Raw genomic sequence first — 111,386 nt, forward strand, 5'->3', positions numbered from 1 at the left:
GGATTGCTGGTGCATCGCTAAATGTAACGGGACCTTAAGCAGAGGAAGAGGAGCAGGCTAGATCTTATGTATAGCTAAGGCCAGACAGTAGATTGTTAAAGGTAAATGTAAAGCAATCATCCTATCAATCCATTGTTCTGCCAGCCTAGGCCTCTTGTGTGGATGGAGATAGTAGACCCAGGGGAGCTGTCACCACAGAGGTCTCACATTAGCCTCAGGTGATTGAATTTGCTTTGTTCTGTGAGCTAAAAAATAATGTTTAAAGGGGAGGGTGAAATTGACACAGGGGGTTGTATCAGGCAGTAGTTGAAGTGACTTTGACGTGAGAAGGTGCGAGCTGGGATGGATGGATGGACTATGGAGTTTTGGAGATCTTAGATCTTAGGGGCCCGTCACACATAGCGAGATCGCTAACGAGATCGCTGATTTTATGACGCATCAGCGATCTCGCTAGCGATCTCGCTGTGTGTGGCACGCATCAGTGACCGGGTATCGCTGATCATGCAGCAATGTCCTGGGCCATTTTTTGATTGTTGGTTTCCTGCTAGCCAGCACGCATCGCTGCTTGTGGCAGCGGGAGACCAACGATCAGCGAGCTCCCAGCGCTGTAAGCAGACCCTGGGAGCTGGTATCTAAGGTAAATATCGGGTAACTAAGTGCGCGCGGCGCTTAGTTACCCGCTCTGTACCTTGGATACAAGCGTGCTCGCGCTGGGAGCTGGTCTCCAAGGTAAACAGTGGGTAACTAAGTGCCGCTTGCGCTTAGCTACCCAATATATACCTTGGATACCAGCTCCCATCGCGAGCACGCTGGTATCCAAGGTACACAGCGGGTAACTAAGCAACGCACGCTTATTTACCCTATATTTACCTTGGATACCAGCGTCCTCGCTGGTCCTGATCGCTGGTGAGATCTGCCTGTTTGGCAGCTCACCAGCGATCATGTAGCGATGCACCAGCGTTCCTGACCAGGTAGTATCATTGTCAGGATCGCTGGTGCATCGTTTGGAGTGACGGGACCCTTAGACTAGGAACTTGTGGACTGAGAAAATTGTATGTTGGTCATCTACATGGATTTGTTGTACAACCGTGGATTTATGGAATAAAAAATAGTTGCATCGTTAAACTGCCTAGGTGATTATAACAACCCACAACCTCAGACCTTCATACAAACCTTTCACCATTTTACCAGTACACTTACCAATATAGAGCTTTTACCATCATCATAATTGCTTATTATAAGAAATGTGAGTCAAACAGTGCCATAGTGACAAATGGGTAGAGAGTTCTATACTGTAATTATTGTCATCCTTTGTTAAATCCAGGTCGCATCACACCGTTTCCGCATCAATGTACTGTACTTGCTTAGCAGAGTTTTGGGTTCACTGACCACCTGAGGTTTCCTGTGTAATGGCTGTTAATGTTTTGTCATACTCCATACCTCTCTGTCTTCTGTCATTTGGTCAGTGGGTGCCTTATAACCTACCCTAACTCCACACTACCATCACATTTGTCATCTAGTCATCTTTCCATAGATCTGAAGTTGTCATTTTAAGGACAATCAATTGACTACCAGGAGAAGACTGTTTCAGTGGCAATAACTATGGGCAGCATGGCTTCAGAGCTGGTGAGTGTACTATATAATACTTATGTAAAATGTTAGGCTCCTACATCCCACCTGTCTTATTTTATTGGGTCCATTCCCTGCGCCTTTTTAATATGTAATTGGAATTTATCTGAAATTATGGATGGCCTCGCCTCTCAATTGTTACATTGAGTCCAGTTTGTAGATTTTACAAGGTAGGTGGCCCATTATGTTGCCTTTCCTTTTCGGCCTGTGGTCCACAGTCCAATAATATTTTGGCACGCTCCTTTTTTTCTCCTATTATAAGCCTAAACCAGGAATGAAATCTAAGCAGAGAAAAAAACATTGTAATGGAAATAACACTTTTTTTTTAACATCCATTCTTTAAATTGGCTGCAAAAAAATAAATGCAAAATGCTACATGTAATTTAAGCTTTAGGACAGCTTGAAGTGATTGCAATACTGTTCTAAAATATCATAAAACATTATGGGTGATATACTGTTGACACAACGATGCAAAGTCATATCATAAGTATAACATGAGAATTAGGGTGTGTTCACACTGACTTTATAAAAGAGTTTTTGGAACAGAATCAGAGAAGAACCTGAGCAGAAACTGTCTAAATGTTCCTCAAAAGTTCAAACCTACTCAAAAACGTTTAGTTTCTGCTTGGTTTTTTCTCCAAAAACTAAGCAAAAAGACTCAGTGTGCATATACATTTACATATGTGAAATAAGTGAGCTGCTTTTTTAGGGAGGAGACTGAATTACATGGGAGAGCCGCTAACAAAAACAAACGCGATACTGATGAATTACTGATGCATTCATATTTATTACAGATTTGCTATGTGTCTTTTTCCTCCTACCAGTTGGATGAAAGTAGGGCATGCTTCGTTTTTCAAAGCATTTATTTTGTACGCATGTGTAAATAGCCTTACATGGTAACGTTGGCTCTAAAATAGGTACACACTGCGTCTGTGTCTACTGTCGGGTGCATATGCTCAGGAGGCATGTGTCTGACAGTGGCCACAGGATAGATGTCTAAGCATCCTTCCAACATAAGAACTATCGTAACAAAATGTATACCAGAGTCTTCTGCACTTTACTATAAGTAAAATAAATTGGATGTAGACACAAACCGGCCAAATAGAGGCTGTTTTTGGCCTGAGTCTGGTGAGTTATGCCCTATAGGAATGTTACAGTCTACGTTTGGAAAAGCGTTCCAACGCAGACGCAGTATGCTTAGCTTAGGCCTCATTCACACATCCGTTTTTTCAAACATGCAAAAAAAGCAAACAGATTATTTTGATCAGACTTTGATGAGTGTTTGATCAGATTGTGGTCCGAGTGTCATCAGTTTTTCTCGTATGTTGAGTATAAAAAAGTTTCTCCACCTTCTCCTTTCTGAGTGTGATACATTTTTTCACAGACCCATAGACTTGCATTGCCAATTTTGATTCTACCCTTGAAAAATCACAGATTATTATAGGTATATGAGATATCTGGGAAAACCACGAGAATTTATTGGATGTCTGAATGAGCTCGCACAGACTGAAACAACATGTACTATATACTGAAAAATATGATTGTATGAAAACTTCCCATAGCCACCTTCACATGTTAGTGTTTTGGTCAGTTTTTACCTCAGTATTTGTTAGATAAAGCTATGCAATATTTCCATTATAGTTTTTAGCACAGTACCCAGGCTTTGGCTTGCATCAGAATCCGTGCAGATTCTTAAGCAGATTTATTGCAGATTTCACCCTATAAAACTGACATGTTGCAAATGTATTTTCTATACTCAAGTGAGAAAATCTTCAGTAAATGTGCAATGTATGAACATGTCCAAATGCTGACTTGTCACTATATTTCCAGAGTATCAAAGTATCAATGCTTCTCTCCTTTACTATTGTGTCAGGTGCAGCACCGGAACCTTTTCCTGATGTTGTTTGTGTTGGGCATTGGCGGTACATTTCAGTACGGTTATCACATGTCAGTGCTTAATTCTCCATCTCCGGTGAGAACAATTATCTTTCTTCATAAACTTCTCCACCAGTGCAATAGGGCATGGTTTTCTATATAGCATGTACAGTACCTATTCATCTGCATTGGCCTTAGACTTTCCGTTCAAGCAGATATTAGAGAACTTTGTCAGTTTATGTCCTAAATTCAGTTACGGTATATAGTGCATGTTTAGTTATAGAGTGCATGTTCACTTTAGAAAAATATTTTATCTTTTAAAAGGAACCTGTCACCAGTAAAAAAACGCTATTAACCTGCAGATATGGGGTTAATCTGCAGGTTTATAGCGTTACTAACCCCTCCCGGCGCCTGCACATAGCTGAACGCTGCAGGGAGAAAATTAAATTTATTCCCCCCACAGTGTTACGGTTTCAGTCATGGGGCAGCGCCGGTTCAGTCACCGCTGTGATTATAGAGAGCGGCAGCTGTAGCAGCGCCTCCAGCCCTGACTGGCGCTGGCTCTGCACTGGGGTCGGCTGTCAGTCAGTGATGGGGACGCGGTTACAGCTGCCATTCTATATACTCAGAGCAGTGACTGAACGAGTGGAGCGCCCTGAGCGCGCGCGGCGGCGTGAGGGCGTGAGAGGGCGCGCGCACGCTGTGCAGGGCCTTGGGGTACTCGCTACCGGACCCGTCGACTACAACAGGGGACGGTGTCATGGTGGCGGTGACCCGGTCCATGGCCCTGGGGCGTCCATTAAATAAAATGGGAAGGGGAAAAGTTGTTTGTGATGTTGTTAGTTGTGGTAAAAATGAAGATAAAGTTTGTAGATAATTAAATACGTGACGCCACCTGTGGTTTTCTGGTCAGAGGCGACCAGTGCTGCGGTGTTGTTCGGCTGAGACTGTTGATGTGGCGCAGCTGAGGTGAAAATAGCTCTCCACAGGTAGAGCAATAGTCCCAGGACAAAAATGTTAGATTAATAGTCAAAATGGCTGTGAATGTTGGGGGTGCAGAGAAATGAGAGGACACAGAGAGGTGCAGTTTCTTTACCTTTTACTGGTAATTGGTTGCAATCCAGAGTACCACATACAGGTGATGGAATGAGTCCGGCTCGCCTGGAGGCATTCAGGGGATCCACCTTGCCAGGTGGGGATTTTGGACCTTCCTTCTGAGCTTTGTGTGTGGGTCTCCGCTGTTTATAACTAAGCTGCGACCCTCAATTGCGTGATGATTTCACTAACCTGTACGGCTGTCAGCATGAGCCTATTCCACGGGTACCATCCTTTTCACCATCGGACCCGGGCTCCTTATCCACTGCCGTGCCCTCAGGTGTTCAATGTCGCACAGGAATTTACAATCCTCTGTACTTTCAGATTCAGCGGTCAGGACATACAGCTCCTGACCACCAAGGACTCTGATGTCCCTTTTCTCTCTATTAGCGCTTTGCTCTGGGGGCTGCTATATCCAGTTTTTTAGCTTCCCCAGAGCCTCTCTGTCTCTGCTCGTGACTTTTCCCTCTTCACAGATCAGCTCCCCATCACAAGCTCCTCACAGATCAGCTCCCTGTCTTGAACTGACTGGATCTTCCAGAAAGATCTTTTTACCTCACTTTTAACTGTCTTGACATTTTCCTCACAGCTGCTCTCGTTTCCATGACAACCCCCTCAGCTCACTTATAGCTGACTCACCAACCCCCTCTGCTGGCCAGAATTTATAAGGCAGCTCCCTTTTCTGACCTGCAGCAGGAATTGTGATTTAATTTATGTTACCTGGCATGGGGGTCCCCTTTCTGCCTCCAAGCATGACTTCACCTCATAGAGGGAGGCAATGTCACTGTGATAACCGGACTCTGGGGTGTCACATTCCCCCCAGTTAAGTTCAGTACTCCTGGACTGAGGAAAACATAACAAGAATTGTTAACAACAACAATTAATGAAAATCTGCAAAGTCTTAAAAATGTAAAAATGATCAAAAACCAGACAAGAAAAAGAAACAATAGCACAGTTACTGTAGCGACCAGTCCTTACGCTGCTGTCCAGGAATTGTCTTTGTGCTTGTACCTGGTGTTTAGTTGGTGGGAACCGCCTTAACCCACTTTGTGTGTCGTCCCTGGGCGTGGCTACAGGGCACTCTGTAGATGGGCCTGTTTTTCGGCCACGACGGCAGCTTATTTTCAAGGCCTTTTTGGAGTAACTATTTACAAATAAAAGTTCTGACCACACATAGTCCTGTAGCCCAATTGTCCTTTAACTGGTTATTACGAATACTTAAAAAGGTTCATACAGCAAGTCTCTGTAGGCTTTCATGCCTAACGGTTACAGCTATACATTCTTATTACTTTATTTACATTATGTAATCTCTGTAACGGGCAGGGATCTGACCTCTAGTACTACGAGTGGATCTACACAGTATAGGTATTTCTGATAACCTGACCTGTTCTCTGATGTCTACTGTTGGTGCACTAGTCACTACCCTATAAGTAGACTTGTGTAAGATAGGTATTTAAGACTGCCTTCTCTCTACTCCTAGACTCACCATGAGATTGTCAGATTCGCTGTTAGCAGGGGACAGATTTCCGCATTCCACTGCAGATGTGGTATCTGTTAATGGAGCCATTTCATTTAGTGTCTCTATTTCATATGGTGCAGTAGGCTGATGAAAGGTTAGATCTGGTACTACTATTGCCTGATTTACTTGTGTCCATGTCCGAGGAAATTCTCCAAGTATAGTTTGAATCTTTTCTTCCACCTCTACTATGGGCTGTGGAGTGTCTTGGACTTCCTTCTTGTCCTTCAACTGATCAGGGAACATCTTTAGATGATCTCTTGAGACTGCTTCTAAGGTTTCTCCTCCATCTTTGCTGATGATACATACTTTGGTGTTATTAAAGTCTGAAGGTATCATGGTGTATGGCTCTGCCTCCCACTGATCATCTAGTTTGTGAACACGTCTCTTTCTTTTGAGTACTTGTTCTCCTGGTGTCAAGGGAACTGCAGAGGCGTTTTGATTATAATTTCTTTCCTGCCTCTGTCTTGCTTGGGACAAACTTTTCTCCACACATTCTTGTACCTTGCGGTATTGTTGCTGCCGCTCTGTATCCCAGTCTGCATCTGGTGATGTTGTCTCTGGTGTTAAGACTCCCATATTTAAATCAATGGGTAACTTACCAGGTCTTGCTTTCATCAAGTAGGCCAGAGTGCAATTTGTTGAGTTTACCGGTATATGATTATATAGATCTATCAGATCTGGCAACTTCTCTGGCCACTGGATTCGTTCTTAAGGTCTTCAATAAGTCAATGACCACTTGGTTCATCTTCTCACACATGCCATTTGTCTGTGGATGGTACGGCGTCGTTCTGATTTTCTTGCAACCGTACATGTTACAGAACTCCGGGAGCACTTCTGCCTCAAAGTCTGGACCTAGGTCGGTGAGCACTTGTTCAGGGTGTCCGTGACGTCGACAAAAGTGTTGCTGAAATGCCTTGGCTGCTGTCTTCGCTGTTTGGTCTTTAACAGGTACGACTACCAAGAACCTTGAGTAATGGTCCACGATGGTCAAAGCATAAGTGTAGCCATTCCTACTTGGAGTTAACTTCACGTAATCCAAGGCTACCAGTTCAAGCGACTGTTTTGTGATGATCGGCTGTAATGGGGCTCGCTGGCTGTTTCGGTCTTTTCTGCGCAGGTTGCATGGGCCACATTCTCGGCACCACTTCTCAATGGAACTCCTCATGCCAACCCAGTAGAATCTTTCACGAAGTAGGACCTCCAACTTCTTCCAACCGAAGTGTCCTACTCCATTGCTTCGGGACTACCACCTGCCAGACCAGTTCGTTTGTGCGCGAGTTGATGTTCCTCCGACACAGTTTACCCTCGTAGATAAACAGCTTGCCTCTCTCCTTCCATAGTTGCTGTGCTTCCTGTGGGTCATCAGGACCAGGGTGTGCATCAGCTTGTGCCAGCCACTCCTTAAATAGGCGAACAGCTGGGTCACTATCTTGTGTCTCTGCCCACTCATGATGGGGCAATGGATTCAATGTTACCTCTCGTACGACAAAGCGCTTATTCCTCACTCTTTGAGAGTGCTGGGCTGCAATTGGACGGTGGAAGGCTGGTAACTCGATTTCTTCGAGTTCTTTTGGATCTTCTCCCCCCGTCTGGTGAATTGGGCATCCTGGACAACGCATCCGCATTAGCGTTCTTATGTCCTGCTTGGTACTTGGTGAACTCGTAGTTGGACAGCCGGGCCATCCATCGCTGCTCAAGTGCCCTGAGCTTTGCCGTTTCAAGGTGGGTTAGCGGATTATTGTCCGTGTAGATGGTGAACTTTGCTGAAGTCAAGTAGTGCTTGAAGCACTCTGTTACCACCCAGACTATGGCGAGGAACTCCAGCTTAAAGGAACTGTAGTTGTCGGGGTTCCTCTCAGTGGGACGAAGCTTTCTGCTGGCGTAGGCAATCTCTCTCTCTGCCTTTCTGCACTTGTGACAGCACTGCTCCCAATCCCACGTTGCTGGCGTCAGTGTAAAATACAAATGGTTGGTCATAGTCAGGGTAGGCCAGGACCTCATCTCCCGTGAGGGCCAATTTCAACTTGGTGAAGGACTCTTCTATCCTTTTGTTCCACTCGAATGGAAGATTTTTGTTCTTGGCCTTCTTGGATTGGCCCATTAGAAGATCTTGCAGCGGTGCTGCTATCTTGGTGAAGTCCTTGATAAATCTTCGGTAGTAGCCTACTAACCCAAGAAATTGCCTCACTTCATGAATAGTGCTGGGTCTTTGCCAGTCCAGGATAAAGGTGACTTTGTCAGGATCGGGTGCCACACCTTCCACGCTCACCACATGGCCTAGGTACTGCACCTTGGGTTTCAAAAGGTGACATTCGGACGGTCTTATTTTCAGGCCAAAGTTTGACAGGGCTTTGAATACCTCGGCCAGGTGCTTCAAATGGTCTTTGTAGGTTTTGGAGAAGACTATGATGTCGTCCAGGTACAGCAAAACGGTTTCAAAGTTTTATGTGCAAGGCAGCATTCCATTAACCGCTGAAATGTTCCTGGCAGATTGCTGAGCCCAAACGGCATGTAGTTAAACTCGCAGAGGCCCACTGGCGTTGTAAACGCTGTCTTCTCTTTGTCTGCCTCTGCCACAGGAACCTGCCAATACCCACTGGTGAGATCTAAGGTAGAGAAATAATTAGCAGTTCTCAGTGCGGCTAGTGATTCCTCAATTCTAGGCAATGGGTAAGCGCCTTTATGTGTAATGCTGTTAATCCGCCTGTAGTCTACACACATTCTCATAGTACCATCTTTCTTCTTAACGAGGACTAATGGGGCAGCCCAGGGTCTACAACTATCTCTGATTACCCCAGCCTCCTTCATCTCCCGTAACATACTCTTGGCACATTGATAGTGTGCTGGGGGTACAGGCCGGTGCCTCTCTTTAATGGGTGGATGATCTCCGGTGGGGATATGATGTTGAACCCCTTTTGCCTGCCCAAAGTCTAGAGGATGCTTGCTGAAGACCTGTTCAAATTCTCGAGCCACCCGGTAAGCCCCATGCTTTTGGTGCGAAGGGGTGGAGTCAGTGCCTACGTGTAGCTGCTGACACCAATCCTCCTGCTGCCCTTCAGAGCCATTCTCTTCCACCTTGTCAGACGGAAGCAAGGGTTCTAGTGCCTCTATTGCATTGTTACTGACAGTGAACAATTTAGCAAGGGTGGCATACCGGGGTAACTGGACTTCTCTCTCCCCACAATTTAAGATTCGTATCGGTACTCTCCCCTTGCGGACATCAACTACCCCTCTGGCTGTCAGGATAGTGGGCCTACGATCAGAGTACATGGGTGCTACCCGGGCTTGGTAATCTTGACCCCTTAGACCTATTGGTGCCCGACACCAAATTAACATTTCACTTCTGGGAGGTACCGCAATGGGGAAAGGATCACTTACTCTGACACTGCCGACTTCTCCACCAGACAGCTCTACCTGTTGTTTCTGCATCAGGGCTTTGATATCCTTTTGCAGAACCCGTTGCTGACTGCAGCTGGCGGTCTTGGCTACCTGTTGTAACAAAGCAATAATTTCTCCAAGACAATTTTCAATTACATTAGTGCCTAAAGTGATCATAGGATGGCATTCTCGTTTGTCAATATCAACTATTATCAAACCTTGCGATTGCAATTCTACTCGGCCAATCTGGATGGTCACCTCTTTATATCCCATCTGAGGCATGGGCTGACCATTGCTGGAAAAAATGGCAAGGTCTTTATCTGGGCTATGAGTAATGCCTGAATCTGCCCAGTACTGCTTAAAAAGAACATATGGTATCGTTGTTACCTGGGAGCCGGTGTCCAGTAAAGCGTTCATCAAAAAACCGTCAATCACGACAGGCAGGACTGGTCGCCCTCCTATGTACTTGTCTCGCCAATTTGGTGGGCCTGGTCATCTTACTCCTGGGGGTTGGCCCTTTGCCCCAGGGGTTGCTTGTTTAAATGACAGTATCTTGCTAGGTGTCCCGCCTTGTTGCAGCGGCGACAGATGGTCTGTCCGTCTTCGTCGTAACGATCGCTGTCTCTCCCTCTGGACGGTGGGATCCACTTCTGCTGTCGCCACGGGACGTCATCTGGACTGGAGGCCAGCTGGATCTTCTTCTTTGGAGTCACTTGCAGTGACTGCACAGTTTTTGTGAGTGTAGCCACACTTTTGGTTAGTTCCTTAACTTGGAGACGCAAGTTTGCAGCAGAATCATCATCTTGGGACGGCTTGTCAGTCTCAATAGAGGTCTTTGGAAAGGATGCTGTCTCCTGTTGGTATGTAATTACAGGATGCTTAGAGGGCTCTGTGCTGCTAGGATTTGGTTCACGCAGCACTTGGATGGCTCTATCCTTAAAGTGTGCAAAGTCCAATTCAGGATTTAGTAGGGCCATTATGCGCAGCTGTGTCCTTTGGTTGTTAGACTGGCGTCCCTCTATAAACTGCCCTGTTAGTAATCTATCTTCATCTTGCACGCTTCAGGGTCAACCTGTTTTACGGCCCGTAGTGCCTCCTGAAGATTAAGGGCATAGTCCCGTATACTGTCCTGCACTCTCTGTTGGCACCCAAAGAATCTCATTTTTATCTCTGTTGCAGTGCGGGTATCAAAAGTGTTCTTCAGTCTGGCCAAGATTTGTTGGACAATCCCTTTATCAGTGTCTGGCCAGGATTTTACTTCCCTCTGGGCCGCACCAGTTAACTGGCCAATGAGGATACCGACTTTTTGGCTTTCTAACAGGGGGTACACTTTGAACAAACTACATAGTCTTTCCTTAAAATCACTCAGGGTGTGCGAATCCCCTGAGTACTGAGGTAGCCAGGCTGCTCCTGGTATATATGGCATTGATAGCGGCATTATGGAGGCTGCGGCTGTGACCGCCGCTGAATCTTCACCCGAGTTGGGCATTTTTCTTCCTGTTTTTCACTTGCTCACAATAGAGCGGAGCTCCAGCTTCACTGGCACGCCCCTCTCTGCTCTCAAGCACTGTGTGACACAGTTTTGGCGGTTACTTGAAAGTTCAGTCTAATCTTTAGCACTCAATTTAATAAAGTCTATGGCACACAGTACCCAGCTTTGCCAGGCTCCTTACCCAGCTTTGCTAGGCTCGCTAAATCCTGTTCGTGACGCCAGTTGAGGCGCCCTGAGTGTGCGTGCGGCGGCGCGCTGTGCAGGGCCTTGGGGTACTCGGTACCGGGCCCGTCGACTTCAACGGGGGATGGTGTCAAGGCGGTAGCGACCCGGTCCATGACCCTGGGGCGTCCATTAAATAAAATAAATAAAATGGGAAGGGGAAAAGTTGTTTGTGATGTTGTTAGTTGTCGTAAAAATGAAGATAAAGTTTGAAGATGATTAAATACGTGACGCCACCTGTGGTTTTCTGGTCAGAGGCAACCAGCGCTGCAGTGTTGTTCCCCTGAGACTGTTGATGTGGCGCAGCTGAGGTGAAAATAGCTCTCCACAGGTAGAGCAATAGTCCCAGGGCAAAGATGTTAGATTAATAGTCAAAATGGCTGTGAACGTTGGGGGTGCAGAGAAATGAGAGGACACAGAGAGGTGCAGTTTCTTTACCTTTTACTGGTAATTGGTTGCAATCCAGAGTACCACATACAGGTGATGGAATGAGTCCGGCTCGCCTGGAGGCATTCAGGGGATCCACCTTGCCAGGTGGGGATTTTGGACCTTCCTTCTGAGCTTTGTGTGTGGGTCTCCGCTGTTTATAACTAAGCTGTGACCCTCAATTGCGTGATGATTTCACTAACCTGTACGGCTGCCAGCATGAGCCTATTCCACGGGTACCGTCCTTTTCACCATCGGCCCCGGGCTCCTTATCCACTACCGTGCCCTCAGGTGTTCAATGTCGCACAGGAATTTACAATCCCCTGTACTTTCAGATTCAGCGGTCAGGACATACAGCTCCTGACCACCAAGGACTCTGATGTCCCTTTTCTCTCTATTAGCGCTTTGCTCTGGGGGCTGCTATATCCAGTTTTTTAGCTTCCCTAGAGTCTCTCCGTCTCTGCTTGTGTCCTTTCCCTCTTCACAGATCAGCTCCCCCTCACAAGCTCATCACAGATCAGCTCCCTGTCTTGAACTGAATGGATCTTCCAGAAAGATCTTTTAACCTCACGCTTAATTGTCTTGTCATTTTCCTCACAGCTGCTCTCATTTCCATGACAACCCCATCAGCTCACTAATAGCTGACTCAGCAACCCCCTCTGCTGGCCAGAATTTATAAGGCAGCTCCCTTTTCTGACCTGCAGCAGGAATTGTGATTTATTCTATATTACCTGGCATGGGGGTCCCCTTTCTGCCTCCAAGCATGACTTCACCTCATAGAGGGAGGCAATGTCACTGTGATAACTGGACTCTGGGGTGTCACACGAGCACCGGCCCCTCTCCTGTGACTGAAACCTGAGCGTTGTGAGAATAAAATTTATTTTCTCTCCGATGCGTTTGGGTACGTGAGGGTGGATTAAAATACGCTATTAACCTGCAGATTATTTCCATATCTGCAGGTTAATAGCGTTTTTCTGGGGGACAGCTTCCTTTTACTATAATCCACATAAAAGCTTGTAAAGTTTTGTATATATGTGTCACATTTCTTATTTTGTCCTGATCTGAATTATAGCGTCTATTAGCAGCCCGAATTAAATTTACAATTTTGATAGTTTCTACTAGAAAGCCGCCAATTAGTTAACAATGCACATTCTTAACCCAATTACCTCGAAACCTGTTTCCACGTTCCTGACCAGGACGAGAGATGGGGTTAAACGCGTTTCGACAGAGGATCCGTCTTCATCAGGTGGTTCTCGCCTGGAGCTGAGGTGGAGACCTGACATCCTGTCCACCCCTGGGTTGCTTCCTAAGCGCTCCTTTATGACCGCTTATCACTGACTCTTACTTTATGAATATATACAAAAATACTTGGCACTCAAAATCGGAGAAGCAGGGTCCTCACGGCAGCACCCTGGATTGTTTCAGTAGCCTCTTATCGCTGCAGCCCCTTGCAGACACTGCTCCATATAGCGCTGCCACTCTCTCCCTAAGGCCTGCTTCATCCAGTCATATTGTATCCAGCCCCTTTGATAGACTCGAGCTCCAGCTATTACAAAATAAACAGCATTATAAGATTTCATTCCTGCCTAAGGATATCTTTTACCCTACTGTATCTCTTACAGTCTACTCTAAAGAAACAAAAAGACCTTTCTGATGAAGGTCCGTTGTTGGACCGAAAACGTTCATATGATATGAGTCTACTTTTGTCTGGATGCACAATAAAGAAAAAATTGCTTCTCCGATTTTGAGTGCCAAGTATTTTTGTATATGTCTATGGGTTGGAAACCTTACTTGAGCACCAATTCTCCTCTGTTTTTCTCTGGAGTGCCGTGTTGTTTTGTATACTGGATCTTACTTTATGAAGTTATAACTCTGGAACGCTTCAAAGTATCCCACTGATTCTGAGATTGATTTTTCGTGACATATTGTACTTCTTTGTAGTGGTAAAATAACTTTGATGTGACATATTTATTTGTGAAAAAAACAGAAATTTGGCAAAAATTTGGAAAATTTTGCAATTCACAAACTTTTAATTTGTATGCCCTTATTAAATGTTATGTCGCATAAAATATTTAATAAATAACATTTCCCACATGTCTACTTTACACCAGCACAATTTTTGAAACAATTTTTTTTGTTAGGACATTATAAGGGTTAAAAGTTGACCATCGATTTCTGATTTTTACAACAAAAGTTACAAAACCATTTTTTTAGGGACCGCATCACATTTGAAGTGACTTTGGGGGCCTATATAACAGAAAATACCCAAATGTGACACCATTCTAAAACCTGCACCCCTCAAGGTGCTCAAAGCCACATTCAATAAGTTTACCCTTCAATTGCTTCAGAGGATTTAATGGAATGTGGAAGGAAAAAATAAAGATTTAACTTTTCATCACAAAAATTTTCCTTTAGACCTTTTTTTTTTACTTTCACAAGGGTAACAGGAAAAAATGGACCATGCAATATGTTGAAACACCTTGTGACTTTTTGAATGTAAAATTTGCTGGCATATTTAGCAGATGCCATGTCATGTTTGGAAAGCCCCTGATGTGCCCCTGATGGCAACCGGCCAGAAGGTATATATCAACGTGACTTCCATCCGTCACGGCCGGGCTTTGCGGGAGGGGGACTTGGTGTCGTACTACAAGGAGTACTGTCCCTGCTGCTACTACGCGGTAGCCGTAATTGCTGAACCCGAAGGTCACGAGCCCCCCGTAAAAAGGACCCCCAGAGACACTCCCTGCATCCTGGGAGCTCCACAGCTGTGGGGCCCCCTGCTACCATCTATCAGGGGATGGCCCGGACAGTCAGGATTTCGCTGCACCGTTATGCTGGCCACGATGACAGTTTTCGTCCAGGTTAAGAACTTTTTTTTATTGTTTGACCTCTTTCCTGACATAGCGGAGATGTGGGGGCGTAGGTACTAATGCTAAAGGAAGGGGGAGTAGTTATATTCTGTTTTAAAAATGCTGTGCGAAAATGTTATGTTGAAAGAAAAGGAAAAAAAAAAGGAAAAATAAAACAAACAAAAAAAAAAGGGGGTGGTTACTCCAGTTGAGTAACTCCTATTGTTATTAAAGTAGTGGTAATTATATATACGGCATGTTAAAAGTTGATTTAATGAATAGTGTGTGTAACCCAAAAAAAAATGTGTGTGTAACAGGTCCTGAGTACGAGGTAGATGTAACGAAGATGCCGACCATGACTCTTTTAAGTGAAGGACGAAGAGAGGAGTGATATTGAACCAGACAGTGGTCCGTCAGTCAGATCCCTGACACCACGGACACCCCAAAGGATGGGCGGGCGCCAATGATGACACGGTAGGCAAAAGGCCGCGGTCATGGCGTTCTGGACAGCTGAAGGTAATAGAAGGGGAGAGCAGTGGGAGGTACACGCTGTAGGGTAGTCCGGGTGGACCTCGCCAACCTGAAAGAAGTTGTCACGTAGCGTGCGCGCCGGCGGGTAGCAGTAGGCTGCTCGGAGCATGGTGCTCCCGGTTTGGTTTTGCCCCCGTGGGCAGCGGGTTGGCCCAACGACCAGTCCGACAACAGACTGTGGACAAGCTATAGGACGACGTAGGTAGGGAGTACGATTGTCGGGACGACAATGGACAAAGGAAGGAGAGTATGGGGAAGGTGACTTGACGGACAGACTTGACTGGAAGTAGGAGGGGACGATTTGTGCACTACAGAAGAAAATTGGCAATGACAGAGAGGTAACAGCAGGGAGAGACAGAAAAGGGAGTGCAGTACCGAAATTCGACCACAAGATGGCAGGGGGAGTGTAGTTCAGGACTTAACATCAGCTTACGGCTATAGAAACTGCTTAGTCATGGGGGGCGGGGAGATAGGAACCCAGGAGAGGAATTCCCAGTGAGAGAAGGGATAAATAGGACTGGTTGGGGTTCCAGAGAGGCTAGTCCCGGGAGGAGCTCAGCAGAGGAAGACTCAGGACAGAAGACGGAGAACGGTGAAGAGCTCGACCAGGGGACTGACAAGAGAAGACAGTCAGGGGGGTGGCCCTGACACAACGTACCGCAGGACAGATGAGGCCCCGGGAGTACCGACTGGACGACGACCTCAGGCAGGTGAAGCGCTGGCGGTGAATTGGTCTAGGACAGCCCCAGTGAAAGATCTGCGATGGACATCATCACGACTAAAGGAGAGGTGAAAGGTACCCGGGCCTGGAAACAGAGAGCTGTAAAGGAACTGCTGTGCATGGCTAAGGTCGTCAGGAGGACGGCCAATAAACCCGGATCAGTTACAACTGAATTCTGCCTCCGTCTCGTCTTTGCATCGTCTGGTCATGGTAAGCAGTGGACCACCCCCCAAACCGGCCCCCTACCACAACATGACACCTGCAGACCATTCCATCAAAATCTGTTTCAAAATGTCATTCCTTCTTTTCTAAGCCCTGCCGTGAACCTACAGTGGGTACAGAAAGTATTCAGACCCCTTTAAATTTTTAACTCTTTGTTTCTTTCTTTCAATGTTCTTTTTATTGAAAAGTTGTAAATGAAACAAACAGTGTTTGAGGAAGAAGCAGTATCTATGATAGAAACAGTAATAAATGCTTCAGGCAAAGTTCACAGAGGCAATTTTGTGTATCAGATTCAATCACTGTTATTAAAAGAGTTATAGAAACTTTCAACATTTGTTGGAAAGAATGATAAAAGTAAATCAAAAGGAATCTGAGAAAAAGGAGAGGGGGAGGGAGTAGAAAGGAGGGGGAATAGTTGAAGGGGGGAGGGGGTTTAGTAGCACCTTGGGATACGTGTTTAGTAAAGAGTTATGACGAAATTGCAGAGTAGAAGGATGAATGAGACCTAAAGTAGGTCCAGCACCTCCAAAGGTTGTTCAAATTAACAGAGCAATGATTTACTCTTGCTGATAGTTCTTCTATGATTCACTCTTTGTTTCATTGCAGCCATTTGGTAAATTCAAAAGAGTTAATTTTTTTTTCTCATTAATGTACACTCTGCACCCCATCTTGACTGAAAAAAAAACAAATGTAGAATTTTTGCAAATTTATTTAAAAAGAAAAACTGAAATATCACATGGTCATAAGTATTCAGATCCTTGGCTCAGTGTTGAGTAGAAGCACCCTTTTGAGCTAGTACAGCCATGAGTCTTCTTGGGAATGATGCAACACGTTTTTCACACCTGGATTTGGGGATCCTCTGCGATTCTACCTTGCAGATCCTCTCCAGTTCCGTCAGGTTGGATGGTGAACATTGGTGGACAGTCATTTTCAGGTCTCTCCAGATATGCGCAATTGGGTTTAGGTCAGGGCTCTGGCTGGGCCAGTCAAGAATGGTCACAGAGTTGTTCTGAAGCCACTACTTAGTTATTTTAACTGTGTGCTTAGGGTCAATGTCTTGTTGGAATTTTGAGGTCCAGAGCACTCTAGAAGAGGTTTTCATCCAGGATATCTCTGTACTTGGCCACATTCATGTTTCCTTTAATTGCAACCAGTCGTCCTGTCCCTGCAGCTGAAAAACACCCCCATAGCATTGTAAGGGAGGTCCAGGACAGTAATCATAGCTGAGGACATCGGGGCTCTGGTGTCCTGGCCTCTCCTCACAGAAAAATCATGCTCGCCAGTCAGCATACCTGTGTCTCTGGATTCGGCTCCTTCAGGGTCCTCCCTACGCAGTGGGAGACCGTTTCCAAGAAAATACACAGCAACTGAGACACAGTCCATCATAACTTCAACAAAGACATCTTTACTTGGTTCATTGCACAGCTTTTCCAAAGACTTCACAATATTTACAAAAGGCGTGGGAGACCGTTTCCAGGAAAATTCACAGCAACTGAGACACAGTCCATCATAACTTCAACAAAGACATCTTTGCTTGGTTCATTGCACAGCTTTTCCAAAGACCACAGTATTTACAACAGGCTTCGCATAACAAGGTTCTTTCTCTTTCCCTGCACTGTTTCCATAGTTACTCTGCATGGGCCTGGGTCAGATGAGGATGAGCCCTGATCTGTTGTACAGCTCTCTGTACTTCTTCATCTGTACTTACCAACTCTGTGGGTTCCCCTGACCGTTTCACCCCGGTCTTAAAGGTGTGTGCCCAAGCAATAAGTTGCCACGTTCTTCTGTACTAGCAGGTTGCTGTGCTGTGCTGGGGAGGAGGAAGGCTGGGCTTCTCACTTGCAATGTTGCGAGACTGCTGCCGAGTCCTGGGCTTATTGACCATGTGGACCCTTCAGGCACCTCTGGCCCTCTGACTCTACCTCAGACTCTCTCAAGCTTAACAGGCAGCAGCCCCTCCTATAATTAACTAGGTGTTTGCACTAACTACACTATCTATGAGCTATGAACATAAACATTCCCCCCATCTAGTGGCCGACCCAGTGTAGTACACTGTCCCTATTTAATACATACAAAATACAGTAAATGGTAATACATATGAGATGTAGCAGTACCAATATTACAAACAATGGTAATACACCTTAGTGGTGTAGCAGTACCAAAACATAACAGCATATAGACATTATAAAAACACATTTAACATCAAGACCTGTTAAGGAGGAAAGTCATAAAGGAATATTATCCTCCTCCCCCTTATATAATGATTCTGCCACCACCATGTTTCACTGTTGGGATTGTATTGGGCAGGTGATGAGTACATGGTTTTCTCCACCCATACTGCTTAGTATTATCACCAAAAAGTTCTATCTTCATCTCATCAGACAAGAGAATCTTATTTCTCATAGTCTGGGAGTCCTTCACGTGTTTTTTAGCCAACTCTATGCGGGTTTTCATATGTCTTGCACTGGGAAGAGGCTTCCGTCGGGCCACTCTGCCATAAAGGCCCAACTGGTGGAGGGATGCAGTGATAGTTGACTTTGTGGAACATTTTCTCATCTCCCTATTGCATCTGTGGAGCTCAGACACAGTGATCTAGGGGTTCTTCTTTTCTGCTTTCCCCAAGGTTCCTCTCCCACGATTGCTCAGTTTGGCTGGACGGCCAGGTCTAAGAAGACTTCTGGTGGTCCCAAACTTCTTCCATTTAAGGATTATGGAGGCCACTGTGCTCTTAGGAACCCTGAGTACTGCAGACATTCCTTTGTAACCTTAGCCAGATCTGCCTTGCCACAATTCTGTCTCTGAGCTCCTTGGCCAGTTCCTTTGACCTCATGATTCTCATTTGGTCTGACGTGCTGTGAGGTCTTATATAGACAGGTCTGTGCCTTTACAAATCAAGTCCTATCAGTTTAAACACAGCTGGACTGCATTGAAGTAGTAGAACCATCTCAAGAAGATTACAAGGAAATGGACAGCATGTGACTTAAATATGAGTGTCTGAGCAAAGGGTCTGAATACTTATGACCATGTGATATTTCAGTTTTTCTTTTTTAATAAATTAGCAAAAAATTTCTACATTTCATGTTTTTTTCAGTCAATATGGGGTGGAGAGTGTACATTAATGAGAAAAAAATGAACTTTTTTGAATTTACCAAATGGCTGCAATGAAACAAAGAGTGAAAAATATAAAGGGGTCTGAATACTTTCCGTACCCACTGTAAATAGTAGTGTCATGAAACCAACTCAGTTTACGCCAACGGACGGCAAAACAAACACCAATAACGGGAATGGAAATGGCAAGAGGAAGGCCCTTCCGATAGGGAATGATGGATGGGACACCTCCTGAGCTCCAAATTGAGCCTGTCCCTGCACTCCCTGAATGCCCTAAGGGGGTCCTTCCCCCGGCACAGTCACGAACCTCATCCCTCACTGTCACCTTGCTTTGCCCTGGCTAGTGCACTGGTCGGCAAGGGTGCTAGCCTCACCACTGCAGATGATACAATACAGGGGGTGATGATAAATACTAGATAGACAAGGTTTAAACATAACACTTAGTTTCCAAGCTGCTGCTGCAAACTCCACTAAGCAGAGAATACAAAACCAGGACCTCAAACAGCTGATACATGCTGACACCAGAGAGCTCCTCATTCATCAGCTGGTCTCCAGAGAAACTCTATCACAGTTAGGTGATGCATCAGGTGACCATTTAAAGTATAGTGGGAGTGGTCACCACCCACATCAGCTGACCTAGCAAATCAGCAGCTGCAGCACGCTGCCAGCAAGGAAAACTGACATTAGCCCATGCTGCCCTGAAAAGAAAAAAGCTACATTTAAATTTTAGTGGAACCAGAGCTGCCACAAATTCAAAAATGGGTTGTGACAAGTAGGTTTTTTTTACCCACATATGGTATATCTGCATACTCAGAAGAAATTGCATAACAGACTTTGGGGTCCATTTTCTCCTGTTACCTTGTAAAAATAAAAAAAAATAAAAAAAATAAAAAAATTAGGACTAAAAGAAAATGTGTGAAAAATATTTTTATTTTCACAACTCTATGTTATCAACTTCTGTGAAGCACCAGGGTCTTCAAGTTGTTCAGCACACATTTAGATAAGTTCCCTGAGGGGTCTATTTTCAAAAATGGTGTCACTTCTGGGGGTTTTCCACTGTTTAGGCACATCAGGGACTCTGCAAACGTGACATGGTGTCTGCTAATTATTCCAGACAATTTCATATTCAAAAAGCCAAATGGCGCTCCTTTCGTTCCGAGCCCTGCCGTGCACACAAACAGTAGATTTTCCCCACATATGGGGTATCGGTATGCTCAAGAGAAATTGCACAACTAATTGTATGGTCCATTTTCACCTGATAACCTTGTGAAAATAAAAAAAATTGGGTCTAAAGTAACATTTTTGAAGATAAAAGTTAAATTTTTTTTTTCTTTCCACATTTTAAAAATTCCTGTGAAGGACCTGAATGGTTAATAAACTTCTTGAATTTGGTTTTGAGCACCTTGAGGGGTGCAGTTTTTAGACTGGTGTCACTTTTGGGTATTTTCTGTCATATAGACCCCTCAAAGTCACTTCAAATGTGATATGGTCCCTAAAAAAATGGATTTGTTAATTTTGTTGAAGAAATGAGAAATTGCTCATACCCTCATAATTTTCTAACAAAAAAATTGTTTAAAAAATAGTACTGATGTAAAGTTGACATCTGGAAAATGTTATTTATTAACTATTTTGTGTGACACATCTTTCTGTTTTAAGGGCATAAAAATTAAAAGTTTGAAAATTGCAAACTTTTCCAAATTTTGCAAAATTTCATTTTTTTTCACAAATAAACACAAGTCATCAAGAAGAAATCTTACAACTATCATGAAGTACAACATGTCACAAAAAAAAAAACTGTTTAAGAATCTGTGGGATCCTTTAAAGCGTTCCAGAGTTATTAGAACATAAAGGGACACTGGTAAGAATTGTAAAATTTGACCTGATCATGAAGCTGTAAACAGCTTTGGAGGGTAAAGTGGTTAAACAATGCTTTACTTAAAATAAAAAATAATTTGTTTTCATGGGCTTACCACAACAGGGAGGTGCCAGAAGACTGAAGCGTCTGATTTCCCACTCCCCTACACTGATTAGAAGCATCTCACCATCATATTAAATGGTGCCGGTTCCTGCTAGCATTGCAGGGGTTAAGCTATTCAGTTGAGAGTTTCTAAGAGCTTTCCAGCATTGATGGTCTCAGCTGTTCAGTATTGGCCATATACTCTCCACTGACTATCGTTGATGTCAGTATTAGATTCATGCTGCCTAGCTTTGGAGCTGGAGGAGTTGGTTGTTCAAGGAGGCATTGGGAGTGTTTATCTAAAGACTGTTGCTTGGTTATTTGATTGTGTGCAAATTGTCATCCTCTCCTATTTGCTTGTTTTACCTTCCTTTAATTCCAGGTGTTCCACTTTGTTGTTTGTGAGTGCATATTTGTATGATTGGTGTTTTCCTTTACCCCTGTACATATTTTCTTGTTAGTCTGGTTGGTGTATTTACATACACTACTACTCCCCACTTCCCTGGGTGTGGGAGGGATCAGATTAAGGGCTAATTCAGGAGCTCAGCAAGGTACGTGGCTCTGGCATCTTCACCATTATTAGTAATTGGTGAGCAGGGATAGCTAAGGTGCCCCTAGCGCTAGGGACAGGGAAGGAGCCCCTGAATATCCAACAACAGAGTTGTGACATTTGCGAGCCCATGCTGAAATGTTTGTATTTTGTTTCTGCCCCCCACCTACTCAGGAGATGTGGTATGATCTGTCCCTGTACAATCAGACACAGCTATTACACAGGACATAGCAGGAGCACATATATAAGATTATCTCAGCACAGGAACATTTACTTTATACACATCCAATTGTGGAACTTATTATTATTCCAAGATCTATTGATTAAAATGAACTTCTGGTCATGGGAAAACCCCTTTAAATGGCATTGTACCAAGTTAGTAAATTATAACCTATACAGTACATGGGTTAGGAGATACATGATCATTTAAAACCTGACTTCTGGAACCTCCACCGATCCCAGTAAAAGAGCTCTGACAGGAGCAGAAATGTAGCATGTGCACCTCCACTACAACCATTGTTTAACCCCTTCCTGACATTACATAAATTTATATTACACATCAGGTGCGGATGTATAGAGTGGGCTTAAGAGATGAGTTTGCATCATACCAGACGCCAGATGTGTTATGTAACCTTTGCTTGCTACTAGCAGCAGAGTTCAGAGATAGCTCCAATTGATGCTCTATAGCTATAACTACTGCAGTATTAGCGGTAGTTTGGCAGTTCTTGCTAGGGCTTCCATGGAAAGGCTTAGCCACTCTACCTACCAGATTCCAATGGTTGCCCTGGCCTCCACCCTTTAACCACTGTACAGGAAACTGGACTACAGGAATCCTTGGATTGCATAAACAGAGTAGGATGCTGGCCAGTGCAGTGAGCTGGCAGAAGGTAATCGGGAAGATAAGTCAAAACCAGGATGTCACAAACAAGATCAGAATCGCAAGGCTGAAGGAAGAATGATCAAAATACAGTCCTAGGTCTTATAACCGAAATAAAAACAGACCAGGCAATGGCTGAAAAAGCAGGACTGAACCAGAGTAAGATTAACTATAAATGTACATAGCAGGATTTCAAGAGATTGAATAGCTTGTAACCCCAGGCTAAGCAGCAAGAAGAACACACTAGCAAAGGTTAACTCTTCCTAGAATAAAAGGTTCTATAGGTCCCAGAGAAGACTAGACTAGTGTTGTTGCACCATGTTGTGTGCAGCGAAAGTACAACACCACCCGGTAGCAGAAGCAGAGTCAGGAAGGGCAGGCACTGACACAGATGTCATATTAACCATTTAAAGAGGTTCCCCAAAATAATATACAAATGGAATCCCTGATATAATTCAAACTGCATCCCGTCCTAGTCACGTGTCATGACGGGCTGCAGACTTAAGACATAAACCTCCAGAGACGTGTGTCTCAACTGACAAAAATGCAGAATACAATACAGAGAAACTGGACTATAATTTCTATTACTTCTGACTTCCAGTTCAGCCTTTACTGACCTCATATATTGTTACTATCACATTAGTTTATCAAACAGTTCATCAATGACACATGGATAAGAAGACACGGGACCAGAATCACTGATGGATCTCTCACATTGATATGGTCTTTGGTGGTTTCAGTATTCAGCATCGGTGGACTAATAGGATCCACTGCATCTGGCTACCTCTCTGGAAGATTTGGGAAGTAAGTAAATGTGAACCTTGGTAAAAGCAAACTGAAATTGAGCATTTACTTATTTTTATTTTTTTTTCTACTTGCATGTTTATTGTATGTTTTGTTTTATGAGCGCCCCATAATTATAATATTCTATACTATATAATAATAGCTATTGAAAGGAGTTGACCATTTTTATTGTTTATAGTACATGAATCTCCAACTAGTCCACTTACTCTTCTGAATTATAGAGATGACAGCTACTTTAATAGAATAGAATTCTAATTTACTTCCAGCTCCTACATTTGCATTTTGGGCAAATTACAGTAAAGTTTTTATATTGTAAAGAAAAATGGTAGCAAATTTCTAAGATACTTTTTGTTTCAAGCCTTCAACATTTTCAAGATGTCTGCTTGCTGTCAGTGAATGGAACCAATCACGATTTAGGTTTAGAAGTTACCAACCTAATTTTGTTTAAGTTAAGGCAAGGGGTGATAGTGATGTACAGCCAATGGTGTGATGCCAGCACTGGACAAACTGTGGTGTAGAATTTTTTTTTTTACTAATATTGTAAGTATATGAATGCAAAATACAAGCCAAACCTTGAATTGTCGGAGCCGGAATACAGAGCTAGGAGCCTCTTCCACCTCCGATGACATGCCACTGCTGCAGCCAGTGAAAATAGTGAAATATATCCGCACTATGTTATACTATTGTCCACATGTCTACTACAGGAAGAAGTGCCAGCTGTGTCTCACAGTGCTGCCGCTGGTCAGTGCTGTACTCATGGGCCTCAGCCAGACAGTTGACCGGATTGAAATGATTGTAGCTGCGCGTTTCCTCTCTGGGTTTTACTCAGGTTTGTGTCAAATAAATAAATACAGATCAGATTGTCATAGATTGTCCCCAAATAGGAAGACAGTATCAATAATGAGAATATATCAATGCAAAAATGTGCAATCCTTTCTCTGTATTACCATCCATGAGGTTGTATTTTTAGAGGGAATCTGTCAGCAGGATTCCACCCCTCAAACTATTTATATACAAATGTAGTTCTTTCAAAGACAAGTCTACCAATACTTTTACATGACAAGTTTGTTTCTCCATTACTGAGAAATCAGCATTTTAATTGATATGCAAATGAGGCTGCAGATCTGAAGCCTGTGTCACTGTAATGGGGGCCAGGGTTGTAGTTATGGCAAGGGGCTGCTGCTGCTCCTTCACACCTTGACGCTCCGCTACAGAAATATAAGAATGTCCACTTGTGTGCTGTGTGTCAAGTCAAGTGCTTCACCCACCTGTGGGTCAGGAACCTCTTCAGTATAGTGGTCTCCAATCCATCGCAGGCACACACAAATATTATCAAAGTTTGAGTTCATTTTTCTCAAAACTTTACTTAACGCATTCATCTTTATAAAAAGTACAGTCCAGCCATCTTTAATAGTCAAGAAAGCTCCATTCCCTGCACTTTCCCTGGTCTTCTCCTTCCACTCAAATTCAAGCACCGTGACTTCCAGACCCGCAGCTCCCTGAGTAATCCCCGTCCACTTTCCCCATCCTGGGTGAAAAATCAGGTTGCCTCTGCAAATCCTGTTTGCACCATAAGTACCGGACGTCACGGGAGGTAACCCACAGACTAGCCACTGATTCCTCCAGGCTGCCTCTCCCCACGTGCTCCAAGATCTAACATTGCCAGACCTTCTTCTTCTTTCAGCCCTCTTTCTGTCTCTCTCTCTCAACTACAACTCTCATAACTCACTAACTCCTCCCAAAAACTATTCTATTGGTCTAACTAGTTAACTATTTCTATCTTATCTAAATCTAAATCTCCATATCTAAATCTAACATCTTACGTTCTAATTCTATAGTGGCCTCCACTGTCCCAAGCACTACATAACCACACACTGCACTAAGTACTCCACATAACCTCATGCTAGACTAAACACTAGGGATAACAAGATTACTGACTGTCCCTATCTTAGTCCCTATCACAATACAGGTATATAGACATTAATAGAACATGAGACATTACCACTTAAAGACATCACATTAATCAATACACTAAGGTGAAACACACGTGTGGGAAAAGATATGGGCTCAGCATGCAAGCCTCCATCACAGACAGGAACACCACTTTTAACATACAAGCATGTCAAAGGTCGTGAAAGGGGTTTATAGACCACAGCCATTGCAGTTCTGTACCCAACAGCTATGTAATGTCATTGAGGATGAAAAAGTATCACTTACTATATTTTAGGATTGCTACTTCCAATAGGTGGCACTAGAGTTCTAGTCCTCTTCCTCTCTAAAGAGACAATTTGCATTACTATATTTTGAAATGCTGTGTAGAAAAGCGGCTGTGCTGCGCTGCTGCCTGCTGGCTTCTCAATGAATAGGGATGTCCAGAAAAGATTTACATTAGTAGAATAGGTATTATGGTTAATTCTCAAGCAAGCTACAAAGTACAACTGACTTCCTCATTAGGAGGACCATAAGTTAATTTTGTGGTTCTCCTAATGAAGATGTGAGTTGTACTTTGAAATGCTTTGAGAATAAACAGCAGTAATTATTCTATTAATCTAAATCTATTCTTGACATCCCGATTCATTGAGAAGCCAACAGCGCAGCATAGAGGCCTCTCTACACTGTTTTGATTTTAACGTTGGATCTGCCAACCAGCGGAGCAGCAGCAGCTCGACCTATTGTCTCTGAGCTATTGTAAGAGTTGTGCTTTCTTACAACTCTACCTAACTCGTACCACACCACAAAACACTTTTTTGTCTGGATAACGCCCTATTTTGCTCTCTTTTGTCCTTGTAGCCTGCAATCAACACTTACTATATTTTGTCTTTTTCAATATTAGGTTTGGCAGTTAATATTCATGCACAGTATGTTGGAGAAACTGCCCCTCGAAAGTTGCGTGGATTCATCAATGCAACCGGACCCTTGTTTGTAACTCTGGGAAAACTTTGTGGACAGATTGTAGGACTCAAGTAAGCACTGCTAAAAATCATGCACAACACAACAGTATTTAGTGCTTAATCCAGGCTGTTATGGGCCCACAATAAACCGCTGTGTGCCTATGATTTTATATGGAGACACACATCCATTAACCTCTGACACAAGTCTGGTGTGATAGGTTTATGGACTGCTCTTCTTAAAATATGCTTTTGTCTCAACACAGAGAGATATTTGGGACAGAATTCTTGTGGCCTCAAGTTCTGCTCTGTAGTGGCATTTTATCCCTTGTTCAGCTGGTTGTTCTGCCCTTCTTCCCAGAATCTCCAACATACTTGCTGTTAGTAAAAGATGACAAGGAAGGCTGCCTAAAAGGTAAGTGCAACACAATAGTTGCCATTAACAGGAAAATTTGGAAATAGCCATTAGCAGACATAACGGAAATATGCGCGAATCACATAATTCTAATTATAATGATCAACTTCTGCAGTTTTCATGAACATTTCAGAGAATGGCTGTAGTATTATATACTGTCTAATCAAACTGGAAAATCACAAGAGTGGTACTGTTGATAGATCTTTACATGTTGAGGATTGGAAATGTATTTCGGTTCAGATTCTGTCCCCAGCGTTGCCCTTGGGGAAAGATAAATTCAACGACAAGCTGTACCCTATGCATGTCAATGGGATTACCCACCCCTATTCACACACTATTAAAAATTTCAGGGCAGATATTTTGAAAAAAAACAGAAGATTAAATTTGATGCTATCAATTCTAGTGGATTATCCAAGGAAAAGACGGTAGAATAGCCACGTGTGGATCAGACAAGCTAAATGTTTCTGTAGCTCGACAACAATTCAAAAAGTATATCCGAAGCTACAATCCAAATTCTAATGCAGATCGTATAGTAATTACTTGTGGGATTTCATATTTCAAATTCAACATATGTGAACGTTCCCAAAGATTGTGTGTATCTTTATTTACTGCTTTGAAACGATGTTTGTCATGTCATCTGTATTTCTTTAGTTTTACACCAATGGAATTACAGTGCTAACCTAAATCAACCAAAAATTTAAGATATGTTTGGAGGATCCAATTTACCGATAGAATACACCCATTAAAGTCTATGGAGAGTGCTTAAAATATGGGTGCATCAGTTTTGCATCATTACCTGATCATCAGGATTTCAAGTTTGCTTTACCATTTTCATTTTCTATTGAGCAAAAAGGGATTTGTTTTTGCACAACAGAAAAAAATAGCAATGAAAGAAAATTCAGATACAAAAAGTGATCCTATACTGAAGGATTACTGATGAAATGCTAATGCATCTAGATAAATATTACGTCCATATTGCAGATCTGTATTATGAATGTATAATAATAAGATTGTGTGAAAGAGGCCTTTAATGCACCAGCGTACACTTGTGATTGGTTGATTAACATCTTAATGACACTCATATATTTTTTAGACTTTTTTTTTAAAAGAGGACTGGATCAAAGCCATTGTTTTATGATTGAGACCTTTTGGGGCATAAAAATTATGCAAGGGACTTAGAGGTGGTAAATAGAGCAAACCCAAAATGAAAAGGTTGGGATTTGTACCGGACTTCTCCCGGAAGTCCATTGCAATGTCCAAGGGAAGGAGAGAGGGAAAATATTTTCCATGTGCGGGTCTGCATTGTGTTCAATGTGGTTCATGTTCTAGTTTAATTTTGGGTACAGTTCTGGTACCCGAACTGAACGTTAGAATGAAGTTAAACTGGGTACCAGAACCAGATCTTCCATGGGTCCCTCATTGCTACTAGTAAAGAATTAAGCAACAAATGTATATTTAACCCTTCTGGTCAATATTTCACATCAGAACCCAAAACCAAAAGTGGAAATAACAGAGAAAAACTATAATCAAAAGATCTGCACCCCTTCCATGTTTTGGATCTGGGTCGCCCTCCCAGGGCTGTGGCGTACTCGGTACCGGGCCGGTCTCTCAGAGGGGAATGTCACAGCAGCGGTGACCAGGTCCGTGGCCCTGGGCTCCCATGTAAAAGGGGTAGAGTGGTGGAATAAAGTTTATGAGTGATTCGGGATGCCACCTGTGGTGTTCGGCAAGGAAGGTGTTAAGCTGGCGCTGCAGAAAGATCCTCTGGGACAGATGGTGGGGTGCAGCAGTGATGTTATAGCCCCCCACAGGTAGGGCTGTAGTCCTAGGGCAGAGTAGATGAAGAGAATTGGGTTTGAGGAAGAGGGTGCAGTGTCTGGCACAGAGATGTAGCAGTGCTGAAGAAGTTTCAGAAAGAAGGCAAGGACACAGCGGAATGTAGTTTCTTTACCTTTACTTTGTAAGTGCAGTTCAGGGTCCAGATTACAGATGGCACAGGAGCTGATTAGCCTGGAAGCAACTCAGGAATCTCTCTCTGCAGATAGGTTGTGTAGTCTCCTTTCTAGCGATTACTTGAGGTACATGCAGTACTGTATTACACTGAAGTTCCTCCTTCTTGTTCTCTCTCAAATCTACCTCGTATGGCAGACAGCTGTAGCCTTCTATCTTTTCTCTTGGCTGTTGTGCCTCCTAGTCTTAGGTGGGAATAGAGCATTTACAGCTTCCTATTCCTCTGGTTTCCGTTGCAGGACCTTCAGTATCCATACAACCGTGGCGACCAGGCTCCAGATCATGCACTCCAGCTGGGAACGAGCTCTCAACTCCACTCAGTCCCCCAGCTTCTCTCTCCACGTCTACACGCTTTGCCCTCCTCACACTAACTGCCTAATTTCCCTTCCTGGCCCTCAGAGAGCACTCCTCCCCCAATTCTGGTTCAGAGCTCCCTCTGCTGGCCCGGAGTGGGAACTGTGTTGCATGTTATGGTTGACTGCTAGAGAGACCCTTCATTGCTTCCAAGCCTGACATCACCCTACCTGGAGGAAGGCAATGCCACTATGGCGACCATACTCCTGGGGGCGCCACAGATCCGCTTCTGTTTTTGGCTTTTAAATACAGATGCAAAATACTGACTCAAATACAGACAATTGCCTAAAGCAATTTTGTGATGATGTTATTAACAGTGCAAAATTATGAACATTTCACCTGTAAAAAGCAAGCCGTAAATAACCACATCACAAAGCCATGACAATTTTTGGTAAAATGCATGTGTTGGTCAGTAAATAGCTGTGGTTCCCACTACCACAATGTGTGAACATAGTCTAACTAACAGCTTTTCTTTTTTTCTCAAGCCCTGAAGCAGTTGTGGGGAGACAGAGATCACCAACCAGTCATTGATGAAATGATGAAAGAGCAAAATACTCAAAAGAAAGGAAAACGCATGGGTGTCTTGGAGCTGCTAAGGGACAACTCCAATCGCTATCAACTCCTTACTATGATTGGCTTAATCCTCAGTCTTCAACTCAGTGGTGCTAATGCAGTTGAGTGTTATTTTGAACGCATTACAACAAAGTAAAAGATTAAAAAAACAAAACAAACAAACTGTATTACAGCCATCATTTGACTGCAGCTCTTTTGCCACTAAAAAGTTGCAGAAAATGTGTGAGACCCGCCTTGTGATCAGGTTAAAGATATTAACAAATGTGTTGAGGACATGATGTTGTGGGACATTCTAATATATTAGTATTACAGGTTCTCCTCCAGCACTTATTTGTGACTTCTTCCTCACAGACTGCACATCTATCCTGTCCACAAAATGGTAGCTGAGAATGTGACCAGAGCCACAAAATCATGTCAACAACTAACCTATGAAAATTTGCACGATGGCAAATTTGCTCCAAAATTCTCTAGAACTGAAAATTCAGTCAATAAATCTGAATAAGGGCTCTCTCACGTGAGCATACTGATCGGACCAGTGATATCTGACATTTAATCGGATAGCACACGGACCAATGTTATTCTATCGGGTAGTGCAAATCTGCCCTTTTTTTCTCATGGTGATTCAGCATGGGAAAAAAATCAGCATGTTGCAACTGCGCAAATCAAAGCACGTGCAGTCGCACACCCATTCAAGTCTATGGATGTGTACGAAACATCAGATAGCAATCCGATTTGCACAGATACAGACAATGGAGAAGATGGAGAAATTAAGATCTCCATCTTCTCCTCGCCTGCGAAAGCCAAATGCCAGGAAGTATCTAAAACAAAGCAGATTTATTTAACACATGACACATCAAAACAACCTAATTTACCTAATAGGTGTAGAAATGCAATGATGCAATGTTCAGGCCTAGATATGGCTAAACTGTGTCTTCTTCGCTACAATTACTGAATTTCTTCTCATGATATAACAGATTTACTTCTATGCATATGACGTGTTTCATGAGGCCGGCTTCCCTGATGACCAGATTCCATATGTTTCATTAGGAGTCGGGAGTTTTGAGTTCGTTTCTGCTTTGATCTGCGTAAGTCTTTTTCACTGAAAATTGTATGTTAGTTGCTTTGCATTTGCTGAGCAACCCTTATATTAAAGGGAATCTGTCACCCTATTTTTCACCTATCAGCTGCCGGCACCGACATCAGGGGCTTATCTACAGCATTCTGTAATGCTGTAGATAAGCCCCTGATGTAACCTGAAAGATAAGAAAAATGAGTTAGATTATACTCAACTAGGGGTGGTCCTGGTCCGGTCCGGGTCCGATGGGTGTCACGGTCTGGTGCCTCCCTTCTTCTAATGGTGACGTCCTCTTCTTTCCTTCCCATCGCGGCTTCTGAGCAGGCGCACTGCTCTGCCCTGTTGAGTAAAAGAAACAAAACAGGGCGCATCCACTGTGTGAAACCTTTAAAACACAATTGTAATGGTGAGGCAAGGAGAGACTCACCTGATAGGGTTGTGAAACTTCGGTCACAATACCTACAAACGCATGAAACAGCTGCTGCAGTCTGCACAGGGTCCAAAGACTTGTAAGTGAAGATGGCTTTAAGGTGCATTGATACACTGTGCTGCTGTAGGTATAATTCAAGAAACTTTATTGGTGCCTACGCGTTTCCTGAGCTGTCCCAGCTCACTTCATATGGGCATGATACAAGCATGCAATGCAGGAGTTTATATACAATCCAAAGTGGAAAAAAAAAAAAGGGGGTGAGGGCAGGACAAGTAACTGCCACATCAGCAAGGCAATGGTATAAAACACATTAAAATAATTGTATTTTAATAGAATATATTAAAACCGCATATAATAATACATACTCAAGAACAATAAAAAAGAAAATATATATATTTCTTTTGAAATAGACACGGGGGATCACGGGGTCCAATAAAAAAGTAGTTAAAACCATCCTCAAGGAGTCTAGAACACAGTTCCAAAGTTGAGAGTGTATGGTGTTTTAATCCACATGACCATGGTGACTAGTGAGGGTATGATTTTTCGGATCAATGTTAAGATCAATCTATTCTCTTCCAGAATAAAGAGTAAGTCCAAAGAGATGTACCCTGAATAACGGATAAAAAGAAAAAAAAATATCGATTGTAAAAAAGAGCATAAATTTTGAAATAAAGTGCTGTAGTGTTTTAATATTAAATATATTAAATCATAAAAACATGGTAACAATGTAAAAAAGGGGGGGTTGTAGTATTATAAAGAGACACTAGATGGCGCTAACACGAGCTTCAAGGAAGTGTCAGAAGCTTGAAGAGAATACTACAGTTAAAAGAGAGAGCTTTCTGTGTGAAACCAATGTGTGGAATGGAAGGATAAAACAAGATGGTCAGGCTAAACATCTCAATGGAGGGTTCAGTATGCATGGGAGGCAGGGACAAAAATCTCCAAAAAACAAAATGGACTTTTAATAAAAGACATCAGAAACAATATTTAGTCCAAAAGGTTCCAGAGATTTTAATTTGTAAATCCAGTACACCTCTTTCCTATTAAGTGTCTGGATTCGGTTTGGTTTTTTGGAGATTTTTGTCCCTGCCTCCCATGCATACTGAACCCTCCATTGGGATGTTGAGCCAGACAATCTTGCACAGGAGCCACGACAGGCAGCAAAGAAGAAGATGTCTCCATTAGAAGAAGAGAGGTGCCAGACCGGACCGTGACACCCATCGGACCTGGACCGGACAAGGACCGCCCCTGGGTGACTATAATCTAACTCATAGGTGAAAAATAGGGTGACAGATTCCCTTTAATGACTTCATGTACAATTTCCCAAAATACATTATATTGTATGTATTTATATTCCTTATGAAAAGATGTGCTAAAGATCAATTTACACATGCCAGTGTAATGGGGGGTTTTCAGCAATTCACATAATTTTTTTGGAGCCTCTGTTTTTTAGATAGTTTTTTATATAGCATTTTTTTTTTTACTGTAATTTTGTTATAATTATGGCAAGAAACTACTGTAAAATGTGTGAATGGCACTCTAATAAGTGTTCAGTTTGTTGAATAGCATTGCTATCTAATCTTGCATCTTGTATCAGGTATATAATCACCAAAAGTTGCTACAATGTAGAAACCATACTGTCACAGTAAATGTGTGTATTACTTTTATTTAGGCACTATGTGATAATAGCTATAGCCTGAAGTTTGCAGGTAAACTAATGGCACGTTTCTCTCTCCTAGAGTCTCCTGATTGACCGCTTTGGAAGAAGGGTTCTACTCTTGGGAGGCTATAGTCTTATGGCTCTGACCCTAGCGCTTCTAACTGTGACACTTGCAATGCAGGTAGCTACTGCTTCAGGGTACACCTGTATACATTTTCATGCAGAATCATCTTATAATGAGAAATTGAGTAATTTAAAGGGTAGCTTCCATTTTATTTTATTTATTTAGTTTACACACTGATATAGAGCCATTAGAGGTCCGAGTTCTGAAATCACCTTGATTGCTCAAAAAACCTCTCTTCATTGCAATGCCCATCAGCCACAAGCGCTGACCTCCTACATGTACAGAATGATACAGCACATGGCCTGAAGAGAAACTCTATTGGCCTGAACACAGAGAGCAGTATGGGTTCATAGACTTTCTATTGAGCTCATATACTGCTCTGTGTACGCGCTAATGCCCAAGCTCAACAGACCAGCTTTTTGTGCAATAGGTGGATGTTTCAGGACCCAGACTTCCATTGATCAGCTGCACTGTTAGGCATGGACTAAATATTAGAACCTTCACAACACAGGACGTATAAATACGTCCTATGTCCTGTCTCCTTTAACGCGGGCTCCGGCGCTGAGCCCACATCTTTTCCGGCACATGACAGCTGATTTCATCTGACATCTTCCTCTAAAAGCCGCGGGTGGAATCGTGATCCATCCACGGCTGTTAACATGTTAAATGCTGCTGTTATTCTCTGACAGCGGCATTTAAAATGATCACAGGATATATTCACATAATCGTATTTTTAGTGCTGTCCGTGAAAAACAATTGACCTCACACGAACAACACTCAGAAAAATGTTATTCAATTATGCTGTTCAGTTTTTTCACGCGGACTCAATTCTGTGAGAAAAAAAATCACAGCATTCTGTATCTCTTCACATTCAAGTCTATGGGTGCGACATAATGCCAACTATTAATGCCTAAGTGACAATTTATCCATAAATATCAAAAAGGAATAATACAGAATTGTCTCAATGCAGGGAAAATTCAAGCATTTACTAAAATAGGCATGTCAGCAATAGTGACTGGTTCTGTTAAGTCTGAGGTTAACCCCTAACCGACATCGGGCGTAATAGTACGCTGATGTCGGTATCCCTCCATTTGATGTGGGCGCGTCGGATTTCTGCGTTTACTTTGCAGGGATCCAGACTCTCACATTCTGCAGTCTCCTGCTGTTTATCTACTGCAGAGGAGATTGCCTTGCAGCTAATCTCTCCTGAGGCTAAGTCCTTCTGTCCTCCTGCTGAGCTTGCTCATGGAACCAGTCATGTGCTCAGGTCCTGCTCCAGATCTCATAGGTCCATCTCAGAGATCTGGAAGCTTGTAGAAGGTCCCGGCTGCTATAAAAGGCGCGCATGGCTGTTCCGCCATGCGCTAGTATAGTCTTACTTACTGCTGTGCGTATGAGGACGGAAGAATGATTCTGGTGAATGACTTATCATTAAACCCCTTCCCTCTGATATTACGTATGTGGTTAGGGATTGAGTTTAGAATCAGCGCCAGCGCTCCTCTGCTGCAACATCCACAGCTGCTAGCGTCCGACATTGCGCTTGCGTCTCAGCTTTGTCGTTTAGCGGCAGTGTCCACGCCACGCTGCAGTAGCAGTCCTCCTTAGTGTCCGCAGCTGCGACACCGCACACACGGTAGGTCTAGATGGACGTAGTGCCGCCGTCTTGGGCTACTCCTGTGACCTGATACCGTGTGTGTATTTATACTGAGTACTGTGACCTCAACAGGCTCAGTCTTTCGTATTTGTATTTATTTGGCATTCCTGTGACTTAACAGAGATTGCTCTGCACACCTGGGTGACGTTTAACCCTGTGCGCATTACCGCCATATTGCTCCTGCCACCACTTAGCAGCGGTTATATCACCTACTGCACGGTGGAGCCCGAGTGGCGAACGCACTTTATTATTTATTTTTATTTAGTGCGTTCCGCCGTTCCTAACATTATATTAGCGCCAGGGTCTGGCTAGTGATGGCAGAACAGCAGCAACTCTTACAGTGTATTTGGCAGCTTGAGGGCCGCTTGGCCACTCTTGAGAGGGCTCTCTCAGCTGCACAATCCACTGAAGCTGCTGTAAAGGCAATCACAGACGCAGTTTCACATATGTCCACGTCCTCCCTTGCACCGACAGTTACCCGCCTCCCGTTGCCCGATAAATTTTCTGGCGATGGCGCATCCTGTAGGGGTTTAATCAGCCAGTGCTCTATCCAGCTGGAGCTACTGGCTGCGCGATTCCCTACGGAACGGGCCAAGGTGGGGTTTATTGTATCCCTTCTGTCGGGCAAGGCGTTGGAGTGGGCTACGCCACTATGAGAGCGTGGTGATCCAGAGGTTCGGACTGCTGCTAAGTTTTTAACAGCTATTAAGCAGGTCTTCCTTGGTCCATGGTTCACGCACGACACCTCTCTTCAGCTTCTTGCTTTGACTCAGGGTTCTCTCTCGGTTAGTCAGTATGTTGTCCATTTTCGGACACTGGCTTCCGAGCTGGAGTGGTCCGACAAAGCCCTCATACTTGTGTTTTGGAGAGGTTTGGCGGAGCATGTTAAAGATGCTCTCTCTACCAGAGAGGTTCCTGCAAGTTTGGAAGAGCTGATTGCCATTTCCACCCGCATTGATCTTCGTTTTTCGGAGCGCGGTATGGAGCATGCTCAAACCAAACTGAAGGTTACCTCGGCTCCCAATTTTTTTGAGCCTCTGGAACTACCCGAGCCAGAGGTTCCACCCCCAGAGCCCATGGAGGTGTCTTGCGCCGTTCTCCAGGCGCGTCCGTCACAAGAGTCCAGTTGCGGTTATCGTTGTCAACACGCTGTTTCTCAGGACAACAGTGCCCCGCAACGGCCAAACTATTTGCCGCCGGGCAAGACCCTTGTTCCTCCTCGCCTTCGGCTGAAGGATCTCGCGTGGGCACACGAGTCCAGGAGGGGTGGTCAATGTGGCTATATGCAGACCACAAAACTCCAGGGAGGGTCTTACTGGTGGCCGCACAGGGCTCGGGATGTTATAAAACATATTCGGGCCTGTGCCTTTTGTGCTCGGAATAGCCTCCGTAAACGAAGGGTGGAGACGCCTGCCAACACACGCTGGCGTTCCACTTTAACTTCCGCTCCCGTCGTCTCCCACGGGTACCTTCTCAATCCTGCCGACCTTGCCACCCCTGATGCCTTCCACTTGTTCCGAATCTCTCTGTCACCTACCGGGACATCTGACTTGCCTTCGGGATGAGTCTGAGGCCTATACCTCTGATGGGCACAAGTTGCTGGATCAGAAGGCTCAGGGGGGAGGGGGCCCTAGGAGGGGGGGTAATGTTAGACGTAAGATTTCTGCGTTTACTTTGCAGGGATCCAGACCCTCACATTCTGCAGTCTCCTGCTGTTTATCTACTGCAGAGGAGATTGCAGAGGAGATTGCCTTGCAGCGAATCTCTCCTGAGGCTAAGTCCTTCTGTCCTCCTACTGAGCATACTCATGGGACAGTCATGTGCTCAGGTCCTGCTCCAGATCTCATAGATCCATCTCAGAGATCTGGAAGCTTGTAGAAGGTCCCAGCTGCTATAAAAGGCATGCATGGCTGTTCCGACATGCGCTAGTATAGTCTTACTTGCTGCTGTGTGTATGAGGACGGATGTATGATTCTGGTGAATGACTTATCATTAAACCCCTTCCCTCTGATATTGCGTATGTGGTTAGGGATTGAGTTTAGAATCAGCGCCAGCGCTCCTCTGCTGCAACATCCACAGCTGCTAGCGTCCGACATTGCGCTTGCGTCTCAGCTTTGTCGTTTAGCGGCAGTGTCCATGCCGCGCTGCAGTAGCAGCCCTCCTTAGCGTCCGCAGCTGTGACGCCGCACATGCGGTAGGTCTAGACGGATGTAGTGCCGCCGTCTTGGGCAACTCCTGTGACCTGATACCGTGTGTTTATTTATACTGAGTACTGTGACCTCAACAGGCTCAGTCTTTCGTATTTGTATTTATTTGTAATTCCTGTGACTTAACAGAGATTGCTCTGTGCACCTGGGTGATGTTTAACCCTGTGCGCATTACCGCCATATTGCTCCTGCCACCACTTAGCAGCGGTTAAATCACCTACTGCACGGTGGAGCCCGAGCGGCGAACGCACTTTATTATTTATTTTTATTTAGTGCGTTCTGCCGTTCCTAACACCTAGAAAGGGACCATGGTTATTGGGCCCCCCTGGCTAAAAACATCTGCCCCCAGCCACCCCAGAAAAGGCGCATTTGTAAAATGCACTAGTTCCGGCACTTAGCCTCTCTTGTTCTGTCCCCACATGAGGCGAATGGAGGTGTAGTTGATTGGGGTTGGGAGAGATTCCTACCTTCCGTTTCCTCAATGCAGAGCAGACAGGACCATTGTTGCTGTTTTGCTGTTCATGCGTCCGGAGAGATGATACACACCAAGGATTGTGAAGTCCAGACTTGTTTATTTGGAGATCTGGACATACAGCATGTGATTAGTAATGCAGTAGGTTCTTCAGACTTGCAGATGTAACAACCAAGGTGATACAGCAATGTGTGTGTAGCAAGGTGCAGCAAGTTGGTAGCAAGTTGGAGCAAGGTGGTCAAAAAACTGATGCCTTTCACAGCTCGGTACAGGCGCGTTTCTCCCAGGTAAAAATGAAACTAAGAATGGCCGAAATCAGGAAGCGAAGCAGTGACTGACCCGGAAGTGGAAGGCATGTACTAGAATTAATTAGCTGCAGGCTGCTGTACAGAAAAAGACCAGCAGGTGGCAGCAGACCAAATGCAAGACTGTACACAAAGAAGGGTCACATAACACAATCTATATAAAGCATATAAGAATAACTTTAGATGGAACAGCACACTCCCCGTCTGAAATTCCGTAAGGGATTTCACTATATTGGTTTTTTTTAAATAAAGTTCAATAACCTAGAAAATAAACAGAAATATGCATGCATGCAATAATAACTTCAAAACAAGGTAGATGACACAGTTCCTAAGACAATCCAAAGATACCTATCTTCTAATCGGAGAAGCCGCACTAGGCCAAACTGTCTCCGACCCTACGGTAATCCAATGGACGAAGTACTAGGGCAGTGTTCTGTTCATGGTTCATCCTACCGGAATGTCCTCAATTGGTAGTATCAATACGAGCTCGTGGATTGGCCTCTGAAATGTCTTAGGCTCGCCTTTCCTAAGGACCTTCAGCTACACCTTTCGGACCTTACCGTCTTGACTAGTGAAAGTCTTTGTAACGATTCCCATAGGCCAGTCGATCCTTTGGGCTTGTTTTTCTTTCATTAGCACCACGTCTCCTTCTTTCAAGTTCGGTTTACTCTGTCGCCATTTCCTTCTTCCTTGGAGAATCACGAGATACTCCTTTCTCCACCGGTTCCAGAAGTAATCAGCGATGTACTGCACACGTTTCCACTGTTTCTGGTAGGTGTATGCATGAGTAAACTCTCCACTGACTGTTAGCAGGTTCCCGGTCTTTTGGGTGAGAAGAGAAGCTGGCGTAAGAATGGTCAGCATTTCAGGATCCATTGACACTGGGACAAGTGGTCTTGAGTTGATTATTGCAGAAACTTCGGCCAGAAGAATAACCAAGGTCTCATGAATAAGCCTGGAAGAGTTTACGTCCATAAACATGGAATTCAGGATGTTGCGTGAGATCCCGATCATCCTTTCCCAGGAACCTCCCATGTGAGAATTATGCGGAGGATTGAAGATCCAGTTGCAACCTCTTTCTGCCAGTTGATCCTGAATTGGCTTGATGTTGATATTCAGATCTCAACATGCACCAATGAAGTTGCTTCCGCGGTCAGACCTTAACTGTTTTACCGGTCCTCTGATCGCTAGAAAACGCCAGAGGGCGTTGATCAGGCTGGATGTGTCCATAGACTCTATTACCTCTATGTGGACGGCACGGACACTCATGCAAGTGAATAGTATGGCCCATCGTTTGCTGTTGGCATAGCCACCACGAGTTTTGCTTGCAGATACCATCCATGGCCCAAAGACATCTAGGCCAACGTAGGTGAAGGGTGAGTGGGCACTCAATCTGTCAGAGGGCAGGTCGGCCATTTGTTGATGTACCTGTTTTCCTCTGGTTTTCCGACATTGCACACAGCGTTGTAGTGATCCTGCTACACGTCTTTTCATACCTATGATCCAAAGCCCTGCAGACCATAACTTGCCTTCTGTGATCTGCTTGCCTTGGTGTTTGTTTTTTTATGAAAGTGCCGGATCAGTAGATCAGTGATATGATGTTTACTGGGAATGATGCAAGGATGTTGCTCTGAAGCCGCAATCTTGGCTTGATTTAAACGACCACCGACTCTCAGCAAACCGAAGCTGTCCATTACTGGATTCAAATGGGCAATGGAGCTTTTCAGAGGGATCTGCTGTTTGTGGTATAGGCATTCCCATTTTTGTGCTGAATACACTCTGCTGGATGTAGCATATTATAAGGGACTCACAGTGAGAAATGTCCTCGGCTGAGAGTGGTTTATGGCAAACGTGCCAGCCGTGACAGTCTTTGTCTCAATGTGAGTTGTGATAAGATCTCGCAATGTGGACTAACCTTGCTATAGTCCTGACGAGTTTCATCCAATTGGAGAAGCGTTCGAAGCGCTGGCAACTGAGGCAGGAGGTTGGTTTAGTGTTCGTGGCCAAAGCACTGACCTCGGAGCGGACTTCTGGATTGCCATCCGGATCCTGGATGCTGAAGACTTCCTGGACACCTTCACTTCCCTTCTGTTCCAACAGAAACTTAGGACCTGAAAGCCAAGAAGAGTTAGCAAAGGACCTTACAGACATAGGTCTAGTGGCATGGTCAGCTGGATTAAGTTCAGATGGGATATAGTGCCATTGGTCAGGCTTGGAAGACCTCCTTATTCTCTCAATGCGGTTACTGACGTACACGTAGAAGTGCCTTGTTTGGTTGTAGATGTAACCTAAGACAACCTTACTGTCACTGTAGTATTGTACATCGTCTATGTTGGTGTCAAGCTCGTGCTGTATAAAGTCTGCGAGTTCTACTGCAAGCACGGTCGCACAGAGTTCAAGCCTGGGAAAAGTGTGATCTGGCTTGGGAGCCAACTCTGCCTTGCCGAAGATGAACCCAACTTAATATTGATTGTCGGGTCCTGTCACCTTCATATAGGCAACTGCTGCAATGGCCTCCGTGGATGCATCCGAGAACACATGGAGTTCCTTCCTAGTGCTGGCAGCAAGTGAGGTTCTGGCATAGCATCTTGGTATATGGATTTCATCCAAGGCACACAAAGACTGCTTCCAGTTTTCCCATTTTGGTTCCTTATCAGGAGGGAGTGGGGCATCCCAGTCCTTGACAGTTTCGAAAAGCTGTCTCAGAAGGGATTTACCTTGCATGGTAATTGGTGCTACGAACCCCAGTGGGTCATATAAGCTATTCACCACTGACAGGACACCACATTTAGTGAATGGTTTGTCTGCACAGTTGATTTGGAAACTGAAGGTGTCGACTGACAGGTTCCACCTCAAGCCTAAGCTTCTCTGCATAGGCGGACAGTCTGGTCCCAAGTCTATGTCCTTGAATCCTGGTGCGTGGTCACTTGAATCAAAGGCTCTCATGACAGCCAGGCTGTTTGAAGCAATTTTGTGCAATCTAAGCTTAGCTTGGTACAGCATACCTTGGGTCCTCTTGAGTAGATCGATAGCCGCTTCTTCTGTGGGTAGAGATTTTAGTCCATCATCTACATAGAAGTCTTTCTCTACAAAGTCTCTGGCATCTGTTCAATATTCGGTCTCTCCTTCTTGAGCGGTTCTCCACAGGCCATAGGTTGCCACTGCGGGGGAAGGGCTGTTCCTGAATACGTGCATCCTCATGCGATACTCCACCATCTCTTTGCTGGGGTCATTGTCCTTGTACCATAGGAACCTGAGGAAATTCCTATGGTCCTCTCTAACTATGAAACAGTGGAACATCTGTTCAATGTTGGCGGTGATGGCGATGGGCTCTTTCCGGAACCTCATCAATACTCCTACTAGGTTGTTTGTAAGATTAGGACCCGTGAGGAGGACATCGTTGAGAGATACGCCTTGATGTTTGGTGCTTGAATCAAAGACAACTCTAATTTGCTTAGGTTTCCACGGGTGATATACTCCGAATGAGGGTAGGTACCAGCACTCCTCGTTTTCCTTTAAGGGAGGTGCTGGCTCCACATGGTTATTCCGGAATATCTTGCTCATGAAGGTGACAATGTGTTCTTTCATCTCTGGTTTGTTGCTAAGGCTATGTGCACACATAGTTGGAAGTGCTGCGGATTTCTCCGCACGGATTTTGAAAAATCTGCAGGTAAATCCGCAGGTCAAAAGACTTGCAGTTTACCTGTGGATTAGCCTGTGGTTTAGCCCTGCGGTTTCACACCTCACAATAGAGAAGGTGTGAAACCGCAGCGGAATCAGCACAAAGAATTGACATGCTGCGGATTGTAACCAGCAGCAAATCCGCGCAGAATAATCCGCAGCATGTGCACAGCGTTTTTGGTATTACCATTGAAAACAATGGTACTGTACAACGTAGCAGAAACTTGTCAGGGTCCTGACAGCGCCGGCGTACAGCCTCCGCTAAGCAGGGACTCACCCGCACCGTAGGGACCCCTGGGGACAAGAACAGCCGGACAATAAAGATGCACGGGACCTGAATGTAGAAGTTTAGAAAGCCGGCACAGGACCTACGGTCATGTGAACGGTCATGTGACTGCAAGGGGGCGGGGCTTAGAGGAAGAAAACTCAGAGTCGGGCAAAGCAGAAGTCAGGCACAATACAGGCAAGCGAGGTACAGGAGGGATAAACAGACGGGTGGTCAGACAAAGCCAAAGGTCATACACAAGATATCAATACAGTACCAGGGATGAGACAGAACGGACAGTCAGGGCCAAGCAGAGATCAAAAAACCAAACGGACATAGAAGGTACCAAGCAGAATCCAAAGCGATATCCAGAGAACAGACCGAGTCATACACAGATTATCAAGCAACCAGAACACAGCACTAACACACTCAGGGGTCACCACACAATGCCAAGGACGAAAGTATAACTGACGGGGGATGGGAGCTTCCTGAGGCTATAAGAAGCCTCCCCAGAACCAATGAGAGGCCACACTAATAGGTCCCAGGTGTGCAGGTGAGAGTCTGCACTGTGATCAGAACATTAACCCCAGAAGTGCCGGTCACCCAGCACTGGTATCATGACAGTACCCCCCTCTCAACGGGGGGCCTCTGGACCCCCAGGCTTGCCCGGGTACCTAGCATGGAAAGCCCGAACCAGACGATCCGCATGCATCAACCGGGCCGGCACCCAGGACCTGTCCTCCGGCCCATACCCCTTCCAATGAACTAGGTACTGTACTGACCGCCGTACCAACCTAGAATCTACAATGTGACCAATCTCATATTCCACATGTCCCTCAACCGAAACCGGAGGAGCAGCGGACTCAGATTCTCCCCGGACTGCTTCAAACGGCTTCAGTAGAGATCTATGGAAGACGTTAGGGATCTTGAAAGAGGGTGGAAGGCACAGCCTGTATGCTTCCGGGTTGATTTTTTCCACAATCTTGTACGGGCCAATGAATTTGGGGCCCAACTTGGCTGGCGGAACCTTTATCTTAATGTTTCGCGTGGAGAGCCAAACTTTCTCTCCCACCTGAAACATGGGACCAGGTGTTCGTTTCCTGTCCGCGAAAAACTTATACCTGCCTTGAGACCTAGATATACGCTGCTGGACTTCTGCCCATGTATCTTTTAACCGCTGAACAGAGTCCTCAGCCCCGGGGCACCCCGAATTCAGACGAGAAAACTCACCAAAATGAGGACTGAACCCATACTTGATGAAGAAAGGGGACATACCAGTGGATTGACTCACCCGACTATTGAAGGCAAATTCAGCCAACCGCAGTATATCACACCAGTCATTCTGTCTAGCAGAAGTCAGACATCTGAGGATCTGTTCCAGAGACTGATTAGTGCGTTCCGTCTGACCGTTACTCTCAGGATGGTATGCAGACGAAAAGGACAGAGATATCCCTAATTTTTTACAGAAAAAATACCGAGAATACCACGTTGATGAAATTCTGAAATATGGCGGGGCGTTGGTAAGACCAAACGGAGTGACTAAATTTTCAAATAGTCCCTCGTTCGTGAGGAACGCGGTTTTCCATTCATCCCTCTCTCGGACCCTTATCAAATTATATGCCCCCCGAAGATCCAGTTTAGAAAACCACTTTGCCCCTGATAGTTGGTTACATAAATTGGGAATCAACGGAAGGGGGTACGTATTCCGTACAGTAATCTGATTAAGCTCCCGGAAGTCGAGACAGGGACGTAACCCGCCATCTTTTTTCTTTACAAAAAAGAAACCTGCCGCCACAGGTGAGACTGAAGGACGTATATGTCCTTTACGCAGACTTTCAGCAATGTACTCCTTCATAGTCAAGCGCTCAGGACTGGACAAATTAAACAGATGGGCTTTAGGTAATTTAGCCCCCGGGACCAGCTCAATAGCGCAGTCAAAGGGTCTATGTGGCGGCAACGTCTCAGCCTCGCTTTCGGAGAATACATCTTCGAAGTCCTTCAGGCATTCCGGAATACCTTCCAGCTCGATAGATGATACAGACACAGATTTAACAGGTTCAACCAGCAGTGCGGATTTATCACATAACTCAAAATCATTAAACCCCCACTGAACAATCTCCCCCGTTTTCCAGTTAATAACTGGGTTATGGCGTTGTAACCAGGGCATGCCCAACACCAACCCTGCAGGTAGATTGTCCAGCACAAAACAACTTAGGTTTTCCACATGAGTAGCGCCCACTCTGAGTGAAAACAAGTCAGACATAAAGCGAATTCCCTCCTTAGTGAGGGGAGAGGAGTCAATGGCCATCACCTTGATCGGAACCTTGAGCCTAACTGTCCCTATCTTGCAGTGTGTGACCAATTGGGAGTCAATGAGATTAATCGATGACCCGCAGTCCACGAAGGCTGTAGAGGAAAAAGAACTACCGTCCACAAACAGTTCCACGGGCAGTAACACTTTAGAAAATGAGGAAAAGGGTACCTGAGGGTCTGAGTAGTCTCCCCGTTGACTACCCAGACCTAGTCGTTTCCCGCCGACCGGGTTTGAAGACGGGCAATCAGGACACTCCCTTTTCCAAACGGGACGTTTTACCGCAGTAAAAGCATAACTGCTTGTCCTTCCGGCGTTGCCTCTCCGTATCCTTCAGGGAGAGGGCGCCTACATCCATGAGCTCAGGGGCAGTCTCTTTTCCACTGGGGAACAATGGAGTTTCCACCTGCATCACCCCTCTGGCCCGCAGCCTGCGGTCCATCCGGACGGCCTGGGTCATGGCGTCGTCGAGAGAGTTAGGTGGGGGATGTAACGCCAAGGCATCCTGCAGCCGCTCAGACAAGCCTCTGCGAAAGAGTCCTCGGAGTGCGTCGTCGTTCCAAGAGACCTCTGCGGCCCAGTGGCAGAACTCAGTACAAAACCACTCAGCAAATTATTTCCCCTGACAGACACTCATCACCATGTCCTCTGCCAATCGCACTCGGTCAGGCTCATCATAAATGTGCCCGAGGGCCTCAAAAAATGCATTCACGGACACTCTCTCAGGGGCAGTGGGAGAAAGGGAGAAAGCCCAAGCTTGTGGGGACCCTCTTAATAGAGACATAACAACCCCGACCTTCTGACTTTCGTCCCCAGAGGAACGTGGTCTCAAATTAAAAAAAAGTTTGCACCCCTCCATGAAGACCCTGAACTCCTTTTGGTTTCCAGAAAAAAAGTCAGGCAGTTTAACAGGTGGTTCTGGGGACACCAAAACAACATCCCTCGACCCAGCCCCCAGAGACCCAGCAGCTAGAGCTCCCTGCACTGTCTCAGAAACCTGCTGCTGAGAACGAGCCACAGCTTGCTGCTCCAGAGATAAACCCTGAAACATCTGACTCAGACTTTTCATTTGGTCAGCCAGAGACTGTATGGGATCCATAACTCTCTGCATAAAAAACCCCCAAAAAACTTAATGGTCAGTTAACCAATGAGAGGCCACCCTAATAGGTCCCAGGTGTGCAGGTGAGAGTCTGCACTGTGATCAGAACATTAACCCCAGAAGTGCCGGTCACCCATCACTGGTATCATGACAAAACTGCTGCGGACCCGCAGGGCCAGAAACGCTGGAAAAGTGTGCGCTGGAGAGAGCTGAATCTGGACAAGGCTTGTTCACGATTGTTCGGGAGTCTTGCCCTGGTTGCTCATTAGGGTAGGGGAAAAACCCAGTGGCTCGTCTCGTCCTTAAGGAACTCATTGTCCTAATGGCAAATTCCTGACAAATTCCTTGTTTTCCATTGACGGGGCTACCTTGTTGTCATCCTTAGTTGTATGAAACACCGATCATCCCAGGTCGTCTGCATAGGGAGAATGAATGACATCAAGCAGCTGTACTGGGTCTGGAGGCTTCTCTTTCACCTCATAGTGATGAGGGCATGGTTTGCAGAAAGTAGCTCATCCATCTCTGCATACATAGGTCTTAAAGGCGTCGACTCTTGTTCGGTCCAAGCACACATTTCCTATGATTACCCACCCCAAGTCAAGTCTCTGTGCGTAGGGGGCATAGTCAGGACCATTGCACTGTTGGCGGACCTTATGTATCCTTAAATTGTCTCTGCCAAGCAGAAGTAGGATTTCAGCATTTGTGTCCATAGGTGGAATAACGCTGACTAGGTGCCTTAGGTGTGGTTGGTGGAACGCAGCTTCTGGAGTAGGAATCTCATTCCTTTGGCTGGGTATTTGATCACATTCGATTAACGTAGGTAGGGGTATTTCTACACCTCCGTTGACAGGAGAAGCAATGAAACCTTGTGCCCTCCTGCCGCTAGTCTATATGCGACCTGAGCAAGTATTCAGAGTATAGGGCGTTGCTGGTCCCTTGATTCCAAAGGCTTCAAAGAACTTAGGTCCAGCTAGGGATCGATTGCTCTGATCGTCAATGATGGCATACATTTTTACTGCCTTCTCTGGTTGCCCTTCTGGATAAACTCTGATTAGGCATATCCTGGCACAGCATTTATCACTTTGGCTCTCCCCACATACCTCTGCGCATGAGCAGGAGACAACCGTGGTAGACTTGGCGTTATTCTGTGGCTCCCCGCCATGGCTTGTAGCCGGACTAGAAGTAACTACAACTGCTGGATCGCTGGTGGCTGAGGTTGGATGCAAAGCTGATGGGTGTTTGTCGCTCTTCACACTTAATGGCAGATTTGCAGTCCTTGGCCATGTGTTCTAATGAGGCGCAGCACTTGAAACACACCCCAAGTTCGCTGAGGATTTTCTTGCGCTCCGGCATGGTTTTGGACCTGAAGCCTCTACATTTGTTCAATGAGTGTGGTTTTTTGTGAATGGGACACTCACGATTGAAAGATTTATCCCTTGATGGAACAGTGTACTGCTTATCAGCGGGTACCGCAGGTCGTGGCAGATTAGTCTTTCTGACACTTACACTGCTCCTCAAGTGCTTGCGTCTATATGAGACGCTTTCATACCTTGATGACGGTGTTGCTGGAGCTGTAGTGTCAGACTCCAGGAAGTCTACGCCAGGGTCATTCCTCATTTGGGCCTGTTTGTCGACAAACTTGCAGAACTGATTAAACGGAGGAAAGGTGACATCATGTGACCTTTTGTACCTGGAAACGCACACTGCCCACTTCTCTTGCAGACTATGTGGCAGCTTTGAGACGATTGGGTTCACCCCATGGGCAGTGTCCAGGTAGCATAATCCAGACAGACGAGGGTCTCTCTTTGCGAGTTCCAGTTCCATAAGCAGATCACTTAAGTCCAGAAGCTTGTGGGCTTCCTTAAGGTTGATCCTTGGAATGTTCTGCAGTCTTTTGAATAGGGACTTTTCTATGGCTTCAGCGCTGCCATAGGTTCTTTCAAGTCTCAGCCAGGCAGCAGTGAGACCTGCTTCGGCTTGCCCCACGTAGATGGTCCGAAGACTCTTGATACCGTTTGTGGAGTCAGGACCCAACCATTTTACCATGAGGTTGAGCTCCTGTTCTGCGGATAGGTTGAGGTCAGCAATGGTGGCCTTGAAGGTTGCTTTCCAGGCTCTGTAATTCTCTGCACAGTCGTCAAACTTTGAGAGGCTAGTGCTGATTAGATCTTTGCTCACCATAAATCTGGCAGTCTCGGACATGTCCGATCCTTTCCTCCTTGTTACCATGTTAGCTTGTGTTGCCTCTCGGGCGTATAAGCTGTGTGGTGTGGAAGGGTGAATTGTTCCCGGGTAGAATGATGTTGCTGCAGGGTTGAACTGTGGTTTAACCTCTGGAGATTTCGATGACTGCAGCTTGAACTGTGGAGATGGACTGGAATGCGTCTTGTGGTCGTCTTGTGATGATTGCTGCTCCTGAGGGGACACATTATGGCGCTGGTCTTGGGTCTCTGCAGATGCTGTGGGTAACACTGGCACCGTAAGTTGGACTGACTTGGACGTTTCCACATTGTTGGGCTGCACGTCGCTGGAAAAGGTGTGTGCTGCAGATATCTGTTTCTGCACGTAATCATTGGTATGGACGGCTGGGTCCTCTTCTTCCAGTGGTGGTAGGCAAATCGGGTCGAGGTTTTGCTTCAATGCTTGCTCGAGTATTTTTACTTCAGCTAGCGTGATTTCTTCCTACATTTGGGTTTGAAGAATCTTTGCATGAGCCCCTGCTTCTGCTTTCTTGGCTTCTGCCTGTGCTTCAGCTTTCCTGGATTTTGCCTGTGCTTCAGCTTTCTTGGCTTCTGCCTGTGCTTCAGCTTTCTTGGCTTCTGCTTTCTTTTCCTCTGCCTGTGCTTCAGCTTTCTTGGCTTCTGCCTCTGCTTCTGCTTTCTTTTGTGTAAAGGAACATCTTAGTTTGGATCGCTCTGCGTTTAAACGGGGCCTCCAGGATTCTGTCGCTGAGGGCTGAAGTTCTTGAGCAGGATGATTTGTATGACCGAGAAGAGTGTCTGGATGAGCCTGACCTGCGGGATCTTGATTCTTGCAGATGAGCAATACGGAGCTCCGCTTTATCTTTGGTGTCTTGCACGGCGGCATCCCTTTCTCTGTCTGTGGAATCTACTTTACTTAACTCTGATGAGGTTTCATCAATATTGGAGTCTTTTAGGAAGGCGGCATACCTTGCGGACAGTCTCTTGTATCTTCCGTAGGCCGTGTCTAGCCGTTTTATAGTGTCCTGTAGACTCACTGAATCATTTTTGTGGCATTGGATGCTTGACATGAGGGAGGTGACTCGTTCCCATAGGTCGTCCAGGTTGTCACTGAACTCATCCTTCGTATTGTGATAGTTTTCGACAGCCTTTATGGTTGGTTTGACAGAGCGTCTTGGTTGTGAGTCTTGGTCTGTTTGTGAAGCTGGCTCTGTTTCCCCCTCTTCATAATGGACAGTATCAGGTTGTGTTTGCTCTGTTTCAGTAGTGGGAGACTGTGCAGGGTCTTTTTCGGCCATTTTGATTTAAGGTGCACTGTCTCTTTAAGAAACTGAACTTCTAAATTGGGGGCTGGAAATTGCAGTGCAGCTTAGTTAAGATGTCCTGATAAGATTCCCAATGTGTTTTTAGAGAATTGTGGGGTTTTGCAGTCCGACAATCTGCAGCGATGAGACTCTATGCACATTGCGGTCTGGGGTGATGCTGCAGTGTTTCTTAGCAGGGCAGGGCTGCTGTATGTGAGCAGGTATATGGTCTGGGATATAAGGGTGATTTTTTGCCAGGCTTCAAGGCAGTTTTTTTACTGTTCTGTCCCCACATGAGGCGAATGGAGGTGTAGTTGATTGGGGCTGGGAGAGATTCCTACCTTGCGTTTTCTCAATGCAGAGCAGACAGGACCATTGTTGCTGTTTTGCTGTTCATGCGTCCAGAGAGATGATACACACCAAGGATTGTGAAGTCCAGACTTGTTTATTTGGAGATCTGGACATACAGCATGTGATTAGTAATGCAGTAGGTTCTCCAGACATGCAGATGTAACAACCAAGGTGATACACCAATGTGTGTGCAGCAAGGTGCAGCAAGTTGGTAGCAAGTTGGAGCAAGGTGGTCAAAAAACTGATGCCTTTCATAGCTCAGTACAGGCGCATCTCTCCCGGGTAAAAATGAAACTAAGAATGGCCGAAATCAGGAAGAGAAGCAGTGACTGACCCGGAAGTGGAAGGCATGTACTAGAATTAATTAGCTGCAGGCTGCTGTACAGAAAAAGACCAGCAGGTGGCAGCAGACCAAATGCAAGACTGTACACAAAGAATGGTCACATAACACAATCTATATAAAGCATATAAGAATAACTTTAGAACAGCACATCTCTCTTCCCATTGCCCTGTAGTGGGTGGCATATGGGGTAATAAGGGGTTAATATCACCTTTCTATTGTAAGGTGACATTAAGCCTGGTTAATAATGGAGAGGTGTCAATAAGACACCTATCCATTATTAATCCAATAGTATGAAAGGGTTAAGAATAAACACACACATTAAGAATAAAGTCTTTTAATTAAATAATTGTACACACATTTTTGCCATCTTTATTAAACTCCCAATCCAATCAAAGCCTGTTCTCCTGTAAAAAATCAAAAATACAAAAGCAACAATATCCCATACCTATCCGCCGTACAGTCAAGTCCCACGCTGCAATCCATCTCAAGGGGTTAAATAGTTTACAACCGAAAGCGGTGCTAATGCTACCAGCCTGGCTGTAAACCACTGCGGAATGAATGACAAGCTGCCTGCACAGCCTCCCCGCCTGACAGGACATGAACTAAGTAGTGTGGGAAAGTTTTTGTACTTTTTACCACACTGACGAGTTCACCGCGGGTCAGGCGGGGAGTCTGTGTAAGGAGGTTGACCGGACCGTGGGTACCTGCATGCCGGGTCCGGAACTAAAAGGGCTGCATCCTGTTTCCGGGGGGAAGCCTATGAAAGGTGGACCTTCCCCTGCTACAAGGCGAAGGAGGAGAGAGACGGAGCTTCCTGCTGACAGGAGGGCGCAGGGAGAGCCTAAAAAGAACGTGCAGGGACAGGGGGACAAGAAGGAAAAGCACACGCTGCTTCCCCCACCAGAGAGTACTGGCCCTGTGACAGGCCATGCCGCTGCTGTCCAGGATAGGAGATGGAGTGCTGGAGAGATTAGCTGTGCCAGCAGAGCCATGCCAGCAGTGAAGAGCCGTGCAGAGTCGTGACAGCAGAGCAGAGCGTGCGGAGCTAAGCCAGGTGCCGTACACTACACTAAGAGACAGTGAGTTCCATACCCGCTCTGCTCAAGAGTGACTGCATACTTGACAGACCCCTACATTCTGGTCCACCATTTGTGGACGGCCGACTGTCAGCTCCCTGCTACCCTCCACGCTAGGACCTGACCGCTGTTGAAGGCAGAGACAGCACTGAGTGTGCGACACAGAGAGAAAGACAGATGGCTAGGCCAGAGTCTGACTACGAAGGACTTGTGTACACCACGGAGTGAAGTCCCATTCCGTTGGATCCCCACCTGTTACACACCTCACCAAGACGTCACGTGCCACTACTGTCGGTGCCATCGGTGGATCCCTGCCTGTTACAGACCTTACCGAGACGTCACGTGCCGCTGTTGTCGGTGCCACCATTGGAACCCTGAACCTTCTCACGTCTGAAGACTATATTCCGATAAGTTGAAACTCTTTCTTACTAAACTCTCGTTCATCCCTTATCAACCCTGTCATACTCCTAGTTCTACCCCGTCCAAACTCCCTCTCCCATCCTTTGTCCTATTACCACTCCTCCGTGCCCTGCTACTCCCTGCATGGAGTATATTTGCTGTTAATACCTGTTAACTCTTGATCTGCCTCCTGTCCGTGGCGACATCCCGCGTTCCTGTGACTTCAACATCTGAGCAGCCTCAGTGACAACCGCTGATGTCACTGAGGTTGCGCAGACTCCCTGCCTGACCCGCGGTGAACTCGTCAGCGTGGAAAAATGTACATGAGTTCATGTCCAGTCAGGCAGGAAGGCTGCGCAGGCAGCTTGTCATTCATTCTGCAGTGGTTTACAGCCAGGCCATGCAGGACGCTTGGCATTTGCCACAGAACACCAGGATTGGCAAATTCGCCACTGGCGCCCTGTGCTCTTCACAGATGAAAGCAGGTTCACACTGAGCACTTGTGACTGATGTGACAGAGTCTGGAGATGCCGTGGAGAGCGATCTGCTGCCTGCAACATCCTTCAGCATGTCCGGTTTGGCAGTGGGTCAGTAATGGTGTGGGGTGACATTTCTTTGGAGGGCCGCAGGGTGTTGTGCTGTGAACCCCCATCTGTGGACGTCGGGCCCTCAGTCCATCCTCATGGAGTCGGTTTCTAACCATTTGAGCAGACACATGCACATTTGTGGCCTGCTGGAGGTCATTTTGCAGGGCTCTGGCAGTGCTCCTTCTGTTCCTCCTTGCACAAAGGCTGAGGTAGCAGACGTGCTGCTGGATTTTTACCCTCCTATGGCCCCCTCCACGTCTCCTGATGTACTGGCCTGTCTCCTGGTAACACCTCCAGCCTCTGGACACTACGCTGACAGACACAGCAAAGCTTGCCACAGCTCGAATTGATGTGCCATCCTGGATGAGCTGCACTACCTAAGTCACTTGTGTGAGTTGTAGAGTCTGTCTCATGCTACCACTAGTGTGAAAGCACAACCAACATTCAAAAGTATTCAAAACATCAGCCAGAAAGCATTGGTACTGAAATGTGGTCTATGGTCCCCACCTGCAGAACCACTCCTTTATTGAGGGTGTCTTGATAATTGCCAATAATTTCCATCTGTTGTCTATTCCATTTGCATAACAGCATGTGAAACTGATTGTCAAACAGTGTTGCTTCCTAAGTGGACAGTTTGATTTCACAGAAGTTTGATTTACTTGGAGTTATATTCTGTTGTTTAAGTGTTCACTTTAGTTTTTTTGAGCAGTGTATATGTGTGTCAATGATATATATATATATATATATATATATATATATAGATTATGTGTGTACATGTATACTCTCTGTTCTATTTTAACCTGTCAGTGTAATTTTACGGTATAGCGCACTGAATTGCCGGCTTTTCTAAAGGACACCGGTGTGTATTTCTAGTAAAGTCACACACATGGTCCGTGTGTAATCCATTTTTTTCTCACACCCATAGACTTGCATTGGCGAGTCTCGGCCGTAATACGGTGCAAATCGCAGCATGCTGCGATTTCTCTCGCACGTATAATACGGGCGAGAAAAAAAACGGATGGTGGGAGCTGCCTTATAGATTAACATTGGTCCGAGTGCTATGCGATTTTTTTTTCGCATAGCACTCGTCCATATTCTACAGTAGTGTGACTCTGGCCTAAGTGTTTTGCTGCGCACACTGTACACACAGCAAGAGACATTACATTTCATCTGTGGGGCGCCAGGGTGTGGGAACAATACAGCTAGTTGCCATGACTACTACCCTGGCCGCCTTACACGTACACCTAGCAACTAATCAAACGTTTTCCATTACAGAATAGTGTTGGGTGAAAACGCTCTTTATTCTCGTATTTTAGGAAAAGTACTTCTGGATGCCATATTGCAGTGTTGGCCTCACATTTACCTTCATTTTTCTGTATGGAGCTGGGCCAGGTAAGTGTTTGGATATTGTTTTTACTTGCTGCAGTGTGATATTGTACAGCTCATGTTCTTGTGGTTTGTAACAGTGACTACTGTCATCTACAGCTGGCGCCACAATATCTACATGTGTTGAAATCTTTGCACAGGCCCCTCGCGTTCCTGCATTTGTCATTTCAGGAGTTTTCAGTTGGGTGGGGCTCTACATCCTGGGCATGATTTTCCCATATATTGTGGTAAGTTGAAACTTCTATAATAAAATTAAATTAAACATAATTAGTGTGGAGACACAGGGGGTCGGCGAGCACCCCAGGTCCACTAGCTGGAACCACATGGCAGTGATCGTCCCGCCTAACGCCTGCTCTCCCTTTAACGTGGGCGTAACACTACTCGGACAACACAGGGTGAGGGTAAAATAGTGTGGCAATGCTTTATTGAAACACAAATCAGGCAGATAACACATAGAACAGTCCCAGCACAGTAACCAAGATGGTATACATTACAGAGTCTCATCCTTCCGCTGACTCGCCGGGATAATAGCAGCTGTTACTTCAGATCTTCCGGGGTCGCTACACCACCTGTGGTACGCACACAGAGAGGAGGTAACAACAAGCGTAGGGAGATGACAGTCAATTGAGTCCATACAAGGTACAAGGCTAGTTGACCTGAGAGTCACAACCTGGCTTCTCCAAACATCTCCATGGAGCCAGGCGACCAGCGGGTCCCAGTCCTGGCTTTCTCCAAACATATCCATGGTTCAGTGAATGGAGTCAATGGAGCAAATCTGTATTCTTCCAACCAGGGCTGAAACCCGTGGTTGTTTCCTGTAGAATGATAGATCCATGTCCCTCGTGATGGTGCCATGATATTGGCAGCTGTCTTGTCTCTGGACCTTTGGATGTATATGTCTTGGCAGAATCTTTGTCTGTCTCTCTCCGTCTCTCTGTCTCTGAGTCTCTTTATACAGAGGCATGTAACATTTTTAGATTTAACAAGTGTCCTTCAGTACAGCATCACAAAAAAGGGGAAGAATGGTGATGAGATCACGTAGCATTACTTGATTATTAATCTATTTGCATAGTTTTTCTCTCTGCTTTCGGGGTCAACTGACTCCATAACACAATGCATAATTAGCATATCGGCAATCATCCCTAGTCTTCAAAGATAAAGGCACACTATTAGGTAACATGAAATATTAGCTTACAAGTCTATATTACAGGCTTACACAAGCAAAAGTATAGATTACAGACTATTCTTCTTGATTTGCTAAAAATAGCCATCTGTGTTATGATTGAGTCACCATAGGAGGCAAAAACAGAAATGCTAGCTAAGTCCAGAAAACCAGAGAAGTTGGCAACTATCAGATTGCAGACCCCTGAACCTATCAACACAACTAGCAGTAGCCGTGGGGGGTTCCTACGATGACCTAGACCCCTCGATCACAGCCGGAGAGATACATAGGCTTAAAGAAGGAAAGGAGAAATCTAACTGCCCCAGAGCAGACCCCAAAGCAATAGGCAGCCCCCCACATATAATGACGGTGAAGCAAGATGAAAGCACTTACACAGACAGAAAGACAGGCTGAGTAAAGACGGGGCCCAAAAACTACCTAGATAGGAACGGATAGGAAGGCTGCTGTCTGCAATCTGCCAAAACCCTATCAGAGACAAGAGCCAACAAGCTGATATAAAAATGGCCCTGAAGAAACTAAGCTTCAAAAACTAAACCAGCACTCAGGTCCTTTCAGAAGACAGAGCTAACGGAACACTGCACACTCCAGCAGGGAGTGGCAGAATCCAAAAAGCAAGAAAAACAAAAACAAATCTTAAATGCAAAAAGGCAAAACAGAAAACTTAGCTTTAGGAGAGCAGGAATCAGACTGGTGTCCAAGAGTCCACAGAGAAATCACCCGCAGGGCAGAAAGGGCATAGGCTGCCTTAAATCCAGTCAGTGACTCCACTCAGCCAATCGTCTTCATCAGTCCCAGGTGCCTGATATTCAGGCTCACTACTTTCCTTCACTAGAATAGGGAGTTCACCAGGCCTCAGTGACGGAGGGGAAAATGAACTCACAACAGTACCCCCCCCTTGAGGAGGGATCACCGAACCCTCAACAACACCACCAGGGCGATCAGGGTGAGCCCGATGAAAGGCACGCACCAATCTTTTGGCATGAATATCAGAGGCAGAGACCCAGGAATCATCCTCCTGACCATAACCCTTCCACTTAACCAAATACTGGAGTCTCCGTCTAGCCAGACGGGAATCCAGAATTTTCTCTACCTCATATTCCAAGTTACCTTCAACCAATACAGGGTCCGGAGGTGCCACCTCAGGTATAACTGGCTCAACAAACCTCTTCAACAAGGACTTATGGAACACATTATGGATCTTAAATGTGACAGGAAGAGCCAAACGAAAAGAGACCGGATTAATAATCTCCAAAATCTTGTAAGGTCCAATAAATCTAGGCTTAAACTTAGGAGAAGCCACCTTCATAGCGATATTTTTTGATGATAACCACACCATATCACCAATCTTAAACTGGGGACCAATGGTCCTATGTCGATTGGAAAACCGCTGGGCCTTTTCCTGGGAGAGAGATAACTTATCCACCACTTGGTCCCAGATCTGGTGCATTCTCTCCACCACAGTGTCAACACCTGGGCAGGCTGAGGGCTCCACCTGCCCTGAAGAAAATCGAGGATGAAACCCAAAGTTACAAAATAAAGGTGACATCAAAGTGGCAGAACTAGCTCTATTATTTAAAGCAAATTCGGCCAAGGGCAAAAATGAAACCCAATCATCCTGATCAGCGGAAATAAAACATCTCAAATACGACTCCAAGGTCTGGTTTGTTCTCTCTGTCTGCCCATTGGTCTGAGGGTGAAAAGCAGAGGAGAAGGACAACTGAATTCCCAACTTTGAACAGAACGTCCTCCAAAATTTAGACACAAATTGAACTCCTCTGTCAGATACAATGTTCTCAGGAATCCCGTGCAAGCGAACCACCTGTTGCAAAAACAGGGGCACCAACTCAGAGGAAGATGGCAACTTAGGGAGTGGTACAAGATGAACCATCTTAGAGAACCTATCACAAATCACCCAAATAACAGTCATTCTTTGAGAGACCGGCATATCAGAGATGAAATCCATTGAAATATGGGTCCATGGCCTCCTGGGGACCGGCAAAGGCATCAACAACCCACTAGAGCGAGAACAAGATTTAGACCGGGAGCAAGTCCCACAGGACTGCACAAAATTCCTGACATCATGAGACAAGGTGGGCCACCAAAAAGAGCGACTCACCAGATCTCTAGTACCAAAAATACCTGGATGACCAGCCAATGCAGAGCAATGAACTTCAGACATCACTCTCTTCTTCCACTGGTCAGGAACATACAACTTTCCACTGGGGCAACACTCAGGTTTGTCCTCCTGGAACTCTTGCAGAGCAAGTCTCAAATCGGGCGAGATGGCAGAAAGAACTACCCCTTCGCCTAAGATGGTAGCAGGCTTGGTCACCACAGGAGAATCAGCAAAGAAACTCCTAGAGAGGGCGTCTGCCTTGACATTCTTAGTTCCAGGAAGAAAAGAGACCACAAAATCAAAACGTGTAAAAAACAAGGCCCACCTAGCCTGTCTAGGGTTCAAGCGTTTAGACGACTCTAGGTAAATCAAATTTTTGTGGTCAGTGAGGACCACAACTTGGTGTTTGGCTCCCTCCAACCAATGTCTCCACTCCTCAAATGCCCATTTCATGGCCAACAGTTCCCGATTCCCCACATCATAGTTACGTTCAGATGAAGAGAACTTTCGGGAAAAGAAAGCACAGGGATTCATTTTAGATGTTACCGGATCCTTTTGGGACAACACTGCTCCTGCACCAATCTCAGAAGCATCCACCTCTACCTGAAACGGGAGTGAGACATCAGGTTGCCGCAGAACCGGGGCGGAGGTAAATCTACGCTTCAGCTCCTGAAAGGAAGCAACCGCCTCCGGAGACCAATTCAACACATCCGCACCCTTCCTGGTCAGATCAGTCAATGGTTTGGCAATACTAGAAAATTTTGCTATAAATTTCAGATAAAATTTAGCAAAACCCAAAAACTTCTGGAGGGCCTTCAAAGAAGTGGGCTGAACCCAATCATAAATGGCCTGTACCTTGGCCGGGTCCATTTCAATAGTTGACGGAGACAAAATAAATCCCAAAAAAGAAATCCTCTGTACTCCAAAAAGGCATTTTGATCCTTTGACATACAGAGAATTCTCTCTCAAGATCCGGAACACAGTCCGAATATGTTCCACATGAGCATCCCAATCCTTGGAGAAGATCAAAATATCGTCCAGATAGATAATCAAAAATTTATCGACAAAGTCTCGGAAAATATCGTTCATGAAGCACTGGAAGACAGAAGGGGCATTAGTGAGCCCAAAAGGCATCACCAGGTACTCAAAATGTCCCTCCGGAGTATTAAACGCCGTCTTCCATTCATCCCCCTGCTTAATGCGGATAAGATTATACGCCCCCCTGAGGTCCAGCTTGGTAAACCAGCAAGCACCTCTGACTCTAGAGAATAGATCCGAAATCAGGGGTAACGGATACTGATATTTAATAGTAATTTTATTGAGGGCACGATAATCAATACAAGGCCTCAAAGAACCATCCTTCTTGGCCACAAAAAAAAACGGCACCTAAGGGTGAAGAGGATGGTCTAATATGACCATTCTCCAACGCCTCCTTAATATAGGACCGCATAGCCTCGTGCTCGGGTACAGATAAATTGAAGAGCCGACCCTTGGGAAATTTACACCCCGGGTTCAGCTCAATTGCACAGTCATAACTCCTATGAGGAGGCAAGGACGCCGACTCATTCTCACTAAATACATCATAGAAGTCCGCCAAATAGTCAGGAACCTCATGCGACTGAGGAGAGGTGGAAAAAACCGGAGCCTCACTAAAGGTACGCCGGCAACCCCAACTTACCACAGACACAGACTTCCAATCCAAAACTGGATTATGAATCTGCAACCAGGGAAACCCCAGAACAACGGCATCATGCAGACCATGCAACACCAAAAATCTGCAATTTTCTTGGTGGTCTGGGGCGACCCGCATGACCAACTGGGTCCAAAACTGAGGTTTATTTTTAGCCAGAGGGGTAGCATCAATCCCCCTCAAAGGGATAGGCGTCTGCAGAGGTGTCAACGGAAATCCACAACGTTTAGCAAAATCCAAGTCCATTAGGTTTAGCGCTGCTCCCGAATCCACAAAAGCCTTGGCGGAAAATGTGGACAGGGAACAGATCAGAGTAATCGCCAAAAGAAACTTAGGCTGAACCCCACCAACAGAAAACGTGTGTGCGAAGCGTTTCTCACGTTTAGGACAAACAGAAATAATATGTGAGGCATCTCCACAGAAAAAACACAGCCCATTACGCCTTCTGAATTCCTGACGTTGCGCCTTAGACAAAACTCTATCACATTGCATAGGTTCAGACGTCTGTTCAACCGGTGGCAACACCTCTCGTGTAATCCTGCGTTCACGTAAACGCCGATCCACCTGAATGGCTAAAGACATAGAATCGTACAGACCAGAGGGAACAGGAAATCCCACCATAGTATCTTTTACGGCTTCTGACAAACCCTTCCGAAAGAGAGCAGCCAAGGCACTATCATTCCAGGTAGTAAGGACCGCCCACTTTCGGAACTTTTGACAGTACAACTCTGCAGATTCTCGACCCTGGTTCATTGCTAACAGGGTCTTTTCAGCCTGATCAATAGCATTAGGTTCGTCGTACAGCAACCCCAAGGCTTGAAAAAATGCGTTCACATTAGTCAGAATAGGGTCATCTGGTTTCAAAGAAAACGCCCAATCCTGGGGATCGCCGCGCAGCAAAGAGATGACAATTTTAACCTGCTGCGTGGGGCTCCCTGACGAGTTAGGCTTCAAAGCAAAAAATAATTTACAATTATTTTTGAAACTCAAAAATTTAGATCGATCCCCAAAAAATACATCAGGTGTGGGGATCTTTGGTTCAACAGCATGTGAACGAGCAAGATAGGCGGAAATTCCCCGCACTTCAGCAGCGAGCTGCTCCACACGATCAGACACTTGCTTTATCACCATTGAGAGAAAAAAAAATTCCCCCTACGGCCTCAGAGATATAGAGGAAAGAATATACACACCTTTTTTTTTTTTTTTTTTTTTTTTTTTAAACACAATTCTTTCCTGCTATTGAGTACCCAAGGATCTGCGGTTTGGCGGGTGATTCTGTTATGATTGAGTCACCGTAGGAGGCAAAAACAGAAATGCTAGCTAAGTCCAGAAAACCAGAGAAGTTGGCAACTATCAGATTGCAGACCCCTGAACCTATCAACACAAGTAGCAGTAGCCGTGGGGGGTTCCTACGATGACCTAGACCCCTCGATCACAGCCGGAGAGATACATAGGCCTAAAGAAGGAAAGGGGAAATCTAACTGCCCCAGAGCAGACCCCAAAGCAATAGGCAGCCCCCACATATAATGACGGTGAAGCAAGATGAAAGTACTTACACAGACAGAAAGACAGGCTGAGCAAAGACGGGGCCCAAAAACGGCTGCCTTAAATCCAGTCAGTGACTCCACTCAGCCAATCGTCTTCATCAGTCCCAGGTGCCTGATAATCAGGCTCACTACCTTCCTTCACTAGAATAGGGAGTTCACCAGGCCTCAGTGATGGAGGGGAAAATGAACTCACAACACATCTGGGTAATTAAGATATAATCCTGTTTAGTATCAATTGTTAACAATCATTTGCAAAATAGACTTAAATTGCCTATAGACATTATATTAATGTTGAATAAGCCCGCCGATCTTGGCAGGACTGACTGACAGTGGCATAACTAGAATCCAATGGGCCCCAATGCCAAATTTGGACCTGGACCCCCACCTACATGTTACTCAGATGTATGGATTCTTGTAGCGTTCTACATCCTATAAAAACATACATGGTCATCCCTTATTAATAACTAGCTGAAGAGTCCGGCGTTGCCTGGGCATAGTAACCAACTGTGGTTAGTTATAACAAATTATAATGATTATATTGCACATACAAACCATGCATTTAATCCTATCCTGTGTGATACTGACTGCTGAGCCGTGTATCTAAGACTATTCTGTGTGATACTGTGTGCTGAGCCGTGTATCTATTCCTATCCTGTGTGATACTGACTGCTGAGCTGTGTATCTAATCCTATCCTGTGTGATACAGTCTGCTCAGCTGTGTATCTAATCCTATCCTGTGTGATACTGACTGCTGAGCCATGTGTCTAATCCTCTCCTGTGAGATACTGTCTGCTGAGCTATGTATCTAATCCTATCCTGTGTGATAGTGACTGCTGAGCTGTGTATCTAATCCTATCCTGTGTGATACTGCCTGCTGAGTCGTGTATCTATTCCTATCCTGTGTGATACTGACTGCTGAGCTGTGTATCTAATCCTATCCTGTGTGATACTGACTACTGAGCTGTGTATCTAATCCTATCCTGTGTGATACAATCTGCTCAGCTGTGTATCTAATCCTATCCTGTGTGATAGTCTGCTGAACCGTGTATCTAATCCTATCCTGTGTGATACTGCCTGCTGAGCCATGTGTCTAATCCTCTCCTGTGTGATACTGACTGCTGAGCTGTGTATCTAATCCTATCTTGTGTGATACTGACTGCTGAGCCGTGTATCTAATCCTATTCTGTGTGATACTGGGCTCCCCCTGCAGTCTGTGTCAGAGGGTGGTCTGTGTTGGCACGGTAATAAATTGTGTTATTTCCAGCTTTACAGAAGGACGATGACACCATAGAAATGATAAAAATAATAGGCCTCAGTTACCACAACTGTCTACAAAGAAAACTGTTGCTGATAGCAACCAATCACAGCTCATTTCTCATCTTTTAAACAGCTCTGGGACAGCGTGGTGAGTTTTGAGTGGCGACTTTTGTGTTTGGACTTTTATGTGGTGAGGTTGGTGTATGTGTGGTGAAATGTGTGCTGAGGGTGGTATATGTGTTCAAGCACGTGATAGTGTGTGGTGCATTTTGTGTGTGTTCATATCCCCGTGTGTGGTGAGTATCCCATGTCAGGGCCCCACCTTAGCAACTGTATGGTATATACTGTTTGGCGCCATCGCTCTCATTCTTTAACTCCCCCTTGTTCACATCTGGCAGCTGTCAATTTGCCTCCAACACTTTTCCTTTCACTTTTTGCCCATTATGTAGATAGGGGCAAAATTGTGTGGTGAATTGGAATGCGCGGGGTTAAAATTTCACCTCACAACATAGCCTATGATGCTCTCAGGGTCCAGACGTGTGACTGTGCCAAATTTTATGGCTGTAGCTGCGACGGAGCGGATGCCAATCCCGGACATACATACATACATACACACACATTGAGCTTTATATATTAGACTAGCTGAAGAGCCCGGCGTTGCCTGGGCAAAGTAACCAACTGTGGTTAGTTATAACAAATTATAATTATCATATTCCACATAAAAACCGTGCATCTATTCCTATTCTGTGTGATACTGACTGCTGAGCCATGTATCTAATACTATTCTGTGTGATACTGTGTGCTGAGCCGTGTATCTAATACTATTCTGTGTGATACTGTGTGCTGAGCTGCGTTTCTAATCCTATCCTGTGTGATACTGACTGCTGAACTGCTTATCTATTCCTCTCCTGTGTGATGCTGTCTGCTGAGCCGTGTATCTATTCCTATCCTGTGTGATACTGACTGCTGAGCTGTGTATTTAATCCTATCCTGTGTGATACTGACTGCTGAGTTGTGTACTTAATCCTATCCTGTGTGATACTGCCTGCTGAGCCATGTGTCTAATCCTCTCCTGTGTGATACTGACTGCTGAGCTGTGTATCTAATCCTATCCTGTGTGATACTGACTGCTGAGCCGTGTATGTAATCCTATCCTGTGTGATACTGACTGCTGAGCCGTGTATCTAATCCTATTCTGTGTGATACTGTCTGCTGAGCCATGTATCTAATACTATTCTGTGTGATACTGTGTGCTGAGCTGCGTATCTAATCCTATCCTGTGTGATACTGACTGCTGAGCTGTGTATCTAATCCTATCCTGTGTGATACTTCCTGCTGAGCCATGTGTCTAATCCTCTCCTGTGTGATACTGACTGCTGAGCTGTGTATCTAATCCTATCCTGTGTGATACTCGGCTCCCCCTGCAGTCTGTGTCAGAGGGTGGTCTGTGTTGGCACGGTAATAAATTGTGTTATTTCCAGTTTTACAGAAGGACGATAACACCATAGAAATAAGAATAATAGGCCTCAGTTACCACAACTGGCTACATAGAAAACTGGTGCTGATAGCAACCAATCACAGCTCATTTTTCAACTTTTAAACAGCTCTGGGACAGCGTGGCGAGTTTTGAGTGGCGACTTTTGTGTTTCGACTTTTATGTGGTGAGGTTGGTGTATGTGTGGTGATATGTGTGCTGAGGGTGGTATATGTGTTCAAGCATCTGGTAGTGTGTGGCGCATTTTGTGTGTGTGTTCATATCCCCGTGTGTGGTGAGTATCCCATGTCAGGGCCCCACCTTAACAACTGTACGGTATATACTGTTTGGCGCCATCGCTCTCATTCTTTAAGTCCCCCTTGTTCACATCTGGCAGCTGTCAATTTGCCTCCAACACTTTTCCTTTCACTTTTTCCCCATTATGTAGATAGGGGCAAAATTGTTTGGTGAATTGGAACGCGCGGGGTTAAAATTTCGCCTCACAACATAGCCTATGATGCTCTCGGGGTCCAGATGTGTGACTGTGCAAAATTTTGTGGCGGTAGCTACGACGGTGCGGATGCTAATCCCGGACATACACACACACATACATACTGTACATACACACCCACATTGAGCTTTATATAATAGATGAATTCAACACACACCCCCTCACGGGTAACAAAAAAGGGGAAGACCTACTACAGGAAGATTCCGTGCCCACACCCAACTGATCATTGTACAGACTAGAAAGATCCAAGCAGAACAATTCAAAAACAACACATCAAACCTAGCTCACTAAAATGCCATTGAGAGGTTCCTTGCACCTCCCGAGGAACAAGAGGGGAGGCCGCAAACATTGCCAACAAGAAGAGAGGAAAATTTGCAGGAAGATACAAAACCCAGGGTGAGAAAATTAAAACACGTTAATATAGGGTGGAGAAGGAAAGGTCCTATATTAAATTAATATTAAAACATTACCATGTGTCAAAAATTGCCTCAATGTAAATAAGGGCAGAGCAGGACCGAGGGCCATGGGAAGCTATATAAATGCAATGCCCAGGTCAAAGAAAGGGAAGGCCATGCCCTTGTTTGTACTGAGTATAAAAACCTAAAGAAAAAATGAGAAAATTGAGCCAGGGGATAAGTTGGTATGCATGCAATGTATAGGAGCATGTTCACACTGGCCATTAAAGAAATAAAACCGAAGATAGAAACAAAATGAACAAATACCCTGCTGTAAATAAAACATAATAGTACATATAAATAATATAGGGTACTTAGTATACACTGTTTTTCTTTAAAAAAAAATGTAAAAGTCACCCCTAACGCGTCAATGTGCGTACAAATCGGGATGGTCCTATATTGTCTCTAATTTTAAGACCTTGTTGTGTGAAAAATGACCTCAATCTATATACATAAAACTGAATGTACCGTATTTTTCGGACGATTAGACGCACCGGACCATAAGACGCACCTAGGTTTTAGAGGTTGAAAACAGGAAAAAAAAAGGTTTTGAAGCAAATATTGGGGTAAAATATTTAATAACATAAATAACATAATATTTCACCAATGCAAATGTAAGCAGAACTCAGCAGTAGCATTAACAACCATTATTGATTTAAGTACGGAAACTCCTCAGTCATCAGGGAACCCCAAGAACTCCTCGTCACTACTGTCCTCATTTAGGAAGCTCGGTTCCTCAGAATCACTAGTATCACTGTCTTCACTCTGTTCATAGAGGATATCATCTTCAGAGCCATCACATCACATTTTTTTAAGGATTTCACAATGATTTCATCTTTAACTGACTGCCATGAGGTTTTCACCCATTCACAAACTTAGGTGATAGTGGGCCTCTTCATTCGTCCAGTTGGCGTCAGGTCATGATTTCCAGCAGCCATCCATTTATTCCACTCTTCTCTCATGAAAACTTTAAATGGCTTATTGATGGAAACGTCCAAAGGTTGCAACTGACTGGTAAGCCCCCAGGAATTATGGCAAGATGGGTTTTCTCTTCTTTAAATCTCCTTTTTGTGGCTTCAGTTATGTGTGCCCTGAACTTGTCAAGCACTAATAGAGCAGGTTTTATCAAAAGCCCTCCAGGACGTTTGGACCACACTTTTTCTATCCATATCTTCATGCCATTTTCGTCCATCCATCCCTTTTCATGAATATGAACAATGACTCCTCTTGGGATTGCCTCTTTTGGCATGGTTTTTCTCTTGAAAATCAGCAGTGGTGGCAGTGTGGTGCCATCTGCACAGCAGGACAACACTACTGTATAATGGGTTTTCTCATACCCTGAGGTCTTCACGGCTATAGTTTTGGCACCTTTCACATCGACAGTTTTGTTTGATGGAACATCGAAGGTCAACGGGACTTCATCTGTGATTCCAATCTGAGTCATTTCATATCCATTTTTCTTTCTTGCTTCCAGTACAAATTTGTGAAAAGACAAAATCTTGTTCTCGTATTCTATAGGCATTTTTTGTGCAATCCTAGTTTTTGTGCGCATAGCAAGGCCACATCTCTTCATAAATCTATAGCACCATGATGGTGATCCTGTGAAGTCCGCAATGCCTTTCTCTGCAGCAAGACGTTTAGCTTCATAAATGATCATTTTTGTAGATACAGAATATCCATTGTTCCTGTGACGTATGATCCAATCTTTCACATCCACTTCTAAATGTGGCCACTTTGCAGCATGCCCACGAAGACATTTTTTGTCTTTGTCCTTTTTTTGCAGCTGTTCCTCCTGTTTCCTCCATTCCCGTATCATTTTTTCAATTGGAGGTGGCCCGAAGTGTCTCTCCGCTGCTCTGTTGCCATGTTCTTTGGCGTACTTCGCTACCTCCAGTTTAAAAGGAATTTTATATGAAATCCTTTTCTGCTTTGACATCTTTCCAGGAGAGTATGGTACACGATAGTACGGTATCTTTCTGCAAGAAAATACAAAATTAAGGTATCAGTACGGTACAGTACTTTGTCCAGCTGCTGACACTGTTATGGTGAGGGATCTGCTGCTGGAGGGCCACAGGTTGTGCTACACTGTTGTATGGAACAACACCCCACCAAGGAGAACATCTGCAAGGAGTTTGTATGTTCTCCCAGTGTTTGTGTGGGTTTCCTCCGGGTTCTCCGCTTTCCTCCCACACTCCAAACACATACAGATAGAGATATTGTGAGCCCCAATGGGGACAGTGATGATAATGTCTGTAAAGTACGGTACTGTGGAATAGGAAAGTCCAATATACGATACCATAGGCAATGCATATTAAAATTATGGTAATACCGGTACCGTAATTACCGTACTGTAACCACAAACTCTGCGGTACTGTAATTTTTCTGTTTACCGTACGTGGGAGTTTTTTAACGAAACAAGCTGGAATTTTCATTGGTACCAATTTTTCATACGGTACCGTACTTATGATCTTTCAACCACTTTATGTGGCATGATGAAAAAAAAAAGTGTGCACAGATTTGTGAAATCTTGTATTTTTTGATGGGTCTGGCACCGTTTGCTTCTGGATTGGGAAGTGAGTAGTGCTGATCTCCTACCGTCAAAGCGAACCAAATCATGCATCTATCCACGTATGAATGCTGCTCACCTCCCAATGCCGAAGTATGGTACCGTAAACACTAAGGCTGGGATCACACCACAGTGTGTGATGTGAGAAACTCGCACGAGTCTCTTGCATCAACACCCGGCGCTGCCGCCGGCACTCAGGACCGGAGCTGCATAGAAATACCGTACATGCAGCCGCAGTTTCGGTCCGAGTGCCAGCGGCAGTGCTGAGTGTAGATGTGAGAGAATCGTGCAAGTTTCTCGCATCACATACGGTAGTGTGATCCCGGCCTAAAAAGGAACCTGACAGCTGATATATGCTAACGTAATCCTCGGACAGCATGTATCAGACACTGGCTGGTACGGTATGTTTCACTCTGAAATACCGTACTACAGCGTTTCAGAGAAAAACACACTGTACTGTACTATGGATTTTCCCCTCCTGCTGCCCATCACTGACAGGTCTCTTCCTGTACACGCATGCAGAAAGAAAATTGTCACTCAATGGGAGCGGATGGGGAGAAGCCGCCAGGGACCCACGTGTCTGAATAGTCTCCAGGTGGCTTTTAAAGTACGGGCTGTCCAATGCATAGGCAGTGTGTACTGTATTAGCGTAACAATGGGCTGTATGACTTTAGCCACTTTATTTTTCTCTGAAATGCTGTGGCATTTCAGAGAAAAAAAATTGGTTAAACTCATACAGCTTATTGCTACACTTAGGGTACAGTATGTTTCCACGGTCAGTACGGTAAATCCGCAGCATCCAACCTGCAGCGTCCAGATGTTACAGCATAGTGGAGGGGATCTTATGAAATCCCATCTCCACTATGCGTACAGGGATGCCTCCGGCTTCCCTGCGTAACCGGACATGCAGCACGTCTTTATAGACTGCAGCATGTCTACCGTATTTACCATATCTTGCGGAGACACACCACCCAATGTATAGGATGCGGTGATTCCGCATGTGTTCAATGAACACATGTGGAATCACCGTGTGTACAAAAGGGGGCAGTGCTTTGGACGGAGCGGGCATGTGCTGCGTCCAAAGCGCTGCCGGTATGTGACCATGGACAGTCTGTATCAGAAGTTACCATATGTCACCTATAAGGGCTCATACTCACTTGCGAGAGACTCACACGATTCTCGTACGAGTCACTCGCATGAAAACCGGGGACTGCAGCCGGCACTTGTATTTCTATGCAGCCCCATGCTCCGGTCCCAGTGCCGGCGGCAATCCCAGTTCTCATGAGAGGGACTCGCATGAGAATTGTGCGAGTCTCTTGCAAGTGAGTATGAGCCATAAGGTGCCATATTTGTTATGTCATGTGCTTGGGAGAACTACAACTCCCAACATGCCCTGCAGCACGTGGGAGTTATAGTTCACCACAGAAGTGATAGTGTTTTTTTTTTTTTTAACTTTTTACCGTATAGTCCAAATGTACGCTAGACAGGAAGTAACGTTCTCCCATCCAGATCACAAGCCGCTGTGACACTGACAGTACTACAGAGGCAGTTCTATGCTAACCCGGCCTCTGTAGTCTGTATGACGTCACTGCAGCATGTGACCGGCTTGGAGAACCCCCTACATCCTGTCTAGCGTAACTGCAGTGCAGACATCGTTCACTTAGCCACCGGCGGCTCACGCAATGCCGCCTTACTGCTGGCGGCTCCCACTCCACCTCTGGAGCCCCCCACGCCACTGCCGGAGCCCCCCAACGCCATGGCCGGAGCCCCCCCCCATGTGACTGCCGGAGGCCCGCTTCAATGCTGGCGGTTCCCGCACCACCGCCGGCGGCGGCTCCTCCACCTCCGGCGGCTCCTCCTCCACTGCCGGAGCCCCCGCCTCACCGCCGGCGGCTCCCGCTCCCCCGCCAGCGGCTCCCCTCTCCACCTCTTAAGCCCCGCCATTTCACCGTTACCCCGCCGGCGGCCCTGCTTCACCGATGGCGGCTCCTGCTCCACTGCCGGAGGTCCCATTTCACCGCCGGCGGCTACTGCTACCCCACCGGCGGCCCCGCTTCACCGATGGCGGCTCCTGCTCCACTGACGGAGGTCCCATTTCACCGCTGGCAGCTACCGCTACCCCGCCGGCGGCCCTGCTTCACCGCTGGCGGCTCCTGCTCCATGGCTGGAGGTCCCATTTCACCGCCGGCGGCTACTGCTGTATCGCAGAAGGCCCCGCTTCACCTCCGGAGGTCCCGGATTCACCGCATCTACAGGTACGTTGCAACCATAACATGCACCCCCCATTTTCCTCCTGATTTTGGGGGGAAAAACTGCGTCTTATGGTCCGAAAAATACGGTATGTATGTGTGTATCACCAACCAATAACGAAGCATTTTTCATTTCACCAGAGCTGTTCAAAAGAAGCTGAGCTGTGATTGGTTGCTATGACCAACAGTTTTCCTTGCAACCAATCACTAAGCATCTCTCATTTCACCAGAGCTGGTTAAAAGTAGCTGAGCTGTGATTGGTTGCTATGAGCAAGTTTTTCCACTTGACAACATCTCAGCAGACACTGACATGGTGGGAGAAATCTAGCATCTTCGGGAACATAAGCTCCCAGCCATTGTCTTCCCCCCTGAAAGGAGCAGAGAGCACATGACAGAAATGAATCCCCCCCCTGCCCATATCCAGATCACACATCCTCCATCCCATAGGCACATCTTCCCTCTTAAAGGGATCATTGGTATGGAAGTCAGATCAAATCCATCCAGGGCTTTGGTTTTGACCCCAGGCCTCTCTTAAAGGGATGCCTGGTATGGAAGTTAGGACCGTTCCACTCAGCTCTGTGGTTCTGACCCAGGGTCAGCTCTGCGCTTTGGTACTGACCCCAGGCCTTTCTTAAAGGGATCTCCTGCATGGAAGTTAGGGCAAATCCACTCTGCGCTTTGGTACTGATCTCAGGCCTCTCTTAACCCCTTTACCCCCAAGAGTGGTTTGCACGTTCATGACCGGGCCAATTTTTACAATTCTGACCACTGTCCCTTTATGAGGTAATAACTCTGAAACGCTTCCATGGATCCTGGTGATTCTGACATTGTTTTCTCGTGACATATTGTACTTCATGTTAGTGGTAAAATTTCGTTCATATAACTTGCGTTTATTTGTGAAAAAATGGAAATTTGGCGAAAATTTTGAAAATTTCGCTATTTTCCAACTTTGAATTTTATGCCCTTAAATTACAGAGATACAGCACACAAAAAACTTAATAAGTAACATTTCCCACATGTTTACTTTACATCAGCACAATTTTGGAACCCAAATTTTTTTTTGTTAGGAAGTTATAAGGGTTAAAAATTGACCAGCGATTTCTCATTTCTACAACACCATTTTATTTTTACGGACCACATCACATTTGAAGCCACTTTGAGGGGTCTATATGATAGAAAATACCCAAAAGTGACACCATTCTAAAAACTGCACCCCTCAAGGTGCTCAAAACCACATTTAAGAAGTTTATTAACCCTTCAGGTGCTTCACAGGAATTTTTTGAATATTTAAAAAAAAAATGAACATTTAACTTTTTTTCACAAAAAAAATATTTCAGGTTCAATTTTTTTTATTTTACCAAGGGTAAAAGGAGAAATTGGACTGAAAAGTTATTGTGCAATTTGTACTGAGTATGCTGATACCTGATATGTGGGGGGGACCACTGTTTCGGCACATGGCAGAGCTCAGAAGGGAAGGAGCGCCGTTTGACTTTTTCAATGCAAAATTGGCTGGAATTCTGATCGGACGCCATGTCACGTTTGGAGAGCCCCTGATGTACCTAAACAGTGGAAACCCCTCACAAGTTACCCCATTTTGGAAACTAGACCCCCCATGGAACTTATCTAGATATGTGGTGAGAACTTTGAACTCCCAAAGGCTTCACAGAAGTTTATAACGTACAGCGGTACAATTAAAAAATCATATTTTTTCCACAAAAAATGATCTTTTCACCCCCAATTTTTATTTTCCCAAGGGTATCAGGACCCTAAAAGTTATTGTGCAATTTGTCCTGAGTATGCTGATACCCCATATGTGGGTGTAAACGACTATTTGGGCGCATGGCAGAGCTCGGAAGGGAAGCAGCGCCATTTGACTTTTTTGGCTGGAATTGAGATTGGACACCATGTCACGTTTGGAAAGCCCCTGATGTACCAAAACAGTGGAAACCCCCCACAAATGACACCATTTTGGAAACTAGACCCCCCAAGGAACTTATCTAGATGTTTGGTGAGAACTTTGAACCCCCAAGGGCTTCACAGAAGTTTATAACGTACAGCAGTACAATTATAAAATCATATTTTTTCCACAAAAATGATCTTTTCACCCTCAATTCTTAATTTCCCAAGGGTAACAGGACCCTAAAAGTTATTGTGCAATTTGTCCTGAGTACGCTGATACCCCATATGTAGGTGTAAACCACTATTTGGGCGCATGGCAGAGCTCGGAAGGGAAGCAGCGCCATTTGACTTTTTTGGCTGGAATTGAGATTGGACACCATGTCGCGTTTGGAAAGCCCCTGATGTACCTAAACAGTGGAATCCCCCCACAAGTGACTGCATTTTGGAAACTAGACCCCCTAAGGAACTTATCTAGATGTGTGGTGAGCACTTTGAACTCCCCCAGTGCTCCACAGAAGTTTATAACGCCCGGGCATGAAAATAAAAAAAATCGTATTTTTTCCACAAACATAATCATTTAGTCCCCATTTTTTTTATTTTCCCAAGGGTACCAGGAGAAATGTACCCCAAAAGTTGTTGTCCAATTTGTCCTGAGTACCCTGATACCCCATATGTGGGAGAAAACTACTGTATGGGCCCATGTCGGGGTTCGGAAGGGAAGTAGTGACGTTTTGGAATGCCAACTTTGATGGAATGCTCTGCGGGTGTCATGTTGCCTTTGGAGAGCCCCTAATGTACCTAAACACCTAATGTACCTAAACAGTAGAAACCCCCCACAATTGACACCATTTTGGAAACTAGACCCCCTAGGGAACTTATCTAGGTGTGTGGTGAGCACTTTGAACTCCCCCAGTGCTTCACAGAAGTTTATAACGCCCGGGCGTGAAAATAAAAAAATCGTATTTTTTCCGCAAACATGATCATTTAGTCCCCAATTTTTTTATTTTCCCAAGGGTACCAGGAGAAAATGGACCCCAAAAGTTGTTGTCCAATTTGTCCTGAGTACCCTGATACCCCATATGTGGGAGAAAACTACTGTATGGGCCCATGTCGGGGCTCGGAAGGGAAGTAGTGACGTTTTGGAATGCAAACTTTGATGGAATGCTCTGCTGGTGTCATGTTGCCTTTGGAGAGCCCCTGATGTACCTAAACAGTGGAAACCCCCCACAAATGACACCATTTTGGAAACTAGACCCCCTGAGGAACTTATCTAGATGTGTGGTGAGCATTATGAACCCCCAAGGGCTTCACAGAAGTTTATAACGCCCGGGCATGAAAATAAAAAAATATTTTTTCCCACAAAAATTATATTTTTGCCCCCAATTTTTTATTTTCCTAAGGGTACCAGGAGAAAATGGACCCCAAAAGTTGTTTTCCAAATTGTCCTCAGTACACTGATACCCCATATGTGGGAGAAAACTACTGTATGGGCACACGTCGGGACTCGGAAGGGAAGTAGTGACGTTTTGGAATGCAGACTTTGATGGAATGGTCTGCCGGTGTCATGTTGCTTTTAGAGAGCCCCTGATGTACCTAAACAGTGGAAACCCCCCACAAATGACACCATTTTGGAAACTAGACCCCCTAAGGAACTTATCTAGGTGTGTGGTGAGCACTTTGAACCCCCAAGGGCTTCACAGAAGTTTATAACGCCCGGGCGTGAAAATAAAAAAATCATATTTTTTTCCAACAAAAATGATATTTTTGCCCCCAATTTTTTATTTTCCTAAGGGCAACAGGAGAAATAGGACCCCAAAAGTTGTTTTGCAATTTGTTCTGAGTAGGCTGATACCCCATATGTGGGGGTAAAACACTATTTGGGCGCATGGCAGAGCTTGGAAGGGAAGGAGCACCATTAGACTTTTTCAACGCAGAATTGGCTGGAATTGAGATCAGACGCCATGTTGCGTTTGGAGAGCACCTGATGTGCCCAAACAGTGGAAACCCCCCAATTCTAACTCCAACCCTAACCCCAACACACCCCTAACCCTATTCTCAGCCCTAACCCTAGCCCTAACCCTAGCCTTAACTCTAGCCCTAGCCTTAACCCTAATGGGAAAATGGAAATAAATACATTTTTTTAATTTTATTATTTTTCCTTAACTAAGGGGGTGATAACGGGGGGGTTTGATTTACTATTTATGGCGGTTTTTATTTTTGGCAGCTGTCACACGCTAAGACGCTTTTTATTGTATAAATAGTTTTTGCATCACCACATATTGAGAGCTATAATTTTTCCGTATTTTGACTCACTGAGTCATGTGAGGTCTTATTTTTTGCGGGACGAGTTGACGTTTTTATTGGTATCATGTTCGGGCACGTGACATGTTTTGATCGCTTTTTATTCCAATTTTTAGGAAGCAGAATGAACAAAAACCAGCGTTTCATGAATTTCTTTTGGGGGGTGCGTTTACACCGTTCAGCGTGCGGTAAATTTGATAAAGCGGTTTTATTCTTCGGGGCAGTACGGTTACAGCGATACCTCAATTATGTCTTTTTTTATGTTTTGGCGCTTTTAGGCAATGAAAACAATTTTATATAAAAAACAATTATTTTTGCATCACTTTATTCTGCGAGCTATAACTTTTTTATTTTTTCGCTGATAATGCTGTATGGTGGCTCGTTTTTTGCAGGACAAGCTGACGTTTTCAGTGGTACCATGGATATTTATATGCGTCTTTTTGATCGCGCGTTATTGCACTTTTTGTTCAGCGGTATGATAATAAATCATTATTTTTTGCATCGTTTTCTATTTTTATTTTTTAAGGGGTTCTCTAAAGGGGTTAACTAATGGGATAGTTTTATAGGGCAGGTCAGTACGGACGCGGCGATACCAAATATGTGTACTTTTATTGTTTGTTTGTTTTTTATTTCAAAAAATGAATTTATTAGGGAATATTTTTTTTTTTTTATTTATTTAGCGATTTTTTAAAAATTATTTTTACACTTTTTTTTTTTCTTTAACTTTATTAGGTTGTCCCAGGGGGGACTTCACTGTCCTGTGACAGATCGATGATCTGTCACATCACAGATTACTGTGACAGATCAGCAATCTGTCACAGGCAGTGTGCAGGTTTCCTCCTTGCCTGCGCTTTGCAGGCACTGAGGAAGCCAGCTCCCTGCAGGCCCCCGAAGGTCCCCGTCGCCATCTTGGATCCGGGGACCTGCAGGGAAAGACCCCCCGCAGCAGCGCTGCACATTGCGCTGCTGTGGGGGGCTCATGGAAGCACGGAGGGAGCCCCCTCCCTGCCGATGCTTCCCTTTAACCCTCGGTACACCGCGATCGTGTTTGATCGCAGTGTGCAAGGGGTTAACGTGTCGGGGGCGGTCCGTGACCATCCCTGACACATAGTGCCGGGTGTCAGCTGTGATCAGCTGACACCCGGCCGTTATCAGCGGCGCTCACCAAGTGGGCGCCGCTGATCGCGCTAGACATACTATCCCGTCCATGGGCATAGGGGCCCGGGTCCCATGGATGGGATAGCACGTCTGATGTCAGAAAGGGGTTAAAGGAATCTCCGGTATGGAAGTTAGGGTAAATCCCTCAGCGCTCTGATTCTCATCCCAGGCTTCTATTAAAGGGATCATTGGTATGGAAGTCAGGGCAAATCCACTCAGCGCTCTGGTTCTGACGCCAGGCCTCTCTTAAAGGGATCCCCGGTATGGAAGTTAGGACCGTTCCACTCAGCGCTCTGGTTCTGACCCCAGGCTGATGGCATGATGCGAGATATTAGGGGTAGTAGTCCGGTGGCTCTGGCTGACGGGATGATGTGGGATTTTAGGGGGAGTAGTCCGGGGGCTCTGGCTGACGGGATGATGTGGGATATTAGGGGTAGTTTTCTGGTGGCTCTGGCTGACGGGATAATGGGGGATATTAGGGGTAGTAGTCTGGTGGCTCTGGCTGATGGGATGATATGTGGGATATTAGGGGTAGTAGTCCGGTGGCTCTGGCTGACGGGATGATGTGGGATATTAAGGGTAGTAGCCCGGCGGCTGTGACGGGACGATGTGGGATATTAGGGGTAGTAGTCCGGTGGCTCTGGCTGACGGGATGATGTGGGATATTAGTGGTAGTTGTCCGGTAGCTCTGACTGATGGGATGATGTGGGATATTTGGGGTAGTAGTCCGGTGGCTCTGGCTGACGGGATGATGTGGGATATTAGTGGTAGTTGTCTGGTGGCTCTGGCTGATGGGATGATGTGGGATATTAGTGGTAGTTGTCCGGTGGCTCTGGCTGATGGGATGATGTGGGATATTAGGGGTAGTAGTCCGGTGGCTCTGGCTGATGGGATGATGTGGGATATTAGGGGTAGTAGTCCGGTGGTTCTAGCTGATGGGATGATGTGGGATATTAGTGGTAGTTGTCCGGTGACTCTGGCTGATGGGATGATGTGGGATATTAGTGGGAGTTGTCCGGTGGCTCTGGCTGATGGGATGATGTGGGATATTAGGGGTAGTAGTCCGGTGGCTCTGGCTGACGGGATGATGTGGGATATTAGGAGTAGTAGTCCGGTGGCTCTGGCTGACGGGATGATGTGGGATATTAGTGGTAGTTGTCCGGTGGCTCTGGCTGATGGGATGATGTGGGATATTAGGGGTAGTAGTCCGGTGGCTCTGGCTGATGGGATGATGTGGGATATTAGGGGTAGTAGTCCGGTGGCTCTGGCTGATGGGATGATGTGGGATATTATAGTGAATGTGGCTATGCGGAGTGGGCGGGGCTCTACACTCAGCTTTATATATATAGATATAATCATTATAATTTGTTATAACTAACCGTAGTTAGTTACTTTGCCTGGGCAGCGCCGGGCTCTTCAGCTAGTGTGAAATGAAGGCAGAAGAGGACTGAGGCCCAACTGTGGACACCCAGCTATGGGAAGCTATATGAATGCAATGCCCAGCTCAAAGAAATGGAGGCTACGCCATTGTTTCTACTGAGTACAAAAACATAAAGAAAAAATAAGAAAATTGAGCCGGAGTATAAGTTGGTATGCATGCAAAGTATAGGAGCATGTTCACACTGACCATTAAAACCTAGGATAGAAACAAAATGAGCAAATATCCTGCTGTAAGTAAGTAAATGTTATAGCATATATAAATAACATTGGGTATTTAGTAAGCACTGTTTTTGATTAATAAAAAACCTAAAAGCCATCCAACCGCGTCAAGGTGTACCCAACCGAGATGGAATTATCATTGCAGAAAATCCTCAGTCAACAAATCCTATGTGTCTGTAGCCTAATAACTCACATGTCACTGATCATTATCTTCTACTAACATCTTTCTAATCACTCATCATATTTTTTGAATTATGTTTTTCAGGAGACTCTTCAGCATTACTGTTTCCTTCTCTTTATGTCAGTTATCATAATTTCAGGAACTCTTATATATTTGGTTGTTCCTGAAACTAAGGGGAAAAGCATAGCAGAAATTTCTCAGGAATACAATAATCTAAAATTCAGGAAAGAACGCATGGAGTCAAAAACTGCCCACACTGAAGGTGTACTGTGCAGCAGACTTTAAGCACCGTGACACAAGGAGAAACATCCAGAAGATGCCCTGTGTATAAATCTAATGCCATTGCAGGAATATAAGTGACTGGATACAATATAATGCAAAGATAGCGGCGACAAGTGACCAGAGGTGAAAATGAAGCACAGGCTGTACAGAGTAGGGACAGCTCCAGGTGGAGAGCATTGATGGTCGTGGAAAGGAGTGGAGAAGCTGCTCACACGCCCTTGAAGATCTTATGATTCTAAAAAGCATTGCTATGTTTTAAGTGATGTTTTATCTATTTTGCGTCAAGCACCAGTAAGTTAATAGCAGACAGGGTTAATTTTTGGGACCAACCCAGGATGGGAAGAGATACATGGGCACATAGGAATGCAGTTTCCTGTTGTTAGACAGAGATAAATATTAAGAAGTGAACAAACCTATGGGCTTGTTGCTCCCAGACGTGCATTGTAATGGGTGTTTTTGTGGGGAGACCAACATATATCAGATAGCACATTCTGGAGGAAACTAGAATTAAGTGGCAGAAAGATTCCGTATCTCAAGTAAGTGGCCTAGCAAGGATTCAGTGGAAGGAAGGATTCCTTACCTCAGGCAAGTGGGTATTAAGCAAATAATTTAAACAAAACAAACTACTTGAAAACTAGTCACAAAAAGATCACTTAATAAATTTCCATTTCATTTTCTTAAATTTAGACACCAAACAAGGACAAAATAATTAAAAATAAGTTAACAAGACATAATAAAAAGAGAAACATTTAGTAAAACCAAAGGGGAGCAGGTCAGCACACACAGCATTATAAATAACGCTAAACTGTATATGCAAAATATTTCAATCCCACAGTATGAGATACTGGGAGCATTCATTTAATAAATTGAAATGGAAATTTATTAAGTGATCTTTTTGTGACTATTTTTCAAGTAGTTCTTTTTGTTTAAATAGTGTAGTGTCTACTTGAAATCTGTATGATACAGAAAAATATCATATATATAGTCATTTAGGCAGGGTATTTATTTTCTCCTCATTTTGTTCTCTTGTCCTTAAAACTTAAGCAAACAATTATCTATACTAGATAAGAATCATGTAGCCAGGCCTGAAGATCATGAAGCCAAATATGATCAGGCTGGGACACAAGTTCTCCTATGGGGAACTGAAGAAGCAGTGGCACACCAAGAAGTGTGTGGCCCTCATCTAATTTACTTTGAAAGTACTAGAGAGGAGTTGTAGCGATGGACCTCAACCAGTGAGGTCCTCACAAATCAACTGGGAGTTCAGACTAGCTATTTGGGGCCTTAGCGATACATCTCGTCCTGTGTGGTCCTCACAGTGGGATATGGATGTTCCTATAATGGTTTGCTGGACTTATAACATGCAATGGAAGTAATGTACCACCACCTGTAACTGTAAAGTTCCTGCCTCTGGATTGTGAAAAAATGTTCTTAAACTGTTGTGCCTGTTATCTGATGTATATACTTCAATAAGTTGTTCAGTAAAGAAAAGTTTATTTTTGGACTTTGGTCTCCCTCATTCATCTCTACCTATCAAGCGGCAATATGCAGTCTGCACCAAGATAACAGTAAGTATGTTTCTATGCAGCTGAACGCTCCTTTCCGATTGCTGGCGGCAGTGCGGGATATTAATGCAAGAGACTCGCACAAGTTTCTCGCATCGTATTCGCAAGTATGACCACGGCCTAATACACACACACGCATTTAGAACCCTCATCCTGCCTGATGGGTGGTAGCATGGCTTAACCCCTTCACAACATGCGCCGTACATGTACTGCAAATGTCGGGTCCCTCCTTTTGATGTGGGCTCCGATGCTGAGCACATTTTTCCCGACACATGTCAGCTGTCACATGACTGCGGGTCGCCCATGGGTTGTCATGACAACTCGGGGCCCAGCGGTCAGCGCTCATAGCAAGTGAGCATTTCTGCTACAGACAGGTGATCTGATCATTGCCTGTGTGTAGCGGAGGTGATCAGATAACTGCAACTTCTGGTCTCCCATGGAGACTACTGAAGCATGCAAAAAGTAAAAAAAAGTTTTTAAAAATATTTAAAAAATTATAAAAGTTTAAATCACCCCCCCATTCGTCCCATTCAAAATAAAACAATTAAAAAAATACACATATTGGTATTGCCGTGTTAAGAATCACTCAATCTATCAAGCTATAAAAAGAATTAATCCAACTGGTAAATGTCGTAGCGAAAAAAAGTAAAAAAGCCAGTATTACTTTTTTCTGTTCGCCGCAACATTGCATTAAAATGCAATAACGGACGATCAAAAGATCATATCTACACCAAAATGGTATCAATAAAAAACGTTCAGCACGCAAAAAATAAGCCCTCACCCAACCCGAGATCACGAAAAATGGAGACACTACTGGTCTCGGAAAATGACACAATTTTTTTTTTTTAACAAACTTTGGATTTTTTTCACCATTTAAATAAAAGCAACCTATACAAGTTTGGTATCTACGATCTCATAAAAACCTGGAGAATCATGATAGCAGGTCAGTTTTAGCATTTAGTGAACACGGTAAAAAAAATCCAAAAAAAACAGCTGCGGAATTACACTTTCTTTGCAATTTCACTGCACTTGGAATTTTTTCCCCATTTTTGAGTACACAATATGGTAAAACCAATGATGTTGTTCAAAAGTACAACTCATCCCACAAAAAACAAGCCCTCACATGGCCATATTGACGGAAGAATAAAAAAGTTATGGCTCTGGGAAGAAGGGGAGCGAAAAACAAACGCAAAAAACAAAAATACCTCTGGTCGTTAAGGGGTTAAAGTCCCACATACACACCATACTAATGTTGTCCAAACTCGACAGTATCATCGAGTTCGGCTGACATCCTAAGGGTGCTTGTAGACGGGCATATGAGAACTCGCCTGAATTTCATGCAGAAAACTCAGACTATTTTTTTCTAATTTTCATCCATGTGCCATCTGTGTGTTGTTTTTTCTCTCTGTCTCATGATCCATTTTCATACAAGTACTTTAACCCCTTCACCCCCAAGGGTGGTTTGCACGTTCATGACCGGGCCAATTTTTACAATTCTGACCACTGTACCTTTATGAGGTCATAACTCTGGAACGCTTCCATGGATCCAGGTGATTCTGACATTGTTTTCTCGTGACATATTGTACTTCATGTTAGTGGTAAAATTTCATTCAAATAACTTGCGTTTATTTGTGAAAAAAATGGAAATTTGGCAAAAATGTTGAAAATTTCGCAATTTTCCAACTTTCAAGTTTTATGCCCTTAAATCACAGAGATACGGCACACAAAAAACTTGATAAGTAACATTTCCCACATGTTTACTTTACATCAGCACAATTTTGGAACCAAAATTTTTTTTTGTTAGGAAGTTATAAGGGTTAAAAGTTGACCAGCGATTTCTCATTTTTACAACACCATTTTATTTTTAGGACCACATCACATTTGAAGCCACTTTGAGGGCTCTATATGATAGAAAATACCCAAAAGTGACACCATTCTAAAAACTGCACCCCTTAAGGTGCTCAAAACCACATTCAAGAAGTTTATTAACCCTTTAGGTGCGTCACAGGAATTTTTTTGAATATTTAAAAAAAATGAACATCTAACTTTTTTTCATAAAAAAAATAATTCAGGTTCAATTTTTTTTATTTTACCAAGGGTAACAGGAGAAATTTGACTGCAAAAGTTATTGTGCAATTTGTCCTGAGTACGCAGATACCTGATATGTGGGGGGGAACGACTGTTTCGGCGCATGGCAGAGCTCAGAATGGAAGGAGCGCCGTTTGACTTTTTCAATGCAAAATTGGCTGGAATTCAGATTGGACGCCATGTCACGTTTGGAGAGTCCCTGATGTACCTAAACAGTGGAAACCCCCTACAAGTGACCCCATTTTGGAAACTAGACCCCCTAAGGAACTTATCTAGATGTGTGGTGAGAACTTTGAACCCCCATGGGCTTCACAGAAGTTTATAACATAAAGCCATACAATTAAAAAATCATATTTTTTCCACAAAAATGATCTTTTCACCCTCAATTCTTATTTTTCCAAGGGTAACAGGACCCTAAAAGTTATTGTGCAATTTGTCCTGAGTACGCTGATACCCCACATGTGGGGGTAAACCACTATTTGGGCGCATGGCAGAGCTCGGAAGGGAAGCAGCGCCATTTGACGTTTTGGGCTGGAATTGAGATCGGACTCCATGTCGCGTTTGGAAAACCCCTGATGTACCAAAACAGTGGAAACCCCCCACAAATGACACCATTTTGGAAACTAGACCCCCTAAGGAACTTATCTAGATGTGTGGTGAGAACTTTGAACCCCCATGGGCTTCACAGAAGTTTATAACATAAAGCCATACAATTAAAAATCATATTTTTTCCACAAAAATGATCTTTTCACCCTCAATTCTTATTTTTCCAAGGGTAACAGGACCCTAAAAGTTATTGTGCAATTTGTCCTGAGTACGCTGATACCCCACATGTGGGGGTAAACCACTATTTGGGCGCATGGCAGAGCTCGGAAGGGAAGCAGCGCCATTTGACGTTTTGGGCTGGAATTGAGATCGGACTCCATGTCGCGTTTGGAAAACCACTGATGTACCAAAACAGTGGAAACCCCCCACAAATGACACCATTTTGGAAACTAGACCCCCTAAGGAACTTATCTAGATGTGTGGTGAGAACTTTGAACCCCCATGGGCTTCACAGAAGTTTATAACATAAAGCCATACAATTAAAAAATCATATTTTTTCCACAAAAATGATCTTTTCACCCTCAATTCTTATTTTTCCAAGGGTAACAGGACCCTAAAAGTTATTGTGCAATTTGTCCTGAGTACGCTGATACCCCACATGTGGGGGTAAACCACTATTTGGGCGAATGGCAGAGCTCGGAAGGGAAGCAGCACCATTTGACGTTTTTGGCTGGAATTGAGATCGGACACCATGTCGCGTTTGGAAAACCCCTGATGTACCAAAACAGTGGAAACCCCCCACAAATGACACCATTTTGGAAACTAGACCCCCCAAGGAACTTATCTAGATGTGTGGTGAGCACTTTGAATCCCCCAGTGCTTCACAGAAGTTTATAACGCCCGGGCGTGAAAATAAAAAATTTGTATTTTTTCCACAAACATGATCTTTTAGTCACCATTTTTTTATTTTCCCAAGGGTACCAGGAGAAATTGGACCCCAAAAGTTGTTGTCCAATTTGTCCTGAGTATGCTGATACCCCATATGTGGGAGAAAACTACTGTATGGGCACACGTCGGGGCTCGGAAGGGAAGTAGTGACGTTTTGGAATGCAGACTTTGATGGAATGGTCTGCGGGTGTCATGTTGCCTTTGGAGAGCCCCTAATGTACCTAAACAGTGGAAACCCCCCACAAATGACCCCATTTTGAAAACTAGACCCACTAAGGAACTTATCTAGATGTGAGGTGAGCACTTTGAACCCCCAAGGGCTTCACTGAAGTTTATAATGCCAGGGCATGAAAATAAAAAAATCGTATTTTTTCCAGAAACATGATCAATTAGTCCCCAATTTTTTCATTTTCCCAAGGGTAACAGGAGAAATTGGACCCCAAAAGTTGTTTTCCAATTTGGCCTGAGTACGCTGACACCCCATATGTGGGAGAAAACTACTGTATGGACACATGTCTGGGCTCGGAAGGGAAGCAGTGACGTTTTGGAATGCAGACTTTGATGGAATGGTCTGCGGGTGTCATGTGCATTTGGAGAGCCCCTGATGTACCTAAACTATTGAAACTCCCCACATGTGACCCCATTTTGGACACTAGACCCCCCACGGAACTTATCTAGATGTGTGGTGAGCACTTTGAACCCCCAAGTGTTTCACAGAAGTTTATAACACTCGGACGTGAAAATAAAAAAATCATTTTTTTCCACAAAAATGATATTTTTGCCCCCAATTTTTTATTTTCCTAAGGGTAACAGGAGAAATTGGACCCCAAAAATTGTTTTGCAATTTGTCCTGAGTAGGCTGATACCCTACATGTGGGGGTAAAACACTGTTTGGGCGCATGGCAGAGCTTGGAAGGGAAGGAGCACCATTTGACTTTTTCAACTCAGAATTGGCTGGAATTGAGATCAGACGCCATGTTGCATTTGGAGAGCCCCTGATGTGCCCAAACAGTGGAAACTCCCAATTATAACTCCAACCCTAACCCCAACACACCCCTAACCCTAATCTGAGCCCTAACCCTAGCCCTAACCCTAGCCCTAACCCTAGCCCTAACCCTAACCCTAGCCCTAACCCTAGCCCTAACCCTAGCCCTAACCCTAAGGCTGTGTGCACACGCTGCGGATTTTGCTGCGGTTCCGCAGCAGTTTTGGCCGCTGCGGACCAGCAGCAGTTTTTGCTGCGGTGTACAGTACCATGATTCCCTATGGGAATCAAAAACCGCAGTACAGACGGTGCGGAATTTTCCGCGCGGATTATCTGCGGTTTTCAATCCGCAGAAAGAATTGACATGTCAATTCTTTCTGCGGATTCTCCTGCGGTTTGCCATCTCCTCTATTGAGGAGATGAAAAACCGCAGGACAAAACCGCAGAGCAATCCGCAGGTAAAACCGCAGGTCTTTTGACCTGCGGTTTCACCTGCGGATTTTACAAAATCTGCGCGGGTGAATCCGCACCTAATCCGCAGCGTGTGCACACAGCCTTACCCTAACGGGAAAATGGAGATAAATACTTTTTTTTTAGTTTTATTATTTTTCCCTAACTAAGGGGGTGATAACGGGGGGTTTGACTTACTATTTATGGCGGTTTTTATGTTTGGCGGCTGTCAGACGCTAAAAGACGCTTTTTATTGTAAAATAGTTTTTGCATCACCACATATTGAGAGCTATAATTTTTCCGTATTTTGACCCACTGAGTCATGTGAGGTCTTATTTTTTGCGGGACGAGTTGACGTTTTTATTGGTACCATTTTCGGGCACGTGACATTTTTTGATCGCTTTTTATTCCTATTTTTGGGACGCAGAATGAACAAAAACCAGCGTTTCATGAATTTCTTTTGGGGGGGTGCGTTTACACCGTTCCGCGTGCGGTAAAATTGATAAAGCGGTTTTATTCTTCGGGTCAGTACGGTTACAGCGATACCTCATTTAGGTCTTTTTTTATGTTTTTGTCGGTTTTATGCAATGAAAACTATTTTATATAAAAAATAATTATTTTTGCATCGCTTTATTCTGTGAGCTATAACTTTTTTATTTTTTCGCTGATGATGCTGTATTGTGGCTCGTTTTTTGCAGGACAAGATGACGTTTTCAGCGGTACTATGGATATTTATATGCGTCTTTTTGATCGCGCGTTATTACACTTTTTGTTTGGCGGTATGATAATAAATCATTATTTTTTGCTTCGTTTTTTATTTTTATTTTTTAAGGGGTTCGCTTAAAGGGTTAACTAATGGGACAGTTTTATAGGGCTGGTCATTACGGACGCGGCGATACCTTATATGTGTACTTTTATTGTTTTTTTTTTATTATTTCAAAAAAATGGATTTATTGGGGGAATATTTTTTTTTTTTTTTCTAATTTATTTGGCGATTTTTTTAAATTTATTTTTACATTTTTTTTTAATTTTTTTTTTACTTTATTACATAGTCCCAGGTGGGACATCACTGTCCTGTGACAGATCGCTGATCTGTCACATTACAGATCACTGTGACAGATCAGCAATCTGTCACAGGCATTGAAGCAGACTTCCTCTTGCCTGCGCTTTGCAGGCACTGAGGAAGCCAGCTTCCTCAGGTCCCCGAAGGCCCCCGTCGCCATCTTGGATTCGGGGGCCTGGAGGATAGGAGCCCCCCGCAGCAGCGCTGCACTTTGCGCTGCCGTGGGGGGCTCAGGGAAGCACGGAGGGAGCCCCCTCCCTCCCGATGCTTCCCTTTAACTCCCGGTACACCGCGATCATGTTTGATCGCGGTGTGCAAGGGGTTAACGTGTCGGGGGCGGTCCGTGACCGCCCCTGACACATAGTGCCGGGTGTCAGCTGTGATAATCAGCTGACACCCGGCCGCGATCAGCGGCGCTCACCACGTGGGCGCCGCTGATCGCGGTAGACGTACTATCCCGTCCACGGTCATACGGGCCCGGGTACCGTGGACGGGATAGTACGTCGGATGTCAGGAAGGGGTTAATATGTACATGATCACATACAGTTTTCTAGGTTTATAATAGAAATCTATCTGAAAAATTGGATGCCACTTGGCTATTCTTTGTGGGATCATATCTTTTTCTTGCACACAATAGACTTGAATGTGTGAGTCTCATCCAAGACTCATCAGTAATAGGGATGAGCGAGTAGTAAAGTATTCGGACTCGCTATACTCGTACCGAGTATATCGTAATACTCGGGTATTCGGTACGAGTAGCGAGTCCAATGCTTGTCAATGGAAAACACGAGTAATTGTCTGCTGGACCCTACAAAGCGGTCTGGGGGCTGAGGAAAAGGCTACAAAGTGTGTAAATGTTAAAAAAATGTATGCTGTAAACAAGGGGGACCTGGTCAGGGGCTGCATGAGTGGTTTTACACCACTGCTTCACTAGAATGTACAAACACTATTGAAGTTGTGTCATTTTTGCCAGCAGAGCGAAACTCGTACACCACCTACGCAGTGGCAGTGATATATCAGTAGTGCCGTAAGATCAAGTGATGATGGAGGCGATCTTCTGACACCTAAGTGTGTAAGTGATGTAAGGAAAGCGATCTGCCCTGGGGGGGCTGTGTGACGATTAACGCAGGAGGAAGAAGCCACCCATCATCATCATCACAAGGGATTCACAATTATAAAGCTTGGACTACTGTCCTTGTTGTTCCACTGCCACTGCCCAATGTGTAGGCATAGACATAGTGTCTTCAAAACATTAGCCCAAGGGGCTGTATCATGGTTGATGAAGGAAGCAGGGCAGGTCTGAAGGGCCAAACAATTATGAAGCTAGGACTACTAGCACAGTAGTTGCAGTGCCCAGTGTCCAGGCATAGCCATAGTGTCTCCTAAAATTAGCCCAAGGGGCTGTATCATATTTGATGAAGGAAGAAGGGTCTCATCACAAGTGCCTCCGATGGGAAATATTAATTAACGGAACATTGTTTTTAGCTTATTCACCATGAGGTACATGTGACAGAAGCAAGATTTCAAAACGTGTAAGAAGAAGAAAAGGGGCTTGTATGGGAAGGGATGGACGTGATCACCGATTGCAAACAAATAAAGTTTTGGGTGATTTTATGTTGGGATACTGTCATCTGGAGGGCTTAAATACTGTTGCGAAATCCAGTCCTTGTTAAAGGGGATCTGTCATCCCATTTAATCCCTATAAGCTGCGGCCACCGCATTCTGTAATACTTATCCGAAAAAAACGTACACAGAAACCAAGATTATATGTCTCTTTTTGTAATCTTGGTTTCTGTGTACATGTTTTTTTCGGATAATGATTTATTGTACGAAACCTAGTAATATGTTCACAATTATATGCGGCACTATAAGATCTGAGCTTTATATGCTGGGTTGAGTGCCTCAAATTTTTGATTACAACTAATTTGTGTCTTAGCATTCTGTAATGCTGTAGACAAACCCCGATGAAACCTGAAAGATAAGAAAAAAGAGTTAGATTATACTCACCCTGGCGTTCGGTCCGGTCCGATGGGTGTCGCGGTCCCGTCCGGCGCCTCCCATCTTCATACGATGATGTCCTCCTCCTTGCTTCTCCCTCAGCTACTGCGCATGCGTACTTTATCTGCCCTGTTGAGGGCAGAGCAGAGTACTGCAGTGCCCAGGCGCCGGACCTCTCTGACCTTTCCCGACACATGCGCACTGCAGTACTTTACTCTGCCCTCAACAGGGCAGATAAAGTATGCATGCACAGGAGCCGAGGGAGAAGCAAGGAGGAGGACATCATCGTATGAAGATGGGAGGCGCCGGACCGGACCGCGACACCCACTGCCCCCGCCCCCCGGTGAGAATAATCTAACGTGTTTTTCTTATCTTTCAGGTTACATTGGGGGCTTATCTACAGCATTACAGAATGCTGTAGATAAGCCCCTGATGGCGGTGGCCGCAGCTTATAGGGCTAAAATGGGGTGACAGATTCCCTTTAAATTTTATCGGAGTCAACCTGATGTGCCTAAACTGTGGAAACCCCCCACAAGTGGCCCAATTTTGGAAACTAGACCCCCCAAGGAACATATCTAGATGTGTGATGAGCACTTTAAACCCCCAAGTGCTTCACAGAAGTTTATAATGTAGAGCCATAGAAATAAAAAATCATTTTTTTCCACAAAAATGATATTTTTGCCCCCAATTTCTTATTTTCCCAAGGGTAACAGGAGAAATTGGACCCCAAAAGTTGTTGTGCAATTTGTCCTGAGTAGGCTGATACCCCATATGTGGGGGTAAACAACTGTTTTGGCACATGGCAGAGCTTGGAAGGGAAGGAGCACCATTTGACGTTTTGATCGCAGAATTGGCTGGAATTGAGATCAGACACCATGTTGCATTTGGAGAGCCCTGTTGTGAATGGGTCACCGAGGAGGATAGCAGAAACGGGCTAAGCCACCAGAAAACCAGAGGGGTTGGTAACTAAGCGGATTGCAGACCCCTGATCCTATCCACACAACTAGCAGTAGCAGTGGAGCGTACCTACAATGCCCTAGACGCCTCGACACAGCCAGAGAGCTAACTAAGCCTAAAGCAAGAAAGGTGAAATCTCAACTGCCCCGGAGAAGACCCCAAAGGAATAGATAGCCCCAAAACATATTTTGTCGGTGAGAGAAGATGAAACACAAACGCAGGCAGAAAAAAAGACTGAGCAAATGATGGGGCCCAAACTGACTAGACAAGAAAGGAAAGACATTGTCTGCAATCACGCAAAAAACCCTGAAAAATCCAACACGTCTGATGTACAAAAACACTGAAGTCACATGACTTCGCCCCCACTATATCAGCACTTCGGGATATACTGGAAGCAAAGCAAAAAGAGACCAATATAACAGGGAACTGAACAAACTGACACAAGCAGCAACATATGGAGCGGTGATCCAGCACAGCCCCAGCAGGAGCAAGCTGAAGCCGCACAAAGCAGAGATAGACAAAGCCAGATAAGATACAAAGGATTAGCAAATGAACCACTTAGCTGAAGCATGCAGGAACAGAGCAGGAGACATCAGACCTCAGAAAGCACAGGAAGGAAATCACCAGCAGGGACTGAAGGAAGTCTGCAGACTTAAATACTCCAATCAGTAACCCCAGACCTCCAATCGTCATCATCAGGTGGCAGATCTCTGTCAGCTCCACTACCTCCAGTAACCACTGGAGGGAGCAGGGGGAGCTCTGGCTCAGATGTCTGAGCCAGGGAATTCACAACAGAGTCCCTGATGTGCCCAAACAGTGGAAACCTCCCAATTCTAACCCCAACACACCCCTAACCCTAATCTCAGCCCTAACCCTAGCCCTAGCCCTAACCCTAGCCCTAAACCTAGCCCTAACCCTAACCCTAATAGGAAAATGGAAATAAATAAAAAAAATTTAATTTTATTATTTTTCCCTAACTAAGGGGGTGATAAAGGGGGGTTTAATTTACTATTTATGGTGGGTTTTTATGTTTGGCAGCTGTCACACGCTAACAGACGCTTTTTATTGTAAAAATAGTTTGTGCATCACCACATTTTTAGAGCTATAATTTTTCCATATTTTGACCCACAGAGTCATGTGAGGTCTTATTTTTTGCAGGACGAGTTGATGTTTTTATTGGTACCATTTTCGGGCACGTTACAGTTTTGGTTCGCTTTTTATTCTGATTTTTGAGACGCAGAATGACCAAAAACCAGCATTTCATGAATTTCTTTTTTGGGGGGACGTTTACACCATTTCGCATGTGGTAAAATTGATAAAGGGGTTTTATTCTTTGGGTCAGTACGATTACAGCGATACCTCATTTATATTTTTTTTATGTTTTGGCGCTTTCATACAATAAAAACAATTTTATATAAAAAATAATTATTTTTGCATCACTTTATTCTGCGAGCTATAACTTTTTTGCTTTTTCGCTGATGATGCTGTATGGTGGCTCGTTTTTTGTGGGACAAGATGACACCGTGTCGCTCCAAGGGTCGCAGGGAAGCACGCAGGGAGCCCCCTCCCTGTGCGATTCTTCCCTAATCCCCCGGTACACTGCAATCATGTTTGACCGTGACCGCCCCTGGCACATAGTGCTGGGTGTCAGCTGTGATAATCAGCTGACAACCGACCGCGACCAGCGGCGCTCCCCCTTGGGGGCGCTGCTGATCGCGATGACGTACTATCCCTACCCCCGGTCATACAGGCCCAGGTACCATGGATGGGATAGTACGTCTGATGTCAGAAAGGGGTTAAGAATGCTATTTTCCAACTCAGAACCTATTGCTGCCATCACCACCCCTCTCTGCAGAATAGATTCCTCCTTTTCAGTATTAACCGCTGGGGAGAAACTGCGAGACAAAGCATCAGCTTTAACATTCTTTGTCCCAGGGATTTATGTCACAGAGAAATGGAACCCGGCAAAAAACAATGCCCACCTATGTTGACGGGCATTCAAATGTTTAGCAGCATCCAGATAAATCAGATTCTTATGATCAGTAAAGACTTGTATAGGATGTCTCGCCCCCTCCAAAAAATGTTGCCAATGCTCAAACACAAGCTTAATAGCCAGCAATTCTCGGTTCCCAACATTGTAGTTGAGCTCCGCCTCCGAAAATTTCTTAGAAAAGAACACACAGGGATGCACCCTATCCTCTTTTTCCTGTGACACAACAGCCCCCACTCCTACTGATGAGGCATCCACCTTTACCAGAAAGGGCTTAGCCTCATCTGTCTGGATCAAAACAGGAGCAGAGCTAAACCTCTCCTTGAGATGCTCAAAATCCTTAACAGCCCCAGGGGACCATTGGACAGTATTGGAACCCTTATTACTAAGATCAGTAAGGGGTTTTGCGATAACTGAAAAATTATTTGTGAATTTTCTATAATAATTAGCAAACGCCAAGAATCTCTGAATCGATGTCAAGCATTCAGGTCTATGCCACTCCAATACCGCCTGAACCTTCACCGGGTCCATCTCAAACCCATCAATGGAAACAAAATACCCAAAAAAACTAATTTTATGTACCGCAAACTCCAGTTTCTCCAGTTTAGCAAAGAGTGTGTTTTCTCTCAGAATCTGCATAACCTCACAGATTCTCTGCCAATGCAACTCCAGATCGGGCGAGTAGATCAAAATATCATCCAAACAAACAATAACACTCCTACCGATCAATGGTCTCAGAATGTTGTTAATGAAATTTTGAAAGAACGTCGGAGCATTTGTAAGGCCGAAAGGCATTACTAGACACTCAAAATGACCTTCCGGGGTATTAAAGGCTGTCTTCCATTCATCGCCTTCTTTTACCCGCAGCAAATTATATGCCCCACGGAGATCGATGTTAGAGAACCACTTGGCTTCAACGAATTGGTTAAACAAATCCGGAATTAGCGGCAAGGGGTAACGATTGCGGACAGTGATCTTATTAATCTCCCTGAAATCCCGACACGGCCTAAGAGCCCCATCTTTTTTTAAAAAAAAAAGAATACCACGGCCACAGGGGACTTAGAGGGTATTATATGACCTGCAGCAAGACTAGTCTGCAGGCATTCCTTTAACCCCTTCACCCCCAAGGGTGGTTTGCACGTTCATGACCAGGCTAATTTTTACAATTCTGACCACTGTACCTTTATGAGGTCATAACTCTGGAACGCTTCCATGGATCCCGGTGATTCTGACATTGTTTTCTCGTGACATATTGTACTTCATGTTAGTGGTAAAATTTCATTCAAATAACTTGTGTTTATTTGTGAGAAAAACGGAAATTTGGCGAAAATTTTGAAAATTTCGCAATTTTCCAACTTTGAATTTTTATGCCCTTAAATCACAGAGATATGGCACCCAAAAAACTTGATAACTAACATTTCCCACATGTTTACTTTACATCAGCACAATTTTGGAACCAAAATTTCTTTTTGTTAGGAAGTTATAAGGGTTAAAAGTTGACCAGCGATTTCTCATTTTTACAACACCATTTTATTTTTACGGACCACATCACATTTGAAGCCACTTTGAGGGGTCTATATGATAGAAAATACCCAAAAGTGACACCATTCTAAAAACTGCACCCCTTAAGGTGCTCAAAACCACATTCAAGAAGTTTATTAACCCTTTAGGTGCGTCACAGGAATTTTTTTGAATATTTAAAAAAAAAATGAACATCTAACTTTTTTTCACAAAAAAGTATTTCAGGTTCAATTTTTTTTATTTTACCAAGGGTAACAGGAGAAATTGGACGGCAAAAGTTATTGTGCAATTTGTCCTGAGTACGCTGATACCTGATATGTGGGGGGGATCGACTGTTTCGGCGCATGGCAGAGCTCAGAATGGAAGGAGCGCCGTTTGACTTTTTCAATGCAAAATTGTCTGGAATTCAGATCGGACGCCATATCACGTTTGGAGAGTCCCTGATGTACCTAAACAGTGGAAACCCCCTACAAGTGACCCCATTTTGGAAACTAGACCCCCCAAGGAACTTATCTAGATATGTGGTGAGAACTTTGAACCCACAAGGGCTTTACAGAAGTTTATAACGTACAGCGGTACAATTAAAAAATCATATTTTTTCCACAAAAATGATCTTTTCACCCCAAATTTTATTTTCCCAAGGGTAACAGGACCCTAAAAGTTATTGTGCAATTTGTCCTGAGTACGCTGATACCCCACATGTGGGGGTAAACCACTATTTGGGCGCATGGCAGAGCTCGGAAGGGAAGCAGCGCCATTTGACGTTTTTGGCTGGAATTGAGATCGGACATCATGTCGCGATTGGAAAACCCCTGATGTACCAAAACAGTGGAAACCCCCCACAAATTACACCATTTTGGAAACTAGACCCCCTAAGGAACTTATCTAGGTGTGGTGAGAACTTTGAACCCCCAAGGGCTTCACAGAAGTTTATAACATAAAGCCGTACAATTAAAAAATCATATTTTTTCCACAAAAATGATCGTTTCACCCTCAATTCTTATTTTTCCAAGGGTAACAGGACCCTAAAAGTTATTGTGCAATTTATCCTGAGTACGCTGATACCCCATATGTGGGGGTAAACCACTATTTGGGCGCATGGCAGAGCTCGGAAGGGAAGCAGCGCCATTTGACGTTTTTGGCTGGAATTGAGATCGGACACCATGTCACGATTGGAAAACCCCTGATGTACCAAAACAGTGGAAACCCCCACAAATGACACCATTTTGGAAACTAGACCCCAAAAGGAACTTATCTAGATGTGTGGTGAGAACTTTGAACCCCCAAGGGCTTCACAGAACTTTATAACATAAAGCCGTACAATTAAAAAATCATATTTTTGCCACAAAAATGATCTTTTCACCCTCAATTCTTATTTTTCCAAGGGTAACAGGACCCTAAAAGTTATTGTGCAATTTGTCCTGAGTACGCTGATACCCCACATGTGGGGGTAAACCACTATTTGGGCGCATGGCAGAGCTCGGAAGGGAAGCAGCGCCATTTGACGTTTTTGGCTGGAATTGAGATCGGACACCATGTCGAGATTGGAAAACCCCTGATGTACCTAAACAGTGGAAACCCCCCACAAATGACACCATTTTGTAAACTAGACCCCCCCAAGGAACTTATCTAGATGTGTGGTGAGCACTTTGAACCCCCCAGTGCTTCACAGAAGTTTATAACGCCCGGGCGTGAAAATAAAAAATTTGTATTTTTTCCACAAACATGATCTTTTAGTCACCATTTTTTTATTTTCCCAAGGGTACCAGGAGAAATTGGACCCCAAAAGTTGTTGTCCAATTTGTCCTGAGTATGCTGGTACCCCATATGTGGGAGAAAACTACTGTATGGGCACACGTTGGGGCTCGGAAGGGAAGTAGTGACGTTTTGGAATGCAGACTTTGATGGAATGGTCTGCGGGTGTCATGTTGCCTTTGGAGAGCCCCTAATGTACCTAAACAGTGGAAATCCCCCACAAATGACCCCATTTTGAAAACTAGACCCCCTAAGGAACTTATCTAGATGTGTGGTGAGCACTTTGAACCCCCAAGGGCTTCACAGAAGTTTATAATTCCCGGACATGAAAATAAAAAAATCGTATTTTTTCCACAAACATGATCAATTAGTCCCCAATTTTTTCATTTTCCCAAGGGTAACAGGAGAAATTGGACCCCAAAAGTTGTTGTCCAATTTGTCATGAGTACGCTGACACCCCATATGTGGGAGAAAACTACTGTATGGACACACGTCGGGGCTCGGAAGGGAAACAGTGACGTTTTGGAATGCAGACTTTGATGGAATGGTCTGCGGGTGTCATGTGCGTTTGGAGAGCCCCTGATGTACCTAAACTATTGAAACTCCCCACAAGTGACCCCATTTTGGACACTAGACCCCCCACGGAACTTATCTAGATGTGTGGTGAGCACTTTGAACCCCCAAGTGCTTCACAGAGGTTTATAACGCTCGGACGTGAAAATAAAAAAATCATTTTTTTCCACAAAAATGATATTTTTACCCCCAAGTTTTTATTTTTCTAAGGGTAACAGGAGAAATTGGACCCCAAAAATTGTTTTGCAATTTGTCCTGAGTAGGCTGATACCCTACATGTGGGGGTAAAACACTGTTTGGGCGCATGTCAGAGCTTGGAAGGGAAGGAGCACCATTTGACTTTTTCAACTCAGAATTGGCTGGAATTGAAATCAGACGTCATGTTGCATTTGGAGAGCACCTGATGTGCCCAAACAGTGGAAACCCCCCAATTATAACTCCAGCCCTAACCCCAACACACCCCTAACCCTAGCCCCAACCCTAACCCTACCCTAACCCTAACCCTAACCGTAATGGAAAAATGGAAATAAATACATTTTTTTTATTTTATTATTTTTTCCTAACTAAGGGGGTGATAACGGGGGGTTTGATTTACTATTTATGGCGGTTTTTATGTTTGGCGGCTGTCGCACGCTAAAAGACGCTTTTTATTGTAAAAATAGTTTTTGCATCACCACATATTGAGAGCTATAATTTTCCATATTTTCACCCACCGAGTCATGTGAGGTCTTATTTTTTGCGGGACGAGTTGACGTTTTTTTGGTACCATTTTCGGGCACGTGACATTTTTTGATCGCTTTTTATTCCGATTTTTGGGACGCAGAATGAACAAAAACCAGCGTTTCATGAATTTCTTTTGGGGGGGTGCGTTTACACCGTTCCGCGTGCGGTAAAATTGATAAAGCGGTTTTATTCTTCGGGTCAGTACGGTTACAGCGATACCTCATTTAGGTCGTTTTTTTATGTTTTGTCGGTTTTATGCAATGAAAACAATTTTATATAAAAAATAATTATTTTTGCATCGCTTTATTCTGCGAGCTATAACTTTTTTATTTTTTCGCTGATGATGCTGTGTGGTGGCTCGTTTTTTGCGGGACAAGATGATGTTTTCAGCGGTACCATGGATATTTATATGCGTCTTTTTGATCGCGCGTTATTACACTTTTTGTTTGGTGGTATGATAATAAATCATTATTTTTTGCTTAGCTTTTTATTTTTATTTTTTAAGGGGTTCACTAAAGGGGTTAACAAATGGGACAGTTTTATAGGGCGGGTCGTTACGGACTCGGCGATACCTAATATGTGTACTTTTATTGTTTTTTTTTTTTTTATTTTCAAAAAATGGATTTATTTGGGGGAATATTTTTTTTTTTGTAATTTATTTGGTGATTTTTTTTAAATTATTTTAACACTTTTTTTTATTTTTTTTTTACTTTATTAAATAGTCCCAGGTGGGACATCACTGTTCTGTGACAGATCGCTGATCTGTCACATCACAGATCACTGTGACAGATCAGCGATCTGTCACAGGCAGTGCACAAGGCTTCCTCATGCTTGCGCTTTGCAGGCACTGAGGAAGCCAGCTTCCTGCAGGCCCCCGAAGGCCCCCGTCGCCATCTTGGATTCGGGGGCCTGCAGGAAAGGAGCCCCCGGCAGCAGCGCTGCACATTGCGCTGCCGTGGGGGGCTCAAGGAAGCACGGAGGGAGCCCCCTCCCTGCCGATGCTTCCCTTTAACCCCCGGTACACCGCGATCATGTTTGATCGCGGTGTGCAAGGGCTTAACGTTGTGCCGGGTGTCAGCTGTGATAATCAGCTGACAACCGGCCGCGATCAGCGGCGCTCACCACGTGGGCGCCGCTGATCGCGGTAGACGTACTATCCCGTCCATGGGAATAGGGGCCTGGGTCCCATGGACAGGATAGTACGTCTGATGTCAGGAAGGGGTTAAGGGCTCCCTCACGGGAATCGTCAGATTAAATAAACAACTCTTAGGGAGAGTAGCACCTGGGACAAACTCAATAGCACAATCGTAATCTCTATGAGGTGGTAGAGCTTGTGACTCAACTTTTGAAAATGCTTTCCAGAATTCCTGAATGGCTTCAGGTAGCTCCCTCTTCACAACAGCAGCAATGTGTACATCACAACATTTTCCATAACACCCCTGACCCCAGGATCTTATCGTACTTGATAACCAGTCCAGTACAGGATTGTGCATTTTTAACCAGGGTAACCCCAGGACAACTGGAAAAGGCAAATTATCAAGTACAAACAAATCTAAAGATTCCTGGTGCTCCATATTCACAGTGCGTGGAAACCCGGTGGCCTTTTGAGAAACGCACCCATGCTCTAGAGGAGGGTTATTAATCGCCACTACAGGAAAAGAGGATGATAAAGGTACCGAATCAATCTTATACTTAATGAAGAACAAAGAGAAAAGGCCCTCCAATAAGAATAAAAAATTTTTTAATTTTTATTTGGACATATAAGATAAACAGAATCGGCAAACCATACTAGAAATGAAATAGCATGAAAAAACACACAGCCTCTGGGTGAAAAACACTTTTTGATGAATGAGGTAAAATGTAATTTTACACATAAATATGCAAACTGGCAACAAATAATCATATGGATCTCACAGAGCACATATTTTGCATAAATGAGGTAGAATGTAATTTTACACATAAATATGCAAGTTAGCAAAAAATAATCACATAAATCTCACAGAGCACATGTTTTCAATAAATAAACAACCTGCATTAAAGTGCATAAATGCGTTTTCCAGACATTGCTGGTTTCTCACATTCAATCATTCCCCATGCGGGAAATAGCCCGCAATATAAAGTTATAAGATTATTTTGAAAATTAATCAGGGGTAGATAAATCTGAAAAATACACCTTGTGCGTTAGACAATATACACAAATATTTCAAACATTATAAGTTTCTCACACCTCATCCCTCTCCGGGAAATGTCCCACAATACAAAGGTCATACAAAAATATATACAGATTTATGAGGGGAGAAAGGATAGATGTGAAAATAATATATCTCATGGCTCCATTAATAATATACTGATGAGAATCGTTACCAGAAAGGATCACCCAGGGACCCCCTGACGGGCGTTTCGATATGAATATCTTCCTCAGAAGGGGTGCTGAACCTCCCATTTCAGTTGGCCACCTTTTTATAATCATATAAAATGATAATGTCATTCACCTGTGGAAAATCTACCTCCAGACTTCATCACGGGTTCCCTGTACACCGGATGTTTGTTCCCCTGAAAAATCGCCGTTGCGCCGTCAGCACAACTGACGGAAGTGCAACTTCAAACATAATCCCAGCGTCAGCTCTCCCATATCAAAGGGCACCGGAAGTACCCGCGCCATCTTAAGTTCCCGATACCAGGAAGTGTATTCAGTTACCTTGGAGATGCAACGTCACCAAGTACGTCATTCTCTCCACCTTCATAGCAGGGAATACATCAACACCTCCTCCCATAAAGCCGGCACCACATGTTCTAAAATCAGCTCGGCAAACATAGATCAAATAGTACCGCGCACCACTCTCCAACACATAAAAAACAAATACAGTCTAAGTATCTACATTCAGAACACAATAAATCTCACCACACTTATACCGCTCATATTTAGCCATTCATCATTTGACACATATATGTTCAATTAAATTAAATAAGCAAGTCCGTGACCATACGAGTGGTGCATGTGGGCCCCCATGCACCACTCAAGTCCACTCAGACATGCACTCATATCCCAATGCATATATGCATGAATAGTTAAATTTAATTTCATGAAAGAGATTTTTCAAAAGGAAAAAATAGAAAAAAAATAATAAAGAAAAAAATATAAACACAAATAATACCTTCAATAAAAAATTATATATACCAAAAAATATGAAAAAGTGTAAGTGTATAAGTGAGAGTAACACCAAAAAAGAGAATAATAATTTTTGTTGTAGATACTTTAGTAGTAAAGAGTTTTAATAATAATGACACCAAAAGTGAATAATAGTGATTTATATTTAATCTATTATAAATAAAAAGTGATGAACACACTAAAGGGTGTTAATATAAATATATTAAAGGAAGTGAAGTATCATACTAATAAGTGTACACAAACATTATATTTATAAAGATATCCTTCAAACATGTGTACATTTACATGTGTACTCCTCATAAAAAAGAAGAAAAAGGAAAAGAAGAAAGAAAGTGTACCAAAATAAATAATAAAGTGACAAATAAAAATAAAGAATATTCTTTATTGATTCAATATAAGTGAATCTCAAATGAGAAATCCACAATATACATGGAGATGTAACAAAAATATATACACATATAGTGATCATTTATTCAAATAAATTAGTGATGCCGTGAATTCATGTGTGAGTAAAATATATATGGTGAACATTCAAGTGCAATGCAAACGCATATAATGACACATATGGTAATCATTTATTCAAGTGAAATGGTGAATGCATATATAAGTGAAACATGTACCGTGAACATTCATTCAGATACAGTGCAAACACATATGATGACACATATGGTGATAATTTATTCAAGTGAAATAGAGATACCGTGAACACATATTTAAATAAAACATATAAGTGAACATTCATGTATAGTGCAGACATGACAAAAGGAGACCCTAAGTATACAGTCATATGTTAAAGTTTGGGCACCCCTATTAATGTTATCCTTTTTTCTTTTAACAATTTTGGTTTTTGCAACAGCTATTTCAGCTTCATATATCTAATAACTGATGGACTCAGTTATATTTCTGCATTCAAATGAGGTTTATTGTACTAACAGAAAATGTGCAATCTGCATTTAAACAAAATTTGACCGATGCAAAAGTATGGGCACCTCAACATAAAAGTGACATTAATATTTCGTAGATCCTCCTTTTGCAAAAATAACAGCTTCTAGTCGCTTCCTGTAGCTATTAATTAGTTCCTGGATGAAGGTATTTGTGACCATTCCTGTTTACAAAACAATTCCAGTTCAGTTAAGTTTGATGGTCGCCGAGCATGGACAGCATGGATTTTTAATCTTAAAAATTGCCCCATGGGAATGTTATTGATCAAATGGCTTGGATGTGAAGAGGAGGCATGTAGCAGTGAATTCACTGCAGTACTTTTCCTATAGATACTTGTCTGCAGGCAGTTCTTCTGAGCCTTGTATAGCACAATATCCAGGAATTCAATAGAGTCCCGGCTCTGCTTACTAGTTAAACGAATATTTGAGAAACGCACCCATGCTCTAGAGGAGGGTTATTAATTGCCACTACAGGAAAAGAGGATGATAAAGTTATAGAATCAATCTTATACTTGTCTAGAAATTGTTGGTCAATCAAATTAAGTGCAGAACCATAATCCACCATCACTTGAAAATCAATAGAATGACCACGACAGGTTGAACTACCATAAAAAGAAACTCCTGCGGAACGTAAAAATGCAATATGAACGGAAGGGTTACTCTGAGTGACCTTTTTCCTCTTTTCTTTGCTTATGCGTCCTTCACAATGCTTAATAAAATGGTCAGTGTTCTGCCTTCTTCCACGTATAACGCTGTGTGGATTCCAGTATACAGCTTAACCTTTCATCCACTCCCAGAAACAAGACTGTATGGGTGCTTAAGTCTATATTTATTGGGATGATATGGACAACAATGGGAGATGATAACAGATGGTATAGTAGAACACAGTAGTAGATGAGATCAGGGGTTGTTGTACAAAGTTGTAGATGATATCAGAGATTGTTGAACACAGTTATGGATGATTCAGTAGATTGTTGTACAAAAGGTGGATGATTTAGATAAAAACTATAAGAAACAGATAATGCAGCATGTCAGTACTGGTAGAAAGAATCATAGAATCATAGAATCGTAGAGTTGGAAGGGACCTCCTGGGCCATCTGGTCCAACCCCCTGCTCAAAGCAGGATTCGCTAAATCATCCCAGTCAGATGTCTGTCCAGCCTCTGTTTGAAGACTTCCATTGAAGGAGCAACCCCCTGCTCAAAGCAGGATTCGCTAAATCATCCCAGCCAGATGTCTATCCAGCCTCTGTTTGAAGACTTCCATTGAAGGAGAACTCACCACTTCTCGTGGCAGCTTGTTCCACTCATTGATCACTCTAACTGTCAAAAAGTTTTTTCTAATATCTAATCTGTGTCTCCTCCCATTCTGTTTCTTCCCATTGCTTCTAGTTTTTCCTTGTGCAAATTAGAATAAAGTTGATCCTTCTACAATGTGACAGCCCTTTAGATATTTGTAGACAGCTATTAAGTCTCCTCTCAGTCTTCTCTTTTGCAAACTAAACAATCCCAAATCCTGCAACCTTTCCTTATAAGACAGGGTTTGCAGACCGGTCACCATTCTGGTTGCTCTTTTCTGAACTTGCTCCAGTTTGTTGATGTCTTTTTTAAAATGTGGTGCCCAAAACTGGACACAATATTCCAGATGAGGTCTGACCAAAGAGGAGTAGAGGGAAATAATGACTTCACGTGATCTAGACTGTATGCTTCTGTTAATACATCCTAGAATTGCATTTGCTTTTTTGCTGCTGCATCACACTGTTGACTCATATTCAGTCTGTGATCTATTAGTATACCCAAGTCTTTTTCACATGTGCTGTTGCTTAGCCCTATTCCTCCCATTCTGTATATGCTTTTTTCATTTTTATTGCCCAGATGTAGTACTTTGCATTTTTCCCTGTTAAAAACCATTCTGTTAGTTGCTGCCCACTTCTCCAGTTTATTTATATCTTTTTGAATCCTCTCTCTCTTCTCTAGTATTAGCTATCCCTCCTAGCTTTGTGTCATCAGCACATTTAATCAGTTTACCCTCAATTCCTTCATCTAAATCATTGATAAAGATGTTGAACAATACAGGGCCCAGGACAGAGCCCTGTGGTACCCCACTTGAGACATTCTTCCAACTGGATGTGCAGCCATTTACGACCACTCTTTGGGTCCGATCACTAAGCCAATTATGAATCCACCTAACAGTTGCCTTGTCCATTCCATACTTAGACATTTTTTCAATAAGGATTGTATGAGATACTTTGTCAAATGCTTTGCTGAAGTCAAGATATACTATATCTACAGCATTTCCTTGATCCACCCAATCAGTGATTCCGTCATAGAAGGAAATTAAGTTAGTCTGACATGACTTATTAGTTACAAACCCATGCTGACTCTGTTTAATCACTTCATTCTTATCCAGGTACTGACATACATGTTGTTTAATAATTTGTTCAAAGATCTTTCCTGGTAAAGAAGTCAGACTCACCAGCCTATAGTTGCCTGGGTCCACCTTCTTCCCCTTTTTGAAGATAGGAACAACATTTGCTCTTCTCCAGTCTTCTGGGACTTCTCCTGTTCTCAAAGAATTTTCAAAGATTATGGAGAGGGGTTCAAAAATTTCTTCTGCTATCTCCTTCAGTACTCTGGAGTGTAATTCATCTGGACCTGGAGACTTGAATTCATTTAGGTTAGCTAAGTGTTTCCTCACTATCTTTCTGTTTATAGATATCCTGGATTCTTCTATTCCCTTAATAGGACAGTGAAGAACAGTTGATGTTACATTTCCTTTCTGAGAGAAAACAGATGCAAAATAGGAATTTAAAAGTTCGGCCTTCTCAACATCCTGTCTTACCATTTCATCATTTTCATCCTGTAAAAATCCTATAGCATCTTTGACTTTTCTTTTACTTTTGACATATCTCCAAAATCCTTTATTATTGCTTTTGATATCTCTTGCAAGCCTCAATTCATTGTCAGCTTTAGCTAATCTGATTTGTGCCCTGCAGGTTCTGCAGACAGCATTATATTCTTCTTTAGATATGCTTCCCTCTTTCCATTTTATAAACATTTTTTTCTTCCTTTTTAGCATGTGCTTAAGTTCTGTGTTCATCCATCCTGGCTTCCTTAAATGCTTCCTATTCTTCCCTCTTTTCGGAATTGTTAACAATTGTGCTTTGAGAATTTCATTTTTCAAGAGTTCCCATCCTTCCTGGACATTTTTGTCTTTAAGGATATCCAGCCATTGGATCCCTCCAATCCTCTTTCTGAATCCCTTAAAATCTGCCTTTCTGAAATCTAACCTTGACGTCTGAGTCTTCACAGGTCTTCCGCCTCTAGTTATCCAAAATTCTAAAATAGCATGGTCGCTACCTCCTAGGGTCCCAGCCACTTTTACCGCCTCAACCATTTCCTCCCTGTTTATAAGGATTAGATCCAAGGTAGCAGTTCCCCTTGTTTTCTCCCCTACCTTTTGGAAGATAAAGTTGTCAGCAAGAGAGGATAAGAATTTCTTTGACCTGTTAGTTTTGCCTGAGAGAGATTCCCAACAAATGTCAGGATAGTTGAAATCTCCCATGACAACTATGTCATATTTTTTGGAGATTTGGCCATTTGATGCATAAAGAGTTCATCCATATCTTCAGCTTGCACAGGCGGCCTGTAGTAAATGCCTACAATGGTGTCCTTTCCATTGTTCTGTCCTTGTATTCTTACCCAAACAGTTTCCACAGAACTCCCAGTCTCTGAAGCTTCAATCTCTGTGCAGATATACGCGTTTCTTACATACAATGCGACACCTCCTCCTCGTTTATCATGTCTGTTTCTTGCAAATAAGTTGTATCCTTCTAGCCTTGTATTCCAATCATGTGTATTGTCCCACCAAGTTTCAGTGACTCAAATGACATCATATTTCTTTTCCTGTGTTAGTAGTTCCAATTCTCCTTGTTTGTTGCCCATGCTTTGCGCATTAGTATACAAACATTTTAGTTTGTGATTGGTTTCTCTTTCTCCAATATTTTTATTAATTAGATTCTTTTGTCTTTGTTCTTCCTTTCCACTTCTAATAGCAGAGTTCTCAATAGCATTTGTCAGGTGTATGGCTTTTTCTGGTCTTTTGCTTCCCTTCCCATGTTGTTCTAGTTTAAAGCTCTCCTTACAAGTGTAGCAAGGCGACTTCCAAATACATGTTTTCCAGTCTTCGTAAGGTGCACCCCATCTCTAGCAAGTAGTCCATCGTAAAGGTAATTCACTCCGTGATCCATAAATCCAAATCGTTGCTGACGGCACCATCGACGTAGCCAGTTGTTCACCTACAGAATCTTATTCCACCTCCTTGTTCCATGGCCATCCACTGGGAGGATGGAAGAGAAGACCACCTGCACTCCCAGTTCTTTCACTTTCTTGCCTAAGTCTTCAAAGTCTCTGCAGATGGTTTCCAGGTTGTTTCTTGCGACTGGCAGATAATCACAGCAATGCAAGGTACTATCACAACAGTAGCAATGATACAGGATGCTGTTATATCGGTAGCATGCATTATAGAAGCTGAGCAATACAACATACACAGCAGTAAAAGAGAAAGATATCTAAAACAACTAATGGCTGCCAGCTTTGCACTCACTGAACAGAGGATGCATATAACTATCATGCAGTGTACTAGCATTACAGGAGCTGAACATGCATTGAAAACATCATGAGGCATGTATTATGGCCAGCTAACACAGATGCATAGCATAGTTTACATAAATGCATTGAACCTTACCGGAATCCACTTGTTATAAGCAGTCGTTTTGCATGAGCTGAGGACATGTGGGCTACTCATGAGTTTGGCAGGAATGGTTACATGCTGCTAACCCGGGCAGTAAGAAGGGGCGGTTCTGAACAGTTAATCATTTGGGGGAACAGAAGATTCCAAACACATGAATAAGAAAGAGAAAGGCAACTATGACACCTAATGGCCATAGCTGGAACAGCACTTAAAATATCTTGCTGCACAGAATGGGCAGAACAGTCAGTCTTACCACAATAAAGGCATAGTGTTATGAATGGGTCACCGAGGAGGATAGCAGGAACAGGCTAAGCCACCAGAAGACCAGAGAGGTTGGTAACTAAGCGGATTGCAGACCCCTGATCCTATCCACACAACTAGCAGTAGCCACGGAGCGTTCCTACGATGCCCTAGATGCTTCGTCACAGCTGGAGAACTAACTAAGCCTAAAGACAGAAAGGTGAAATCTAAACTGCCCCGGAGCAGATGTCCAAAGGAATAGACAGCCCCCAAACATATATTGTCGGTGAGACCAGATGAGACACAAACACAGGCAGAGAACAGACTGAGCAAACGGTGGGGACCAACCTGTCTAGACAAGACAATACAGAAAAGATACTGTCTGCAATCACGCACAAAACCCTAAAAAAGTCCAACACTTCTGATATACAAAAAACCTCCCCCCCCCCCCCAGATCAGCACTCTGGTATAAACTGAAAGCAAAGCAAAAAGATACCAACATAACAGGGGAGTGAGCAAGCTGCAACATATGCAGCAGGTAAAAAAAGGAGAACATAGAATCCAAATCCATTTCAAGCATATACATATACAATAATCAGCTAGATGTAAGTAACCAGTGCTGTAGTGGATTATGCAGCCCCCCTATATAAAAAAAATAAGTTGCTAAGACAATTGTCCTTTATATGTGACATAGTGAAACGGGGAAAAGCCGCCTCCATTTACAGTACCGGTTATAACGTGGCATATAAGTAAACGTAGTACCATCCAAATAGCGTATAATGAGCCATGTTACACTGTATAGTCGCTCGAAAGAGCTACCTCTGCGTACTATAATATATTGCACATAACCCGGGGGGCTGATATAGGGGGGCTGCCTAATCCACTACAGCACTACATCTAGCTGATTATTAATTGGCATTTTCACACATTGTTTACCCGGGTTTAGTGCAATATATAATACTGTGCAGCATAAGCCCTTTGAGGAACACTATATAGCCTTCTGCAACTTTTCCCTGGAGGATTTGTTTGGGCATTCATGCCTATCACAGGCTGTCAATTTGTCTTTTCTAGTTCCGGGCCGTTTATGTGATTTCCCATTTTATTTTTCACTATCCTGTATCTCTGATATGTGTCTTTCTATTGATAAATAAATATGTATTTGCTTGAAATGGATTTGGATTCTATGTTCTCCTTTTTTTACTTAATCTACATGAGAATCGTCTCCATATAATGAGACTTTATGAGGCATTACCTATGTACTTTACAAATAATGGAATAAGGATGTTCTTTTGGAGTATTCTTTTTAACATATGAAGCAGGGCCCAGCGCTGCCCCCAGCTGAGATATAAAAAATTTATAGCTCCCAGAATAAAGCGATGCAAAAACAATTATTTTTTCAATAAAATAGTTTTTGTGTAAAAGCAGCAAAGCGTAAAAAAAAAATACAAATCTGGTATCACTGTAATCACACCGATCCGAATAAAATGGTCTACTCACTTAGGCCTCTTTCACACGTCCTGATATTTCAGGTATCGGAAAAACCGGTACTGGAGATATCCATGTCTCGTGTGTCCGTGTGTGTAATACGTGCAGCACACGTGTGGCAACCGTGTGCCGCATTAGTACCACACGGATGGCCACCGGGGAGAATCGTCACTGTTAATAGCGGCACCAGGTGTCAGATGATGGGAGTAAAGGCCCTTTTACATTTAGCAATGCACCAGCGATCCGACCAGCGATACAACCTGGTCAGGATCGCTGGTGCATCGCTAAATGATCGCTGGTGAGCTTTCACACAGGCAGACCTCACAGCAATGCAGCAGCGACGCAGCGCATGATACTCACCTTTCACACACAGCGATCCTGACGTCCTCCCGCCCGCGTCCAGCGTCGCTCGTCGTCACAGCAGGAAGCCCAAGCAGGAAGCTGACAACGAGAAATGGAGCCGCCCGATCTTGCGCGATCAGCGATGGACAGCGGAGGAGCCGGTCGGAGGTAAGTATCACACATAGCGATATCGCTAGCAATATCGCTATAACGTCACAAAACCAGTGACGTTTTAGCGATATTGATAGCGGTATCGCTATGTGTAAAACCCCCTTAAGAGGACCAGAAGCCCCCACCTGCTGTCATCATTCTCACTTTAATATAACTGTTATCATTCTCCTCTGCTCATTCCGATCACCGGCAGAGCAGGGGAGAATGATGAGAGTCGTCTTCAGCACCTGTCGCCGGGTAACAGCGCTTACTGTAGCACTTCTTTCCCAGTGCCGATGCATGTCACATGGATTACATCTCCGTGTGCACGTGTGTGGGACCTTTTGCGGCCCATGCTGCTGGTAAAAGACGGACATGTCAGCGTGTTTTGCCCACGGACACACGGTCCATGGAAACACACTGACATGTGCACAGACCCATTCATTTGTGTCTCTGGTACGTGTGAAAACTCACCACATGTACCAGAGACATGGACGTGTGAAAGAGGCCTTATACTGCATGAGGAATAGTGTAAAAAATAAATAGAACGATATCTTGACCTGCTGTCGATTTGTTCATTCTGCCTCCCAAAGATCGCAATAAGGCTTGGCTCACATTTATCCTACGCTGTGAGCTTACACTGGGGTTTTCTGTGTAAATCTCTGAAATATATGATTCCGACAGAACCCTCAGTGGAAAATTGCCTATAATGGGCAGATGGAGACACTATGAACACTGTCTGGCCTATGATCTGGCGGTGTCCCTCTTTTTCTTAAGCATGCATAAAGGTGCGGTTGGCCAGTTTCTTGCACCTCTGAAAAGTACACCCCTGAACAGTGGGCAGACGGAGTTCAGAGTAACTCTGCTGCCTCATTATATTGAATGGATCCCTCAAGGGTTTCATCAGAATCACATAATTCGGAGATTTAGATGGAAATCTTGATATAAGTGCTCAGCGTAGAGCACAGGATGTGATCCAAAACGTTATGTAAAATGTTCCAAATAAAAGCTTCAACTCAATCCACAGAAAAAGCCCCCACTCAGGTCCATCATCTGTCAATGGAAATATAGGGGGCTATGACTTTACTGGTAGCATAAAGGCTCTGGAAAATCACTATGGCTCCTTGCCCCCTCACCCCCAAGGAAATCCAGTGAAGTCTATGCTCCCTGTTAGGCGCCGGATTCCTGGCACTGCATCCTGCGGTCTCCCATTCTCCTCCGACCACTCGGGCTCCTGCTCAGCAATCTCAGCTAGCCAGGCATTTCCCTCAGACTCGTTTTGTGAGCCTGGATGTTGCTTCCACCTCTGGTGCAGCAATGGTGACGCAACCTGCTTTGCAGGGAACTGCTCCAGAGGCTAAGTCCTCATGTCGTGCTACTGGGCATGCCCGCAACTTGTCCTCTCAGTGGAAAGCAGGGGTCACATGTGCAGGTCCTATGTCGGATCTGATTGGTCCTTCCTATAGTACTGGAAGGTCCCGGAAGCGCATGGCTATAAAAAGCCCGCATGGCGGCTCGGCCATGCGCTAGTGTAGCATATTATGCTGTGTGTGTATGGTGATGGATGCATGGACTGGTGACTGACTCATTTGAAACCCCTTCCCTCGGTTAATACGAATGGTGACAGATTGTTGGGTAGTCAGCTCCAGATTGTGGCAAGCTACACGCCACTGTGCCTCCTGCACTGCACACTAGCGTCCGACGGTGCTCGGTCATTCCGGCGCCGTCGTTCAGCAGCCATAGTTATTGCCGCGCTGCGGTAGCAGCGTCCTTGGCGTCTGCGGTTGCAACGTCACTCGTTGGGTATCCTGTGAAGCGAACAGGGCCTTACATCTCTATTGTGTTGGCGACTCTGTGTGTGAACAGAGCCGCTCTTAGCGTTCGGGTGACGTTAACCCGAGCGCAGTACCTCACCTTTTGGTGCATCCGCCATTACTCAGCAGCGGTCTTGTCACCTACCGCACGGTGGACCCCGGGCGGCGAACGCACCTCCTATTTATATCTGGTGCGTTCTGCCGACCCTAACACTCCCAAATCCAAATGATCCCCTACCTTCAGAGCCCCAGTGTGCCTAATCCCCATTTAGTGTCCATATGTTTGGCATTTCTGTAGGCAATGACAGCCCGCTTAATTTACAAAGTCCATGTCTCCAGAAACACGAGCTGGGCACAATGTATGGGCACTACAATGTATGGGCAATACAATGGGAAATGTGCAATTTTTCCTCAGCAACATCTACTGATGCTTGGTTTTGTAAAACACCCATGGAGTCAAAAACGTCACTATACCTGTAGATAAATTTCCAGAGGGGTTAGATGAAGGAGCATTCTGCTCTTCTGGGAGTTAGGGGCTCTGTATATGGAGTTTACAATCTAATCTATGATAATATGTTCTCCAAGACTCAAATAGCGCTTTTTCCCTCCCTATCCTCGCTGTTTGGCTAAGCAGTACTGTACAGTCACATGCTTGGTATTGCCATGTTTAGCAGAAATTTTGGTGCCATTTTAACCCTTTTACTAATGTGAAAATGTTAAATCTGTGGCTAAAACTATTTTTCTTTGTGGCAAAAACGTAATTAATTTTTCCTCCCTGCCCAATCGTATAAAATTCTGTAACACACCTGTGGTGTCAATATGATCATTGCACCCATAGATTAATTCATTGAGAGTTGTATTTGGTAAAATGGGTTCACTTATGAGGGAGTTCTGCTGTTCTGGCACCTCAGAGGCTCTGTTAATGTGGCATGGCACCTGCAAACCATAACAACAAAATTTACACCATAATACCATAATATGTCCACATTTGGGGGGTTATTATTGTACCTAAGAGAAATTGCTTAACAAATTGTACAATTTTCTCCTATTATTGCTTATGAAAATTGAAAATCTTGGGCCAAAGCAACATTGAAAAATAATAATTTTCCATTGACTGAACCCAATGTCATACAATTCTGTGAACTGCCTGTGGGTTAAAAATGCTCACTACACCACTAGATGAATTCCTCAAAAGGTGTAGCTTCCAAAATGGGGCCACTTGTGGGGGTGTCTGCTGTTTTGGCATGTGTGAGGCAGTGAGGGGGATCATATGCGAGGGTCAATATGTATCCCCCAGTATGCGCATAGAAGCTTATTGAGGCCGCTGGAGTGCATGGCAGTCACTTGGCATAGCTGTGGATGAGGTGCAAAATAAAAGTATGGATCTGATCAAGTTATTTGGCCAAGGCAATGTTTAGGAAAAACTGGTAAGGGCTTTTATTTTTGGCGTGAACTACAGGATAGTAGTGAGGCAGTTCACTCCCTCCAGCCAGGTCTTACAAGTGGCTCATGACCACAGATTCCATTTTAAATACCCAGCAGCAAAGGTTTCGGTGTGTCAGTGTTGGTTTGCAAGCTGCAGAGCAGGTGGCTCAGCAACATCCGGCTTGTGTGAGGTAACATAGAGCCAAGGGAAGCAAACACCTGGTGCCCCCTCAGGGTGACACGGTGGTGCACTTGCCCACATGAACCGGTCTCAGATATGGACTGTCTTGACGCCCTGGCTGTGATCCGGAGGATATCAGTTTGCCTTTTCATTTGTGAGTTTTTGGACATTAAAAGACATTTTGCATTGAACTTTCCTGGGTCACTGCCTCATTACTGCATAGTGTGAACACTGCCACACTACACATGTTAGGGACCCTTCAAATGTGATATTGCTTCTGCAATCTATTCCAGTCAAAAGTGCGTTCCAGAATTCAATTCGTGCTTCTTTACCTCCAAGCCCTGCTCAAACAGTAGTTTTCCACTACAAATGTGGTATCGTTGTACTCATGAGAAATTGCACGACAAATTGTATGGTCCATATTCTCCTATTACCCTTGTAAAAATGAAAAATGTGACTTTTTAAAATTCTATGAAGCACCTGTGGGTTTAAGGTGCTCACCACATCTGTAGATTAATTGCTTGAAGGGTGTAGTTTCCAAAATGTGGGGTTTCCACTGTTTAGGCACATCAGGGGCTTTACAAATGTGACCATGGCATCCACTATCTATTCCAGCCAATTTTGTGCTACAGAAGCCAAATAGTGCTTCTTCCCTTCTGAGCCCTGCCATGCTCTCAAACAGTAGTTTTCCACCACATATGGGGTATCTGTGTACTCAGAAAAAATGCCTAAGAAATTGTATGGCTCATTTTCTCCTGTTACCCTTTTGAAAATGTAAAATTTGGGACTACAGCAACATTTTTGTGGGAAAAAGTAAAATTTTCAAATTTTTTCCTTCTACATTGCTTTCATTCCTGTGAAATCCCTAAAAGGTTAATAAACATCTTGAATGTGGCTTTGAGCACTTTGAGGGGTGTAGTTTTTAAAATATTGTCACTTTTGGGTATTTTCCTTTATGTAGGCCCCTCAAAGTCACATTAAATGGGATATGGTCCCTAAATAACTTGGTTTTGTAAATTTTGTTGGAAAAATTGTTTTTAACCCTTCAAACTTCCTAATTAAAAAAAAAATATGCTTAAAAAATAATGCTGATGTATAGAAGAGATTTGGTAAATGTTATGTATTAACTATTTTGTGTGGTATAACTATCTGGGTTAAGGGCATAACAATTAAAAGTTTCAAAATTTAAAAAGTTTATTTTTTTGGCAAATTTTACATATTTTCATAAATAAATGCAAATTATATCGACCAAAATTTACCACTTACATGAAGTACAACATGTCACACAAAACAGTCTCAGAATCAATGTGATATGTTGAAGCATTCCAGAGTTATAACCTCATAAAATGACATTGGTCAGAATTGAAAAAATTGGTCTGGTCAGAAAGGTGAAAACAGGCTTGTGGGTGAAGGGATTAATGTTGGGAATAACCCTTTAACTAAGTTACTAACTCAGCGCAAAATAATATTTTTAAATAAAAAAATAATAAATGTAATAAGTTTCCAGTATGTTCACACAAGCAAAATTATCACAGAAATACATCTAAGGCCGGAGTCAGACACAACGTATAAAAATACAGTCCGTATTTTACAGTCAAAATACACAGAAATGTTCCCCTGAACAGTGATCCATATGTCATCCGTTGACAAGGCTAGGATCCGATTTTTGCGCATGTAAGCATCCGTATGACATGATTTTCTCGCGGCTTGCAAAATGGACATATAATGGATCCCAATGACAGGTTTTAAACCACAAACGTAAGAATAGATATAGACACATAGAATACATATATATATACAGTATATACCGGGTGAGTCATAAAGGACGGACGTTTTTAAACTAATCATAAAATCGTTAAATATAAAGGACGGATGTATTTGAAGTGGCTATAACTCACCACCAGGTGGAGGTAGAGATGTGCGGGAGGCGGGGTTATGTTTGTGAGGTGAAAGCATCGTTTTTATTTTAGTTTCAGTTTAAGCTATGGTGCCGTGGACGATAGAACATCGCGTTTTTGCGTACGACAGTTTTGTCAAGAATAATGAGTGTATCACAGCCGTTCAGCGTGAGTTTCGGCGTCATTTCAATATTCACAGAAATCAAGCTGTTCCCGCTCGTAACACTATCCTACGTTGGGTTGAAGCACTCCGTACACGAGGTACACTAATGAACAAACGACCACCGGGGGCTCCACGAACGGCACGTACCCCTGAAAATGTGGAACGCGTCAGGCAAGCCATGCTGCGTAGTCCGAGTCGATCTGCTCGGAAACATTCTTTAGAACTTGCCCTCAGTAATCGTACAGTAAGGCGTATTTTGCATTTAGACCTGCATTTCCACCCCTATAAATTGGCCATTGTGCAACAGTTGGAGCGCGGGGATTACGCAGCGCGACTGAAGTTCGCACATGAGATGGAAGCAATTATTGAGCAAAACGACAACCTTATTTTATTCATGAGTGATGAAGCTCATTTCCATGTCAATGGCATGGTTAATCAGCAGAACTGCCGTTATTGGGCCTATGAAAATCCGAAAGAATTACATGAACGACCGCTGCACAGCCCTAAGGTAACGGTGTGGTGCGCTATGGGCAAATATGGCGTGATCGGTCCGTACTTTTTCGAAGGCGATAATGGCAATACTGTTACCGTGAACTCACAACGTTATATTGCCATGATAAATAACTTCTTTGTTCCTGAGTTACGACGGCAACATATCCCCATCTCTAGTGTGTGGTTTCAACAAGATGGGGCAACGGCCCACACAGCCGGAGCAACAATGAACGTTCTTCGCCCTCTCTTCCCTGGTCGCATCATTTCCAGGTTTGGCGATATTAATTGGCCTCCTAGGTCCCCAGACCTGTCCATGTGCGATTATTACTTATGGGGTCACCTCAAATCACGTGTATACAAGCTTAAGCCTCGATCATTACAAGAACTGAAGGAAGCTATTCGAGTGGATGTTGCCCAAATCGACAGAGTTGTGTTGGAACGTGTTGATGCCAACTTCCAAGAACGCCTTTGGAAATGCATCACTGATAATGGCCACCACATGGCAGATGTTGTTTTCCACACTTGAATTTGTCAAATGCTATTAGTATACGTAACCAAATCTGTGAATACATTTATATTTAATAAATATTTAACGATTTTATGATTAGTTTAAAAACGTCTGTCCTTTATGACTCACCCGGTATATACATGTCATTGTGACACACACATATATATATTTATAGTTCATAGAGTTCTACATAGCCTAATAGCCGCTAAATCAATTGCCGGCTTCTGTAAAATCATGACAAATCCCAACATGAAATAACAGATGGTTTGCATACAGTAAACTATTTAATTTCATTTAGTTTTTTATATGTCTTTGACTAATAATTAGATAAATGTATGTGTGTAAAATTTGGGACATGTAGGTGTTAAATTAAGGGGTAAATTCGTTGAAAAAATGTCAAAATGTGTGGGCTCTGGCGGTATTTCCTCTGCCAGAGAGGGAAAGCCAGTGAGTGAGGGCAGATATTAACAGCCTAGAGAGGGACCATTGTTTTTGGCCCCCCAGCTAAAAAATCTGCCCCCCGCCACCCCAGAAAAGGGGCATCTATAAGATGCCCCTTTTCTGGCACTTAGCCTCTCTATTCACATTGCCTTTAGCGGTGGCTCATGGGTTAATAATGGGTTAATGTCACCTTGCTATTGAAAGGTGACATTAAGCCGGTTTAATAATGGAGAAGTGTCAATAAGACACCTATCCATTATTAATCCTATAGTAGTAAAGGGTTAAAAAAGACACACATTAATTACAAATTCTTTTAATGAAATAATGACACCAAGATTTTGACAAAATTTATTATGCTGCCAATCCAAAAGAATCCCTTGTTGTCCTGTAAAAAAAACTAAAATAAAAAACCAACAATATCCATACTTCTCCACCGTTCAGTCAGTTCCCCCGCTGCAATCCATCACAAGGGGTTTACTAGTTTACAACAGGGACCGGTGCTAATGCTGGGGTGTGTTCTACACATACCATTATTACCACGCTCAGGTACACCTATTTATTGTTGCTTTGTATTCCACAGATTATATGTAGCTCAGCACTTTCCTTGATTTATTGGTAACTTGGATCTATTCATGGCATAGAGCAGTTTATTAATTTAGGTCTATATATATTTTCAATATTCCATACTTGTTACAGTCAACTTAGATTGGCCCCTTGTGGATTTATTATTATTAATTATTTTTATGTCTTATTGAGGCCATATCTGGTGGTATATATTTATTATTACTTATCGCTTATTACTATATCGCTCATATATTTCATATTTTTACCATTTTTTATATACTATGGCTAGTAGGTGACAATTGCTGTGATATATAATTGAGCTTTATAAATTATTAATAGCGGTTGTGCATATTTTATTTTTTATTTTCTATTTTTTCATTTTTCTTTTCAGATTTTTGTGTGTAATTATTTATATAAATGTATTTTTATGTATTGCATATGTGTTTGCCATACTAAACAAAGGCACTTTTACTATACATTTTGTGCTTTTATTCTGCCGGCCTTTTTTTGCTAATTTATTCGGATGGTCTGCACTCCATCGTTTCAAGTGGTATTTATATATATATATTAGCAGCTATTTTACTAGTATCATATACAATTTATCTTGTTATTATTATATATCCCCTTGTTCTTCTATACATTAAAAATATGCAGCACATGATGAAACTGCAAGTCATGAAAAAAAATAAATAAATCACGTCCCAAAT

The 111,386-nt window shown here is 44.0% G+C and overlaps 1 protein-coding gene across 1 annotated transcript; it reads left to right on the plus strand.

The window, feature by feature from the left end:
* The first annotated feature begins 1,536 nt into the window (after window positions 1–1,536).
* LOC141069530 (solute carrier family 2, facilitated glucose transporter member 9-like) lies at window positions 1,537–75,268 on the plus strand. Its single transcript, XM_073559170.1, has 12 exons — window positions 1,537–1,626; window positions 3,503–3,601; window positions 23,095–23,255; window positions 23,960–24,084; window positions 26,089–26,218; window positions 26,410–26,558; window positions 29,408–29,595; window positions 30,470–30,580; window positions 32,740–32,841; window positions 52,356–52,431; window positions 52,525–52,652; window positions 74,756–75,268. The coding sequence occupies exons 1-12, from the start codon at window positions 1,603–1,605 to the stop codon at window positions 74,954–74,956; spliced, it is 1,494 nt and encodes a 497-aa protein (XP_073415271.1). The 5' UTR covers window positions 1,537–1,602; the 3' UTR covers window positions 74,957–75,268.
* Window positions 75,269–111,386: the final 36,118 nt, after the last annotated feature.

The sequence above is a fragment of the Dendrobates tinctorius genome, unplaced genomic scaffold (genome assembly GCF_039654945.1).
Source record: "Dendrobates tinctorius isolate UK_male_01 unplaced genomic scaffold, ASM3965494v1 ptg000265l, whole genome shotgun sequence".
Lineage (NCBI taxonomy): Eukaryota > Metazoa > Chordata > Amphibia > Anura > Dendrobatidae > Dendrobates > Dendrobates tinctorius.

Bases quoted from the DNA above. Each gene is read 5' to 3' on its own strand.
- LOC141069530 (XM_073559170.1), top strand. From the start codon at position 1,603: ATGGGCAGCATGGCTTCAGAGCTG. The intron at 29,596-30,469 runs GTTGAGTGTTAT...ATGATATAACAG, and splicing joins AACTCAGTGGTGCTAATGCA to ATTTACTTCTATGCATATGA. The intron at 52,432-52,524 runs GTAAGTGTTTGG...TGTCATCTACAG, and splicing joins TCTGTATGGAGCTGGGCCAG to CTGGCGCCACAATATCTACA.